General features: G+C 32.6%; 11 protein-coding genes across 18 annotated transcripts in view; 6 read left to right on the forward strand and 5 right to left on the reverse strand.

The window, feature by feature from the left end:
* Positions 1 to 4,317: 4,317 nt before the first annotated feature.
* Positions 4,318 to 7,356, reverse strand: LOC108332599 (probable inactive poly [ADP-ribose] polymerase SRO5). Its single transcript, XM_017567922.2, has 5 exons — positions 6,606 to 7,356; positions 6,235 to 6,473; positions 6,003 to 6,136; positions 5,489 to 5,584; positions 4,318 to 4,782 (listed from the first exon to the last, which is right to left on the reverse strand). Exons 1-5 carry the CDS (start codon positions 7,034 to 7,036, stop codon positions 4,702 to 4,704), a joined length of 981 nt encoding a protein of 326 aa, XP_017423411.1. The 5' UTR covers positions 7,037 to 7,356; the 3' UTR covers positions 4,318 to 4,701.
* Positions 7,357 to 14,434: 7,078 nt separating this feature from the next.
* Positions 14,435 to 16,558, forward strand: LOC108335949 (dof zinc finger protein DOF5.6). Its single transcript, XM_017572187.2, has 2 exons — positions 14,435 to 14,742; positions 15,237 to 16,558. The coding sequence occupies exons 1-2, from the start codon at positions 14,689 to 14,691 to the stop codon at positions 16,170 to 16,172; spliced, it is 990 nt and encodes a 329-aa protein (XP_017427676.1). The 5' UTR covers positions 14,435 to 14,688; the 3' UTR covers positions 16,173 to 16,558.
* A 2,384-nt stretch (positions 16,559 to 18,942) lies between these two features.
* LOC108347298 (pantothenate kinase 2) lies at positions 18,943 to 33,656 on the reverse strand. 2 transcript variants are annotated; one of them, XM_017586468.2, is made up of 22 exons: positions 33,281 to 33,653; positions 32,494 to 32,703; positions 32,300 to 32,352; positions 31,817 to 31,933; positions 31,150 to 31,269; positions 30,950 to 31,044; positions 30,766 to 30,859; positions 30,476 to 30,607; positions 29,752 to 29,864; positions 29,461 to 29,653; positions 28,417 to 28,625; positions 28,290 to 28,334; positions 28,138 to 28,186; positions 25,532 to 25,614; positions 24,600 to 24,716; positions 21,895 to 21,958; positions 21,540 to 21,686; positions 21,284 to 21,442; positions 20,934 to 21,017; positions 20,055 to 20,249; positions 19,888 to 19,959; positions 18,943 to 19,278 (listed from the first exon to the last, which is right to left on the reverse strand). In XM_017586468.2, exons 1-22 carry the CDS (start codon positions 33,441 to 33,443, stop codon positions 19,189 to 19,191), a joined length of 2,604 nt encoding a protein of 867 aa, XP_017441957.1. In that variant the 5' UTR covers positions 33,444 to 33,653; the 3' UTR covers positions 18,943 to 19,188. The 2 variants fall into 2 exon arrangements, with proteins under 2 accessions (XP_017441957.1, XP_052726256.1); XM_052870296.1 differs by lacking the exon at positions 24,600 to 24,716 and having other exon boundaries at positions 33,281 to 33,656.
* A 2,186-nt stretch (positions 33,657 to 35,842) lies between these two features.
* Positions 35,843 to 46,941, forward strand: LOC108344308 (protein TORMOZ EMBRYO DEFECTIVE). 2 transcript variants are annotated; one of them, XM_017582770.2, is made up of 14 exons: positions 35,843 to 36,261; positions 36,356 to 36,538; positions 37,944 to 38,114; positions 38,211 to 38,425; positions 38,592 to 38,874; positions 40,932 to 41,066; positions 41,253 to 41,371; positions 43,124 to 43,280; positions 43,515 to 43,761; positions 43,841 to 43,917; positions 44,520 to 44,639; positions 45,638 to 45,768; positions 45,832 to 46,009; positions 46,285 to 46,941. In XM_017582770.2, the coding sequence occupies exons 1-14, from the start codon at positions 35,965 to 35,967 to the stop codon at positions 46,624 to 46,626; spliced, it is 2,655 nt and encodes an 884-aa protein (XP_017438259.1). In that variant the 5' UTR covers positions 35,843 to 35,964; the 3' UTR covers positions 46,627 to 46,941. The 2 variants fall into 2 exon arrangements, with proteins under 2 accessions (XP_017438259.1, XP_017438265.1); XM_017582776.2 differs by having other exon boundaries at positions 45,835 to 46,009.
* A 3,460-nt stretch (positions 46,942 to 50,401) lies between these two features.
* LOC108344323 (inositol-tetrakisphosphate 1-kinase 1) lies at positions 50,402 to 51,624 on the forward strand. The gene has a single exon (XM_017582785.2). The coding sequence runs from the start codon at positions 50,502 to 50,504 to the stop codon at positions 51,453 to 51,455; it is 954 nt and encodes a 317-aa protein (XP_017438274.1). The 5' UTR covers positions 50,402 to 50,501; the 3' UTR covers positions 51,456 to 51,624.
* Positions 51,625 to 52,375: 751 nt separating this feature from the next.
* Positions 52,376 to 54,649, reverse strand: LOC108344331 (iron-sulfur cluster assembly protein 1). Its single transcript, XM_017582791.2, has 3 exons — positions 54,281 to 54,649; positions 54,123 to 54,177; positions 52,376 to 52,831 (listed from the first exon to the last, which is right to left on the reverse strand). The coding sequence occupies exons 1-3, from the start codon at positions 54,561 to 54,563 to the stop codon at positions 52,672 to 52,674; spliced, it is 498 nt and encodes a 165-aa protein (XP_017438280.1). The 5' UTR covers positions 54,564 to 54,649; the 3' UTR covers positions 52,376 to 52,671.
* Positions 54,650 to 59,172: 4,523 nt separating this feature from the next.
* On the forward strand, positions 59,173 to 65,008 carry LOC108333852 (boron transporter 1). Of its 4 annotated transcripts, none has more exons than XM_017569515.2 (12): positions 59,173 to 60,321; positions 60,873 to 60,955; positions 61,046 to 61,238; positions 61,330 to 61,468; positions 61,603 to 61,774; positions 61,995 to 62,161; positions 62,292 to 62,465; positions 62,596 to 62,691; positions 63,064 to 63,201; positions 63,281 to 63,603; positions 63,937 to 64,207; positions 64,518 to 65,008. In XM_017569515.2, the coding sequence occupies exons 1-12, from the start codon at positions 60,218 to 60,220 to the stop codon at positions 64,674 to 64,676; spliced, it is 2,019 nt and encodes a 672-aa protein (XP_017425004.1). In that variant the 5' UTR covers positions 59,173 to 60,217; the 3' UTR covers positions 64,677 to 65,008. The 4 variants fall into 4 exon arrangements, with proteins under 4 accessions (XP_017425004.1, XP_017425087.1, XP_017424843.1 ...); XM_017569598.2 differs by having other exon boundaries at positions 63,284 to 63,603; XM_017569354.2 differs by having other exon boundaries at positions 60,873 to 61,238.
* Positions 65,009 to 71,215: 6,207 nt separating this feature from the next.
* On the forward strand, positions 71,216 to 75,211 carry LOC108324580 (GDSL esterase/lipase At5g62930). The gene is made up of 6 exons (XM_017557523.2): positions 71,216 to 71,521; positions 71,614 to 71,691; positions 72,663 to 72,803; positions 73,297 to 73,373; positions 74,091 to 74,255; positions 74,767 to 75,211. Exons 1-6 carry the CDS (start codon positions 71,420 to 71,422, stop codon positions 74,942 to 74,944), a joined length of 741 nt encoding a protein of 246 aa, XP_017413012.1. The 5' UTR covers positions 71,216 to 71,419; the 3' UTR covers positions 74,945 to 75,211.
* A 4,786-nt stretch (positions 75,212 to 79,997) lies between these two features.
* LOC108329345 (transcription factor MYB98) lies at positions 79,998 to 81,645 on the reverse strand. Its single transcript, XM_052876624.1, has 4 exons — positions 81,418 to 81,645; positions 81,050 to 81,375; positions 80,794 to 80,920; positions 79,998 to 80,612 (listed from the first exon to the last, which is right to left on the reverse strand). Exons 1-4 carry the CDS (start codon positions 81,643 to 81,645, stop codon positions 79,998 to 80,000), a joined length of 1,296 nt encoding a protein of 431 aa, XP_052732584.1.
* An 8,283-nt stretch (positions 81,646 to 89,928) lies between these two features.
* Positions 89,929 to 92,880, reverse strand: LOC108334743 (triose phosphate/phosphate translocator, non-green plastid, chloroplastic). The gene is made up of 8 exons (XM_017570683.2): positions 92,357 to 92,880; positions 92,121 to 92,273; positions 91,898 to 91,983; positions 91,402 to 91,486; positions 91,171 to 91,290; positions 90,985 to 91,053; positions 90,586 to 90,715; positions 89,929 to 90,346 (listed from the first exon to the last, which is right to left on the reverse strand). Exons 1-8 carry the CDS (start codon positions 92,792 to 92,794, stop codon positions 90,276 to 90,278), a joined length of 1,152 nt encoding a protein of 383 aa, XP_017426172.1. The 5' UTR covers positions 92,795 to 92,880; the 3' UTR covers positions 89,929 to 90,275.
* A 5,598-nt stretch (positions 92,881 to 98,478) lies between these two features.
* Positions 98,479 to 104,096, forward strand: part of LOC108320468 (uncharacterized) — a 6,938-nt gene continuing 1,320 nt past the window's right edge. The window contains exons 1-5 of one of the 3 annotated variants that reach the window (XM_017551888.2): positions 98,479 to 98,873; positions 98,946 to 99,059; positions 102,909 to 103,025; positions 103,637 to 103,809; positions 104,013 to 104,096. The exon at positions 104,013 to 104,096 is cut by the window's right edge and continues 13 nt beyond it. In XM_017551888.2, the coding sequence (XP_017407377.1) occupies positions 98,655 to 98,873; positions 98,946 to 99,059; positions 102,909 to 103,025; positions 103,637 to 103,809; positions 104,013 to 104,096 (707 nt within the window). In that variant the 5' untranslated portion in view covers positions 98,479 to 98,654. The remainder of the gene's footprint in view (positions 98,874 to 98,945; positions 99,060 to 102,908; positions 103,026 to 103,636; positions 103,810 to 104,012) is intronic. The other 2 variants (XM_017551897.2, XM_052870329.1) reach the window with 2 other exon arrangements.

Here is a 104,096-nt window from a genome sequence, read left to right on the forward strand (position 1 = left end):
AGTTCATGACTCTGCATAATTGAATCTCAAATCTGAGATGAAACTCTCTTAATGATGTTAGAAATGTTTTAGATGTTCGTAGTACATCGTATAGGATGTTTGATACAAGATTGGAGGATTGGAAGTTGGAAGATTGTAGTGAATTTGGTAAGGATTGGTGTTTATTATAATTCTGCAGAATTAAGTAGTTCGTTGAGGGTCTTTAATTGACCGTTCGACTTATCTCTAGTGCTCGATCTTAACTGAGTTCTGTTATTGTGGATTCTCAGTTAATAACTGCTCGGTCTAGTGTTGATTCTTAATTTAATATAGCGTTATGTCTGTCATAGGCTGTAACTGTTATTGACCGCTCGGTCTCAGTAATGCTCGGTGATGCTCTAAGCACTTGGTCTCGTCATATTACCAAATGTAATTGAAATTGAAACTAAGCTAAGAGTATTTGGTTCTCTTAGATTTTGGTTATAAGCTTTAGTATTTGGTTATGTCTAATTATAGATGTTCTATAGTATTCAGTCAAATCTTTGGATTTTGTCTAGTAAATATCATGTTCGTTCATGTTCACCATAGGGAAACAATATTCCGTTCGGTCATGTTCACCATAGGGAAATCATATCCCATACGATCATGTTCGCAGATAGGAGGTGTTCTACCATTAGGTTTTGTTCATAATAAGTGTTGATATTTCCAAGTCAGTTGTGCTCAATGGTGATGTTTGTGTTACTGTTCAATTTGAAGTTATTTAAAGGTGTTATAGATGAGGAAATATGTTGTTAATGAGGTATGGTATTTAAAATGTGATATGAATGGAATATTATGGATATGAAGGAGTATTCCAGGGAGGAATATTTTAGGATTGGTTATTGAATAGTAAAGTATGAATATGGTTATGCTTAGCTGGCGTTTATCCTGATATTCTGTGATTACTCATTCTCAAGTAGAGAGGAGTAAATCATGTGTGAGAATGGCAGGAGGTCCTAGCCCATAAGGTGAACTTGGGCGAGGTATAACGAACTAACCTCGGGTTGCAGCTGTTGAGGGCATCCCAGCTACTATATCACCCAAGTACAAAAACGTCGTAGCTACACAGAATTCATATAGTCGAGACAGTCAGAGTAAAAGTGGTCGGTCATTGCATGTATTATATGTTCGGTCATTGTTGGAAATGTATGTTTGGTTGTTGCATGATTAACATGTTGGTTTTAACTACTCTTTTGTTTGTCTGATGTATATGTTATCATAGTTAATTAAATTACACTAGTTTACCCTTATTTTCCTGTCTTGTCATGTTGTCTGTTCGGTCGTTCTTGTCATTGCAATGATCACCCTGTGGGTGTGAGCAGAAGATATTGAGGGTTCTTTGGAGCGTGCACTAGCTGGAAAGGATGGTTTTCGCTAAGAGTAAGACTGTTCGATCTTGTGCTTGTTTTTGCAGTTAGTATAGGACCGTTCGATTTAATACACTGTTTGTAGGACCGTTCGGTGTAATACACTGTTTGTAGGACCGTTCGGTGTAATACACTGTTTGTAGGATCGTTCGGTCGATACACCTCTTGTATGACCGATCGGTCTATTTTTATAATTTTTATTAGTGTAGGTTTGTGTAAAGTTTTTAATTTATGATTATTTTAGGAAAACTATAAGTTAGCTTTATTTCCTGTAACTGTTCTATATTATTGTAAATGTAAGAACTCTTAAGTATAGTTTACAACTATAACTTTGGGATGTTACATTAATGGCATTAGAGCAGTTAGTTCCTAAAACGACCTGCGAGTTATGGGTTTGTCGTGTCTTTCCTATGGAAAGTTGAGTCTAAATGGTATGTTCTACTATTTCCTCCAAGTTTAGATGGTAAAATTTTAGTTAAAAATGGAGTTTTGAGAATAGAGAATGTCTTGATAGAAGTAATGAGGGTGCACACTCATGACTTTTACCGGAGATGATTTTTTATGAAAAAAAAAAGTAGAGCATTGAAAATGGAAGAAAGTAGATGATAAAAAAAAGAGAAGAATATTATTGAGTATGTAATAATCATTTAGGTTACAAGATAAGGTTTAAATAAGAGAAAGCTAAGATACAAATGATAGGAAATTGACAGAAAAATGATTTAAAGAAAAAGAAAAAAATTATGTGATATTGACACTCAGTGGGCTTGATGTACTTGTTGGGTTTAACAAGGAGGTTCATCGAAGAAACACAAACACTAATGAGATATGAGTTAACCATATAAGGGATTGACATCACTACCTACCTAAAATCTTAAAGCAATGGGTTAATGGATCTTACATATTTATATAGTGCTCTACTTACTTATTTCTATCTAATATGAGACTTAGACTCACACTTGAATTCCCAACAGGAGACATAACATTGTTTTTAAGAATTTATATATTATGAGAACACCCCTCAAACTGGGTGTATATGTTTTGAATTCCCAACTTTGAAACATAAAGGAGAAAAAACAGTAAGAGGAACTCTCTTAGTTAGGATATCAAGTAGTTGTTGATTTGTTTGAATTAAAGAAACTTGACCAGACCTTGTTGAACTATTTCTTTCATGGTATGACTGTTAAGATACGCCAAATATTCTATTAAAGGATATTAGGCAATCAAATATTGTGTTAATTATAATTTAGATATTATAATTTGTGCAGATTTGTGCCCACAGAATTATTCTTTAAACTTTTTATTAATGACAATATATTTTCATATGTTTAGTGTGTTTATGAAAGACTTGGAGGTAATCTTTATGACAGAGGGATTATTACAATACACGACAAGAGGTTGAAAACTAGATAAGCAGATATCTTCCATGACATTTGATAGTGAATTGTTTCTTTGATCTCCAACATGTAAGAGAATCACCAAAGTGAATGATGTAACCCGTATCAAATTATATAGTATTGATACATTAATGGGATGAAACATATTAACTTAGGTTTTTCATGACATATGTGATATTGGGTTTTGTGTTGGTTAAGTAAATGTGTTTTTCAATAAGCTTTTTATTTTCAATTTGTTCTCCATCTCCAAACAACAGTTTTTTATTAGTCCTAACAATCTCAAAACTAAGAAAATAAATTTTAATATTAAAATTTAAACCAACATTTTTAGTATAATATATATATATATATATATATATATATATATATTAAAAATATAAAGATATGTAAATGACCATTTTGTATTTTCATTTCATTCTTGTTTTATGTGAGCTAAGTTGAACTACTTTTTGTACTTTTACATCACTCAGTTTTATTTGATTGGTACTTTGCTTTCTTATTATTTATCAAATCATAAAGAAATGAAACTATTCACCAAAAAATATTTATGAAACTTAATAATTAACTTCAAAAAGTTACGTTAAATGTTATATAAATTAATATTTAACATATGATTAATCTTATAAATCCTAAAATTTTATTTGTACAACATTCTCAAGCCAAATTATGAAATTAAGTTACAAATTTCTAAATATAATTCTGAAATTATTTTTCAGAAAGAATACTTTCGTAAAAAAGAGCGAGATAAAAAAAACAGTGCCAATAAAATTACCCTTCAGCCGTGCGTGTTTGGCCGAAAAGCTGTCACGTGCCTCCCCTGAGATTCCAATTCAATCAATTTATAGAAAAAACGTCCAAAATTGAAACTATTATTTAGTCAGGCAAATAAAAACAAAAAAATGGAGAGTTCTACATTATTCTTCGATTCAGATTTCGGTTCCAACTTTGATTTTGGTGCTTTCGAATATTTGGTCAAACCCACAACAAAAGTCCATTACCATTAGCTAAGGACTTTACATTACAATCTTACTATTATTTGTTTTTTCCTTCTTGTCCAAGTAACTAAGCCACGCATTTTGACTTTTCAAGAATGCCTTTCGGAAGTCCTCTAAACATCAGTACACCCCTTTTGATTCCTTTCTCAATCCTCTACCAAGTACCAAAGATTCCATAAATTTTCATGCAACTTGCCATGCACACGACCACCCATATGGGAGTGGAGAACGAAGAAAAACTAAATTTATAAATATAATAACTCTAGTGAGGATAGGATAAAATGACGATCTTGACAAGATGAACTGACTTACTATACTAAAACAAATATATTTCATCAGTTCAATTTTTTACCCGAACATAATCCAATCCATCCTTTTACTCCATTAACATCCCAGGGAAGCACAATTCTAATCAAAGACTTTTTATCTTGTACATGCAGTCAAAGACTTTTGAATTTGAGTTGGCTAATTCAAGTATACAAGGTCATTAAATTCTAAACCATGGAAACAGATGCGCGACGCGAAACAATTTGGATGTACGCATTAAACCCAAAATGAACAATCTCTTGATTTGATTTTCAGAGTTTATCAAACTACAAAGAACTCCGGTGTCCGTAGCCAATGAGCATAGATAAAGGAACACTTGAAGTCGACAAATTGCAGCCACCATGGTAAAGGTATATTTATTTCAACCCGTAACTGTAACTAGCTAGAAAGAAAAAGAATCACCTATATCCCATAATATGAGCATATCATCCTAGAAGCAAATTAAAAGGTCTAAAAAAATTATGCTCTACTTCTTACTCCGTAGTTTCACTTGCCCACCTCAATGTAAGTTTGGTTAGTATTACGAGCATTGTGTTTCTTCAAGTATTCTTCTATTCACTTCGTGTAATAGCTAATAGAACTCATGAACAATCATGGCGTTCATGCTACTGGCTGTCCCCTTGCTCTTCTTTCCCCTTGCCCTTGTTTACCCTTGTTTGCTTTAAAGCTTGCAGGTGTTTTCTGAAAAAAAACATATTCAGCAAGGTAGGTTAGCAACCTATTCATGACCAAAATAAGATAAGACACGAAAACTATCTAGTTCATACTGTAAAAAGGCTTTATATAAATTACGCAATTTCGAAGCCAAGTTAGATTTTATCACTGTAAATGATATCTTACTCTCGCACTTCAATAGCCTGAAATACGGGCTAGCTCTTGTTCTTAACAATAACAATACAGACAATATTTCATACACATAATTAAACGAAGACAACAGAATCAACGGGACCAATTTTTGAATCAGTTTTATCTTTCTTTCCAAAGGAGGGTGTTTTAAGTATATAATTTCAATCATACATTCAAGCAATTCATCATTTAACAATAATGTTAGACAACTTTGTCGGTCCAGCCATTTGACACCTTAATTGAAGAAAATTTTAGTCATTCATGATGATCTCTTTCTACAGCTTACTTACAGTTGGTTTATAATAGTTCAAAGATAATTTTGTATGAACCAAGTGAATACTTTACAATTTCAAAGCGTTCAGAAAACATAATGCGAGATGTCGTCTTGGTGTAATTAGCACAATGAGTATTACTAACTTCATTCACAACAAGACCATTATGTTCAATGGTTTTAACCTCCTAGACAAATAAATCTGCCACGACAAACATTCTTTAAACTTAGGAAGATCATATCATCACAAAGAGGATAGGACAGATGTACCTTGGCTCTGAAAGATCTGATGATGGAAACTAGCAATTTGTCACTTGCTATATTTCTCACTCTCTGTATCATCTCATGCCGAGAAATCTTCAATTCCTGCAAAGCAAAAAAAAAAAATCACTCAATATCATATGTATCGATTACACAAAATAGAGTGCAAGGGCTAACTCTGGAATATAGCAAGATGTTTTTTTATTTATTTTTGAAGAATATTTTACCCAAATAAACCCAGAAAAATATCTTTAAAAGGTAAAATGGATTTTTAAGGCTACATCAAGATAGCATTGCTATGGCGCGCCAAAAGCCACTAGTTTTGATGGCGATTGCAACATTGTGGCTTGAATTGAAAAGTGCTGCTATTAGAATCCTAAAACGATCGATGGTCACTTCACTCAACTATCCTATCCTGCTATACGGTTGCTACAGTGTGCTGTTGGCTAATATGCTAAATTTATAACCATTTCAGCTAAGAAAAAACTAGTTAGTCATGGTCTCAAACTCTAAAAGCACTTACTGTATAATCTTTGCGTATCTTGACAATGATGGCAACTTGATCCGCATGCAAAATCTTCGAAAGCACCGAAATCAAAGCTGGGAACGGCATCCATGGCGAAGAGGGCCTCAAAGGTCCCCCAATATTCACATTCCCTACAAAATCAAGCACACGAAGAGTCCCAGAACACATCAGGAATCAGTCACAAAACTGACAAAGGCAAGCATCACGATAAGAACTCCCAAAGACAAACCTTTCAAGGAAGGAAGCGTGAAACTCAAAACATATTCGGGCAAAACATGAGTGTTGATCCGGTTAGACCAAATAACATACTCCTTGGGAGCCGAAAGATCGTCCACCCCAGAATCGTACTCTTCAGAACTCGAACGGCGTTGATTGGAGCCACGTGGTACCACCTCCGTCTTCCCCAATATAACGCTACACAACAACAAGTACCTCACGCCGTCACTGTCTACACCGGAGCTCTTGACACTGCATTCCGCACACGGAAAAACATAGCAAAATTCAGAAAACTTTCATATCGACAAACCAATATTGGAAAACACACAACAATGAAATTAAATGAAAAAAAATATATTAATGGAACAGTGAAATCACGCGTGCCTTTGGAGTGGGCAATCCAGAGGAGAGAGACGAAGGCCGTTACAGTGCGCGTGGCCGAAACCATGTTGGGCAATATCAGCTATCTCTTCCTTACCGGACGCACCGTACCAAGCGAACCTCACGTTAGCACGACCCTCGTGCAATTCCGCCACCGCACGAGCAAAAATCTGAAAGCACTGAGCACGCGCACGCGCCATGACGGAGGAATGCGCGTTCTTGGCAATCGACAACACCTCGGGCATCAACCCGTTAAGGACCAAGCTCCGGACGAATCTAGTCCGGACACGAAGGCCGTCTTGGGGCGCCGGCACAAAGGCTCCGGAAAACGTCCCCTCGTCGCCGGAAACCCCGCTCTCGCAATCGGAAACCACTGATTCGTCATCCGAAACATAAGTAGGCGTGTCCGATGAATGATGAATGGGTCTGTCCATAATAATGCAGAGAGAAGAGAGGGGGAATTGAAATTGGGAATAGGAGAGGAAGTGCGAGGAAAGAATGGAAGAATTTGGGGAAATTAAAAGAGTTGGTGGGAGAATCTGTAGGTCATGTTTATAGATATACAGAAAACTTGGCGTTGAAGAAAAGAGGAACACGAGGATTGTGTGTAAGAGGTTTTGTTAGAGTAACGGTAACCGGCAGAGGAAGAAAAGAGAGGTTAGGGTGAAGGCGGTGGAAGAACATGGCTAATACCATATCAAATTTTTTAACAACCGACCTTCGCATTCATCATCTAAACCCCTCTTTCATTTTTATTTCGCTTTCTTTACCTATACCTACATCCTTGGGCGTTAAGGCACTGGTCAAACTTTGCATACATTTATATTTATTTATTAATTCATTATATAATATGTCAAACCTATTATTTTATTTCCATGCAGCTTTCCCCTTTTAAAAACTTTTCATTTACCTTAGCATCATTACATTTTTTTATGTTTCTTAATCATCAATTCAAGTTTCGTAAAAGAAATATTAATTTTGATAGTTTTTTTTTCAATCCTTGGCAATACTTGTTATTTTCAAGCCATTTTATTTTAATTGGGTATCGCTTTCATGATGTATAAAGTAGATAGTTGCAAAGGTTTAATTTCTTAAGAGCGATTGGATAAAGAGAATGCTTAGTATCAAAATACTAGAAACATACGCTAGTTCTAAGGCAACGTGATGTGAATGACTTTTAAATTTAAAAGACTTGGTAAGGAAGAGAAGAAGGAAATCTTGCAAAAGAGAAACACACTGCATTCACTCTGTTTGAAATAATAATGGAATGATGAAAAATAAAATCGGATTGTAGAAATGTTGCAACCACAGAAAATACCACATTTTAATTTTATTATAGCTACTATTCAACCAAATCATTCTCTTTCTTGTCTTTGATATTTTTAGACTTTGATGTATTGTTGGGCTGGATATTTTGGTTGACGTTTTTAAAATTCTGTTTAAGGAGAGTTATCATTGGAGAAGTCAATATTAAAATCTACCCATTGAGAAAAATCATAATCTCCTTGGGATTTGGCTTGCAACAACTTTCTTACAAGAAAAAAACATAAATGTGTTAATGAACTTATCTATTGATCCTTTTTTCCTTTTATTTTTTTGAGAATATCTTTATTTCATCCACTATCACTTTCTTTACTATAAATTCTCTTTTTTGAAAAGAAAAAAGAGAGGCTTTGCGTATTGAATTTAATTAGGTAGGAGGTGAGATGTATGAGTGTATAACTTATAGTGCAAGGTTTGTCATATTTATACTGAATAAGGAATATATTCTAATGTCTTAAAAAAAGGAACCCCGTCGTTTGCTCCTTCCTTTATAGACTTATGTTTTCTAAACTACGTATTTGGTTAAGTGCTTAGTGTGATCCAAGAGTATATATGCCTTTTCTATCTAAAAATTACAATGGCATCTTATTCACCTATTTTTATTTTTTATTTTCCTAAGCATAAAGGGATTACAGGTAAAGAAAGTGAGGAAGAAAAAGTTTATGGGTTGTCATATTACGATCGAAAGTGAAATGTAGAGTATTAATGACGTGAAGGTTGATCACTAAGAAATGTACACGAGTAGGGTGAAGCTGAAGCTCTTTCTTTCCTATATGGTGAATTTCAACAACTCAACATTTATTTCGTTGAATTCTAGTTCTCTGTTAAAGATTCAAACACGTATGCTTTGAAGAAAATACGTATCTCTTACCCTGTTCTTATGTTGAGTTATTGGGATTTGAATGGAACCTAAGCTATGTGATAATCTTTTATATTTGTTAAACTTGTTTAAAGAATTTCTATCTTCACCTAAAAGTTGAGGAATGAGAAGAACGCCCATACTGGATGTCCCAAATCTATTGAAACAGAACATGTAAAGCAGTTTGAGTGTGAACTTGGATTTTTATGTAGTTGGCCCAATGATGTTTTAATACGGGACCCAAAACTAGCAGGTCATAGTTTTTGTCGGCTACTCAGATCAACTTTGACAAAAATTATGTTAACCCATTTTACTTGCACGCCACTTTTCCCACTCTTAGCTTCGGTTGGACCGATAACAAAAATAGGCCCACACCAAGTAGAGCTTTTATTTATTGAATTGTAAATTGACTTAATTATGCTTTAAGATCATGATAAATTTAGAAATTTTTAATTGAGCTTTTATTAAGTTTGTGTGGTCTATTGAGGTTTTAAAATTTTAAGATCTTTCAGTGAGTCTTAATAATTAGATGTTCTTGTTAATTATGTGATGCGAATGATCTTGTATTTTCACATTGTTTAAATGTAATTAATATTTTGTTACTAGAGACTATGATAACGAAATATTTCTTAAAAAATTACTTTATTTAATGAATATTAATTTTTGTAAGAAGTTAAAAAATAGAATATTAGAATTCACATAAGCTTTTGTTGAGAAGTATTCTACGTTAATTTATCATGGTTTCTTAAATATTACTGAGTGATTCATTGGAGTCCTGGAAGGTCATGACGTCAGTATTTTAACTTTTATAAAAATGTACATTTTAAAAAAAAATCATTATAATGATAAATTAGTTAATTTAACTTTTATTCATAGAAAATATTACTTTAATGTTTTACTATAATTTTTTTTTTTTATTTTTTAAATAAATATAATTTTTCTATATTTCGCAAAATGTAATTTTATCATAAATTTAATATGATTCTTTTATATATCTTGGTATTTCTTTATTTATTTTAATAAAATTATGTAATAAAAATGAGTAATATACACTTTGAAACATTAACATAACCAAAATATTAAAACTTATAACTATTTAATTAATTATTTTAGTTGAAACCAAAAGTTAACTAAAGTTATAAATGAATTGAGAAGTTAACTGAATCAATTAAATAAATGAGTCAAAATTGAGTTATAAATTCTTTTACATATTATGTTGAAGTTTCAAAGAGTTCAGTTTGACTTGACACGTATGTTCATTTTCATGGATAATATTTTTAAAAAAAATTATGTTGTAATTTTTTATATATATTTTTCAGTAATGCAATACACCAATATATTTTGAACACTAAATTTAATAAGAAAAGATAAATTTAAACTGATGAAGGAAAGTGAAAAGAAAAAAAAAGTTTTATTTTTGAAAATGCTTTTTCTTTTCCCTATAGCTAGGTCTTAATAAAAAAACCACACTATTTTTTCTTCTTTACTTTCTTCTCACCACCACACATTGTTGGGTTCACTTAACACGAGTAAACCGATGGTGAGCAAAATGAAAATATATCTCATTATCCCTCCATTGCTAGGAAGAATGCATGACATGAAAAGAAGTATACATGTAAGAAGGTTGTTCTTCCGGTAAATGAAAATAAAGAAAGAAAAACTAGGAGTGACTATTATTTTTACTATATGATATACTACTATACCCATATTGTTTTGCCCAATACTAAAGAATTCCATGTTATTTTTTGTTTCCTTTCTTAGTTTCTCTGCTTCCATTTTGGGTTGCACCTGACATCAGAAGACGATGAGAAACGCGGGAAACTATTTTGATGAAGAAATATAGTGTTTGTGTGTGTGAAACTTGTAAAAAAAGGTGGGTCCTTAAAGCTCAAATCTGTCAGAAAAATAACAGAAACAAAACACTAATGATTATTCATGGTTGGCTTGGCTGAGGTACCTCTATGGCTACCTACAAACAAATGAAACGAACATGAAACATTTTATAAAATATAGTCCTCTGCTGGATAAAGATCCTCTCATCTGCCCCATAGATTCCTCCATCTACATAAAACAACTCACCATTTTATCTCACACTAATTATCTTTTCTTTTCTTTACTCATTCCACTGCGCCGCACTTCCCACTGTCGCGCATGCGCACATCATATCACATAAAATATCCTCATAACGTACACTCATCAAATCTACTTCCTTTCATCACCTAAAACAACCCAGATATACCTCATCTCTCTATCTGCATAACAAAAATTATATATAATTTCAATTGCCCTTTGAAATTCAAACTCAAAATAATGTTTCAAATAATTGGGTGTGGGATCGGGAGCTATTTGGTAGGTGTATGTGGTGCTATAAAAGGTTGCTGGGGCTTTTCCATTTCGGTTTTGTTTGTATTTGCATTTGCATTTGCTGTAGCTGTTCAATTCTGAAGGAAAACTTTGGATGTATTGAAAAGGAGGTTCATGGTGGTGGGGCTGATGCTAACCCTTTGGATTAATTTGACCCACACAATTCCAAATTGACTGCACCCATTACGAGGGATCATGAGTGTTCCAATTTTTGACCAAAATCTTGGTCGGACCACACACACCTTATTAGCCGTTTTCGAAGGTTAATCATCGTCATAATGATGTATAGAATCAAACTTCTCATAAAGTTTTAAGGTAAACGCACTGTGGGATCTAAGTGTTTCAAAATAAAAATCAAAGTATTGTATCATAATCAGTGAGAAAATTATGGCGATGGGATTTGTTAACCTATCATTGGTCTATGTTTGTTAAAAGAAAACATAAGAAATCATTACTACTGTAAACCAGGCTATGATGGAGCAAATCTATGTTTCGAAATTTAGACTATGATAGAAAAGGAGGTATATGTTTTACATATATATACTCTAGTAATTACTATATATACTTATTGTTAACAAAAAAAGGGGGTGAAATATTATAAGATAAATTGGAGTATCAAATAGGAAAAAAAGATACAAAATTTTGGAAGGAAAAAACAACCCTAAAAAAATTTGAGCTTTAAATATTTTTGAGAAGAACTTCAGCTTTTAAATTGAGGAGAGATCGAGTCGGTCTTTCAGAAATGTCACTCATTTTTTAGTAAAAGAAGGAAAGTGAAAAAGAAGCATAAGAAGAAATAAAGCAAAATATACAATTGCAGCATAAAGATATAGATAGCTTGAGATTGAAGGCTCTTGGCAGTTTTTAAGTTTTCCCATATCTGAAAAGTATGGTTAATCATGTGTGCATCTGGTAGAAAGCCAAAGCATCTCTAATACTTACTCATAATTTTTAATTAAAACCCAAGTCTTATAATAAAAACATATTATTATCGCATATAAAATTTTGAATTTAATAATTGAATTTTAAGAATAAAAAGTATTTAACTCTGTAATTAGATTATATTTTAACTGATACGAAATTAAAATATAAATGTATAGTTATAAACTTTAAAATTTTATAAGATCTCGTTGCATTGGAAGCTACTCTAAAACGTTTTTTTTAATGTGATTAAATAATGTACGTATAGGGACCTTTCCCACCTTTACATGGGGACATGTCATGATCGACTGAAATATTTTTCATGACAAAAGAGGAAAACAAAAACACTTTTCTTCCTGATAAGTCCAGAGAATACTTATACAAATTTTGTCTCTTTAACTGCTGTAACTGTTGGCCAGAATATATGATATTATGATATTGGGTGTTGAGTAATGGTATTATGAGTATTTATTATCGGTTAAATTTATTAAAAATTAAAACTAAACAAAATTTTGTATTTTAATCAACTACCACTATATCTTTTTCTTTACAATTTTTAAGATAATAAAATAAGGAATACGTATCCTAATGCACCTTTCTTAATTTTTTTGTTTTCCAAACAAATATAACACATTTTTTTAAAAATTTTACATTAAGATTCAAGGCTTGCATGCGTATATGCTTGGTAATTTGGATCCTTAATCAACCTTTTCATACTTACCCTATTCAAAATTTTAATCATACGTTTTTAGTTCAATGACTGGCATAAATCAAACAGATAAAGTTGTAAACGCTCAATCTAAGACGTTGGTTAATGAGATTAATTTGAGATTTGTCAATGATAATATATGGACTTTGTCAAATCTTCAATAAATTTTATGCACATAAACTTCAACACATAAAAATTAATTAAATACTTAATGATTAACTGTTTAACCCTAATGATCATTGGTGTGATCAGTAGCTGAAAACTAGAAAGTTTTTTTGGACATTCCACAAGACAAAAGCAAATAAAGAAACAAGACCTATAATACACACTGATCAAGGAGCAATGATATCATGCTGATGATTGAAACAGTAGTAATCCATTCATCTATCTTTGTACTTCATAGATGATTGAAAGATATAATATATTGATCCACAACAAACACAAATACTCACTCACTCACTCATGCATCAACAAAACAAGAAGAAGAACGCTCTGAGGTGAGGTGTAGGAGGGTAACGTGGACTCACTCTCACTTTATTCACCTGACACAGAGTGTGTACTTGGGGTTTGGTTCCTGTAGATTAGGTTGGATTTTGTTCCTCACTCACACCAATGCCATAAGTGGATATCATAAACTCCCACAGTACTATACCTTTCTCCTTCTTTCAGCTGTCACCCTTCACATACAAGTTTGTCAGTTTATTCCCCAAAACTTCCCCAGTCCAACAATATCGCTATCAATTGAATGACATTACACTCATGGCGAGAACTAAAATAACATATTGTTTCATTATTTCAAAATTCTATTACATAACAGAAAAAGCGAGTTAGGAACATTTTCTATTCTCCTACTTCAAATCACAAACAGGCTTGTAGAATGCTGATATATTAATTAATCAGTACTAAAATTGAAAAGGATCTTGCTTAATTATTCATTTGAAATTTTAGTTCTACTAAAGTCTGCAATTTTGCTCTAATCATCAAACTCTGCATATTTCATTTCTTGTATTTTCATGTTTGAACTACTTTTTGGAAGATACCTTAAATGAATACGTACAATCAAACAAAAAAAGCATGAAAGTAATGGTTAGACAACATTTCTTTTGCTCAGAAGATCAAAATCATGAAGAGAGAAACACAGAAGTTGAAATGAAAAGCTAAGAGAACCATGATTATAATTTAGGCAATAAATAAGTAGGTAGGAAGAGCATGAAATGGAGGGAAAAAAAGATGAAAAACATTAAGGAGGGAGAATGTAGGAATATATGCCTTGCTTGTGGGAGGAGGGAGAGAGGGTCCAGTGCTTTTGGGGTCCACAAGTAGAGTGCTCTTTCGGTATGTGTTCTTTATCGAGGACCCAAATATTCTCACCTAGCTTCTGTCACTTCATTCAGACATCTCTGTAGTGCCAAGTATGTTTGTGTCTGTCTTCTCTACCTCTCACAGTTACCTCTCCAACGGCTACACTTTGCTTAATGCCTATCTCATTCCATACCAACCACTAACTGTCACTGTCACACTCAATATTTATCTGGTCAAGCTGACCTAAGCAGTGGCCCCACATGTTATAAGGGCCCACTATTTTTTGTCACCGACGGGAACTTATCACTCACACCCTCTCTCTATAAAGTACAATATCTCACCGCAACTCATTCCTCTCACCTTTTTCTTCCTTCTTATTCACTGTCACTTCCCAACTAACACTCACATTGTCGCACAACACAATCACACTATACCACGAAACTCATCGGACGACACTGCCTTCCTCAGTTCTTCAACTACACTTTTCTTTCGCTGTTCCAAGCTCATCATACACTACTGCTAACAAGGGCACTTATTAAGATAGTAACAAACTTTGTTCATCAGTACACAAGTTTCCATTTCTCCCAGCTCCTGGATTTTTCTTGTAAATGGGTTTTTCCTCTCTCCATGTCTGCATGAATTCATCAGATCAATGGCTGCAGGTATGCAGGAGTATATCTATGAAAGGAATATGTTTGCTTCTACTTTTCAAAACTCCCGAGAACCATATTGTCATACTGATATATATATATATATGTGTGTGTGTGTGTACTTTCTGTGCGAATTAATGAGTAGTCATTATAACTTGGCATTCCTGCTCTAGTAGTACTTGTTATTTATATTAAGTCTTCAGAGAGTTTTGAGCTTTTAGTTGATCAAGATGTATAGTTAGAATTGTAAAATGTTAACCAAGAAGCTAGTAGCAGCATATGTATGTATATATATGTCAAGTTGCACTATGCAATTATCTGTTTAAATTAAAATGGTTTGCTGCACGAAAGTGAATGGGGGAGTTGGAAACGGACAAGGAAAGAAAGAAGAGTGAGAATTAGCAGAAGAATAAAGAGAATGTCTGAATCCAAAATAAGACAAAATTGACAGTACGCAGCACATTTTCCTATTCATTAATTATTGTTTGCTTTGTATAAAATGTCAGGGCACAATTCACGAGGAGTGTGGGGTGGATTCTTCTTCACCATCTGCCGACATGCTTCCATGCTCGAGACCGATGACAGAGAGGAGGCTAAGACCCTCACAAGAGCAAGCCCTCAAGTGCCCTAGGTGTGAATCAACACACACCAAATTCTGCTACTACAACAACTACAGTCTCTCTCAGCCCAGGTATTTCTGCAAGACATGTAGAAGGTACTGGACCAAAGGAGGCACTCTCAGGAACATTCCTGTTGGAGGTGGTTGCAGAAAGAACAAGAAAGTTTCAACTAAGAAACACAATGACCACCAACCAGCTATTAATCAAAACCAAACACAACCTGCAGGACCCTCTTATATTCATAATCACAAAGATCTTCAACATTCCTTCTTGGATGTGCAGTTTTCCCACCTAAACAATATACTTGGGACTAATGCTGGGGTACTGGGAAACCCTAATTTCATGGATAGTAAGTATAGCATGGGCATACTAGAGAACCCTGGGCATATTGACTTCATGGAAAGCGGGTTGGATGGTATGAATATGATTAGGGGTTCAACTAGGAGTTTGGATGTTCTTGAAAATAGTGATATGAGTGTGGGTGGTGGTGGTGTTGGGCTTGGTGATATGAGTGGCTACAATGGATTGCCATTGAATTATCAAGGTCTTTCTAGTGCAGCATTTGGGAGCATGTCCCTTGATGGAGGCATTAGCAATGTTGGAAGTTATATAATGGACTCTTGCCAGAGACTTATGTTGCCCTATGATGGAGGTCATAACATCCTTAACGGTTCAGTTGATGTGAAGCCAAACCCTAAGTTGCTGTCCCTTGAATGGCAAGATCAGGCTTGCTCTGAGGCTGAAAAAGTGTCATTGGGATATCTCAATGGTTCAGGATCATGGAGTGGCTATGGATCTTCCACAACAAACCCTTTGGTCTAGAGCTAATAATTAATCTCTCTTCTCATGCATCATGCAGAGATATATGATCAAAGGTGGTGATAACCTCTCTCCAGTCTTGGGAAATATGCTTACTGGGCTAATTAATCTGGTTCCTATCCTATATAATTTATTATATTATAATTATTGCTCATAAGCTTTTTGCTATGTATCTATGGTAGTGTTTCTTTCTGCCAAAAAGAGTGTGAACAGGGAAGCTTCAGTGTCAAAATGGACTGCTTTGGTGCATTAATAGCTTTAGATTCTTCTTGTCTTTGTGTGCGCAGAAGCTCTCTGATAGCTTTAGGATTTGTTGTAACATCGAGGATGATATGGTAGTAGTTCTTTTCATGTTGAAGAAACTGTGCAGTAGTGCTATATTATATTTATTTATATGTTTGTAGGCTTCGTTACGTGTCCTTAACTATTCTTGTGCTGACTCCTTGTAACGTTAGAAACCTCAAAATTTCTAGGGCGGAATTGTCCAGAGAATGAATTCCGTTCATATTTAATGAATTTAACTTAATTGTTAAGAAATTTTAATTAGCTGACGATATTAATTAAACGTAAAAAATTATATTCCATTATTTGATTATAACTCTGGGAATACCAAATCAGCTGATAAGTTTTTTCTTTACAAAAAGTTTCTAAGTTTTTAGTCAATGTAATGGTGGCATGTGCTTTAAAAAGTGTTACTTTTAAAAATAAAAAATAGAACCTAAGAAGTTCATTAAGCTTGACAAACTAGTTTTTCTATATGATAATATTACATATATTTATATGTAAATAAATTATATATGATTTAAATTTTCTAAATATAAATTTATTAGTGATCCACTACTATTCATCCCTATAACAACTTATTTATTAGTTTATTTAAATAAACCGGTGTAACGTACCATCTAAAAACATATTTTTCAATCATCAACATCTTCGTTTATCATATTTTATAGGAAAATGTTAGTTTTATACGGCTTAATAAAACATTCATTTGAGACGATTTTTAATAATATAATAATATAATTATGATTTTAAATTAAAAAAATAATATAACTATAATCAAAATATGATTATTTATCCGTGTGAGATGAATATGTTTGTCGGACACAAGTATAGTGCTCTATTCTATATTCCATTCCACAAACATACAACATATTCTTCTACAAAACTACAATAAATGCAAATATTGGATTATTAACTTGCCTTACCTGCACTACATGTGTGTTCTGTTTTATTCAAAGAATCCCTTCACAGCCTTCTATCAACTTTTCAACATAGATAAGCCTTCAAAAGCCCACTCTTACACTAACAAAAACTTACACATCAAGTTCAAAAGTCTTATAATCTTAATCTAGCAACAAATGCCAGAACTTTTCATTTAAGGTTTAACTGCTATTTATAAACGTTATAATTAATTTAAGAGCAACGGTGTCATGACAAACTTTTACATTCATTTGACACAGAATACAGGGTAAATTAGTTATAAAAGTGTAAATTTTTGTATTTTTTCAAGAAAAAAAAGAGTAAAAAGTAAGGAAGGATAGTGTCAAATGAATGTAAAAAATTTAGGTGTGTCAAATAATCAATTTTCTTAATTTATTTTAAAACCTATTAATAAAATATTATTAGATCTTACAAATAAAGTGAACAAAATTAAGACGCATTGAAAATGAAAGATATAAATTCAGTCAACAGCAATTGTTTGTATTTTTTTGTCGGTCTTGCACTAGAAAAATTTCCAAAAAAAAATGTTTATATTTCATATTATTCAAAGGCCTAATAAATAAATAATTTTTTTCTACTACGTAAATCATATTAATTAAAATTAAAATTAAATAAAGATCTTTAAATACCGAAACCATAGTTTTAAACTATAACAATTTTATATATTGATAGTGATATATGTTTTAGAAGGTTAATAATTTGAAATAGTCATGACTCAGAAAATTGGCTAATTTGTGGAGATATCGTGTAAAGATAAGGAGGAAATGTTAGTTGATAGTAGTTTGTTAGTAGAGGAATTTAAACCTCATTCATCTTTTCTTTCAAACTTACCAAATAATTAGTAAAGGAGTTAAATTCGCAACCTCTTCCATCCACAAAGTTATAACTCCCACCTTTTCACTTTCATCTTAGTATACCATCTTTGTAATATTTTATTTAAGTTAAAATAACTTTTGAAAATACATATATTTACTAAACATCTTTGATGGGATGATTTTCCCAATTACAGTAATCTTAAGAATATACTTACCGGAAATATAATTAAAATCCATGAAACAAAACTACTTTCTGTGTTCTATACAAACAAGAGGCAAAAAAAAAAAGGAATGAAATTCTTACTATCTAAATATTATAATTTATAACATAGAAATAGATAAGAAAAGAAACAGAAAAACGCAAGTAAGCCAGATTTTTACGAATAATGAGCATACACAAACCATTAATTTTTACCAAGTTTCGTAATTTTTATGTACCTTCAGCCAGTTTTCACTCAATCTTACTCTTCTAATCTACTTACTACATATAGATGGAACAAATCGGGTACATGATTTACGAAACTTTAATCGAACTAGTTGCTCCATTTTTTTAATCTGAGTTTCACTGCATTACTGAGCATACTAAAATTTCGCATCTTCTTTAGCACAATGAAATTCAAATTTTATAGAATAAAAATAAAATAGCTTAAGGTAAAGAAATCCTTCCTTCAAAGGCACTCTTAATAATTTTTTACATAAAAAGATTTCCAGTCTTGTTTACCCATTGAACCAAATTAAAGAGAAGAATAATTTCTGGTTATAAAAAACACATTCAAAGGCGATCTTAATCATTTAAATTCCTGGGATGAAAGGTTTGAAGTCTTGTTTTCCCATTGAACCAAAATAAAGATAGTGATGATTGTTGGTTATAAAAAGCACATATGGCAAACAATTCTGCTCCCAGAAGATTATTCTAGATCCCCTCCAAGGATGGATGCTATTGACACATTGGACTAGGAGCTCGTATGATATAGAAGCTTTCAGTTAGCCGGCTCGTATTTGCAAATACAGTCGTATATGTTCCCTTTAATCAGCTTTTCAGCAAATCTCTGATTTTTCACCATTGCAAGCTACCATAAATAAGAAAAAGGGAGAGGGAAAGAAATGTGTCAAAATAGCCCCTTAGACGTAAATCCATCTTATTAACAGAATAAGGGACAGTAATAGGCTTCATTAAAAGTATAAAGTAATTAAATGGTGCAGTTTCACATTCATATTGACGTACAATAGTTGGAAATTAAATAGCACATTCGCGACTCTAATACAGAAGTTATGAATGTCATAGCAATGAAAGAAGAACCCATTAAAATGTCATAAATCTGAAGATATGAATCTGCAATAAGGTTGCCTATAAACTATGATGATTGGATTAAGTATTGTTCAGAGGCGGATGCACAAAAAAAAAGAACTAAAAAATGCGAGTATGAGAAGACTGACAGTATATGCATAATCACAGATATGGCAGCGTGATAAAGACTTTGCATTTAATGAATCCTAATGAGTTCAGGAATTCACGCAACAACCAAAGCAGATAAGTTTTCAACATGGTCATGGATAAGAGAACAAGAAATCCTAGAGAAGAATTAGAGTTAACTAAGTAACTATACCATGAAACACAGATAAAAATGCCAAATTGAAATTCAGCTGACTGACAGTAAGTATAAGCTACACGAGCTTACCTTCAAAGCATCACACTTAAACCGGGCATTCAGATTGGTATGAAGAGCTCTACCCATCCCTTCCAAAATTATCTGTTCAAGAGAGAAAGCTCAATTATAATAATATGCATCATGATTTCATTACATCCATATTAATGTTATTAGATAAACAGAATTGTTCTCCCCACCAAATCGGCATCTTTTGCAGCAGCAGCCAGCTCAGAGCTGACCTGCCTAAAGTCTATACAAGGGCTACCACATCCATTCTCAACAACCATCAAGGGAACGGAAGACGAATTTTCTCTAGGACTGTCCAAGGTAGTATTCATTGCATCAACAAGCAAGCCACCAGATTCAGCAGCTCGCCTAAGAATGTCACAGTGCTGTAAGATAGAAGAATTAGTTCAATGTTTTAACTAATTCATGATCATCACAGATACTGCGGCTGAGGTGAAGTAAAGAAATTGACAAAAACAATTAGTTCAATGATATCAGAATCTTCCATTAACACTTAATAAGGTACCACAGCAAATACTTTCTTTTACCAATGATGCTGAAAGAGAAACACATGAGTTGACACTGAAAAAATGTTCTATAAGTTATAACCATTGTTGTTAAAATCACGTAAATGCTTGCCTACTTGATCATTTAACTTGTAAGGGAAAATCTACAAGACAAGAAAACAAATTGCATTTTATAAATTTATACAACTGTTTATTTGGATTAAAGAACACAAAAATTAAAGGGAAGATCACGAAGTGAAGAAGAAAAAAATTAGTCAACTAAAATATGGCAGTGCTACAAACACAGATGTTTACATAAAATGCCCCTTCGTCGGAAAACTGTGCTTTACATAACTTCATTGCATGCCAAATTTGTGTTCATAGAGATTTATATGCTAGGAATTTAGTGAGCATGAAATTTTACCTGGAAAACATTAAAAAGAAAAAAAAGAAAGTGGTAACTAATTAATGGTAAAGACATTCATATAAATCTTACAAGGGAATGCTCCAACGTCACAAATATTACAGAGACGAACAGGTTGAAGTTCATGAAAATACACAAACCTTGGCAGCCTCAGCAACAATGTCAGGAAGCTCCATTGCAGTCACATCATTCAAAGCAGGAAGGGAATTTGCAACCAGGACCACCTGCACTCACCCATTATATATTCGAAATACACACTCATAGGCATAGGATAGGACCAATTATATGAATATTGATTTGATTCATTATTGCATTACCCCTGTTTAATTGTCTACCTAGAGAACAAACGTAATTCTTTCACATTTATACTAAATCAAGACACCACTATTAAATTCATGGTTCATGAGTAGTTAAAATTCAGATGAGTTCATTTCCTGCGTGAAAATCCATTCCATTATACAAATTCAAATTTTCTCCAATAAAAACTCACTTCAGTACCACGACGGAGGAGTTCTCGTGCCAGGGGAAGCATCCCAAGAACAATGTCAGCACCTGAATTATCCACAAAAAGTAAAGCTCTTCTATGTGGTGGTGGTTTCTTGTTCCCAGTTCCTAATATTCTCTCCTTAAAGACATCAAAGTCATCCACCTAGATGGAAAACAATTAGCTTAATATTCAACAATCAATCATGATAATAAATAAGAAATCAAATACCCTCATCATGAATATGTTGAACAAAACCTACTCGGCAGGGTCTCTGCATTTTGTTGCGACTCATTCTGTAAATTTCAATAATAGTTCCTTTATTATAGAGATCCACACATGCACGAGATCCCCAATCAAAAATGTTTGCAGCAAGAACACCTTCAATTAGAGTAAGTAGTCTTGTTTCCTGAAACAAATAAGACTTTCAACCAACATGATTTATGAGAAAAAAGGGTGACTTAGGGGCCTACGACTATTGATTCAGGTACATTGTCACGTCCACTCACGTGAAAATGTATGTTAGTTGCATATATCATCCACTACACTAGAAAGAACAAATATTGACTCCTACCACCAATTTTTATTCCGAGGATTGTAGTATTAGTAAGGCATACCTCATCCAGACTATCAAGCTCCATCAACAAATCAGGTAAGACTGCAATTGATGCCTCATTTTCCCTATCATAGATATAAAAATAACAAATTTAAGTGATCAAGAATAAGGACGTTATGAGGATAATGTAGGTCTAATGATAACGTTAACTATGTTAACATTGATAGCAGGGAAGTCCTCTTCTTTTATTTTAGATTTGATTTGTAAGCCTAAAGCTTGTATCTTTTACAATGCAGCAATGTGCGATTAGATATATAAATCAAAAGACACTTTGGTTTTTATCTTGAATTAAATCCTTTGCATATCCATCCGTATAAACTACAAACAAAAGAAAAAAAATCAAGGTTTTCCTGTCGACTCTAGTCAAAATGGGTCCAATCAGGGTTTTGGTAATGAAACACAATACATCTAAACAACTTTTTTGCCAAAATTAAAATAAACCAAATTATAAACAAGTTCCAAAGAGGAAAAATCTTTCAATTAAGAAAATAAGGATATGCAACGAAAGCAGGATAGTGAGATCCCCAGGATCAACCCAAAAGAGCATATTTTGATTTCCAAATGCTTTTACGATGTTTAGAATATTCGGATTTTTAGATGGGGATGCCCCTGATAATATTCTGTTAGAGTTTCATTTTCTTGAATTTCTAATTTTAAATAAGTTTTACACTGATATTTTTATTGTTGAACATTTTATCTTCTATGATTTGTTTCAGTTAGTTTAAATTTCAAGTAAATCCAATGATAGGTTAGATATTTTAGGGATTTCAAATTGTTATAAGCCTACGCTTGCATTCTCATATATCTGAATTATTATTTTCCTTCATCTTTAATCTCTGGTAGGTTAGATATTTTTATTTTACAAACTAGTGATTTGTAAGCTCTAACAATTACAAAGCTAACAGACAAATGTCATGCAAAAAAGCAAAAGGGTCTCAATGAGAACTGGTAAAATGATTGAAAGAACCTTTCGAGCGAAATATAATGGCAGGTGTTTAACACAATCATCCAGCAACAAAGGGAAAATTGAAGATTCTTCTATAAAAAGGAAAGTTTTTTTATTTGTTTTCATCGCCAAAAACTAATCATAGGGAAGAAGAATGCTTGTACAAAGATAAACCTTTTTTCACTAACTTTTGCAAAAAAAACTTGGTCATAATGAAAAAGTATTGCAACTTGAAGAAAAAACAACCTGAGTAATAGAACATATGACAGGAAAGATTGATTGAAAAAAATAACAATGATGAGTATTTATTTGTGGCATCAAAAGAACTCAGCTCGCATGGATTGAATATTTGGCTTATTTGACCTGCACTAATCACATGACAAAATGTTTTTTTTTCCTCCATTGACAAGTCAGTTCAACCAACAGTCAGTTGGGAAATGGCAAATTTGTGCAAGCCAAAGGAAAAAGAATAACTTTTATATCAACCAAGAATTATCTGATAATTGTCACAAATGTTCTCTACATTCCAAAACTGGAAAAAAAAATCCTTAGTGTGGCACAATGGTTAGAAGTGAATTTGAAGTCTCTTTCAAAGGAAAGCATTGTTTTATCAATGACGAACATGGAGTTGGAAATGGTTTTTATGTGCATTTGGATATAATTGAAGATCATGACTATGGACAAAATTGATGAAAGATTGTGTCACATAAACTTGACATCATTAAAGTTCATGCTAGATATATTTGAGATGAAAAATCTTGGCAGATGGTCTTTAAAGACAGGAGTTAAATTAAATTATATGATGACAATAATTTAAGTCAAAATCTTTATTGGCAACTTGGTACTAAAACATTTATGATATCAAGTTTGAGAGTTCAAACTCGGAATTTCCATGGCAAAGTTCAAAAAGGAATGTACAGTTATGGGAGTTTCCTTTACTTGAATTTTAAATAAGTTTCAGATAGTGATTTTGGTATTGTTGAAGATTATTTGTTTCAGATAGTTAGTCTAAATTTCAAGTAAATATAACGGTAGGTTAGATATCTTAGTGATTTCAAATTGGTTACACACATAAGTATTCTCATTTATTAATTTGACTGAGTATTTCCTTCATTTTAAATCTCAGTATTCTTCTCAGCAAGTTCCACTGTTTCTATATTTTTATTACATAAAATATTTCCAACATATTCATATTGAGTCCAAGCAGTACCAAAATCCAAAGTTCACAATTTGACCTCTGAAGGAGATTGGGATTTTCAGGTGGATTTGTCAAGAGACCTCTCCCAAAGAATGAGTAAGAAACAGAAAATAAAGTGTAGACCGGAAAGAAGAGCCAAGAGCTCAATCCTTCCCTTTTTTTTCTAATTATACTGAAGAAGTTAATTCAACAACATCTCCTTATATAACCATTTGATAACAGTGGAACATGCATTCTACATAAAATTCAGTGAGCCAGAATAATTCTAATGCATTGCATCATGTCAAACAACTAGCTGACAGACACTTACATCTAGAATCCAAGTAAAGATCTCATCCACATGGTTCAACGAAGATAAATGAGAAAAATAAGTAAACCCTTTCCACAACGCACTTTCCAACAAACCATTATTGGATGAAATATATGTAACGTAAGTACACTAAATGAAGCAAGATCCACTCCTTATTTCATAGAAACTACTTGCATTTCGTTAAATAATAAAAATGTGTTGGAAAGGAACATGCCAGAGAGTGTATTTATAGGATTTTTCAAATATAATTACCTCTGCTTTATACTTATATAAGCATCAAAAAAATGGAATTCCCTCAGGCACTCTTCCCTCATTTCCAGTAGTCTGGCCAGGCCTAACTTGCCGTATGCAGCAGGTTCCTCCCTTAACCTATTCAGTTTTTGTGTAAGTTAATCAGTTAGAAGTGTATTGCCAACCAAAGTTAATAGTTTTAAATACTTATTGATCTCAATGTTTGTTATGTTGACAAATATGGTGCAAAAATGCATCCACATATAACTGAAATTTAATGCTTTTATTCCAGATATGCCATAATCTACAAGAATAAGAGGGTCAGAGACCAGTAAACTTATCAGGCCTGGAAAAGTGACAGAAAAATAAGTTATTCATAGTAAGAGAGAGTAATGGAGCATAGATGAAAACAATCACATAGCTGATCATATGAATAAACAATTCACTATAAAACATACTAATCTGACCATGCTTAGAATGTCAGAGGTAGTATAAACATGAAAGTCAAAACTCAATTTGTCATCATCGGGAAAAAGGTAAATGATAGCCATCAAGAACCAAATAGCACGTTATGCATTAAAAATGTCATTTCCTTAAATTATCATTTTATACTCAACCAGGTCTTTTTGTTCACAGGCTTTCATTAGAGAAGTGTTGGTGGAGGGTTAAGATAGGGAAAGACCAACAGCAGAGTCAGGGAGTTCGGCAACCAAAGTTGATTTTAATATACTTTTTTCTTGATGAGTTTCTGAAAAACCATCAATTACATTGGTGGAAAGCTTCACTCACTAAAATCCTTTTAAGTTAAAACTAATCAAATTGATTCCGCAACAAGGATCAAATAAATGGTTTTTACAAGAAATTAAAACTAATGCAATTGATCAACCATAAAATTATTAAATAGTAACAATAGGAAGGAAGCCACGAAAACAGCAACATCATGTCAATGTTACCTAGTCAGGTGGGCAGAAAATGCACGTGCAAAAGCATCACCCCTTCTTTTGGCATCATCAGTCCCACCTTCACTAGCTACGGCCTAACATATTTTAGTAAGGATATCAAATGTATGGATTGAGCGTAATCAAATCGAATTATATTGGATGCGTTAAAAATAAACCATCATCCATAATCCATTAAAAAGTTCAGTTCATCCGTAACTTGTCTAATAAGAAACTATCCAACTCATTCATTAACCATTTTTTATAGATGGAAATCCAATCCACCCATTTAAATTATATTATATCATATTCCTTCCAAAAAAAATATTTTTATAAAATAAAGTTCAATATTTATTCACAATTTTGTATCAAACAATGTGGAAGATTTGTTCCTTGGATGGAGACTTATGCTCAACCAATGAACTTTGGACTACTGGACCCTATGAATTAGAAAAGAATGTTGGATAGTTCACTATCCATCTAATAACAAATAGTAATCCAGTCCAACTAATCCATTGGTTTTTGTTCTATATTTGGAGGTCTGGTAAGATTACAGTCGGATGGTTAGTGGATTAATAGATTGAATTATACTTACGTTATATATCGAATATTGAATATTTTTCAACTCTTCAAGATGTTAAATGTGTTTATGTTTTTATTCAATACTTTCTTTATAAAAATGTTGTGAGGATTAGTGGAAGGATATAGCAATCATTCAACCAAATAGGTTAGGGGTTTCTATCCAACCACCAACAAGCACAACACATTCCACAAGACTGGTACCAGAGCAACTACACTAATCACTCCATACTACCTACAACACTGCGAAGGCCAAAGCTCAAGTGATGACATTTAACACTAATAAAATCATAATTACTAAACAGTTTTTAAGTGTTTCACTGATTCTCGGATTAATAGTCATACATTGTATATGCCCAGCTATTAGATATATGTAAGCCTCCTTGGCATTTTTGGCAAATGCTCCTGTCGCTAAATAGACAAAAAGAAGACCAAAGGAAGCACCAATAAGAAGAGTGGATTACACAGTTTTCAGTCTTGTGAATAGGAGAGAAGGAGATCAAAAAGAACTTTGGAGGAAGTGGTCAAGAGAGATCTCATGCCAAGTAATATTCCTAAAACTTTGGTTTTTGACGAAGCCAAATAGCATCATATGATCCATGCAACAGCCTTATCTGGTGAGATAAGGTTTTGCTGTTGTTTGTTGTTAGTCTTGTCATCCAATAAGCTTTGAGCATTATATATATATATATATATATATATATATATATATATATATATATTATATTATATGTAGTTTATGGGTCACGCTAACAAGCCCTAAGGGCATTGACTAAATGCCTTAACTTCACATTAACAAGCGCTTCTAATTATCTGGAAAACAGATATTGAATATTTTTGTAGTTTCATCTTTTTTATACAACAAATGTCCTTTTTTCAATGACAAATTTCTATTATTTTTTTTTACCAGTGCCTTAAGGATCCTAGCATTTGTCATAATTTATTTCATACCCAAACTACTTAGAGAGGAGAAAGCAAAGTCCAGTTACATTTTGTGTGAGTATATATATGTGTATGAGTGTGTATAGGGTACAAACCTCACTTCATGAACTAGCTTTTGGGGAGAATTAAGCCAAGTTCAAATTTTAAGACTTATATTGCTCCCTTTTTTAAGGGATAGCAGGATCTTTTTCTTCTTCTTTGCTATGCTAATTTCGAAGGTAAGGTTGTCAGGTTTTTTAAAGAGAGATTTCAACGTTAGACATGAAAAGAGACTACTGAGAGGGATGTAAAAATACAAGTAATTCGAGATCTTGAAACTAGGACTTGACTTGTGAAAAAGATTAGATGTTCAAGTTTGACTTATTTATTAATAAGCTTAAGTGAAAACTTAGAGTTGCCTTGTTAAAAAAAGTAAAATATAGCTCTGTTTATTCGGCCCATGCATAATTTAATTATTTTTGCCTCTTACTTTAACATTATCTTTTTTTTGTTTAATTTTAGCTAAAAAAAGAGAAATGATAAATATAAGTTATTTTTAATAAAAATTATTAGTAGAAGAATATATAAAACTGTTTTCATGAAAATTATATAAATGAGCTATTCACAAGCTCTTGATGTCAACTGTTTAAAACTTGAGTCCGGTTAACTTAAATAATCAAGTATAATCTCAAGCTTAGGCTTTTTATTTAACTAAACAAACAAGTAAATCACGAGTCGGACTCGGACCCAATTAGTTCGCAAATAGCTAAGGTTCGTTTCACCCCTAGGTGAGACTAAGCTTCTTGGTAAAATTTTGCCTTGATGCTTATGTTCATCGGTTTGTTTAAAGAGGAAACCCGATCTCATGCTTTGCTTTGTATTTTTCTTTCTTTATTCTCTTGTAAGTTTTATATGATATATTGACATGTGTAAAAAATATTATTACTCATTTAGTATCAGTACAGTTAAAAGGATACGTTTTAACTTTTTCATATGCAGAACATAGAGTTATACGGATAGATTTCCTCATCAGGTGCAAGGATATTCTGTCTACTACCATTGCGACGTATGAAAAGAAAAAGGATGATAGAAGTCTAGTTGTTTTAAGACAGAACTGTTACCTTGGCCATAAGATCAGGCAAGTTTTCCGACAAAATTTTGAACCAATACCTACACAGATACAAATTTTGCATTAACCACAGAAACCAGGCACTTGAGACAACTGAAGCCTCGATTTGCAATGAAACTAAAAAAATTACAATATTGTGCTCACTCTAATTCACTGTGATCTGAGAGATCAATAGTATTAGGTTCATACCTGTGGAGATATAAGTCATGTTAAGAAATAAACTAATACAATACTGATAACAGAAAGCCAATGTGTTGAGTATGATACATACATTTTCGGGTCTGCTAATAATGGAAACACCTCTAAAGTGGGTACTAGATGAAGAACACCAACATTTAGAGCACTAGCATCAGACCGCAGAATACTTCCTTTTGACAAAGGAACTTCAAAACCCCCAAGTCCAGTGGTTCCAGGACGAGTCATTGGGACAGGGGCAGTGATCTCAGTTCCCTTCTGCAGAAATTTCTCCATCCAAGAAATCTGCACTAGAATTGCTAAAATTATAAAATCTCCTAACAGATTAAGCTGCTTCTACAAATAAGAAAAATAACAAAAAAAATGCCTCAGGATGGGCATATCAGTTTCTAGGACCTCTAAATTCAGTCAAAATCATGCAATCAAGCTGGCAATGGCAAGTATTCAAAGTTTTTCACCACCTATTGGTTTATTAATTCATTCATTCAAGAGCTTCAAAATGAGTCATGGAACAGGCAACTGATAAACTTCAAAAATACAAGACAAAGGAAAAGACACACACCTCTAAATGCCAAGGACCAGAAATTTTTAGGGATTTATAAGAACAATAATCAAATTTAAAATATAAGCAAAGAAAAAAAAGTTTCTTTTTTCACAAATTCAAATCATCATAAATATTTACTAACTGACAAGGATGTTGACACAGTTAACAAATTTTTCACTCCTTTCTTTTTCACATTTAATGCCTTTGTCCATATTTAAAAAGATTTTAGTGTCTTTAGTGGATAGACAAATATTCCAATTCCATTGAATATGATTCCTTCCCACGGATTGTCATTCAAATTTGTAGATTCCACATTTTCTGAAAAGACGAATTATTCAGAGAATCTCACTAGTGGACTTACTTTATTAATTTCTTTATTGCTTTAATAGAAACCTGAGTCCGAACACTATATTGGGACATTCTTGATGGTAACAAGATTGATAGCCAAAAAAATTCATTCCTATTAATTTAGCTTAAAATTAACACCATAACTAAAAGTTAGAACACATTTAATTGGATCATTTTCTCAAACAGATGATCAGCAAACATTAAGGTTTTCCAATTCTTCTCCCTTGCCTTCTCATTCAAATCCCTGAGTGGGGGACCATGAATATTGCCTCCCGTATATGGAGCACCCATTGGGAATCTTTCAACTAATTGATGCACCATGAGATCATCTAAACCATGCTTTTCGTAGCTCATAAATGCACCTAATGCTCCCAGAAATCCTTCATGTCGCAAAAACATTGCTTGTGCAGCTCCATTAGACCTGAATGACAAATATATAGATCTTGACAAAATATAACAATTAAAAGAGCAAACATATAAATGATTTTGTTACATTATGTCATTATAAAATTTATGTACCAGAAATGAATTGCAAAAGAAATAGCATCCATGGTATAGGCATGACCCCGTATAAAAAATCCTCCAAAAAATATTCTCTTCAACCCAAATCGCAATGCATTTAAGTAGGCTATCTACAAAGAAGAGACAAAAAGAACACAATTCGTGAGCTAAACGATGGAAGAACAGATATATCCTGATAATGCCAGAAAGCATGATCTAGAACTAGTGTCATGCATCATCCTCGTTATTAGATATGTGAGTGTCCCTATTCATGTCTTTTCTCGTAGCATGTGGATCAAAAGAACATTTTTCTAGAAAATATTTCTAATGAAAAGAACATATTTCAAAATCAGCAAGCTGTCATTTAAAATTTAACCAAATTAGAGATCTGCGGTTTCTGAAAAAATTAATGAAATCTGTTAAGATAAAATGAATAGCTATTTCACAACAAAATATAAATGTTTTAAGCACTTTTATGGAGAAATTCTGTCAAAGATACATGTTTTCATTATTTAAATTGATATTTAACAATATTCAATTAAGAATACACGGAATTGCATATTATCTGTGCGTCTAATATTTCCAAAAGGTACTCAAGAGTAGAAAATAACACAGTTACAAACATGAATAAGCTGAATGAAACAGTAAAAACATGAGCCCAAATGTATCACAAATTGCATGCACTTTTCCAGCTTGATTTATTGCTGTTAAAAAGATAAAATTATTACAACTGTAAGCTCACTTGGGCAATATTGTATGATATCATTCGCAAAAGAGAGAGTGATATATCTTCAGGTCTGTAATCTTCAAGCCCCTTTTTTTCGGAGGTAGCCTTGCCAAAACTTGAAGCAATGGTAGAAGCTGATAGGCCGATCTAGGGTAATTTAATAACAGTAAATACTGAGTTGTCATTGATAAAAAAAGAATATCAAATGACTCATATCAATACAATCCAGAAGTTAAGTAAATTTAGACCATTTTTTCTTTTACATGGATAAATATCATGTGGCAATGATCAATTGAAAAATATACCTTAGCATAGTCCATGCCACCATAAATGTCCCCAACAAGCATGTCAGTATTTCTATTATCTCCTTTCTGACTCAGCTCAAGTAATTCATCAAAGCTGGAAGTCATTTTAATAAACCCTTTTGTAATAGTTCAAATATAGAAGTTGATAAAGGGTAAAAAACTGGAAAATCATCAGAAAAATGACCTCTCACACTTTGTTAACAGCCTACCCAAGCCCCAATAAGTACCACCACCAACATTAGTCCCACTGATCCTCTCAAATTTTCCATCCCCATCAACCTGTGTTTAGTCGGATTAAGATAATGGATTACCACCAGTTCGTCTTGATAAAAAACACACCAAAGAAATCAGAGTTAAATAAAATGAGGAACTAAACAAATATACCTTGATCATGCTAACACCAGATCCAATATTAACTAGAAGATATGGAAACAAATCATTAGGGTCAATTTGAACAAACTCTTTCTGGCCCTCCATGTGCGTAAAAGCTTCATGACGAATCGCCTACTAAGAAGTGATACAGCATTTAATTAGTAATCTTCAATATAAGTAGAGAGAAGGGCAAAAATAGATCTCAAATATAGAAAATAGAGTTGTCAGCTATAGCTATATAAATTAAGTGAAAAGTTAAACTCTAGTCTTATTTTCCTTGAACTAATTCACCAATAAAACAATGAATCAATGAGTTTGAATAAAATTTAGATAAGGTTTTCCCTCACTCTGGTGGAAGTGATAGCATGCCAATCTTGGCAATTGATCGACTTTCTACCTTCTTAGACAAGGGGAAGCACTATAAACTGTCTAAAGAAAGAAATGTAAAAAAGATAACCCTTTTTCTTTGATTATTTATCAGAATAAATAAGGAGTACCTAGTTGCAGTGGTCTTATCCTTATTATAAGTATCATGCAAGGAAAGGAAATTATGCATATAGACTTGACCTGCAAATACATTTCAACTCACAAGATGGTCTTGTCACTATCTGTATTATTTGTTTAAGATCATTCTTAAACAATTACAAGAGAAACAGGTAATTTAAAGAGTTGGATCCACCTTCAGCAAGAAATTTGCTCCTGCCACAAGACAGCTCATTTCATCTTCTTTGTCGAGAACAAGTCCAAGTCTTTCTTTGAAGAGGTCAGCAAATTTGTGTGCTCCACCACCAGTAGCCTTTGTCACAAGATGAATCCATTAATGGAGTATTCCAATTGCAATAACACCAAACAAGCACTAATGAACTACACAATTATAACAACAGCTCCTTTAAAATCAAGTGCTATAAGCAATACCAGAAACAAAAGGAAACATCTTTGATGTTCATCATTATACAAAAGGGAGGAGGGTGGAGGCTGATTATCATTTTCCCAATAACTACTTTCAAATGTGATAAGCAAAACATAGATTATAGCCGTTGTGCATGCAAGCACAAGCCAAAATGAAACAACGAGTGTTTTGGAGATTTACTATATCCCTCCAGCACAAGAAAAAATAGCCCAGCTTCTGAAAATGTAGAAATAGTCAGAGAATCCAAGTTACCTTAATTATGGCATTTGATTCAGTTGAGCCATCAGAATAACGAGATTCCCCTCCTGTAAACCAGAAAAAATCAATAATCTTGAATCTATTAAGTTCTGAAAGCAAATAAACTAACACATAAGACACAACAAAGTTACAGGTAGAGAAGAGACAGATAAAACATAAAAGAAGAAAATTGAATAAGATAGTAATACCACCGAAGTGAAGCTTTTTTGAAGAAATGAAGTCTAAGCACTCGCTAATCTTCCGAGTCTCAAACTTCACAAAATGAAGCCTTCCACCAAGAATAGGATAGCTTCTCCTGTTACTGGGAAATCCCAGTCTATTCTTCACATTTCTCATCCTTTTATCATTGGTTGATTGATCTTGGTGTCTTGAAAAGTACACCAATTTTATAAGAGATCCTGCCCATAAATTTCAATAACCATAAGATCCAGCCATCCTTAAATACTAACAACCTTTTTCTTTGAAATTAACAAGAAATTTAAGAGTCGCACATCAGTGGGGGAGAATCTACCACTGCTACGGTTCAATCGTTTTTTCATTATTTGTTTCCCCTCGTAAGAGGATGATACAACACAATGAAAGATTGCAGAGAGCTGGTTACGTTCAATGTTTTTTTTAAGATATCATAGGTATCCTCCACAGCGGAAACAAGCATCTTTGAACTGGATACAATCATTACAGGTGGCAAAGCTCTCGCTCCAAAACTTTAGAATTCAAACTTGAAATCATTACAGGTGGCAAAGCTCTCAGGAAACGTTTGAGTTGAGAGAGAAAGTTGAGCATAAATTATAATTGTTTTACATAATTTACAAAACTGAGTATAAAACATAGTAAGCAGTGGACAAATAAAAGAAAGGCTTAAGCCACCACTATCATCACGCTTCCACCACCATCTATCACTTCACATCAAATATAACTAAAACGAAAACAAGTTCTAAATAAGGAACGGAAACACGAAATATGAATCTAAACTACCTCCAATGTCAAGAGCGAGGTACGATATATCATGAGACTGATTGGGTAGCAAAATAGATGGATACTTCTCTTCCACGTTTCCTTGAATTTCTGCTTTGCTGAGATCCAGCAATTGAGGCCGCGAACTCGACCGGTGCATTGAACTGTTACCTGTGTGCGCCATCTCTCTCTCGCACACTCTCTCTCAGAGTCTCTAAGTTTGAACGACAACTTCAATGCTTTTTCTGCTCATGAAACGCAAGGAACTGTCACTAACAGATGACCCATTCTGCTTGACCACGGTAATGTAGTCAACCCCACCAAACCACTACATCCTTAACCTCACCAGACCGCTACCTCAATTTCAAGCCACGTGTGGACGCTACACTGGATCAACAAACGTAATTTTCACCCCTTCCCTCTTTCCCGTGAAAATAAAATAGTTATTAATTACAAATTACACAACTGAAACCCTTTTTAATTCATACAAGCAAATTTCTCTAATTAGATGGACTGAGAAATATCATTTCAAATTTTGTAAATGGGAATTTTAGTTTCATACCCCACCATGATAAAATCTTAAGCTTTATTGGCTTCAAATCCAATTACTTATTTTATGTCTTGTGGGAGTTTGATTCTTTTTCACCACAGGATGAGTAGGAGCTGGATTTGGGGAAAGGTAAAGAACTAAAAGAAAATTGCCATTTTTAATATGTGTTATTCAAGATTTGGCTTCTACAGGAAGATGTAAATTGAAGTAATTAATAATATTATGTGAAAGGTTTACACAATAAAAATAGTAAAAATAAAATGAATTATTATAACAGTTTAAACTGGTAATCAAACAGAAGTTTCTAAAAATAAATTTAGATATACTTATTATATAAACTTATTTAAATAAATTTATTTACACAAGTGAAAAAATATAAAATTTTTAAGAAATAAATAAAAGATATTAAAAATTAGGTTAAAATCACTATATAATTCTCCTGTATTCTCCTATTTGTATTAGAATCTTCGATTAGTTCTTGGTATTTTAAGTAGTCTCTTTATTTTTGAAAATGTGAAAAAAATTTAGTTTTTCCTATCATAGACGACGTTACTTAATGTTACACGTGGTTTTTATTTTTAATTCTTTTAATTTTTAATTTCCTTTTACTTTGTCACATGTCATAAATAGTGTTAAATAGTGTTAGTAACATGAATCTTAAAATTTTATATGACACTTTTTATATATAAAATAAAAATACTAAATTAATATTTTTCATATGACATATTTCCTAAGAGTAACCTGTGACACGTTATACTATCTTGTCATACTATATTTGTCGTGATCCTCGTTTGAAATGTTGTCTAGTTTGTTTTGTGAAAAAAAAAACAAAAAATTAAAAGATTGATACATGACATTGAATTAACATTATGAATAGTAACATAAATTATTGTATCACATTTTAAGAATATAAAAATGTCACTATTAAAATGTAAGAACCGAGATCCAAACAAAAATATAAGGATCATCTAATGATTTTAACTTAAAAATTATAAAAAAATTTAAAAAATATAAACAAGATTAAAATATTTTATATAAAAAACATAAAATTTATATTATTGTATTATTTTGCATTTGTAATAATTTATTAATTAAAATACTAATTTAGTCCCTGCTTTTTTTTTGTCAATTCAATCTTAATATTTTTTTATAAGTCTCAATTGTGGTGAATTTTTTTCTCTAACGTTGTTAAAATAAACAACGTACATCGTGTGTCATTTTTTTTTATTTTTAAATTTTTAATATTTTTATCATTTTTTAATTATTAAAATGTTCACTACTACGTGACAATACATATATAAAAGAATAAATCGTCTTCAAAAACAAAGAAGACAACATTAATTGTGTAAAAATATTACTATGAAAATAACTAATAATATGTTTTTTTTCACATAATTAATTATGAAAAGCTTTTACAGTAAAGGTCTAAAATACATGAGCGGAAATATATCCATAATTTTATTACATTGAAATAATATAATTTTAAAATTATGTGTAAATTTACTATTTTGATAAATATTAATTAAAAGATTATATATATATATATATAAATAAATAAATAATATTGTAAAAAATAATATTAAAAAACTTATGTAACTGTTATTTATTGAAAAGAAAAATTATTTAATTATTTGAAAATAAAAAAGAATTTATACACCTACTTACTTTATTAAATAATAAATTAATTTTTATTTACCAGATCAAATTATATAAATAAAAAAAGACAACAAAAGAAATTACCCCTTTATATAATATAGGTTTAATAATATCTAAGTATTTTGGACCAAACTCTCAAATAGGATATTACTAATTTTTTCAATTGGGTTATTAATTTTGAGAAAGATAATGATATTTGAGAACATTTTTTTAACAATATTTTAATATCATGATATTCTTTTATTAGTTTAAAATGACTCTACAAATAATAACAATAATCATAAATAGTAAAATGAATAAATCACATAATAATACGGTATTAAAATATTGTAAAAAATATATTATCTATATATATTGTGATGAATTTTAAACCTTTTCAAAGGGAAGGAATTTTTTCATTTTTAAAATTTGTGAATGGAAGGGGAAACACATCAAAACTCAAAAACCCCGGACCCTTTTCCTTAAACCCTAACGAATTTTCACCGAATCACGTAGCCGCATGGAATCTCTCAGATTGAAAACCAACTACTGCTGCGTCCCCGCTCTGCAGCAGTTCTACACCGGTGGCCCCTTTGTTGTCTCATCGGACAACTCCTTCATCGCCTGTGCCTGCGGCGAGTCAATCAAAATCGTCGACTCCGTCACCGCCGCCATACGCTCCACCCTCGACGCCGACTCTGAGTCCGTCACCGCCTTGGCACTCAGCCCCGACGACCGCATACTATTCTCTTCCAGCCACAGCCGCCAAATCAGAGTATGGGATTTGTCCACGTTCAAGTGCGTCCGCTCCTGGAAGGTACCGTACCTTATAATTCTTGTTCTCTTCATCACTGTCTGTTTTGGTGTGATGAATAATGTACTGAGATTGCTAATGTGCGCGTTGGGTTTAGGGTCATGATGGTCCGGTTATGTGCATGACGTGTCATCCTTCCGGAGGGTTGCTCGCTACCGGTGGAGCTGATAGGAAGGTTCTAGTGTGGGATGTAGATGGTGGTTACTGCACTCATTACTTTAAAGGTCATGGTGGAGTAGTTTCTTGTGTCATGTTCCATCCCGATCCTGAGAAACAACTTGTGAGTACTGTGCTTAAAGCTTTTTCATTTGATTGCGTTCTGCTAGTGAGCATTGAGATTCAATGTTTATGAAATCATGTCATCTGATTTCTTCCTAAGTAGATATGCATAAGTTGAGTACTAAACCAAGTTGTTTTATTCGATTATACCTATGGAACAAAAATTTATAAAATATTTTATAACTGATTCATTATAACTTTATAAGTATGATATCACAATTTACAAAAATGTTTTACAAAAACTAATATAACCTTTTTCTGTAGTATAACCAGTCCTGGTCAACTGTATCAATAAAAAGCATCTTTGGTGGAATTCAGGACAACTATTGACTCTAAACAATAGCCTACAATTCATAAGCATCATCACTAAACATCATCTTTGGCTGTATCATTCTCCTCTATTTCATTACCACCATTCATAAAAGCACAACTTTTATGTTTGATTCACCAACGAGCAACTTTGCCAATTCTACAAGTTCAACACTATCATCAAGTGGACCATGCTCCACTAATGTTCCACATTGTTCTGTCCTGCTTTTATACAATCATATCCTTCATCTTTTCTATACACAAAGTTGAAGGTTGCAATGCACATAAATAAAATATTCACCCCTTTTTGCACCCATTTTGTTTATCTTCGAAGGATGAATGAATGAGTATGTACTCTACTTCCTCTCACAGTATGAGGAAGAAATGGCTACACCCGAAGCTTTAATTGAAAGCTTTTTGGTGTATCCGGATGTAAACGAGCCATATCTTGAAAGGAGAAAAAAATCACTGGAAAAGGAATTGGATGCTTTTCAAACACATCTGAGAAATAGGTTAGAAAAAAAAAGAAAAAAATATTGCATACATTTCGGATTCATTGTGGAATTATCCAAGAAGTATCAATTTTCGACACGCGTATGTCTATAATCTTTTATTACTTTTGGAGTATTTGGGCTTCATAGGATTACACGGTGCCAGTGTACATATTCGTGATAGCATGAAGCATTGCTTACTACTGTCTGAACCATATGATGTGCTTGTTTATAATTAGATTGGAATCTTTGACCACTGTTATGAGTTACTTATTAATTTAATTGAAGGACTGGGCTTTTTCTCTTGTTTTTTCAATGGATAAGTATAAGGGCACATGTTATGATGTAAAACAACTTGATGGATTTGTGTGAATTGAATCTCAAACCAATGTTGTGAACATAGTGATTGTTGATGGTGCTCAAGGGTTGATTAGAATTCCATAACAGAGTGATACAAATGCAATTGATTGCTTGCTTGTAGTCCTTTTGATGCAAGTGTGATTTTGTTTATCCTTACCCTGTTCCTCAATTTTAACTATTCCCAACTATTGATTTTACCTTTTCACTTCATATATTTAACTGATAATGGTGAGATTGGTGCCCCAGCTTTTTTCTGGAAGTGATGACGGTGGTGATAATGCTACAGTAAGGGTTTGGGATGTTTCCAAAACCAAGAAAAAGAACTGTATTGCTACATTAGATAATCATTGCTCAGCTGTGACTTCTTTGGCAATATCTGAAGATGGCTGGACGCTACTTAGTTCTGGAAGAGACAAGGTCGGTTCTACAATTCTCTACCCAACTTTTTGTTTTCATGGAGTATGTTAAGTATAGTCCAATAAGGTGACAAATTGATGTGCTGATTTTTGGCAGGTTGTAACATTGTGGGATCTTCACGATTATAGCAACAAGAAGACTGTCATTACTAATGAGGCAGTTGAAGCTGTCTGTGTGATTGGTTCCAGCAGTCCCTTTGCTTCATCTCTGCATTCATATAAGCAAGATGCAAAAAAACGCAGTGGTTCCAAAGCATTCTATTTCATTACAGTTGGTGAACGTGGCATTGTACGCATATGGAATTCTAAAGGGTAATATATGAAGATTTTTTCAATCATCAGCGTAAATATTTCTAATATTATGACATTTTGTGCTAGTTGCACCTGGGCTGGGTTCGTTTAAGCTTTTAAAGAAGTGGCTTTAAAGCTATGCTCTGCCTCTTTAATTTTTTTGTTTTGTTTGTTTTCCTATTGACAGGGCAGGTTGCATCTTTGAGCAGAAGACTTCAGATGTTACAGCCAGCATTGATGATGATGAATCACGTAGGGGTTTCACTTCTGCTGTTATGCTTCCCTCTGATCAAGGATTGCTATGTGTGACTGCGGATCAGCAGTTTCTATTTTACTCTCTGGAATGCACTGAAGAGTTGTTACAATTAAATCTAACCAAAAGACTTGTTGGATATAATGAAGAAATTGTGGATATGAAGTTTTTGGGGGATGATGAAAAATTCCTAGCCCTTGCTACAAATCTTGAACAGGTATGAGGATGTGTTTTTATCTAGAAATTAGCAAACTGTTGTGAATTAAATATAGTACGACACTTTCATATACATTCTGGTACACACACACACACTGTGAAAAGCTAAATTTTCTTGGCTGCACAATGTTATTCTTGTCTAGTTTTCTGGTGTTTGTTCTTGTCGCATTGTCAATGTAATTGTAATTTGTCAGAATATAAGCACTTTTAGAATATTTTTATACAGAAAATTTGGGGATGAGATTTCGTTTATAGCTATTTTTCATTTTACAATTAATTACATCAACTTTGTAAATAAGTCCATTCTGAAATCTTTAGTTCACAAGGCGAATGAGTTATAATTGTTTCTAAGATGATTTTCCAATGTTATTTGTGCTTTTAGTGATCTGTGACATGAAAACCTCATTGATTTTTAAATTGTTTTGTCTTTTGGATGAACATCACATGTTTACACCAGGAAGGATATTCCCACCAAACCCATTGAAAATGATTATACAAACGAGTTAAGACTAAATGGGGTAGTGGAATATGAGTTTTATAACCATGATGTTGGGGTGGGTTGAACTTGTGTCTGGACTTAAAAGTAATTTTTCAAGAGTGAATTTGGACGTATTGGTTTGGAGGGGAGCACCTTGGAAAGGTTTGCTAATTTTTTAAATTGCAAGGTTTCACATTTCCTTTTATTTATATTGGTGTAACTTTGGGTGCTAATCCTCTTCGAGAGGTTGATTGGAAGCCTATTCTAGGTAATTTCTCTAAGAAATTGGCACCTTGGAAACAGGTCTTGGATCTGTTTACCGGGAGGTTATGCTTAGTCACTTATGTTTTATTATCTTTATGAATCTTTTTCCCATCCATTTTCAAAATTCCGAGTGGGGTGTGGAAGAAAATTAGAAGATGCAAAGAAAGTTATTGTGGGTGTATTAAGAAAAATACATTGGGTTACTTGGGAAAAATTATGTAGACGAAAAAATATGGAGGATTTGGAGTGACAGATATAAAACTGTTCAATGAGTCATTGCTAGCAAATGGATGTGATAATTATTTGAACACTGAGCAGCATTGAGGGTTAGAGTACTAGAATCAAAATATGGTGCTTGGAAGGGTAGTAGTAGGGAGGAGAGATGCATAAATGTATCAATATGGTGCAAAGGTATGTAAGGTGTGTGGGGGCAAAACTTACCTTGGTGGTATGATTATACGATGAAATGGAAAATTGCAAATGGGCGGGTCAGGAGATTTTGGTTAGATAATTGGATGGCAGAAGGTGTCCTTGCGTCATGTTATGCTAGACTTCATGCCAATTTAAAACAACAAAAGGGGGGTTGTTCTCTGACGAACATTCTGATCACAACTCAATCATGAACATTATTTTCTATACATGGATTTGGGTGAGAGGATATATACCACTTGCTCATTCATATTCCCAGTAGCAAGCTCAGGTAAAACTATGCTTGAAGGATGCCAGTAACAAATGGTGGACATAAGAGAAAGGAGCATGGCTTCAATTGATGGGGTGGAAGTAGAAATGAACATCCACATGATTTACCTGGAGTAATTATTTTGGTATGTAAAACAGAAAAAAGGAACTTGCAGGAGCGTAATCAGTTGTACTTATTGATGAATATAGGTGATGGAGATGTATTATTTTGGAGTCTGGTTAAAGTTTATTTATATGCCACAGCATTGTATATGTTAGAATAATTACTTTTACATATCATCATTAAGGCTAGTCTGCTAGACCAGTAATGAGTCGTACCTAGTTATGTACCTAGAGGTCTAGTGTAGACTCTTGATGTTCCATGTACTCTTGTGTTTTCAATATATATAGAAGATAATGAGAGGGATCTTATAAGCCTTCAAGAATATATTTTATCAGTTTTAATCTCAAGTGTATATATATACAGTAACCAGATATTCATTTTTTATTTACTTTCTGATGAAATGTATGTATTGCTTTTAAGTAAAGGTACCTCAGGTGGTACCATTATTATCGTAGAATATCTTTCTTTATTTTAGCAATGATCTTTAATGCACAGACCTACTTGAGCTTTGCAGATTCGGATTTATGACACTGCATCTATGTCATGTTCATATGTCTTATCTGGTCACACTGAAATTGTTCTATGCCTTGACACCTGTGTATCAACTTCTGGGAGAACATTCATTGTAACTGGAAGTAAAGACAACAGTGTAAGTATTTTCCCCTTTGATCTCATGATTGTTGAAAATGCTTTAAATCTTATTTTATGGGAAGAAGTGCTTGAGGTGCTTCAGTAAGTGTTAACAACAGGTGTCCTATTAACTTCATAGTATGCATATGCTTATAGTTATGTACTGGGATTAGTAGTTTAAAACAGATGTCTGCTTGTCAAACAGGTTAGGTTGTGGGAGTCAGAAAGTGCAAACTGCATTGGAGTTGGTATAGGTCATATGGGAGCTGTTGGAGCCGTCGCCTTTTCCAAAAGAAAGCGAGATTTCTTTGTTAGTGGCAGTAGGTGAGTATTGATGCATTTATTCCTATTTTGATTCTCAATAGCAAAAACTTGTCTACTTTTTTATTTTTTGCATGTTCCTTCATTTTGGATTCCCTTTCTGGGTTTTTCTTATGTTCAATCTCTTAATTGCAAAATTAGCTACTATTAAATGGAAGTAACATTGAAGTTGTAACAAGAGAAAAATGACCATGTACTGACAGTGTACAACAAGTTTACACTGACATCCAATCACAAATTACCATGTATGATAAGTTTGTTGACTTTTTCTATGACTACCTTAGTAGTTAACATTCAGATTTTATTTGTAAATGATATGATTCTATGATTTTGCATAATATTTCCAATTCAAATCTCACGCATGATTGTGATATAGCAAAATCACACCTATAATCAAACAAAATCGTGAATTCGTGTGGATCGCTGTATTTTCTGTGTTGTCCACTGCATTCAAATCTCACGCATGATTGTGATATAGCAAAATCACACCTATAATCAAACAAAATCGTGAATTCGTGTGGATCGCTGTATTTTCTGTGTTGTCCACTGCACCACCTGTTCATCTTTTTGAGTGAAAAGATTCAATTCAAATAAAATCTAAACCTAATTAAAAGTTAATGTGATTAAAAATTCAATTTGTTATGTATGTTGTCAGCCAAAACACCACCTAATTTAAAAGTAATGCAACTAGAATTCACCTTTTACATTGCAGGCAGCAGCGCCTGTTCACTTTCTTTGTGAATGAGGGTTTCAATTAAAACAAAATCTGAACCCAATTAGAAACTAAGGGTGTTTTCTGCTGCACTCTTCGCCAAACTTGCATTGGTTAGGTGTAGGTGCATATCTTCACCCATATCCAATTAAATGCAAAATTAAGAAATTCAGAATTGGCACTGGCACTAGTTCACCTATTGTGCATCACTTCTTTTCCTTATGAAATTTAAAAACTGTAATCACAAATCCAAGTCACCAGAGGGGTGTGTACACACACATATATGTGTGTATTATATATATGTGTGTGTGTGTGGAAGTCTCACGTCGATAAAATGGGTTACTTCTTAACTTGGTATCGGAGTTATAGTTAGAGTCTATCCTAGCGATATTTGTTGTTTGTTGGACATGTTGTTCCGCCCGCTATCAGGTTCGAGATAATGTCTATATTTCGGCATGAGGGGGGTGTATCTTATTGTTGTTAATGATTCTAACCATTATTGTTAATGCAATGCATAACCATTAAACCCAACATGAAATGTGATATGCCAAGTGTTTTTTTGACTATTCTTAAGTGATAATGTTATACGGGAGAAAGACAAGAATAAGTAATGTTATCTGTTTTGCAATTCTCATAAGAACATTTTATCAAATGAGATGATTTGGTTTTACTAGTTATTTTATGGTTGACCTTCGGTGTGGTGTTTCCCTTTTGAAGATAGTAGAATTGTCAACGCAGGCAAACTTCCCACTGTTAATAGTATAATTTCGTTCACCTTTTTTTAGCATCAGAATCAGTATCAGAAAATTTGTGCTGAATTTAATCTCCTGTTCCTTCCCTTTTCGAGTTCATTGAATCATGCAAGATGTTTTGCTACCCATGGATCACTTACCCAGATTACAATGTGGCCTTCCTTTTTACTCTACTATATGAACTGGATTTAGTCATATGTCATTGATTGTACGGTTGAATTCATTGGTTCTAATCCTGCTAGCCTTTAGATGGTACTATTTGTTATTTATTCCCTTTCATTGTTTTTTCAGTGATCATACTCTTAAAGTGTGGAGTATGGATGGCCTCTCAGACAATACGACAGTGCCTATTAATTTAAAAGCAAAAGCTGTTGTTGCAGCTCATGATAAAGATATCAATTCTGTAGCAGTTGCTCCAAATGATAGTTTAGTATGTAGTGGTTCTCAGGTTGGTAATTATATCTGACTTGCAGCTTACTTTATGCCTTTATATCATGTACTGTAATTATTTACAGAAATAATTACTGTCACTTGTGCGTTTCTTGTTTTATTCTAGTAAAGTGTCACTAGCTACTTACACCAGCTTCTTTCCTTTACTTATCTTTTTACTCTTTTTTTCCATATTATAGTGTTTCCACTGTAGTTATCATTGTCATTATGTTCCACTTGTATATCCCATCAGGATCGTACAGCTTGTGTATGGAGACTTCCAGATCTTGTATCGGTTGTTGTGTTTAAAGGGCATAAAAGGGGAATTTGGTCAGTAGAATTTTCTCCTGTCGATCAGTGTGTTGTAACAGCATCTGGTGACAAGACAATAAGGATATGGGCTATATCTGATGGCTCCTGTTTGAAAACATTTGAAGGACACACTTCAAGTGTGTTAAGAGCATTGTTTGTTACCCGTGGAACACAAATTGTTTCCTGTGGTACGAGGCTATCCTATGCTGATTTTCTTTATAACATTTTTATTTTTTTTCAGTGTGATCAGCTTAATTAATTTTTCAGGTGCTGATGGTTTAGTAAAGCTGTGGACTGTAAAAACCAATGAATGTGTTGCTACTTATGATCATCATGAAGATAAGGTGCCAGTTGATCCTTGATATTTCTTTTCATCTAATTTCATATTTTTCTGTCTATAAATGTAATTCCTGAAAATATGGTATAAATTTGTTACATGTTTTTTTTTTCTTTTCTTTATCGGCAAATTTGTTGCATGCTTAATATTTTCCAAAGGTGAGTTCTTGAATTATTAATTAAAAGCTGTATATTGATCTCTTTAGCTTTCAGCCAAGAAATTATATCAATGCTGCTAAATTGTATGCAGTCAAACATTCAAATTATGCTTTCCTTAGTCACCCATTATTCCGAATTTTAGAGAAAATGTGATTTTTTTTTTCTAATTATTTTGGCAATTACACATTTCCACAATATTTGTTTAAGCATAGAAAAAAGTCATTCTATGATACACTGCTGTTTTGAGTTTTTTTGCTTCTTTAGAAGATGCTTTTTAGGTACCAAGAAAATAACTAAAACAGCTTTTTATAATATCTAATTAACATAAATTGTTGAAAACATATATTTTCATTGAAAAAACTGACTTTTTGGAAAACTGAAAAACAGGTTGAATTCACAAAAGTTCAGGTTTCTTGTACCTTTTCTTTTGCTGACTAAATTTGACATGCAGGTTTGGGCCTTGGCTGTAGGCAAAAAAACAGAAATGCTTGCAACTGGTGGTGGTGATGCTGTTGTCAATTTATGGTTTGATTCCACTGCAGCTGACAAAGAAGAAGCTTTCCGTAAAGAGGTGAGTTCAACCAATCATTCAGTACTGATACCCTCATATCCTGAAAATTAAATCAAAAGTTGCGTTTCACCGTGATTCTTTATATAATTGTTGTGAAGATCTAATTGTTCCTATTGCATATCATACCAATTTTATGTTGCTCTTTCTGTGAATTTAATGCAACAATGTAAGACCAAGAGTAGTCACAATGTTGGAAATCATCTGAATGGAATTTCTATCGGTAAAAGTCGTTAAAAGTCATTATCTGAATTGAATGTAAGACCAAAAGTGCATTTTGCTCATGTTTTTTCTAATGCAACTGTCTTGCAAAACATGCAATATTAGGATTTTATGCAGTTTTTAAATTTTAATGAAAATAAACTGCAATACCTCAATTATATCCTGAATTAGATTATCAAAGATGTTTGATTTTACTTTTTATGTTGTAAGTTTGAAATCATGGTTTGCTATTATGAATATTGCGGTTTAGTTAGTGGTTATTAATTTTCGCAATAACTTAGTTTGTTTTACATACCTTATTATATAGTTTCATAACTGGCATAAAATAACCTAGGCATCAAGTGTATGTTTGGTCTAAAGATTTATTTTTTTGGAAATATGCTGTTTTTTTCAAAAGCTATCAGAAAGCTGAAAAATGGCTTTCTCAAAATAAGCCAAACCAAACAAATACTAAATCAGTTGCAATGGTAAGCAACTCTTTACTCAGGCATTTTTTTAATTCTATATCATAAATTCACTCACAAAAAGACAAAGTTATCCACTTCGTTTTACTTCATCGTGGAGTAGTTTCAGCTCAAGGATATTTATTTTAATGACGTCGAGAAAAGGGGATTCAAGAAAATTGTCTACAAAGATCTTTTTTTTTAAGTTCAAATGGTTGTCCAGATATATTATTACATGCTCCATGTTTTATTTTTAGGTTTTTTTATATACTCTTTCAAATCACGAGTGCCCTGTGTTTTAGAAAGAAAACATTGTAATGTGTACTTTTAATGCAGGAAGAAGGAGTTCTGAAAGGTCAAGAGCTAGATAATGCTGTCTCAGATGCTGACTATACGAAAGCAATCCAAATTGCATTTGAACTGCGCAGGCCACATAGGCTTTTTGAGTTATTTTCCGAGCTTTGCAGGTTAGCAACAATCATTTGGTTGCCTGAATTTTGTTAGCGTAAACTTGACTGGTATTTCTGCAGCAGGAAGAGAGAGGCTGAAGAGCATCTTGACAGAGCACTCAAGGGCTTGGGTGATGAAGAGCTTCGCACATTATTTAACTATGTTCGAGAATGGAATACAAAACCAAAACTCTGTTATGTTTCACAGTTTGTACTTTTCAGAGTTTTCAGCGTCTTTCCTCCAACTCATATTGTTGAGGTGCGGTTTTTTAACCCTTGTTAAGTTCTAAGTGGCGTTGAGCATCTAATCATGCATTTCTTTCGTATTATGTATGTATGATGGTTAATGAGTGAAATACTTGGCCTCACTATTGAATATGGTTTTGTACAAATAACCCTTACATTTACGTACTATTTCTATTTTTTTTTTTATAATTTTGCATTGATTTCAGCCTACGTGTAATTGTTGGGATGTTTTTCGAGGACAGAAAAAAACACCATGTTTAATGAACGTTTTTTTATTGGTTATTTCAGATTAAAGGGATTGGTGAAGTTCTTGAAGGTCTTATCCCTTATAGTCAGAGGCACTTTGGCAGGATAGACAGACTTGTTAGAAGTACATTTTTGTTAGATTTCATTCTATCAGGAATGTCAGTTATTGAACCAGAAGCTCAACCGACAGAATCAAAGACCAAGTTACTGTTGCAGTCCGATATCCACATTCCGGACACAGAAAATGACATCGAGGAGAGAGATGACACTCCTGAAATTACCGCTTCAAAGAAAAGGAAATCAAAAAGATCAAGACATGGTTCACATAAGAAAGTTAAGAATGTAGCTTTCAATAGGGTCGAGTCTATACCACTACAGGCATAGGATTGGTGCTTTGGTCGTCGTCTAATGTATACATAATGTTTATTGGTCCATGGAAGAGCAGTTTTGATTCATCCAAATTTTGAAATCTTACCTTCATTTGATAATATGTAAGCGTAGCTACTGTAATTGCATCACTATTGGTTATTCGAGTAGATTAGTTTTCCGGTCTGCCCTCAACATGTTATGGGAATTCTGCTGTATAACGAAAGAAAGTTATTGTTCTTGAGAGACTGCTGAGGCGCTGTCACTGTTGTATGAAAAAGGTAAGTCAAAGGATTTGCACCAAATTTGACCCACAATTCTTATAATGTTCAATTCCTTGTTCTTTGCCTTAAATTTAAAATACCAAGGAAATACCAGCGTTCTGAAGGAGTACTATCGATTTCCTTTATGTTCTGAATGTTCTATTTTATTAAGTATATGGCTGCCAAAAAATGTCCAGTCCATGTATTTTATGTATTTGTGCGTCTGAAACAGTGTCTTGTTTCTAGTGCTACGCAAAGATTGTCATGATCATGGTCCTGTCCTGTTTGATCAGCATTGTAATACACTGATTAGATGGATTCAGATATATAATTGGTAAACGTTGTATGCTGATTACAGTTTTTATCTCTTTTGGTAAACAGATAAAACAGCAAAACAAAAGTTTTTAAATAAATGCCAAAGATCGAAAGCCTTTATAGTCTACTTAAAGAAGATTACAATTACTATTGGATAAGCTTTTAGTAGTTGAAAAACAGTGATTTTCAAATTTAACATTTTCGTTTTAAAACACAATGTATGTTAAGTGGAAGACAAGTGTCGAGGAAGGAGAACTGGAGATCAGAAAGTGGAAGACAGATGTGAGCAGTGGAGTGGACGTTCGCTAATGATGGTAGAAGTAAAATTCTGGGTTTTTAAAAGTTCACGCCACTTCTTCATGCTTACGTTCTTCTCCAAATCTCTGAAACCATTTTCTCCTCCTTCTCTCTAAAAAGCTCTTACTTCTCTCTAAGAAATCCTCATTTTTCCTTCTTACGATCACCACTCAGGCACCATTTCTACTTTCCTGGTGTCGAGGGGGTCCGTTTGAACCGATCAGTTTCAGATTCTGGACTGGTAAGTTCATCTCTCTCAGCCGAGTGGTTTTTCTGTGCATGCAAGCCTAGTTTTGGCTGCTTGAATTGATCACCTTTCCATATTTAATTCTGATAGCGTGTTGGTCCTTTACTCTGGTATAGTTTTGAAATCGGTGAGCTTTAAGGGTAGAAGAAACCATAGAGGTGAACCCGTATTCTGCCTTTGTGAACGTTCGGTCACGCTTAGAGGTAAGGGAAGCTTATATAATTTGATTAAGATTCTTGTTTTGAATGAATGTATGTTCGTTGATTTCTGAATGAATATGAAGTATGAGTGTTGATATGTTTTGACTATATGAAGTGTGAATATTTACTATGATATGGATGTATGAATGTATGAAGATAGATGTTGAGAAATGTATTGATAAGATTATGAATTCTAAGTCTAGAGTTTTATGTGAAAATTGATGTTCGTCACTGAAGATCTTTGACCGTTGGGTTTTCCTGTAAACTCGGTTGGAACTGGATTCTTTCATTTGGAAAGAATTCCAGTTGAGGACCGAGCGTCATCGTTCAGTAATATCTGTATATAAGCGTTCAACCAAGGATATTTGTTCCTTGGTGTTTGATGATAAACTTAAGTATATCTATATGTATTTGTATATTTCGTTCGTTCGTAAACACTATTTAAATGGTATCTTATTATATTTATCAAGCCTTTCTTCTATAAGTTTAGTAGTGTTCGGTCTTACACCAAGCGTTCGTACTAAGTAGTGCTCGGTCTTACACCAAGCGCTCATACTAAGTAAGTGTTTGGTCTTACACCTAGCGCTAGTTCTCATTTTCGTAATCTATCTTTATAATAAGAGCGTTCGTCCAAACTCAATAGTGTTCGCTCTCTATAGTGTCCGGTCTTCGACTGACATTCGGTTTCCTTGATGTTTAACTCATTAAGAAGCTTAAGTATTTATTGGTGTTTGGTTTCTTCATATGATTCCGTCAAGTGCTATTATTTGATGTCCTACATTATTTGTCTTAATTGGTTTCGACCTAGAGTCTTAGTACTCGACCTAGGCGTTACGGTGTTCGGTTTGAACTCTCAGGAGTCAGTTCATTAAATTGACTTACTTGATAAACAACATTCGATTATATTAGTCTCTGAGAAGTATTATTATATTTGGTCCTTTTCACAACTAGTGAGTAACTCTCTCAATTTGATTATGTTTGAGTTGGAGACATTTCGGTCTCACTCCAAGTGTTCGGTCTTGTTCTGGATTAAAAACTAACGTTCGGTATTTGGTATCCTACGGGATCTTTATTCAAATTGGTTAAGTTGAAGTTTTAATGATGAAAGATGATGGAATATGATATGGATGAAATGACTTTGATTATGAAAGAGTATTTCGGGGAGGAATATCTCATGAATGGATATTGAAATTGGTAAAGTATGAATGTGAGCACGCTAAGCTGGTGGATCATTCTGATATTCCATGATTACTCGTTCTCACGTAGAGAAGGGTAAGTCATGTGTGAGAATGGCAGGAGATCCTAGTCCTTATGGTTAATTTGGACAGATAGGACTAACCTCGGGTGGCAGTTGTTGAGGGTATCTAAGTTACTACATCACCTGGGTGCACGAACGTCGTAGCTACACAGAATTCATACAGTCCGGACAGTCAGAGTCTAGTATTAAGCTTTGCATGAAGGAGTTAATGATTTATCTTGTGTAGTTGATTGTGTGAAATATATGCTGATACATGAATTAAATTACATAAGCTTACCTTATTTTCCTGTCTTGTCCGTTTTGTACGTTCGGTCGTTTGTCCTGTTGCAATGATCATCCGTGTGGATGTGAGCAAAAAGAGAAGAGATGCTAGAAGAAGCGCTGGAAGAAGAAAGTTTGGTCGAGGTAGAAGTTAAGATCAAACAGTAGAACCGTTCGGTCAGTAATTAGTTTATTTGTACGATGACCGTTTGATCATCTTTTACCTTTTTCTTTTGTAAACCGTTCGGTTTAGATTGCTTATTTGTACAGTTTTAACTTTATCGTTATTCTGTAAGGTCGTTCGCCCATAAACGTACGTCCTATCTCATATAAGACTGATCTGTAGTATTATTAACATGTGATTATTCTATTATATAGTTTTATACTGTATTTTTGGGATGTTAATATACTTTCTTTATTTAAGAATTAGTGAAAACTCATTCACTTAGAGAATGAGAAAAAATCAATATTATAAATATCATAATAACTATAAGACAATTACAACATATTATTTTGTTTATGATAAAAATAATAAAATTATTATTGTTATTATAATTTATTATAAAAGTAAATATAATTAAATTTTATAACTTTATCGTAAATATTTTTTTTTATTTTGTAAATAATTTATTTTATAATAGATATTTATTTTAGTTTAGAATAGTGATTATATTTAACGAAAAAACAGTCAAATAAAAAAATTAAATTAAAAAAATGATTAAATTAAAAATATTAAAATAAAAAGATAATTATTTTAATTTAAAAAACTGTTATTTAAAGGATAGAAAGGGATATAAAATATATACACCAGCAGAAAAAAATCTCTCTATATAATAGTATAAATTTATCCTAATAAAAAAATTTAATAATTTTTTTTTAAATATTTTACATTTTTTAACTACACGAAAAAAAAATCAATTCAAACTTCATATTAAATTCAAATTGAACAAAACTAAATTATGATTGTGTTTTATTTGAGTGTTTGAAGAAACAAACCTGTTGGTTAAGGTCTCTTCATTTGCAGTGTCATTCGATTCTCACAGAAAGCAGACATGTCTAAGTTTGAATCGGAAGTTGCAGAAGGTGAGAGGTACCGTGTGGGCTATGCTCTCCAAACCAAGAAAGTGGAAAGTTTCCTTCAATCCTCCCTCCTCGATTACGCCAAACAACACGCCATCGATCTCGTCCAAATCGACCCCTCTTCACCCTTAGAACAACAAGGTCCCTTCCACTGCATCATCCACAAACTTCACACTCCACAATGGAACAAACACCTCCAACAATTCTCGGCCACGCATCCAGACACCGCAATCATTGACCCCCCCGAGTTGGTGAGTCGCCTCCATGACCGAGTTTCAATGCTCGAGGCAGCCACCCACTCGCAAATTTCCCTCCAAAATGCCACCGTTGGGGTTCCCAACCAAGTGGTCGTAAAAGAACCAAAAGCCCCCGATTTCGACAAACTCGAACAGCTGGGTCTGCGATTCCCCGCGATCGCCAAACCGTTGGCGGCTGACGGCGGCGATGGCTCTCACGAAATGTGCCTGGTCTTCGACCGCGTAGGACTCAACGCGCTGAGCGCTCCCACAGTGCTACAAGAGTTCGTGAATCACGGTGGGGTCTTGTTCAAGATATACGTTGCTGGGCGTCGCGTGAAATGCGTGAAGCGGAAATCTTTAGGTGATATATCGGAGGAGAGGCTGAGAACTTTAAAGGGGGAGGTGCTGCCGTTTTCTCGTGTATCGAACTTGGGCGTCGAAGAGGAAGGTGACGCCGTCGAGAAAGCTGAAATGCCGCCGCAGTGTCTGGTGGATGAGTTGGCGAAGGCGTTGAGGGAGGCCTTGGGACTTAACCTTTTCAACGTTGATGTGATCAGAGATAGTAAGGAACCAACAAGGTACCTTGTTATTGATATCAATTACTTTCCCGGCTATGCAAAATTGCCCTCTTATGAGCCTTTTATCACTGATTTTTTGTTGGAGGCTGTTCGCACTAAGGCTAATTAAGTGAACTACAAGCCTGAGGATGATCAATAAGGTTGTAATGTTATAACACTACTGTGTAATCACTTTTTTATGCTGTTTTTCAATGCTTCCTCTTGTATGCCGTTTTGGAGAATGATTGATATTCCACCTTCACTTTGCACCTATTATAGGATACTGCTCATTTAAAGTTCCACTAGTCATCAACTGCACTGTGCAGTGTCCTTCCTTGAAACCTGGTTTGCTACCATGATGTTAAATGCATGGCATTGGTTTTTCCTTGGATAACTGGATTTGTATGAATCCTTTCCTTCGCTTTGGACTCAACCACTCATTGTCATTTTTTAAAATACTATTTGACAACAAATACACCAGTCCATGAAATTGCAGGAATCTCAGTTATTTTTAAGAACGATAAATGTCAGTCTCATTAGTTCGTAGGCATCGGTTTTTTAAGGTCTAAGAGTTTTTCCTCTACAAAGCTACGCGTCCTCCGTCAAAAGCATTCCTGGACAAAGGGTTTTATGAATGAAACAAACATAAATTATGAAGAATTGAAATTTGTTGAGGGTGGATGGTGCTCGCCTTATTGGCCGTGTGTCTTTATTGATATACACCATAACTCGGAGTTGCTTCAGAATCTGATTCTACTTTCGTACTTTATGAGATGCTTTATTCTACTACACATTAACAATTACCATAAATTTTCATTTGTCTACAATGAAAAAAAAAAGAAAAGAGATTCTGCCATGCATGGAAGGACAATTCCATACCCTCATGTGATGCGTCTCTTGTGATTAGCACGCCTCTACTCTTGAGCACTTCGTATTCTTGGTAGTTACCCTACTAAATCAAGGACGCACATATATTAATTTTAAGATAACAAAATCTAATTACAAATTCACGAAAAAAAGTACACAAAACATGCGACTCAATGAACTCGATTTAAGAAAATATCACGCTATTCGCTTAATTGTATTGAGGAACTTCCAAAAATTCCGATATGCTTTATTGTATGCGTACACAGTTAATAATTGAACTACTGAATACACACCGAGCAGATAACAAATCATAACCGGGGTCTCAAATATTTACTTTACACATAATGTGAATACACACTGGCTGAATAACTCCGACAAAATGTCTTGAGTTAAGGTGTATTCTTCGTTTGGTAACTGATTAACAGAATAAACAAACAAACAAACACTTGTCTTCGTCAACATTGTGTGCACGAAAGAAATCATGCAGTGGCTGCCGTCTCTTCTGTTGCTGCCTCTCCGGTAGCAGTTGCCTTAGCACGCTTAGCTTCATAATCCTTAACAGCCGCTTTGATGGCATCTTCAGCAAGCATGCTGCAGTGGAGCTTAACTGGTGGAAGCGAAAGATGCTTTGCAATCTCACTGCAGGACATCGACTATTTGTCAGTTCAAGATCTCAGAACAGGCCAGAGCCATCAATCATGAAGCATAACCGAAGCTATGATCCATAATTACAATAAGTGTATCTAATGCAATATGCACATGGCATGATCATTCTAGAAATATATAATATACTATATCTTTTAGCCTAGAGTTTAAGAGATTCTCCAGGTTAGAGCATTCAGTAATAGTCTGTTGTCTTATACTGGAACTAGAGCTCCTTAATAATAATTGGTCATTTCTTTTAAAATTGCAGTTAAGTTTCTTTGAATAGGGGTCTATAATCCTTATTTTCGTTTGCTTCTTTAATTGATTGATTTTTTTTAATTATTATGTTGATTTAATCATACCTAAAAATAGTTATTCTTGAAGGGCTTTGATAATTGTGTAGATTCAGCCATTAAAGGATCTTGATAATAGTCTAGGTTCAGTCTTTAATCAACATTTAAAAACGAATAAGGGTGTGTTGATCATATAAGGAGTTCTAGGGTTGATCTACTGATTTTCGAATGACTGTCATCTGCAAGGAATTTGCATTTTCAGTTGTATTGTGGTCATTAATGAGGTTGGTAGAGAATTGCAATTCTGCAAATCCAAATTAAATATGTACTTCTTGGATATTATTAAACAAAATAAAAATTATAAATCATTTTCAAAAAACACTCCTTATAATCTGCAGATACGAACAATATTAATCTCATTTCTTTCTAGAAATAAACCCTAACGAGGACAAAAATTATTTTTCATTCATCAAGGAACAAAGCTTCTATGTTTCTATATAGTATTGGATTTTCACAACTTTTTTAAAGTTAGATACTTCACATACATATAAATATACCGGTGAAGTATCCATGATTATCGGTATTAAATACGAATCAAATGTGAATATGTGAAGTAAATTAAAGTTTATTTGTTCTTCATGAACTATCCGGTAAGACTAAATTCCTACAGGCAGTACATAACAAAGAACAAACACACATTAAAGTACAACACATTTCCATCACTAACCATTCACTCCACAAAAGATTCTTCTTTCATTCAGAAGGTAAGCTGTTCTATTGCCGTACACAGAAAATTAGCACAACATAGCAAATACAGATGAAAGTAATATATATATATATATATATATATATATATATATATATATATATATATATATATATATATATATATATATATATATATATTTCTACCCCATCCAGTGTTTTCCAATGCATATATAAGATAGGGCTGATATATTAGACAAAACTGCAGATATAGTATTTACACTTACGTATTTTTTATGGACAGAACTTCCTCCATTTGCTTTCCCTTCACCCACTCAGTAGCTGAAAATAAGATAGATACATCAGAAAAGTGGTAAATGAGGATAGGACAGAATAGAATGAATTGAATCAGAAAACCGAGAGCAATGTTTGTGTTCGTGATTACCGACGGAGGAAGAAGCAATGGCAGAGCCACACCCAAAAGTCTTGAATCGAGCATCGACGATTTTTCCGGTTTTGTCGTCGACCTTAATCTGGAGCTTCATGACATCACCGCAAGCCGGTGCCCCGACCAAACCCGTCCCAACGCTCGGGTCGCTCTTGTCGAAAGATCCAACATTCCGGGGATTGTCATAATGATCCACAACCCGCTCGTGGTATAACCGCGACGAAACCCTAGCGCCCAACGACGTCGTTCCTAAAACCCTCTTTGCGCCCACTCTCAGCATCTTGATTTTCCCTTCCACCCGACACCAGAGAGAAAGCCAAGAAAGTGGGAAAAATATTAATAAGAATTCGCTTTTTATTTTTTTTTTAATGCTGGAGGGATATAAATTAATTAAAAGTAACAATGTGGATGTGGACCAGAAAGCCGGTTTTGCAAGCCATTTACTTTCTGCACCCCATAATTTTCTTTTACATTTTTAATTTTTTTCAAATATTTATTTTGCTAGTTGTGAGTCATATATAATATATATAGCTCATATAGTAAATAAAAATTTCTTTTTCACCGTTTTCGAATAGCAGCGAGGTTTTTGGATTATTATTTAGTTGTGTGATTCTTAAAAAAAATTGAATTCAGAAATCTAAATGTGGTGTACTTTTAAATTATATAATTTCGAAGTTAAATTATGCATTTTGGATTATACAAATTATAAGAAAGTACTAAAAGTAAATTTATTATTTTGGAATGTGAAATATAAATTTTACATTACAGGTTTTTCTAATTTCGAAGATAAATTTTATATTGACAAAACTTATATAGTGCTTGAAAAATTGTTATAGTGGTTGAGAATCAATGGATTATAAACTCATAAAAAAAAGTCTATATTAATGCAATTTCTTATATAAGAAATTGTGTTCGGACTCCGACAGTGCGGTCAAGTTAAGTGCTGAAACCTTATTGGGTCGAGAATGATATCATTGAAAGGTTACGTTTATTAAAAAAATTATTATCATTTTCTGACGACAATAACTCTAAAATTATTATCAAAATGAACGTGAAATATCAATTCTACACTAATATTTAACTAATAACAAGAGCAAAACTTAGGATAACACCTACCTAGAGACACAAGAATTTTGCAGATTATTGGGTATCGTAGTGAATAAGTGGATATAAGGGTTACAGAGAAGGGGAGAAGTATACTTAACCATATGATATATTTGTCTTTTTGGGTACTTGTGAAATATTATAGACAGACACCATTAAATGCATAAAACGGTCATACCATACCTTATACAGGTGCAGTAAGAAAAATAGGAGTTGCAGGAATAAATATCTTCATTATACGTAATGGGCCTGATGATTCATATTGCAAATTCGTTGACTGAAAAGAAACAAAAAAAAATGGAAACTTTAAAATTTTATACAACATCTTGAACAATCAAATGGTATAGACTATGCATTCAACAACACAATTTGAAAAAATAGACAAGTGGATTTATGGATGAAACTTGAGAGGATATGATGACACCGGCCGACAAAATTCCATTTTGTATGTACAATTTCTTTGTAAAATGTCTACATAAGTACAAAAACAATAATGTTCCAGGTTCAGCTGGAAAATCATAATCCAAAACTTCTCCTGAAAAAGACGAATTATGAATTATTAACTAATACTATGATTGTAAGATTCGTTGAATTATAAGTAACGAATCTTAGAAATTGTATTCCTTAAAATGGTCCTCCACACCACTTTGGCTTATCCAAATGTTTGGACGAGTGGATGAACAAGCAAAGCAAACAATGCATCCTTACATGCATGATTAAATCTAGTTAACTACTTTTCTCACTTAAGCTTACACCTATTTTTTGTTCTTTTTAATGAAAACATTAAATAATCATTCTCTCTCACCATGTCAGAAAATCCTTCATTTTAAACTTTAAAATAAACAGCATTGTTATTTTTATGAATTAATTAACATTACTTTAAATTTAATAACGAACCAAATCTTATTACTCTCTATATATTTAACACCACTCATCACTTTACTCAAACTATGTTATGAGAAATAATAAGAATTAAAAATTTGTTAGCTTGATTCACTCGAACCCGAATATTATAATATACCAAAAACAATGAAAACATTTTGCAATTGACACCATTAATAACAGTTTCCCCCACATATGTTTCCTTTTTATTAAAAAACAAGTATATTTACTACAACTTGTGTTAAATTTAATTTTAAATACTAGGAAAAAAACACTGTTGACATTCTTGATGTGTGCACTACGATTGTCAATTCCACTGATTATATATTCTTCATACCAAGAAGATCAACAAAAACATTAAAAAACGAGAATAAATTATTGTAACTATTTTGGGAATGAGGGTATTAAGTATCTGTGCTCATCGCACCTAACTTACATTATTTTCAAAAGTCACTTTTTGAAGATGTTCATAATCAGAGGATAACTTACCATAGATCTCAACTACAGAATTGCATGGAGATGGAGTCCTTCCAGATAGTTTCCAATTTTAATATTGAAATCATAGTTGAAAGAAGAACCTTTATTGCTTGAAATTTAGGCAAAAGAGGGGAATTGAATCTCATACCTCCATGTTTGATGGGACTGGAGAACGACAGATTCATACATATATATATTTCTTTTAGCAACTTTAATTCAACAAGTGAGATCTTCATCACCTCTACATGCATGTGTTTTGAAACACATGATACTGGGTGAGAGATTTTGAGATCTTCAATCGAAGGATATTTAAATTACAACGATTTTTATATTAATAATTATATGGAAGTCGAATCATGTTAGGTATTTTTTTCAACTAGTAGAAAAAAATGTTGTGAACAGAGGAACCTTTATGGCTTCGAATTTGGGCAAAAGATAGGAATTGAATCGAATACCTCCACTTTTGTCAAAGATATTGTCACTAGAATTTAACTATTGATGCTGTAAATTATCTATTAATGAAACGTGATAAATAAATCTTTTAAGAAATCTCTTTATTCATGAGATTTTAATTCTTTAATCAATATTTTTCTAATCTTCTAAGATAATACCATTAGGACATAACATTAATGTTTTAGGTAAGTAGTTTAGGTCACTTCAATACTTTAAGCTCTTTTTACACGTGTTATGATTCTAATCAAAATTTAACTAAGTTTTCCTTTTAGTTTCCTTTTGTCAAACAAAAATGAAAGTTAAAAAAGAAATAACACTTTAATTTTGATGACTTTTACCTTAATTAACTTAATTAACATTGTGTTTGATGAGAGATTTATAGAGAAATTGAAATATACAGTATTTGAATTACTTATATTTCAACTTGTTGGACACGTGAACCTTTTTCAACCTCACCAATAATGAACTTCTCAACTTGTGTAATTTTAATTTCTTCTTTTTTTAAAAAAAAATTCAAATTCCATTATTTTAGTTATTTGAAATTTTCTTTATCAACACATGTTAGTTGGTAGTATATTATTAGTGGAAGAATTTGAACCACAACCCAACCTATCATCTCTTTCAACTTTACCACTATATCATCTTATAACCCTCTTTCGTTATATGAAATACCTTTCTCGATTTTAATTTTTTTTAATTTCCTTGTCGAAACAAATCATTTTATTTCAAAGAATTTCAAATTTTTTAAATAAATGAATCACTCTTTTAAATTGTCTGTACAAATACAACATTAAAGTAATTTCACATAGATTTTGAACTCTAAATTTGTGTAAGACAATATAAATAATTTTCTCTATTTATCAATAAATAATTATATAAAGTCTGACTTTTATGAAAAATAAACACATTTATTATACATCACAATTTATAATTACGTGACAAATATAATTTTTTTTTACAGTATCAATAACTTTAAATTAATTTTTTTTTCAATCCCTGCAATTGAATAATAATAATAATAATAATAAGTAATTAACTTCTTGAAAGCATAAAAAAGACCCCAGCCAATGAAATCAGTAAATTTTGATTAGAGAATAATACTTGAGCTACAGTTTTTTCATAAGCTGAGTAGTATATCTTTTCTAGAAACTAATGCTTTCCAAAGTAAAAAATATTTATATATGATAAAATTAACTCATTTTTAGAGTTTATTCTTTTCATGAATCAGACTTAAGTTAATATCTTAGAAAGAATGATACACCCTTTCACAAAAGAAGAAAAAAAAGAAAAAGAATTTGTTTCATTAAAGATAATTATTATGTTTGAAATAAAATGAAGTGAAATATTAAACTTACATTTTTAATAAAATATTGAATCTTAGATTCGACCACCCATTGATAAAGTACGAAATACCTAACGGGTTGCATTTTTTTAGCTGCTGATATAAAATAAAAAAATAAAAAAATATTCCTTAAACACAAGAGTCAATGTGTGTTCGAGCAAGTAGTGGTTACTGACTGGGAATTGGTTTAAAAGTTACGAATATTTTAATCGAATTTAAAAAAAAATGTGTTTGGCAGGAGTTCTACACACTATAATGCGATGTGCGTTTCACAGATACGTATCTATTCGGATTTGGGCTTTCCTTTTCAAAACACTGCTTTCGTACGGATTACCTAATTTTGGTGCCAATAACGTCTCAGTATCTCATCTATCTATGCATATGCATATTTAATTCTGTAATTTCAATTTTAGAACATAGAAACATTACTAATTCAATATAACACTGATTTCTTACAGTCTTAGCATTAACTTGATTTGAATCTATACAAATAACTTAAAATATCTGCTTCATGTGTGTGTCCGTGTTTGCGTCACACTTCCATTTACGGTTTTTATTCCTGTTACTGTTCCTTCCACTGCAATTTTCATTCACGAATCACAACTATATATGCATGACCTGGCTTCACACACATTCTCACATGTCACACAAAAATCTTCCAACTTCACTGAGCGATTTTCTGCTTCCTTGTTTCTCAGAAACTGTTACTTCTTTGCTAAACTGCTTCAGTTACAGCCATAGCGTGCAATCTTCATTAGTACCCTCACTTTAATGTAACTGCTGCAATCTTCTTTCTGTGAAAAGAAAAAAGTAATTTTATGATGTGATAAGCGTTCGATTTCTCTTTCATTTAATGTCCAATTTGTCACAAGTCTTTTAAACAATTATTTCCCATCATGGTTTCAGTCATGGAATCTCGTTAATCTTGCCAGACAAACCCATCTGGCTCTAGCTTTTCATTTTCGACAACTCTGTTTGTCTTCTGTCATGTCCATTCTCTCAGCCGTTTCTGAGCTGTAACCAGTGCAGCTTGCAATGATGGGGTTCCGTTAATTTCTTTGGATTGTTCTCCAAGGCTGTACACCTTTTCAGAACTCAATTTCAGTTTGAATGTGACTGACGTGAACTTCTGTTTAACGTTCACGTTTGCTTTCGCAGAATGACGATTACGTGGAAGGCTCGTGTGGTAAGATAGTGAAAGAGATTTTGGTTCTTTAACTCATCGTGGTTGAACTTTCTCTTCATATTCAGCTTATGGAGAATGTTCACTTTTCTGTTACTTTCCAATTCAACTTGGATATGCTACCCGATTGTTTTTTATTCATTTACTAATTTAACTCATTCTTTGCTCACTCATAGCAATATACCAAAAACATTTTCATTGTCATTGCAAATGAGAATTCGTCATCTGAATTCGTTTATTCGTTTTCCGGCCTGGTGTGCTGCTACAAGCTACAGATGAACATCCATTATTTTCTTGCTTTCCTATTTAGGAAGATTTAGATATGTAGGTTTTGCATCTCCCTGCTCAAAGTTTGGTTATAGACATTTCTTCTAAGCAACTTTAATCACCATTTGCCTCTAGAGTCCCTTGAAGTGACTCACTATCTTCCACTCAAATCTTCTGCTTCGTTTCCTGCAAATTAAAACTCATCTCTTCACATTCCAATACCTTCATGGAAGAAACATTTGTTCCGTTACGTGGGATAAAGAATGACCTCAAAGGAAGACTTGTGTGCTACAAACAAGATTGGACTAGTGGATTCCAAACAGGCATCAGGTTCGTGGTATAAACTTTTAGATTCTGATATTCCAATCTAATTACGGATAAAATTTTTCCATAAATAATGGTAGGAGAAGAAGATAATAGGAAGGAAAAATGAAATAAACTGTTTTTTTTAAATTAAAATTAGTTTACTTGTAAATTAGTTTTAAATTATGAGTTTTTTTTGTTTTTGTTATTTACCTTCCTACTTTCTTTTTCTGTGTCCAATTATGCAGAAATTATTTAACATGCCTAACTGTAGCTGCATCAAGTTTGAAACCAAAATCACCCATTTCAAAATAAATAAATAAATAATACATAGCTAATGCAAATGGAATACCTAATTTTTGAGAATATAAGTATGAATTCAATTGGATAAAAGTGAAAAGTGAAATATCATGGGTAAAGATTTATTAAACCATTTTCTTAAGATTTTAGATAAAAAATGGTATCAAAGATTTTGTATTTCCCCAATAAACCTATATTCAACACTTATTTCACATTTAGCCTCATGAAACTTACAAGAAGATTTGTTAAACTTTTAATTTTGATGTTGTTTGATATAGGATCCTTGCCCCAACTACATATATATTTTTCGCTTCAGCAATTCCAGTGATCTCTTTCGGGGAGCAACTGGAAAGAAACACAGGTACAACTAAAACTTTTCTGGTTCAGTGTCCTTTCTGGAATTTTGGTGACCCTTTTCCTAAAAAAGTGCTTCATTGGTTATATTCTATAGATGGAACTCTAACTGCAGTGCAGACCCTTGCATCAACAGCACTCTGTGGCATTATCCATTCAATCTTAGGAGGGCAGCCCCTCCTCATACTTGGTGTAGCGGAGCCAACAGTTCTTATGTATACATTTTTGTATGACTTTGCAAAGGATAGAAAAGATTTGGGACACAAACTATTCCTTCCTTGGACTGGATGGTATCTCTTGATTTCCTAGAGTGGTGAATTATTTATTGAAAGGAAATCACTGTTAATTTGAAGAAAAAATTCTCCACCTTTTGATTTTTAGGGTGTGTGTTTGGACTGCTGCGTTGCTCTTCTTGCTGGCCATTGTTGGTGCATGCTCCATAATCAACAGATTCACGCGCCTTGCAGGTGAACTATTTGGTCTGCTGATTGCAATGCTCTTCATGCAGCAGGCGATAAGGGTGAGTACACATACACCAACCATGAACAATTTTTGTTAAGTAACATGAAAATTTGATATTGGGATCCTTTATTTACAATTACCAAAATTAAAACTACTGTTTTGTAATAAAATCAGTAATCTCCTTCTTAAAAGGGACTCGTGGAAGAGTTCGGTGTGCCCCAGTCCCAGGGAGAAGGTACCAATCAGATTGCACTCCAATCTTCTTGGCTGTTTGGAAATGGAATGTTTGCTTTGGTTTTGTCATTTGGCCTTCTGTTTACTGCACTAAAAAGCCGTAAGGCTAGATCCTGGCGATACGGAGCAGGTAGTGGTTATGCTTCTGAATCCTGATGCAACGATTCTGTAGGGAATTTCATGCATTGCAAGATATACTATAACTTTGATTGTGACATACTAATATTCTGTTCTCAGGGCTATCTCATCGTCTATTTCTATACTTTACACTGATTCAAAATTTCCTTAATGCTTTCTGCTGATTAGTTTTGGCTACAAGTTACTTTCTGATAAATAACCTTGTGTTATAGGTTGGTTGCGGGGATTTGTGGCTGATTATGGAGTCCCACTAATGATTCTGGTGTGGACTGCTGTGTCTTATATGCCAACCAATAAGGTTCCAAGGGGAATCCCTAGGCGACTTTTCAGTCCAAATCCATGGTCTCCCGGTGCATACACAAATTGGACAGTAATTAAGGTCTTTGATTATTTAATGTGGATAATATTCTAACAGTAAATGATAGACAATGTCCCTTTTGGGAAAGATGAATTCTTTATTTTTCCCTTGAAATGTGTAGTTCTTTGCTCATTTTTTCTTTTACTAGCAGGAAATGTTGAATGTGCCTCTCATCTATATTATTGGAGCATTTATACCCGCGACTATGATTGCCGTGCTTTATTACTTTGATCACAGTGTTGCTTCACAACTTGCCCAGCAAAAGGAGTTCAATCTAAGAAAACCCTCATCATATCATTATGACCTTCTCCTCTTGGGTTTCTTGGTATGTTATTTCTCTGACATGCTTCTGAAATTCATTTGCAGTATTAATGAATGGTAAATGATGGCTTTTTGTGTAGACAGACATATAGCAAATATTTTCATTTTGAAATCTTATTTAAGTTGTTTGCCAGACCATTTTGTGTGGGCTTATTGGAATCCCTCCGGCCAACGGTGTGATTCCTCAATCTCCTATGCATACTAAAAGCTTAGCTACTCTAAAACATCAGGTAATATAATTTTCTTACCTTCGATAATTATACAACTCAATTGTTAATCTTAAATAATCTTTTTTTCCTGCAAACTTCTTCATTTATTTTGGTGGACAAATAGTTTTTTCAGGCAGAATCACCACAATCTAACCATTTCATTACCTCATATTTTTAGTAACTGTCTTGGATACTATCTAATGCATGTTTCTAGTGAAAACTGCATCAGTTTCATTCTGAAACTAAAACTGTTACCCTTTCATTACCTCCTCTTGTAGTATTTTGTCTGTCATTTTTCACTAATTTTTCTGTGTACTGACAAACTTGTATAGTCCATGTTGCTAACTTATACTTGTTTATGGCAACCATTGTTACTTGTTTTGTTTGGAACAGCTGTTGCGTAAAAAAATTGTATCTGCCGCACGGAAAAGCATACAGAAAAATATGAACCTGAATCAGCTATACCAAAGTATGCAAGAAGCATATGATCAAATGCAGACTCCGTTAGCCCACCAAATACCACCTGCCTTGGTATATATAATCCTATCATTTCCTAACGATTTTAAATTTGTGATCTTTCTCACCTTTGCCCAATATTCTGTTATTCAAGCAGGGGCTAAAGGAGATGAAGGAATCCACCATCCAACTGGCTCAAAGTCATGGATACACTGACACCCCTGTTGATGAGGTTGTATTCGATGTGGATAAGGATGTTGATGACCTTTTACCTGTTGAAGTAAAAGAACAGCGCCTCAGCAATCTACTGCAGGCATTAATGGTTGCACTTTGTGTTGCTGCTATGCCTCTTTTGAAGAAAATACCAACTTCAGTGCTTTGGGGTTACTTTGCTTTCATGGCAATTGAAAGCTTGCCCGGAAATCAGTTTTGGGAGAGAATATTATATCTTTTCACTGCTCCAAGTCGACGATACAAGTACACATCTATGCTCAGTCAATTTTATCTTTTTCATGGTCCCAGGATTCATGGATATAAATAGTGTCAAAAATTTCATCCAGCATCAACTTCCTACTTCAAATTTAGTCCATAAGAAGCCTAAATTCTTTGATTTTCCAGAATTTCACGACCAGTTTATTCATTTATTTGTTTTTTGCTCAATTATTAAAAAGTTATTGATCTTTTGGGAGTGCTTAATCGTGGACTCCTACAACATATATCCATACTAAAATTAACATGTCCATAGCATTATCATTAATTATATTTTATAATGTTGAAGATGATGATTCCATTTTCTTTTCTCTTTACTAGAGTGCTGGAGGAACACCATGCGGCCTTTATTGAGACCGTGCCTTTCAAAGCGGTGGCCATGTTTACATTATTCCAGACAGCTTACTTGCTTCTCTGCTTTGGTCTAACATGGATACCAATTGCCGGGGTCCTTTTCCCAATGTTAATCATGCTTCTTATCCCAGTACGTCAATATTTCCTTCCCAAGTTTTTTAAAGGAGCCCATCTTCAAGAATTGGATGCTGCAGCATATGAGGAAGCATCTGTTGTCAGTTTCAACTTGTCATTCGAAGTATGTAGTTTCAACCCTCATCAAATTAGCATAAGTCTTTCTTGAGCTAGTTTCATTGATAATTGAGGATGAATAATACATGCTCAATTCAATCCTAATAAATTATAATTAGGTTTATAAAAGGATTGATTTTCTTTTCCAAACATGATTTTTCTGATTAGAAAATGGCTTTCTCTGGACTTCTGATGGGTGGAATACAAACTCAGCTTGCTTAGATAGACCACAAAATATTCATACTGCATAACATTATATTACATATATGAATCTGTCGAAGATCTTGTTCATAGATTGATGCTTATATACCTCACAGGATTCAGATAGTCAGACAGCAACAGTCAATATTAATAGTGAGGAAATTCTTGATGAAATTATCACAAGGAGTCGTGGGGAGATCGTAAATCAGAAATCGAAGAATTCAACTCCAACATCATGTGGACATACTATTCCTGCTTATGCAAATAGCTCATAGGATTCATTGCCCTCGAGTAAATCAATTGAGAGGGGAAAGCCGCCAAGGATCAATCAAGATCATGAAGGAGATCATTTCAAGAGAAGTACTAATTCACAGCCACTGTTTCTTGGACAAGATTTCAGAGGTTCCACCTTCAAAGCTAGTAGGGTTTCCTTAAGTCCGTTGAAAATAGTTTTAAGTAGTGCACTATAGGTCATGAGCTTGATTGATGTAATACAAGTTATCTTATAGATGTTTATCTTTGACTCTTCTTCCTTTCAATCTTTAACCATATTGACTTCATTATACCTTTATACAGAATGATCAGGGGCATTTCGAGTTGATGGATAGATGGTGTTGAATCTGATTTTAAGTTTGCTTACGTGTAGTGTATATGGAAACTGCAAAGGAAAAACGAAAAAGAAAAACGAGGGGATTTTGAAACAAAGATATGATGAATATTTATTTTACTCCTTGCTGCTAAATAAAGCATCGTATGAATGTATGGCTAGTTCGCAGTGTATCATAGACCTTGCCTTCAACCTTCTTCGTTGCGAAATTTACTGCATATGTTCTGTGATATATGTAAACGGTTTAATCATAAATTTGGTCGTACTTGACACCATTTTTTGTTTACTATAGTTATGAGGGAGTTAAGTGTATTTTTCATGTAGGGACCAAAATGAAAAATAGTCATGTGCGGGTGTACCAGAATGTACGGAGAGAAAAAAAATGAGGTGTGATTCTTTCGAACGTAGGGCCTAATATGAAAAACAATTTCAACTAGAGACTAAAAAAAAGGTGTCAAGTGTATAGATCAACTTATAATTAAATCTTTGTAAGACTATAAAGCCAAATGCAGACAACATTTGATAGTGCGCTTCAAACAGTTTGCTTTTTTCTGTTTACCACTGGTGAGAAACAGGTTCATGTATTGGTGCATAGTTTCAAACACTCATTAAATCAATTCTTTCATCGTAGTTGCTTTAAAAAGAAATACAGTGATTTTGATTTCTATATGATATGTATACTAAAGAATTGAAGAAGTGCTGATTTCAACAAATAGTGGGAATGAAAGCATGCGCAGTACTATGATATGTCACACGTGGTTTTATCTAGAGTTTGGCTTTTCTTGGTTGGAAACTTGTGCAGACAGCATTAGTTTGAAATTGTAATGAAAGTGAACCTCTGGTCCTACATTCGTCACCCAACTCTCATCCTCAAATTTAGCGCTTCTCTTCGTCAGCATCAGGCAGTCCCTTCAAAGCTGTAGACAGACTTGCACCTGTTTCTGCTTTCCGGTAATGGCTGGAGAAGTTAATATATGCGCCTACATGATGGACTACAAATGGTTAGAGATATCAGTAAATAATCATGGATAACTATAATTGCACTTGTGCTATGGCCACATGAGGTTCATGAAAATGGTAAGTTCATTAGTGGTTAAAATCTAGTAAGTAATTATTGAATATTTGAGGGACGAGACAAATATAAGTAATTATTTAATATCTCAAATAGATTTGAGATAAAACAAATTTACATAAATAAATGATGCAAATTTTATTTTATAAAATTAATTTTATAAATATTTCTTATTATAAAGTCATAAAAATATTATTATTTGTTAAATTTATCTTATCACTTGTACCAATTACATCTTTTTAAAGATGATTGATTAGAAAAACGTGACCTGAAATTAATTTATAAACTTTATTTTAAAATTCACTTTTTAAAATAATATTTAAATCATTTAAAATCATATTTTAACAAAATTTGTATTTTAACTACTATTAAATTATTAATTAATATTTAATTTTATATTCAAATAGATTTCACATCAACTAAAAATAAAATAAAATTATAATAAAATTAAGTTAAATTTAAAATTCATATACTAATTTCCACTAAGTGTAATTGTCAGCGAGTATATTCATAGATCAACTTTATGATACAGATTAATGCCTACCATGCCTGAAGTCCTTTTACTTTTGTTGCCTCATGTGAAATTTGAACATCTTTCAGTGTATGTAAGGTGATAAGAGTATCATGTTTACGGTATTAACCAATTTCCATGGTAGAGATATATTTTTCAATTTAAGAGAAATGGTAACCTAACTACGACTTACATATGGAATCATGAGTATACGGTCCTATTCTTTAATGTGGTCTGACAGTGAATTCTGATCATTGTGATTGTCTACTTAGTAAAAGATGTGATGTGATTTCATGGAGATATTTAAAAAAGATTGTTTCCTGGAAGGAGATGAGAGATGGTGGCGCTCTTGATCCATGATATGGAACATATAGCTTAGTGGAAATCAAACTCTCGTTGCACTATCTTTGATACGCACTACTATCACTATTATCCAACATACTCAAACTCTGTTCTACCAAGTTGTAATCTTATCATTGCTTACAACAAACACACCAAGGATGCAAACAGAACACGTGTGATCACTTTCTTATTATAAAGTACACGTTTTAAGCTGTATTCTATACGGCTTTGTTAATTTAAATAGATTTGGGAAAGAGTGATTGAAGATATTTGAAAGAATTTGAAAATAAAATTGTGTTATTTATTTGAGTGGATTTGAAAATAAATAAGAGTAAATTTGGAAGTAAAGTAAAGTTGGTGAGAATTAGTGTAGGATTTAATTAATGTGACAGATTAAAAAATAATAAACAAATTTACTTTCAAATCTCCTTAATGTGACAGATTAAAAAACAACAAACAAATTTACTTTGAAATCTCCTTAATCAGTGTCTTTTAAATTCATTTAAGTAAATAAATAAAAGTCAATTTTTTTAAAAAGACAAGAAATAAAAGTATTAGAATTGAAGTATAAATATAAAACCTAAATTAAATAAAAATTACAAAATTAAGTCAATTTATAAATTTATTATTTTCTTTGGGATTGAAATTAATATCATATTTTTTACATATATTAACTCATGATCCACTAATATTAATTTTTTTAAAGAAAGACAATCTCGATAAAAGCAAAAATGTTGACCAAAGACTAAGAAGGAAATAGAGATCCTAAAATGCCAAATTAAGATATTCTATGTATAAAAGTTCTGCATAGACCATATTCTATATAAGTGAGTCATATAAGTAGGTTTAATTTAACAAATCACATAACACATCCTATTCTCATTTATTTCACTAATTTTTCCTAACATTGATTTTGGTAGAGTCCTTGGGAGTGACTTGATTGGAATTTGGTTCATGAAAGACAAGAGATATGAAATCAACCTTAAATATTTCTTTTCATGACCATCCATTTAAATTATATTATATAATCTATCTAGTCAAAATCATTTTTTGATAAATTTGAAGAGATTTAAAAGTGAATTGATATTGTTTTTATGAATATCTCTTAAAACAAATACAACCTTAGTCTATTTCAAGAGTATGATATTTGTTAATTATTAAAGAGATATGAATTGTCACGAGAATTCATGGTTTATAATTATTCATAGATTTGATTTTAATATTAGTTGAGTATATATATATATATATATATATATAAAACTTATATTAATATATAATATATGATATATTTATTTGGCATAGAAAAATAAACTTAAAGTTTATATAATTTTAATTATATTATTAGGTTTAGTTATATAATATAACTAAAATAATTAAAATATAGTATTAAAAAATGTCACGTCCCATTTATTACTGTGATGATTCACCTCTCTGCTCCCATAAATGCACCGTGCCACGCGTCCAGCACATTAAATATCCACCACCGAGCCATGCATGCGCGCCACTTGTCAAATTGGAAACTTCTGAAGTCAGTGGTGGGGTGCAGGTGTCGACGAGAGGGACGCTCGTCCGTCTGACGGTGGGATTTGAACAAAACTGAATTCTGGAAAATCTTCCACTCTCTCTCTCACGCGCACCTTCTCCCCTTCCAAACTCAGAATCTCCATTTCTCCTCCTTCTCTCTTGAACCCTTCCTCTTCTCTCTTCTGCAACTTACCACCTTTATCTCCGTTCACGTTTCAGCACCGTAGGAACGTTCTCTGCACCGCGAGCTTCATTTCAAACCGAACAACTTCCAGTTCTGGTAAGTTTCACTGGACGCTCGTTTCTGGAGTTCCTGTAACTGTATTCAGCTGCATGCAACGGTGTAGGCTAAGCCCTTCGTTTTCTTTTGGTTAGTTTAGTTGGAGAGCTTAAGAGGAACGAGTAGAGAGCTTCTTTTAGACGAGTCAAGACCCACTCTTTAGGACGTTCGCTACTGAATCCGGGTAAGGGAAGCTTATTGCGATTTAATTTATACTGTGTGTTGTATGCATGTTCGATATGGATTGTATGCATGAGATGTATGTTGATGTATTAGTTATGAACGATCGCTGTTACAATGAATGAATATGGTATGCATTGGTTGATTCGTATGCTGATGGTTGCTTGGTATGAATGATTAATGAGAATCTTATAAAGTATGTAATTTGATATTTTGATATGATGTATAAAGTATGAACTGATGTATGATAATATGAATTCTGTAATGTATGAGATTTATGGTGGAGATAAATTATAAGATATGAATCGTATGAAAAATATGAAGTTGTGGTAGATGAAAAATCTGGAAAATATAATGGTCCTTACTTTGATAATGCACGCTCGTCATCGAACGGTCTTCTACCGTTCGGTTTTCCCTGAAAATGATTTAGAGTAGGAATTCTTTCATTGGAAAGGATTCGGCTTAAGAACGAGCGTCCTCTTGTGAAAGTCTAGGTTTGAGCGTTCGGCTCATCCTAGTGGTGTCCAACGATTTTAAATAATTAAACTCAGATCGTACCACTCGGTCTTATACCGAGCGTTCGTTCTAATTAGTGCTCGGTCATCTATTGAGCGTTCGTACTAAGTGGCGCTCGGTCTCAGATCGAACGCTCGTTCTTTCCGTAAATTGTAACGAGCGATAATAACGTTCGTCCTGAATTTAAATAGCGTTCGTCCAAACAGTAAATTTATATCCGCTACCGCGTTCGGTCATTGACTGGCGGGTAGTACCTTTTTATAAATTCGTATCCGTTTAATATCTAAAAGTCTTATGATGTCTTTATTCAATTAGATTTAATCTAATGTCCTTGAAATGTAAGTTATTCTAAGTATCAGTTAAATCGTTCTAGAATCAGTCTTTTAACTGATTCAAATGGTCATAACGTCCGTCATTGAAAGGACGTTCGTTTTCCTTCTGTCAGAAACGAGTCTCTCTCTTTGTACCATATTAACGTTCGTCCTCACTATGAAGGGGGCTGAACGTTCGTCTTTTTAAGAAAGTGGAACATAGAATGAAAATGTATTTAAGAGTATGAATTAAGATGTGCGAACCCTATGAGAACTGAAATTGTGATTGTGGATTTGAACGAGCGTTCCAGGGTGGAACGACTCTTGATGGATATTGAGATTTGTAAGTATGAACGTGGTAAGCTTAGATGGTGATCCATCCTGATATTCCGTGAATGCTCGTTCTCAAGTAGAGAGGAGTATGTCATGCGTGGGAATGGCAGGAGGTCTAGTCCATAACTGTAACTTGGACAGAACAGACTAACCTTAGGTGGCTACTGATGAGCATTCCAGTTACCCCACCTGAGTGCACGGACGCCTTAGCTACACAGGATTCATACAGTCCGGACGGTCGGTCTAGTATCAGGATTTTGGATGAAATTTACGTATGAATTGAATGTATATGTTGTGAACTTATTTGCTGGAATTGATATGTATGAAATGTATGTTTTGGCTTGAATTAAATTCAATAAGCTTACCCTGTGTCTCTTTCTTGTGTTGTCGTTCGTCCTTGAACCTTCGTTTTGTCTATGCAATGATCATCCGTGTGGATGTGAGCAGACGGAGAGGCGTTACTGGAAGAAACACTGGAAGAAGAAAATTTGGAGGACGCCAATCTCGTAGAAGTAGAAGTGAAGGCCGAACAGTAAGGGCGTTCGGTTTTTAGATAGCGAAGTTAGAATAGCGAGCGGCTGTGAGCGAGCGCTCTTTCTGTTTGTGTAAATATTAGGACGTTCGGTAGTAGTTTTGTAAACCGTTCGTCCTCTTTTATTTTGTGAACGCTCGTTGAGTTATGTACATTAACGGCCGTTCGGCCACTTTCGTTATTGTCGTTCTCTTTGTTTAAAACTGTTTTGAATTATTAATATATGTGATTATTCTAAGTATATAGTTGATGACTGTATAATTTTGGGATGTTACAAAAAATCTTAATTCGTTAGTTTAGTTTAATTCTTTTTCATAATTAAGATAATTAATCATATTTAATAGCTTTAACACAATACTTTGAACTTTTAACACACTAAGTTAAATTTTATTGTTAATACTTATATAAATAGGTACTTTATTAGTAAACACACATATAATTATTTTATTAATGTTTTAAAAAAATATTAGAGAATTCCAAATTTTGAAATCTAACCATTCATTCAAGATTTTTTTTTTATTTTACAATTAAAAATAGTAAATATTAAGAATTAAAGAATAGCTGAGATATTTTTGAACTTGAAAGGCATAGTACAGGAGGGTGAGCAGTCATTGTGAAGCCAGTGGATGGAATCGGTGGAAGAAAAGAAAAAAAAAAAGCGATCTTTGGTAACTAATGATGCATCGTGTAAAACGTGTCAGATTTAGGGCAGTAATGTCCTTCAATGCAAGATCATCTTAGTGTTGAATGGTGCGGAGTGAAAGAACAGTGAAGACAACATAGAATCGCGTTGGCGCGTGCGCGAACACGATGATGAGGCCAAAGATAGTGTTGTTTGGAGATTCCATAACGGAGCAATCGATCCGAGAGAATGGATGGGGTGTTCCGCTAGCCAATGCCTATTCCCGCAGGGTAACATTTCTTCTCAGTCAAACACTCTCACACGTCAGATCCGTTTTCTTAAATTATTAATATATGTCACAGTTAATGATCTGCATTTTCAGGCTGATATACTCGTTCGTGGTTATGGTGGATACAACACTAGGTGGGCTATGTTCTTACTGAAGCACCTCTTCCCTCTGGTATCTTATTCTCACCTAAATCATGTTTCTTCCTGTTGGTGTGTGCACATTTGCCCCCTTTTAACCTCATTTGATCTTTTCTTTAAGCTGACTTTATATTTGATGATGAAAATAACTAAATGGTATTTGAAGTTATGTCTCAGTCACGTCACACTAAGTTTGTATAACTTAAGGCCAATGTGGGTTGACAAGTGAGTGACTGAGGATGAAATCTTACATTTCCCATGACTGTGGATCTCTTGTCACTTTCCCCATTTGATAGACAACCCTCCTAGAGAAATCTCCTGTCGCTCTGGAATTAGTCGAGTAGCTACTATGGGTAAAACATGCTTCGGTATAATATGATGAGATCAAATAATTTCCTTTTTAAAATATAGGTTCCTTAATTAAGTTTTAAATACTTTATAAATTTTAGTATTTTGAACTGAGGTCTCATTAGAAGTTTTTGTTCTGTTGAGCGTATACAACTTTTTTATTTTTATTTAAGTATATTACACGGTCTCCCGCAAAATCAAACAATAGGTATTTAGGCAAAAATGAAAGGAAAATTGGGCACCCAATAAGACAAGAATTCTAACAAGGACATCAATTGATAATACCAAAACTTAATTAAGCCAATATAGTTCATTACTTTGTTTTGTCAATCAGGTGTCTGCGAAAACATGAAGCATGTTAGGTAACAAACTTTTTGCATATGAATTTAACTCATATCTTGAAATTCGTAATTGAAAATTAATCTGTTTGAGCGTTTAGGGTGATGGACCAGACTAGAAAACCAAATTTGATTTGATAGAACTTTTCATAGGCTTACATAACAGTTTTGGAACAGTAAGGGTCCACATCACCCAGCCTCCCCGCCCCAATCCAAAAAAAGAGTCTTCTATTGCCTAAAAATAAGGCCTTCGTTTATTTTTGCAAATTATTTTATTGATCTTGTGAATTTTTAGTTGTTTGTATGACTTCATTTCCAGGACTCAACTACACCACCTATTGCTACCACAATCTTCTTTGGTGCTAATGATGCAGCTTTGTTAGGAAGAACCAGTGAAAGGCAACATGTACCTATTGAAGAATTCAAAGAGAACCTTAGAAAATTTGTTCGACACTTGAAGGTTACGTTTAGTTGTTCAATATTTTTAGATTTAAATTTCACCAGTTTCTGAATTATCCATCCAACATGTTAACTCTAATTTTTCTCTGCGTTGTCTGCAAAAATTTGATTTCATGTAAGCATTGAACTCATCGAATGATTCTGATGATTTTCTATCTTGTGCTTTCAATGGCCTATGATTTCTTCTAGATTTGTTGTTGTTTTTCTTATTTTTTTCACTGAGTGGCCTATTGTTGGTTGTTTTAGAACTTTGTATTGGTAAAACGGCTGGGCATATCAGGACATTTGAGAACTTGTTCAGCAAACTATTTTTACATGAAAGATTATGTCACAACTTTTACCATGAAACTTATTGAAATAAACTAAAGAGCTTACAGGGGATTTTTCCATTGTCACGAGTCCTCCAAACAAGCTCTGTTACAACCTTTCCCATTTTCCTCCCAAGTGCTCATTATATTATCTGTTGTTGTTGTAAATGTGATAATTTGTTTCAGGAATGCTCGCAAACTATGCAAATTGTGCTCATTACTCCACCTCCACTCAGCGAGGAAGGACGCCTGGAATATGCAAAGTACTTATGAATTGCTTCTGTTAGATTTAGTATTCATAATCTGCCTTCCTTTATAGACATCGTCTTATGTGCTTGACTATTTTTATCACCAAATGGAATTGTTTCTCCTGATTGACTAGTAGATTTACTTTTTGGGTAAATCCCTATTTTAGTCCCTTTAATCCCTGAGGTTATGAGCTCAGGTTACTTCCTACTTTACAAAAGTCACTGCTTTTTATCAAACATTGTGTACTGTAGTACTTAATGTTGGTGGAAAATGATTAAATTGGATGAGACTTGCACGATCAAGAACAAAAATTATCAACATTTACACTCTCTGGGGCTAAAGTGGTGGGTGTACTCCTTTTTTTTCACAAAATAAATGCAATAATTGTTACATCCACAGCCATTATAACTGCTAGTGTGCCCTACTTGATATTTTCCAAACATCCATTTGATTATTTATGTTCATGTCATGCACACCTGAAGTCCATGCCATCACTATCGTAGTCTATTGCTATACCACCCACCTAATCTCACAGTATGCTAGTGACTATCAGTACCGAATTGGGAAAGATTTTGCTGTAGCTAATATGACTAAAGCTTCTGTATTGAAACTGTGTCACATTACTGTTTTTCTTAAAGCTTATGTTAGTTTACAATTTACATTTAGATTGGCTTCTAAGTGTTCAACAGAAGTTAACTTCATGTTTGGAATGATTTTGTTGGGTCTTGCAGATCCCAATATGGTGAGAACGCTACCAAAGTGCCTGAAAGAACAAATGAAGTAACTGGTCAATATGCTAATGCCTGTGTTGAGGTCGCAAATGAATTTGGCGTGTGGTATATCAATCTGTGGTCCAAAATGCAAGAAACAGCTAACTGGCAAACGAAATTTTTGAGGTTTGTTACTACCTGGCCTAGAGAAATAGTGACTCTGATATAAGTGTGACTGAGTTTTAGTTAGATCTCAATTGTATCAAGGATTACATTTGACTAAGATTTCTTCATAAATACTTTTAGGTGAAGAAAATAAAAATAAAAGTAAAGTAATTTTTTTCCATAAACTACAATTAATTTATATACAAACTAATTTTAACTAATGGAAAAAAAAATTGTTCTTATTTTATTCTCTTAGAAGTGCATGTTAAGAAGTTTTTCTTGAAGACCCTAAGTCTAAATATGATAATTTTATTCTGTTATCTTGTTAAAGGCGTCATGAATTTACTTTTTTAGTCTGTTAAGGACATGGTAAACTGCTTTCTTATATTTATGTATGAAAATTGATAGTTACAAAAGAGAAATACACCCCCTTCAATTCCCTCCAAATTGCTTAATGAATAAAATCAACTCCAATATCTTTCTTCAAAATTATGGGAGATTTTACCTGACATTGATGTTTTTGCTGTATAAGGGATGGGTTGCATCTGACAACAGAAGGAAATACAGTACTTTACGAAGAAGTGATAAAGGTGTTCAATGAAGCGGGACTTTCTGTTGATAACTTGTCATTTGATTTCCCTCACCACTCAAAAATTGATTCGGAACATCCTGAGAGAGCTTTCCAGGAGGTTTGTGATGTCCCAGTGTGATACTCTGGTTTAGTTTTGCACTTTTGTACTCTGTTATTTGGTGATCTAAGATTTTCTTCCAGAACTATATTTGAGTCCATTGCTTTAATGGAACCATAATAAAGAATATTTCTCCAAATGAGGTTTTGGGATTGATGTAATTGATCTCATAATGGGATATAATTGTTGTTGTGATACTTTAATAAATCTATCGTTGTAATAATACTCACGTTGAGATGAGTATGCAAACATTTATAATTTGAGTAAGTATTTTTGTTGGGTGATCTTGATCTGGTAATTATGAGTGCTAATAACACTTTTAATATTATATTTCTAATATATATATATATATATATATATATATATATATATATATATATATATATTCAGTTAACATTTATTGAAAATTGTACATGTTGAATTAATTATATTCATAAATAGTTTGTAACAAATTTTGGTTAGTAGTACAGAAAGTGTTCTAAAGAGTATAGGTTTGGGGCTAGGCGGGTTATATGGGGTATTAGAAAAAATTTATGAAGATGCAGAAAGAAATTGCCACCTAATACAGTTCTACACCTTAAATTTAAGGTTGATTTGAAATTTCGTTTTTGATTAATATAAATAGTCACAAAACATAATATAATGTTTTTTGTTGGTTTTTTAAATAAAAAAAACTCCTAATTTTTTCCAAAACCATGTTCTTCCCATCTTCTTGACTTCTTCCTTAAATCTTGGTTCTTACTCGCGGCTTTTGAACCCATCTTAACGTTGAATTCATTGTTTTTCTCTTATGTATCAAAATTACAAACTATAATGCAACTTTTTCATAGCACTTACATGCAACAACTTTTTACCCATAAACTAAAATTTTGAACCATGCCACTTTCCCTATTTGATTTGACAATGGTACAGATGATAATGAAATGAGATACCATCAGTTGCAAATTTCACATGCCCACATTCATTTAAGTTTCCATAGACCAGTTCTTCAAATTGAAAACAAAACAAGTATGGTTTTGCACATGTAAAAAGTCACTTAAATTTTTACTTTTACATGGGAAAATATGGTTTTGCATAGGCTATTATCAATGTAAAATAAATTGCAAATTAAAAATATAGTAAAGATAAGTTTGTTAAAAAACGTCATATAGTTGAACAAACTATTAAATTAAATTGTGATAATTTATTTTATCAGTAAGTTATATTAATAGTAGGACATAGGGTGTGTTTTAACCTTTCGATAAAAAAATATATCTAAAGTTTATCCTTTATACCTAACCCGCTTTTCTCTCTATATATATTTTGAAACTAAACCTGTGGATTTTTATGTTACTTTCACTAAAATACAAACTTCTCATATTTATTATCATATATTGTAGATCAAATTATTCACTTCCTTGTAAACATCTATAAATATATCTAAAATATGATAATTCTTATAATTTTTACGTGTTAAATCTTGTTTGAAGAATCAAAAGTTATAAGAGAGATTTTATGCAGGTATAATTTATAGAGTAATTGTAAAATACAAAAAGAATACAAGAGATTCAATTGTGTTTTTAATGAATTTTCAAACATTTTCACTAAAAAGGAAAAACTATCTACACTTTTGTAATGATAAAAGAGGAATAAGACTCGAGTTTAATGTGTGCACAAATGAAAAATAAAATAAAATCAACATATGACATCAAATTAAACTTTTTTCACAAATGGAAAAATATAAGTTTATGATTAGATAAAGAGAAAAGAAAGAACATAAATATTTTATATTGATTTGTCTCAATGTGAAACTACCTCCAACTTTTTTTTTACCAAACCAATAAAGTTCCACAAATATATGTTGAATAAAGTATTCTCAAAAGTTACTCCTTGATGCTATATGAGTATTTTTAAAGGTTACCCTCGTTACAATATATAAGTATTTTTTACTTAATTTCTCAAACTAATTACATGAGTATTTCTTTCATAAACAAGTCATCTATGACTTACACATAAATGTGATTTTATATTGAGATGGAATTTTGTTTTCTTAAAGCTAGAATTAAGATAAGAGCCATAAAGTCTAATGCTCTCTAAGTAAACAAATAAGTTATTTATAGTGAAGAAAGAAAATATTGTTTTCTTGAAGAAGGACTGAACTTATGATTTTTTTTTTCAACAATTGATCTTATGATAAGTAAAGTGTTCTTTATGTGTTATACGAATTACTAATTCTAATACATTAAAAATATATGCAATACAAAAGTAACCATATTTTTCCTCTGTCTAATTTAAAAATAATATAAAATAATTTTATTCATGATATACTAATATATTTTTGTCACTAATTGTTCTTCACTTATAAAATGATAAATATATAGCTACAAAAAAAAACTTATCTGTAACAATTTTATTTAAATAATATTTGAAATAAAAAATAATATAATTGTTTTAAAAGTTTGAAAAAGTTTATTATTCACGTTAAAAATAAAAATAAAAATAAATTATATGTAATTAGTTATTTGTAAAAAAGTATGAAATATTTTACTTAGTTAAACTCAGCACTTAAAATACTCTATTAATGGTTATATGTTATAATATCAGAATTAATACATAAAACATTAATTATAAGCTCTAAATAAACTATAGTTATTTTAAATAAAATATAATGTTAAAAAGTAAATTATTGAGTTAGTAAAATATAGAAATAAAATGTATGATTAATTTTTATATTAAATAATAAACATATTGCATAATTAAATTAGTTTCCTATTTTTTTTCAATTATCATAATTTAAAATATTCCTTCTTTACATTAACTAACAATACTTTCTATTTTTTGGCGTTAAACTAATTAGTTAATGATAAATTAAAAAAAAATCTCTTGCAGGTATTAAAAACTAACAAATATTTTTTGGGGAGTAAAGGTAGATAAAGTTATATATATATATATATATATATATATATATATATATATATATATATATATATATATATATATATATATATAACTGTATATATATAAACAATTCTCTGTGACTTCCTCTTCAAGTAAGTTTGTAATTCAATTCATTTATTACTGTAATTTAATTGTTTCTTTAAAATAACTTCTTTTTTTGTAGTTTATGAGTTATAAGTACAATATACACATGCACAAAATGTAAACATGTTTCTGTAATGCAAACTATTTGTGCAAACAATACTAAAAAAGTATTACATTATTATACTCATGTTAAAAAACCAGTATCCACAAAAACGAGAGGGAAAAAAATCTTAAAAAAACAGTATCCAATGCTTTTTTTTTAACTCCATTATGAATGAGGATTTAAGAGAAATAATAAAGAATGTATTGCTACTCCTAAGAAAAGAAATTACAATATAATTGTCTAAGAAAAAGTATACAGCAAGAAAGGAAATCTTATTATATATTTTTTTATAAATCATCTATAAAGAAATTTAATGAATATAAAAAAATTAATCACTCTATTAAAAAAAGTATAAAAAACTCAATTGATTTAATTAAATGTCATGAATTCTTAAAAGAAATTCAATACAGCCTTAAAACACACATTGAGTGTGATATGAGAATGAGTTGATCAAAGAAGTTAGTAGTAGTAAAGACGCAATATAAATATCTTCTTTCAGAACAAAAAAATTACAATTTTACTTTTGTAAAAGTTTAAAAATATTATCTTAAAGTGTGTTTTACAAATCAAATTACAAATCAAATTACCTAAGTTGATTTTAAGTTTCCGAGAAACTCACTTTTCTCAAGTTGTCTTTATAAAAACAAGCCTTTGTCAAAGTATCATAATCATTTCTAAACCATAATATATGCAGTATTGCTCAAATTATACATTTCAAACACATTTTTAATATATATATATATATATATCACCGTTATCAATAGTTAAAATTTATTAAAACATTATAAGTATAATTAATTATACAAAGAATATAATATTTAATGAATTTTATAATAGTAATAAGTGTGTTAAAAATGTATTAATTAGTATGTTATTTTAACTTTAAGTAATGGTACATATTGACTTTCATTTCATTGTAGGAATAAAATAGATATGAATAAGAACATTTGTAAAAGAAAAGAAAAGAAAGTAAAAGGTAATAGGGTATTGAGTTTTAGTATTATATTTTGTTTAAATATTTATGAATAGTATGATGACTCATTGTTAAATGTTATGTTTTGAATTGTTTGAGATATTAATTGATAAATTTTATATGTATTTTCATATTAATATTAGTTTATTTTCTTTTGATTGTAGTTGTGAGTTTTATTTTCTTCTGAGATGATTATCTTTCAGGAGTTAGTAATTGATGGTAATAGCTATGTGTTTTGAAAGAGTTTTGTTTTCTTTGATGATATATAATTTTTTTTAGTATTATTCTCATGATTTCTTATGTAAAAATGAAGATTTTTTATATAAGGTTTCGTGAAAATTTAATTGTGAAAAAAAATAATTAATAGTATAACTTTATATTTGTCTATATCTGAATTTCATCTTTACATCGGTCGGTTCTATATTTAATTATTATGTAATAACGTGAGATAATAATAACTGTTATTTACTCGGTTTAAATGAATGAAAAAATAAATTTGTGTTTGAAAGTATATTATTACTCTTAACTTTAATATAAAAAACAGCCCTTGGCATGTTCCCTTCTGCACATGCCATTTACTCCCCATATCATAATCTATGTTACCTCTTTTTCCATAAATTTTTCCCCATAACCACTTCAACACCAAGTTGCTACATATATGGAAGAGGCATAAAAGAATCCATAGTTAATTTATAAAACTGTGTATAACATATAATAACTTGATATTTTGTAGAGTCTGAAAGAAAAAGATGACACGAAAATTATCTTTTATATTATCCTTTTATTACTACCTTTATTGTTTCTTTTGTCTGGAAATGAGCAAATCCTTCCTCTACCATTGTTGTGCATGCATAATGGTAGCAGTATGAGAGCTGAGTCCAAGCTCTCTTATATAATAAAAACTCCAAAACATGAAATAATGAAATTATTTTACATGGAGATTGTATACTATAATGGAAGCAATAGCTTATATATTACTACTTTTCATTAACGTGATGTGACATCATCTCCACCAAATCCAGTTCCTTCTTAACTTCAATCCCCATAGTTATCTCAGTGTGATGATGATGAGACTGTTTTCCCTCCACAGTAGGAGCACATTGTACTTTTCCATCAAAATCTTTGTCATCCATAGTAGAAGCACTTTGTATATCATCTAGCAGAGAATCAATGCTACACCCCTCTTCAAACAAGTTATCATCCAAACAAAAATCTGGGACCTCGTTAAAATCATACTTTGTCACCAACTGCCCATTGGAACAGAATTGATCACCACACAGGAGCTCAGCTGCTGCTTTGCCGTTATTGTTTGTCTTTGGATTGGCATTTTTAACAGATTTTTTTCGATAGTCCATAGGTGGATTTTGGTCTAGGTTCAAGCTCTTGATATATTCCTGAAGAAGAGAGCCTCTAGGGTACTTTGAACGACATTTTCTCTTGGAATATTGTCTTCTCTTTGTTGCGTTCCAATGGTTTTTGATGGAGTTCTCAGTTCTTCCAGGCAACTTTTTTGCAATCTCTGCCCACTTATTTCCTATCTCTGCATGAGCTTGGATCAGTATTTTATCCTCTTCTTCAGTCCACATGTCCTTCTGCAAAATGTCACAAAAACTAGTGTCTTTCTTTTATACAATATTGTAGCACAATGAATTTCAAGAGTGTGTAACATATTTAAAAGTATATCAAGGTCTTATGTGGATTAAGAGGAATAAACTTCAACAATTCGTAGTGAGAGGTGTATCATTAGTATTTTTATGACAAATAAATCGAAACCTTAATGTCTGGCCTTAAATGGTTATGCCATCGTTCTCTGCATTGTTTCCCTATTCTTCCAGGCAACGCCTGAGCTATGTGTGACCACTTCCTCACTCCATATTGGTCGACCAGTTGAATCAACAATCTGTTTATGGAAAACAGTGTGGTTTTTCCGACAGAAACTGGTCAAATCCATTGTGTGAAAAAAAAAAATATGTAACGAGATTATATAAATAGCCATTAAAACCAAAGGTTTAAATCCATTATTATGCACCTGTCTTCATCTGATGTCCATTGCCCCTTCACTATGTTGGATTTCTTCCGAGCTTTGAATGTTCTCCTAGTGCTAGAGGATTCCCTAAGGTTTTTATTCAAACCAACTTTCTTATAAAATTTAGGTGGGGATATGCATGAGATTTCATCTGGTGCAACAAAATTCAAAGGTTTCGTTTCTAGAGCACCGAAGGGCAGGAATCTCTGGTTTGCCACCACCATATCCAGTTGATTCGTCCGAGGGAGGTTCAAACTATAACCTACATATTGGAAATTGTGCATCAGATGAACATGTGCACTACCATTGCTCTCAGCAAAAGGCTTGCACTCAAAAACTTCAAAATCAGGAGGTGCAGACTCACAGTTTACATTGTGATCAAAGGGATCAAAATTTGGAGTATGTTGCAAGAAAATAGGATTGGATGAGGAGCCATCATTCACAGGAAAGTGATCAATATGATGAAAATCTTGCAAGAAACCCTGTGAGGAAGGAACTCCAAAAGGAAGCTGATCCTCCATGCTGGGTTTCAGGCAGTTTTCTTGCACATGCATTGGCTGCGAGGCCTGGTTTTCTGTGAGGTTACCTTGAATGTCCATGAGCGGAGTAACAGAAACTGCGTTTCAAGCCATCTCCGTTTGTGTTCCTTAATAGGAGAGAGAGATTGAGAATGCATTAATTGCATGGAAATTGATACGAAGCATCAAATGGCCAAGATTGTTTCACATCTAGATACTTGAGCATATGTTACAGTTCAAGTATAATAATATTCTTGCGGTTACTTCATTAGCATGGTTATGGTCAAACCTTCTGTGACTAGATATTATGTATAGTTGTATGCAATTAATCTATGAATTCTACAAAGCCCACATTAACATTCATAATTTGACTCCATTTATATTATTTTTAGTATTTGTCGTTGTTTCTCTTGTAGGGATAATGTCCAGAAACCATTAAATGTCCAAAAACATTTCAAGCTGTTCTTTTTTCAGGCTTGAAGAGGGAAAAGTCCTAAAAAACACAGGTACATTATACAACTATGATAAGATCTCCTACCAGAAAAGTCCTAGATTGAGAATGTTCTGAAGCATGAATAACAAATTTAACATGTTCCTAAACCCTAAACCTTGTTGAATGGCTTGTAAATAAGGGAGCACTTTCACTCCACTGATATTCTGAATTCCCACTCATTTATTAGTTTGATGTTAAAGACTAGGTACATGCTCATTTATTCTGAATTTCCACTCATTTTTATAAAGAAGAAAATCTATAAAGTTTTAATCGAAACTTATTTTGATGCAAAATAAATTAATTCAAATATAGAACGAACATTCTTAGTTAATCTTTTTGGAAAAATAAATCTAGTTAACTTGAAATGTAGTTAATTATAATGATATTTGTGCTTAAAATTTACTGCACTAACATATCGTTAATTCTGAGTTAACACTCTTAACAGTTTTTACCCACCCAATACATAATAGTCCCTTACCTGAAAAAATTCTTGTGAAGTAACAGACCATAGTTAACAACTTCTATTTAATTTAAGGTTTAAACGTTGCAAAACAAGACAGTTAATGGCGAAGGATCATTCTCATAATAATCAGCTTTAAATAGAAATAAAATCACCAAAGAAAGATCCAGTTTCCCCCAAAAAAAGTCAGACTAATTTTTTATTAGATATTAAACATGTGATTAATTGATTTAAGATTATTTCAGCTACATCTTTAGTCCACACTAAAAAAGTTCTTACTTTACGAATATTATTTAGTTTGTACTATAAATTTTTTTAAAAGGTTATGTTAATTAGTCCATTCAGTTTTAATATTAAAAAAAATGTATTTTTGCAAAAGTAAAATATTTAAATAGAAAGACTGGTATAAATTTGTGAGCTATGGAGAACCTCAATAAATAAAGATTCTACGCAAAGGGTGTATACACATATATTGTTCTAAGGGTTTGGAGGGAATTATTAAAGACAACCAAAAAAAGATTTATTTTTTTCTAATATCTAGAAAAACATTTTCATATTAATTAGCCTTTTCCATATTTCATATACTAGATGTCACCATCACTAAAAACGCACCCAAAAAACTCCTCTGAACGGACGCCAGGTATCAAGCGACGAGGATCCGAAAATCAGATAGTGGAAGGCAGGTGTCGGCAGATAAGCGAACGTTCGTTTTGACGTGGGAAGCAAAACTGATTTTCTGAAAATTTACGTCACACTCTCTGCATGCAACCTTCTTCTCCAAACTCTGAAATTTTCATTTCTCCTTCTTCTCTCTAAAAACTCTCCCTTCTCTCTACAAAATCTCACCCTTTCTCTTCTCCGATCATCATTCAGGCACCGTAGAAGCACTTTCGGCGTCAAGGGCTTCAGTTTGAACCAATAGGTTTCGAGTTCTGAACTGGTAAGTTCTTCTTGTCCTTAGCCGTTCGTTATCCGGTACATGCAAACCAAATTCTGGTTGCATGATTTCACCTCGTCTGAGCCATTGTTGGTTTTCTGTTTGGTTAGTTTTTGAAGAACTGTTGAGCGTTGAGGGTAGAAGGAATTTTAATCAGACGAACCTTAATTCTGCCTCTGGGAACGTTCGTTCACGCTCAGAGGTAAGGAAAACTTATCTAATTTAATTGTATGTTCGCTTGTACGTTCGTTGTTAATGAATGCATGTTGTTGAGTGGTTGAATGTATATGAAGTATGATTATTGATATGCTTGTTTATATGAAATATGATTATTTACTATGATATTGAAGTTTGATCTTATGAAAATAGATGTTGAGAAATGAACTGATATAAAGAATTTTAATATGAAATTTCCCTATGAAAGTGTACGTTCGTCACTGAACGGTCCTTGACCGTTCGGTTTTTCTAGTGAACTTGGTTGAGATTGGATTCTTTCATTTGGGAAGAATCCTAGTTGAGGACGGACGTCTTCATTTCGTAATATTGTGCATGAGCGTTCGGCCAGACATAGTTGTTTCTTAGTATTCGGTTATAAACTTAAGTGTATATATATATATATATATATATATATATATATATATATATATATATATATATATATATGTATCTGTATATTTTCGTTTGTTCTTAAACACTACTACAAATGGTATCTTATTATATTTATCAAACCTTCTAATATAAGTTTACTAGTGCTCGGTCTTACACCCAGCGCTCGTACTGAGTAGTGCTCGGTCTTACACCAAGCGCTCGTACTGAGTAGTGCTCGGTTTTACACCAAACGCTCGCACTCGTTTTTTTTATAATCTATCTTGATGAAAATAGCGTTTGTCCAACTTCAATAGAGTTTTCTCTCTACAATGCTCAGTCATTGACTGACATTCGGATTTCTTGATGTAAATTCAAATAAGCTAAGTATTCATAAGCGTTCGGTTTCTTCATGTGAATTCTTCTAAGTATTATTCTTGGAATGTCTTGAAGTGTCTCTATCGATTGGTTCCGGCCTAGAGTCTTAGTAGTTGGCATGGTCTTTTCGTTGTTCGGTTGGAGCTCTCAAGAGTCAGTTCATTTAATTGGCTCACTTTGTAATTAACGTTTGCTCCATTCGTTTCTTGCTATATCTATTGTACTCGGTTTCCTTCTCAACCTGATAGTAAACCTCCCGACCTTAGTCTGTTCTGGAACGGGAGACCTCTCGGTCACACTCCAAGTGTTCGGTCTATTTAAAGGTGAAAGTTGAACGTTCGGTAATTGGTATCCTTACGTATTTTTGTGCGAAATGTTTAAGTGAGATGATTATTAATGAAAGATGAAGAGAATATGATATGGATGAAATGTTTTGGATTATGAACGAGCGTTCCGGGGAGGAATGACTCATGAATGAATATTGAAATTGTTAAAGTATGAATGTGGGCATGCTAAGCTGGCGGTTCATCCTGATGTTCCGTGAGTACTCGTTCTCACGTAGAGGAGGGTAGATCATGTGTGGGAACGGTAGGAGGTCCTAGTCCTTATGGTTAATTTGGACAAATAGGACTAACCTCGGGTGGCAGCTGTTGAGGGTATCCCAGTTACTACATCACCCGGGTGCACGAACGTTGTAGATACACAGATTTCATACAGTCCGGACAGTCAGTCTAGTATTAGGCTTTGTATGAAACGTATGATGAATTATCTTGTTTGTTTGATTGTGTGAAATGTATGTTTATACATGAATTAAATTATATAAGTTTACCCTGTGTTTCCTGTCTTGTCTTGTTTTGTACGTTCGTCTTTGTCATTGCAATGATCATCCGTGTGGATGTGAGCAGAAGGAGACGAACTGTTGGAAGAGGCGCTGGAGGAAGAAAACTTAGTTGAGATTGAAGTTAAGACCGAACAGTAGGACGTTCGGTCAGTAGTTTAGTTTTATAGTGAGGTGGTCGTTCGATCACCTTCCCCTTTTGATTTGTATGACCGTCCGGTATTTGATTTTTGTAAACCGTTCGGTCAGAAGTCTACCCTTGTATAGTTAAATTTTCTCGTACTGCTTTGTAAGGCCGTTCGGTCATAACCGTACGCTCTCTTTAGTGTAAGACTAATCTGAATTATTATTGAATGTGATTATTCTATTATATAGTTTTAAATTATATTTTTGGGATGCTACACCATAAAACAATGTTAGTAAATTTTTCATTATTTTACTTGAGAAATAAAGAAGTGCGGGAACAAAATATGTCTGTTGCTTCTGTAAGAAAATGTCTGATCACATTTTGTACAAGAAAGACAAATAAAATTAACTAAAACGTTTCAACTTTTTGTGCAGGATGGAGATTCACATCCCATATGGCGTTGAGGGAACTGCCATACATGGTTGTGTTTTTTTGTTTTTAGTTTGCGATAATAGAGATTGAACACACATCAAGATTGAAACAAGTAGCAGTAACTTCAGTTTTATTTTGTAAATTAGATATATGAAATATTTGTGTGCTTGTATTTAACTTCTGTTTAGATGTGCTGGAACTATTCTAAGGAAAAGAGAGTTCTATACCTTGAAGGAGTACTAAGTGAGCATAAAATAGTACTGGGCATGTCCGGTAGTATAATGTATTATGAAGAACATAATTCCATAGCTAAGAAAATGTTACATCAGAAAAGCAAGAAATATTTCAACACTTCTCTCATGTCATCTCCAGTCGTTGTGAGATTTTTATAACACTTCTTCACATTAAAAGATATACATCTTAAGTATAGCATTCTCAAGCTTCCTTAGTTAATAGATTTTACATGTTAAACATAGATGTGAAATAATTAATTATTCGTAACATCGAAATATTAAATTTAATGTAAATTTATAATAAAAACAATACAATTTTATTATTAAAGTTTATACTTGTCGCTGCTCGTTACGGTTAACGTGAATGTTCATATTATAGGACATTTGTTATATTTGACTTTCTCATGATATATGTTACAGTGTCGTAAAATTAAGTCAATATGTATCTGATCCTCGCTATGAACATATGGATGATGCCATTAAGATACCTCAAATACATTAAAGCTACATCTAACACTAATCTCCATGCATATGTTGATATTGATTTGGGATCGTGGTTAAAAGACAAAAGACTGTCAGAAAATCCTCTGCAAGAAGCGAAGTATAGAGCTTTAGCTTCTCATTCTACTAAAATTGTTTGGTTAAGAAAATTATAAACTAATTTTTATATTTCTACATCTTATGCAGTAGTTTATTGTGACAACTACAAAACTACCATTTACATTGCCACTATTCCTTGGTATCATGAAAGAACCAAGCACTTGGATATTGATTTTTATTTCATCTGAGAACAAACGAAAAAGGAGTCTCTCAAACTCATTCATGTTAGCAAGCATCATAACTTATTGATATATTTACAAAAGCTTTAAACAAAACCATTTTCTCTCCATCATCTTCAAGACGGACATTATTGACAACATTTTGCTTTCATCTTGATAGAGCCTATTAGTTAGGATCATTTAGGTTAATATCACTTTAGTCATCTGTTGTTTAATTATTAGTTTTAGTTAGGATCAATTAGGTTTATCTTATTTTTGCTTTTATATTCTTTTTCAATGAAAGACAATTATCTGTTTCTATCAGATTTGTTTTTCCTCTTTCACTTGATTTTTTTTTCTCTTGTGATAAGGTTGTATTGGAGTAGTAAAATTAATACTAATAAATAAAGGCTTGTAACTTCAAATATTATAATTTTATGCTTATATTTATTGAAGGATGAAAATATAATATTACGATGTAAATTGAAAAAAAATAAAATTTCATCATTTGTTTTTAATTGAATAATTTAATTTATAAAAATAATTATTGTTTTATTTAATGTATTAATTAACCAATTAGGATTTTGAAAATGCTTATATATATATATATATATATAAACAAGTCTATCGTAGAAATAGTATCAGTATGAAATTTTTGCATCATTTTTATATTTATTGATTATTTTCATATTTATTGAGGATTGAATATACCTGTACCTACATTTGTATATGTCCTTATATTATTTTAAATATTTTTCATAAAAAAACTAAAATTCAAATAAAGAAAATGGATACATATATTGTTCTTTCTAATATAAAACATTAAATAAGAAATTTAGATAAAAGTAAAATAATTATAAAAAAGAGTAAAAAATTATTATATAGGAAACTAAAGATAAAAAGAAAAATTAATATAAGTAATGTTTTAGTAGTTTAAAATGTACTCAAATGCATAGATATTAAGACGGATATAGAATGAATAATTCTCTTACTTAATTTAAAAAAATATTCAATTAATACAATAAGCATTTATTAAAACGGAGATAAATTTGAACAATTCTCAACTACTATATCTCCTAATACGTGTTATTTTAGACGAAAAACTTAGTACTCTGATATATAATTCTCACCACTAGTAAGTCCGATACAGAGTAAATTTATAAAGCAAAAACCAAATAAACTGAATTCCAGCTAAAGGGTTAAAAATCAACTTAGTATCTCGATCAGGTCTATGACCAATCTGAATTTTAAAACATTGATAAAAATATACTATCTTTTGTATAACAGTCATATAAAAACATTGATAAAAATATATATGTGCCTTAAAAGGAAGTTAAGAAACTAAAGATGAAAAGAAAAATTAAAAAAAATATATTCAATTAATACAATAAGCATTTATTAAAATGGAGGTAAATTTGAACAATTCTCAACTACTATATCTTAATAGGTGTTATTTTAAAACATTGATAAAAATATACTATCTTTTGTATAACAGTCATATTAACAAGTAGGCCAATCGTATCTCAAATATACACTAGTGCACAAAGGGCGTTTAACGTCTATTATTTTGGCTTTTTAACGTCAGTTCTACTGACGTCTTTGTGGGTGACGTTAATCAAACGTCGGACTCAAACAGGCCCGACATCTTTATAGACATTGGTTATGCATGACCCGATGTCTAAAGGACTCCATAGACGTCGGTTACTACATGATCCCGACGTCTAAAGAGCTCCATGGACGTCGGACATTGCATTAACCGACGTCTACTGCAGCTCGTGTCTTTGGGTAGCATAGTAGCACCAAACATTTCATTCGGGATAACCCAAAAGAAAGTCTCCCCTCACTCGTTAGTATTCCACTTTTCTTGAGCCAACCACCCACATTAAAATTTCATTTCTTGCAAGTCTGATCCGTGAATTGAAAATAGAAAGAAGCTGCTTATAAGTGACAATCCGGCGATATTTAAATTGAATTGGATACAAAAAAAATCCATTCAAGATTGTCAAGAAAAGAGATATTTTGAAGTGAAGTATTTTGGGGAGAATTAGGGAGAATATGATTAGAGTATGTAATGTGTAATGTAATAAGGCTTGTATTTTTTAAACATGCATATATTTAACTGCAACTATAGATCTGTCTCTAACTTTATTGCAGTCATATTTGTTCAGGATAACAAACACATAATATGTTGTGTGAATTTTTATAAATTTTCTATTGAAAATTGTAAAAAAAAAGATAAGCACGATAATTTATTGAAAATACTGTAAAGTATCGGTATTCTATATCTATATAGATATGGATAAGATTTCTTCCCTTTGCTAGTTTCGTCATATAAAAGGTTGCATCTTTTGGATGTCTTATGGCATTTCAACCGAAAATCGAATCTGGGTCCTTGCCTAGTTCCATTAAAACCGTCAATGACGGTGACAATAGAACTAGGCAAAGACCGAAGTTCGGTTTTGGGTTGAAACGCTATAAGACATCTAAAAGACGCAAGTTTTTCTTACGAGGAAACTAGCAAAGGGAGAATGCGCTACAACGCTACCCAAAGACACGAGAAAAACTACACCAAAACACAACAAAAACTCATTTTAATCGGTTCAAATGAAAGATAATCAACCAAAGACTAATATAATCGGAATAAAAGTACATTTAAACAGTTCAAAAAAGACAAAAACGCACCTGGAAAAGCAATGTCACGGAGAGAAAAAGCGAGAAGGAAGACGATAAAGCGCTCGTAACAGCGATGTCTATTCTGGACTAGACGTCGGGGCCCTCACTAATATGACGTCCAAAACAACTTTTCATTAGGCCATTTAGACATTGGATGGCGTGATACGACGTCGGTACGGCGGAAAAAAATAATTTTTCATCTACTTATCAGACATATACACGTCCATTAGGAGGGGCACCGACGTCTATAATCAAATATAGACGTCGAGGTGATAGGATTGAACGTCTCTAAGATGGAAAAAAATGACTTTCACCTACCGGTCAGGCATTAAGACATCTATTAGGAGGGGTCCCGATGTCTATAATATTATAAACGTCGGTACCCCCTCCTAACAGACGTCTATATGTTCACTTATTTACGAGTGACGTTAGAGCCCAATTCTCCACTACTGATAGAATTCTATTTTAGATTCAAATGAAGTTTCTACATTTTACATTTTTGGAATTCAGTATCAAATGAAGTTTCTAAAAAATACTTGACATGCCAGATTAGGCCTGCCTCCTTCTAAAGTATCCAATTACTTAAGAGGATGTGATAAAAGTTCAAGCGTTGATAAAGTCATCTGATAGATGAACCATTAGCGACACTCGAAAAATGTACAATAAAATCGGGGACCTAACTACCAAAAAACCGTGAGGGATCAAGAACCCTCAATTCCTATCTGACCTATTAAGAAATTTTCAGAAATCTAATTACCAGATTTCTCTTGCAACTGCCAAAACTTTACGACTGATAACTAAATGGTCTTTGACTTTAGTCGCCTCGCCCTGGAATACAGGAAAACGCCAGCAAGAGCTATAGCAGTGCCTGCAGAGGAAGAACACGTAAGATATGCAGGGATATTGATAGTGGGCCATTCTTTTTTAGAAGAATAATGTTTTTAGAATGTTGAATAGGTCTCACACTATAAATGATCTTTCCGTGTAGAGAAGAAAGTTTCTTTTTTATATAGATAGCTCTTTCCTTTTCTTGTTTATTGTAGGTTCAAAAAGTATACAACACTTGTTCAAACTATTCTAGTTGGAATCAGAAAATAGCAATTTTACCAAGTGCGTTAATTGGTGATACTGGAGTTCGGAAGAAGATGACTGAGCTCACGATGACCACAACCCTTTTCACACAATTTCCTACAGAGTGGGTAACAGGTGACACCTTCTGCAGTATCATATACGCAACCTGCAGTGAATTCAAAGAAAATTATCCCTACATTATTATACAAGAAAACTATCATAGAAAAGTACCACAGAAAAATATACAATATAGCCAAGAGTTAAATCCAGAATTTTAAAAACTTATTTCATATCAAAATTTCCTTTTCAATATGTAACATTTACTGATGTTTCCATTTAATGGTAAGGAGATGAAATGTTGAAGAAGAAATGGAAATAGCAACAGTTTTGAATAAAAGGTGGACGATTGTGCACAGAAGAGAGGAAAAAACTTACTTGCTGATAGGCATGGTAACATAGCGCAGCAAGAAGAGATCTGATACACACTTCGTTAACATTTAATCCCTGTCAAGAAAAAATGACATGATGATCAAGTAGCCTCAACACCACATATATGTAGATTGTGAGAATGTTAAAAGAAATCTTATTTAATTTCAACCATGAAGAATTCAAAACACTCACAGAAGATTGCAGGTAAGTAGGGGTAAATTTAACACCCTCTACTAACAAAGTTAGAGGTGCTGATATCAAGAAGGACATAACTGTTATTATTGAGAAGAGAGTTATGTTGTCCATAGATTCCTGACAAGAAAAAAGAGTACGTTATTTTCTGCTACTCATTATCTGCAAAAAATAACTATCAACAATAAAACAAAGTGCCAAAACTTTCATACGTTTCGCAGAACATATTACCTCCGTGTTAACCATAAGCTTTTTGCTAAGAACATTACGAGATTGATTTGTCAAATTGGAAGCCATTGCACTCCAAAATCCAGCCCTGTTAAATATTCCAATAAAGAAAATTCCACTTAGTGGAACACAATTACATGGCTGCATTTCCTCCCTTTTGTTGCCCTTTGATGGAATCATATGAAATCATAGTTATGAGGTATGCAATATGTGTACTTGAATGCAATTTGCTAATTTTCTAATTATTATTAAAAGACATCCCTTACAAAATAATCATTCACATAAAGCACAGTATGGTTACTGATATGTCAACTCTTTCACGCATCATACACTCTGTCAACATTGCCTTCTTTTTTTTGTATCTGGTGTATTACCTCTTATTCCTATGTTTCTCTTTATTTCCCACTGTAGGCGTTAACTAGAGATTGGCTTGCACCAATTTTATTTTTCCATTTTGTAACTATGGATGGAATAAAACATGCATAGTAGGAGAGGATACCAATTGAAAGAGGCCTCGGTAGCAGATGCTAGCGCTACCCCACCAACAACAGGCACAAGGGAACCAACCACCCATGCAGTAGGATTCTGTCGGAAAACAAATGTTAACAAACCAACTAAGGTCACCAAAACCAATTCCTAATTTTCCAAGAACCAAAGGGATCATAAATCTTGTTTAAAAGAACAAATATATGGAACAAAATCATGGTGTTCTAAGTTCTAACCTCTCCAAGAAACATAGCAGAAAGGAGCACTGAAAAAAAAGGCTCCATAGCTTTTATTGTGTGAGTAAAAGACACAGCAACCATCCCAAGACTCATGTTAGTAAAAAGATTCCCTAAAGTATGAACCAGAGCCAGTGGCCATATCGCTGCAAGCTGCAACCAAGAAATCAATCGCAGATAAAACACAGTAATACAGAACAAAAACAGAGCAAATAGTAACACAAACATTAACAAACCTGCGCGCCACTGAGTCTTGGCCTCTTGTAGAGATTAAAACCCCACATGAACGCTACGAGGAGAGTCCCCATGGCAAACTGAATCGTGCTAACGGTTAAAGGGAAATGGTAAACTTTTAAGACCTGTTTGTTATAGATGTTGAAGTAGATGTTGAAGAGGATCCAGAACGCAAACAGGGAACCCAATTCAAGAATGTTGAGCAGCCTGTTGCCCCCAGAGAACTCGACGGCACTGCCCTCCGGCACGGAGGTTGGTCCGGCATGGAGCAAGGGAGGAGAGGGAGCAAGTTTGAAAGAAGAAGGAGAAGACCGTTGACATGGGAATGAAGAGGAAGAGAAAGTGAGAATGCGGTTGGGTTTGGCAGTGGAAGGAGAGAGAGAGGTGTGAAGTTTGCGGAGAGAGAGCAAAGGGGAGAAAGAAAGAACTATGCTCTGCATTTCGTAGATCGCAAGAACGCAACTCAAGAAACAGAGTCTCAGTGGATTCTTTTGGTTCTTTGCTGCTTCATCGCAATGGTTGACTGTGACTGATGGACCAGTTATAAAGAATGCGTTGGCAGTAGGAAAATTAATGCTAATAAATAATTAAATAAAATAATAAATGAATAATGAAATAATAGTATTTAAGAAAAATAACTACAATTGCGCATGAATCTGGATTCAAATGTGGGAAATTCCATTCTAATAAATGGACCATTTTATCTTATGGTAGCACGCTTTTTTATGATATTATAATTGGCTTTCTCTTTCTGTCTTTGTTAAGAGAAACGTTTCAAATTTGGTCCTCAACATATTCATATTAAATTCTCTGAATGTGCACACTGACTCACCACACAAAAAGGTGCATACCAATCACAGAGAAAATAAAATATGCTTTGATGTTCGTGTATTTTTCCACCAATACCTAGTCGGCTGCTTTAACAGCAAACAATAAAGACAAAATGAGAGAATCCAAACAGGAAAAAATTATTATAATAAATTAAAAATTACAATATATTTTACAAATGAATAAATAAACTTTTATTTCTATAATTTTCACAGTTTTAAAACAGTAATTTCAATCATTTAAGTATAAAAATCAAGTAAACTGGATGAAAACTTTTGAAATGAAATGATCCATTATTTTTCAATTGCTGTAATCCCTGAGCTTTGTTATTGGGTGCGTATTTCTATCTAACATATTATTCATTCTAAAGTGATATAGACTTTTTTTATTAAAAAAAACGTCATAATCCACATCCTAATGCTACCTCTCTTGCATTTCTTGTTCTATTTTATTTGAATCATAGATACAGTATTTGAGTTTATTATATTAGAAATTATAACGTTTTTAGAAAAGCTGTTTACTATTTTACCATTCAATAATATTAATAAAAAATATTTTGATAACCATAGATTGTTTTCTTTCAAGGAAATAGCAAATGGAGAGTCAGAAGATATCATGTTGAGCCAATGCATTGAAAACCTAAATTTATACTATAGGTATAACAAATTTACTTCAGTTTGTGAATAGGATAAACTATTTAGAGATTTTAAAAAACATTAAGAAAAGTTAATCAAAAAAATAAAATAGAGAAACAAAATTATTAAACTTGGAGAGCAAGAATAGTCTCTGTAAAGTTAAAGAAATTTAAATTTTAAAGCAATACATGATGAGAGAACAGGGAAGAGATTTTGACACAAATTTGTAATGAGAGAAAAAAAATGCATACATTCAAGTTTGACTTTTAATCTCTTGAAAATTCACACCCAGAATATAATTTTTTTTCTGATTGTTTAAAAAAAATTAAAAATTATAATGTATTAGAGTAATTGGTTAGAAAATTTTCCTTTAAAAAATGAATTTTAGTTCATGAGAGTGTGTGGGGGTATTATATATAATGTAATAGGTTTTATATTTTATATTTTAATATTTAATTATGCGCAAGATGATAAAATTATTATAATTTTTTTTAATTTTCCCTCATAACATTAATATATATGTGATGTGATAATAAAAAATTATAAAATTATTATTATTATTATTATTGTTTTGTTATAATTATTAAATTAAATATAAATATTTTTACACTTTATTGTAAAATTTATTTATTTATTTTATGGTAGTTTTATAATTAAAGAATTATTAAATTCAAAAATTAGTAAAATTAAAAAAATATTAAATTATAGAAAAAGGTAAAATTTATAAAATAGTTATTTTAATTATAAAAAAATATTTATGAAATAAATTTGAAAAACATGTATGAAAAGAATATATTTTTATATAAGTGTGGATAATATAAATAGATCCTTAAAATCATATTATTTATTTTTAATCACTTAAGTTGTTATGTCTTGTCACTTCTCTTAAACGTATATTAATATAAAATATAACTTGTAATTATAAATATAATATTAATTACATTTTTTACATATACTCAAGATCTTACAAATTTATTACAAAAAATCATGATAACTTCGCGCACTTGTTCATAAGAATAATTTCAATTAACTTCTCATCTATTAACGTCCTAACATGTGTAATTTAAAAAATTGATGGAGTTTTTATATTTCCTTTGGTTTCATTATTTAATACATCGTAAATATTTCACACATTATTAGGTAATTACAATTTCATTGATACAGTCTTTATTATACATAAAAATATATCTAAACATTTATGTTTATCTAATCATAAAAAATATTTGAAATACCTTCCTTAAATCATGCATCAAACTATTAGGAAATATCTTTAGTGTCATTTAAGTGGTTTTTTTGGGATGAGATAGAATTTATTTGGTTTTTTCCTCACTCAAACATTGGATCAGGCCTTTGAGATATAACTCATGACTAAGAATAACCAAACTCTCACAAGATAAATAATTCTTACCATTTTCTCTCATTTGAGAAGCATATTAAGAAACCACTTAGATGCTTTTAAGAGAGACTTTATGACAACATTAAATGTCATTGTTTGAGTTTTAATTGAAACCAATTAATAGTTTGGGTGAAATGTGCTAACAACTCAACAATTTCTTATAATTGAACCATTATTTTCAAAGCACACCATTTTCTCTCCATTCAGTTCTAAATATATTTTTTATAATGAGAATCAAATTCTTTTAAGTGCACTCAACTTGTTAAATATTACACCCAACCTAATTTTTTAAAAAATAAACCTGCATGAAAACAATCACACTTGAACCAAATCAACAAAAATCATTGTGAGTTATTCACTAACCGGGATTACTTAATTTCCAAAATATAAATTAATATATTTCATTCTAAAAGTTAAAAGTTAAAAAAATATAGAATTAAATATATTTATAGTTTCTCAATTATAAGCGTTTCCTAATTTTATTTTAATTTAATTAGACTATAATAAGTTAAGCTGATTCACGAGTTTTAATTTATTTTGATAAATTTATCTTTATTTTTCTATTTTTTCAACGTCTAATTTCTGCTCACACGATTTTAATGTATATAAAAGAAGGCAAAAATATAATCCAAAAAAAATTAGAATCCGAATGACTTTTTTTTTTAAAATACATTTTTAATTATATAATCATAATATAATTTTAAATCTGAAAATATATTTTAAATTATATAATTCATAATTTATATAAAAATTATATAATTTGAAATGTAATTCTAAATTCAAAAATATATTTCAGATTATATAATTATGTTCATTTCAGTATACCTATGAGGTGCCACAAGAAAATATGGAGGTACAGAAAGAAGCAGCCTACATTTGAATCTTTTATTTTGTACCAAATGGCCGAAAGCCCAAAATCAAATTGTTACATAGTCTATCTATTTATTATAAGAGAGTTGCTTCCTCCACCACCACCAACCACTCCCTGTACCTCCCCATATCTTATTTGCCCTTCTATAAAATGGATGTCAATATCCGTTTCACCTTCAACGGATGTTGACATCCGTAACATTTATTTACATATTTTATATTTTAGTTTATTATTTTTATTTAAAAAAAAAACGTTTAATAGATTTTTTAAAAAAATTTTATTTATTATTTAAATAATAATATATAAATTAAAATAATAATAATTATTTTATTAAATAAAATAAAATTAATTTATAAATAATTAAATAATAATTTTTAAAAAATTAAATAATATTTATATATTAATTTAAAATATAAAAAATTAAAAAACTAAAAACTAAAATACATAAAAGGCAACGGATGTCGCCACATCCGTTAACGGATGTCGCCACATCCGTTAACGGATGTGGCACATCCGTTTTCATATATTTATAAAAAAAAATTACTTATTATTTAAATAATAATACATAAATTAAAATTAATAATAATTATTTTATTAAATAAAATAAAATTAATTTATAAATAATTAAGTAATAATTTTAAAATAATTAAATTATATTTATATATTAATTTAAAACAAAAAAGATAAAAAAGCTAAACTAAAAAACAAAAATGCAACGGATGTCGCCACATCCGTTAACGGATGTGGCACATCCGTTTTAATATATTTATAATAAATTTTTTAATTATTATTTAAATAATAATACATAAATTAAAATTAATAATTATTATTTTATTAAATAAAATAAAATTAATTTATAAATAATTAAGTAATAATTTTAAAATAATTAAATAATATTTATATATTAATTTAAAACAAAAAAAATAAAAAAACTAAAAGCTAAAAAACAAAAAAGGCAACGGATGTGGCACGTCCGTGGAAGTATTTTTTCTTCAACGGATGTTGACATCCGTTGAAGAAAAGAGATGGGGTATAGGATATTTTAAAATATAAAGGATAGTTTTGGAATTTTAAAAAAATGTGGTGGTGGAGGGAGCAAAGTGGGGTGGTGTAGGGAGTAACCCTCTTGTTATAATTTTAGCTGCAACAATAATAAATTTTGTATTTTTCTTTCTGCAACACCTCTCTCTCTCTCTGGTTTTTATTTACTTAACTTTGATCGGTAATATGTTAATCTTCTTCCATTGCATTCCTCGTAACATACTTCTGCTTTGTTATACATAATAAGTATTTAAAAAATAAAGAAAAAAAGAATAGTTAAATTTTCGCAAATTAAAATTAATAATTTAAAAACTAATTTATAAAAACTCTTTCATCTGATTTTTTAATTTTTTTCTTTTGGAAATCTTTCAACTAGTCTCTCTTCCTACACGTGGCCCTAGAGATTATTCGATCCACTGTACTACTTGTATTTATTCTCTATCGTGACATGAATAAAACCTAAAAACGTAAAAAAAAGAAGAAGGGGAATAAAAACTAAGATGGTTTTCGAGGTTAGTTGATCGAAGAAGGAAAGTAAACATGCATATAAATGAACAAAAGTTGTCTTTGAGGAACCAACAATACTGATAAGAAAAAAACGGCAGAATTTGTTAAATTTATTTGTAAGATGTCCCTTTGTTTCCAAATTTTTGAAGTATTATTTTTCTAAGATGAGTCCCACGATAAATATTTATCCAATTTATGAATAATATTTTCATTAAAAATTGATACTCAATTCCAAAGATGGTTGGTAACACGTGTCCACTTGCAACTAATGTGAAATTACATGAGCAAAAGGAATTTAGTTTGAAAATCGAGATTAAGAAACATGCATATTTTTTATTCCACTTCTTAAAAAACACACCACAAAATATCTCATGATACATATATGCGACACATGTGCTTTTCTTGTCCATTCATAGGAAACTTGGATAGGGGTTCAGATTCTTCTGATTTCAGAATATCCAATACAATCAATAATAACTAGCAAGCAAGTAATATTTACACATGCTACAATTTCTATAGTACCCTCAACATTAGGTATTTACTAAATAAATTATAAAGATTAATAAAAGATAATTTCTGACAAGTCCAAAAGTTCATATCTATTTTTACAATGAATTTTCAGCGTTACCAAATAAACAAAAATGAATTGCAATCATTTTTAAAATTAATTTCGAGAAATTTTATGGAAGAACTAAAAATAATTTTACTTTTGAAAAAAACTAATTTCTGCGTATTTTTACAAAGAACTAAAAAATTATTGTGTGAAAAACCAAATATATTTTTCAAAATAACAGTAAAAGAGACTATTTGCTTGTAATAATAATTATAAATAGAATAATTCGGAAAGTTACTTTCTAATTTAACTTTTGCCGCGGAAGAGGTGCTTGCGTTGCAGTAGATACTAGGGAGACGTAGTGTGTTACGATGATTGGAGTGTGATTTTGGGTGGTAGAGGAGTAATAATAATTAGAATATTAGGATTAGTTTGGGTGAGAATCGGAAGCAATAGCATCGATCGAAAAATGCAATCGTTATCGTTAAGTATGAGTCTGAGGAGTGGTAGTGCAGCGAATTTACTGTTGCTGGGTTCGGAGGCGAGAGTGAGAAGAAGAAGCAGAAGTGTGGTCGTAGCGTGTGCTTCGGAGGGAGACAGTGGTAGCAGTAGCACCAGCTCCTTTCTTTCTCGGACCCAAACCTACGCTCTTCTCAAGCAACAGTTGCAAGTAGCTGCTAAATCTGAGGTTAGTTTAGTTCAGTTGCTGTATTGTTTTCTAAATCGGAGATGAACATCGTTTTTTGCTTCTTTTCTTCAGGATTACAAGGAAGCTGCTAGAATTCGAGATTCGTTGAAGTTGTTTGAGGAAGAGGAGCCTGTGTTGCGTCTGAGGAGACTATTGAAGGAAGCAATTGCGGAAGAGAGATTCCAGGTGGCTAGCCTATTATTTGAATTTTGTTCGGAATCCATCTTGATTTTTTCTAATACACTCTCTATTATTATTAGGTAGTTTCATGCCAGTCTCACCAAATAATTTGGACACACTCTCATGTCAAATTATTAGAGCTTTTGTAGTGTAAGAATTCAAAAGTTAGGCTAATTCATCAGTTAGGTTAATTCAAAAGTTAGTCTAATTCAAAAGTTAGGTTGGTTCTCCTCTCACACAAGAACTCCCTTAAATCCCTTATCTTAAATGTGAAAACTCCTTAATTCCGAGCCTCTTCCATATTAGTAGGCTAACATAGGATCATCGCCTACTCCATCTCCTTATGGTGTTTGGGAGAGAAACATCAGGGTGATTTTCATTAATGGACCAATATAATATGCTTGGCACCACCTTTAATCTAAAATCTTAAGATAATATGTGTGTGAATCTTTTTCACTTATAGGTAATTTAACTACAAAATACGTGACTCCATCGTAGACACATTGCATTTATCCTTACCAGGAATGTTTTCAATAAAGGGATCTACAAATCTACAACCCACAAACCGATCAATAGGATTACCCATCGACTCTTATACAATTTATTGGGTAGTCCAACGGAGAGAAACACTTGGGAAATCATACAACACGGAATGGAGTATTGTTTTGGTGAGGCAGGATTGTGCTTATGTGTAATGAAGAGTTGAATAAGCAAATCTTATTTGATTTCATTTCCCTAAAGTGGGAGATCTCTCTAGTGCTACCAAAACTCCTGCATTTGTTCTCAATTTTATTGGCCAAAAATGCAAGCTGACATAAGACAATGTGTGCGTGGATGCTCCATTTGTCTACAAGCTAAGGTAGGTCATGCTTTACCTTTGGGGTTATTAGAACTTTGCCCATTCCACTACATGTGTGGGAAGACATTGTTATGGACACGTTTGCCTCATTCTCATGGGTATTCTACCATCATGGTGGCAGTTGTAGGCGGTCTACATTTGGGCGCTTCATTCCTTTAAAGGTGAACTTTACTAGAAAAATAGTGATTGAATCTTTTGTTACTAGCATAGTTGGACTCTATGGTATTCCTAAATCCATGGTTTCGGAATGTGATATAAGTTTTTTTTATTATTTCTTTTTAGCAGCACCTCTTTAAAGCACAAAGTACCACTCCAGCTATGGGTTCTTATAATCCACAAACGGATGGATAAACAGAAGCTTTGAATAAAACCTCAGAAATGTTTGTATGATGTTTTGTCTATTATAATCAGAAGGCTTGGCATTCAATGTTGCCTTGGACTCAATTTTGGTATAATTCTTCTATGCATCATAGGCTTGGTTTGTTTCCTTTTAAAGCTTTATATGGTTGAGATGCACCCTCTGTGTTCGCTATGAAGTTCATTCCAAGGATCTTATTGTTGTCCAGGAGATTCTGCATGCCAGAGATAAGCTGTTACAACAATTGAAAGATAATTTAATAAAGGCTCAGAATTATATGAAACAGCAGGCAGATAAAAGGGGAGAAATGCAATTAGAGATGGGTGGTTTAGCATTGGTAAAGCTTCAACCATATACATAGCATTCAGTGGTGTTATGCCGCATGTGTGCTACTTCGATCCATTCCCAATTTTGGCACACATAGCATCTGTAGCTTATAATCTCCATCTACCTAATACTGCCAGGATTTATCCTGGTTTTCACATTTCCTTATTGAAGTTTCTACAAACATCCTCTCAACCGTATGTTATTTTACCTCTTATGTTAGGGGCTGGAAAGTATATGAGAGAAGGAGGTATAGGAGAGAGAGAAGGGGACCGAACGGTAGACAAGGGGGAGCGACCAGGCCGAACGGTAAAGGCGGGGAGCGAGTTTGCCGAACGGTAGAAGGCGGGGAGCGAGTTGGCCGAACGATAGAAGGCGGGGAGTGAGTTGGCCGAACGGTAGACGAGGGGGAGCGAGTTGGCCGAATGGTAGACGAGGGGAGCGACCAGGCCGAACGATTGGAAGCAGCAAGGAAGCACCCTAACTGCCGCAGAGGTTAGGATGGGCGGGAAATATTTAGTTATTATAGTAAATAAAGTCATATCCTAGGGAAATATTGTTAATTACGGTAATTAGAGCAGTATCCTAGGGAAATATTGTTAATTACGTAATTAGAACAGTATTCCAGGAAATATTGTTAATTACAGTAATTAGAGTAGTATCCTAGAGAATTATTCAGTATAAGTTAATTACAGTAATTAGAAGTATATCCTAGGAAAATAATAATTATAAATAAAGCCCTGACGCTATGGTTTAGGGCATGCTTTTGATTATTGAGTTTTGTAAGAGAGGTTATGCTCACTGAAGGAGGTTATACTCCCAATTATTGTTTGCTTCCTTTGATTCAGTTATTTCTTTCAATAAAAGGAGACTTATTCAGCCATTATCTATTGTTCATTGTTTGTGAGAGTGTGTCAAGGCTTGTTCTAGTTACGTCTCCCACTCGGATACGTAACATCTTACAACAAACGAGTTGGGGCCTCCAGTTAAGGTTTTAAATTTATCATACTATAATTTGTAATTTGCAACAAGTGCACTAGGTTCTCATTCAATGAGAGCAAACTGATAAAGATTATAAAGGTCTTTGAGTTTCTTATGGTTGAGAATCCAAGTGAGTCTAAGTCTCACATTGGATAGATATTAGAAAGTTGAGCATCATATAAAGTAGAAAACCCATAAACCTACAGTCTTAAAATTAGGTTAATGTCGGTGATCGACTTAGACGAGTTCCTGTATTGAAAGTCTTCTTAACAGAGTGCCAGACAAGTCTGTCCCATTCAGATGAAAAGGAGTACAAGAAATGGGTACTCATAGTTGAGAATATTTTTGTTCGATGGGGAGTATACCAATGTGGAAGGGACTCACCTTTGAGGGGGAGATTGTTGGGAATCCAAATGTGAGTTTAAGTCCTACATTGGGTAGATATGAGAAAGTTGAGCACAATAAGGTAGAAGACCTGTAAACTTAAGGTTTTGGGTTGTAAGTAGTATCAATCCCTTATGTGGGTTGAGCTTAGGTCTCATTGGTACTGTGTCTCTTCGATGCATTCTTCCCTTGGTAAACTCATTACTTACAAGGTTGATTTTAATAGAAGGGTATTATAGCATGCAACCAAAAAGGAATTGTGGAAGGCCACAAACTAAAATAAATAATACTTGGCAAACAATGCAGAGAATGTGGTAAGCGAAGAAGCAAGAGAGCTCGGGAGAGAAATGCATTATTGATATATTTGTGGTTTATATTTCATATAAACAAAACTATTGTTTCACAATAAGTCACATAAGAGAACATGACATCATACAACAACCCAAAAATTTAAAGACAAATAATTTTGTGTTTTTCTCACTTTATATGTTATTCAATTTGTCTCTTTTAACATAATGTGGAACTCTAATATTTATGTTGTCTTTTGGTTCGATTATAATTTTGGAACACAATTTTAAACTATTTTTTTGATTATTTAAGATGTAAATATTATTTCATTAGATGTACATAAATGGATATCGTAAAATGTTCAACTAATGTTTGAAAGAGAAAATCGTAATCATAGTAAAATAACGTGAAAGTGTACATTCTTTTCCAATCGGTTTCAAATTGTTATATTGTTACGTCTGTAACCCAGTTTTCCAAAATTCAATAAACACGGTTTCGTTCAATATTCAGTTCCACCATTAAAGGGTGTAATATGTACATATCTTAACTTTCATATCCCTACATTCATTTTTCTTTCTAATCCTCTATCAGATCAGCTCTTCTCACATCTTTCACCTTGAATTTACAAAACGTGACTTATACTTTTATGTGTATTTGTTAGTTTTACACTTGGGCACCTTTTCCTCTGTCTTTCCAGGATGCTGCTAGTTATCGTGATGAGCTAAAAAAAATTGCCCCACACTCTCTTTTAAAATGCTGCAGTGATGCTACAACATTGGTATGATCCCTATTTCGGTTACATACTTTTGTCTCCTAAACAGTTCTCTAGTCTTTAGCTAAATTCGAAATACGTTTAACTAGTAAAGCAACTTCCCTTTTTTAATCAGTCTTTTTAAGTTGATTGTATTGGTAGAATAATTATTTAGATACCATGTGTTCAGAAGTGGAAATGTTGAGTATCTCTGTTGGAATAATTTGTATTTGATGATTTCTCCATAAGTTTCATAATACCAGTTAGGTGTCTGTTAATGAGAAAGTTAGTCAGTAAGGTGAGTGAGCTGAGATAGTTTGAAGAAATTAGGCAAGTTTCCTATAAATAAATATAAAAAAAGAAAACTTTGAGAGAGAGACTTATCTTATCATTTGAAAGGAAATTAGGGCGTTTGAACACAAGAAGGTGCACACCGGGGAAGATCTGCAGTGCTGTAAATGGAGAAGATTCTGTATTCTTTGTAGTCAAATAAAACACTAGTTTTCTATCAGACCTTTTACTATTCCTGTTGTCGTGGCTTTTGTAATATGCAAATGCTGAATTCATGACAAACAGGGTACTTTTCGCACACACCAAAACTAATTGAAATTATTAACATTTAATTGTGATTTATTCAGGGAATCAGGGTTCAAGTTAGGAGTGTATATATAGAGGGCAGAAGTCAGCCTTCAAAGGGGTTATACTTCTTTGCATATAGAATAAGAATTACCAATAACTCAGACCACCCTGTTCAACTTCTTAGAAGGCATTGGATTATAACTGATGCTAATGGGAAGACGGAAAATGTCTGGTGAGTTAATCATTCTTCTCTTTTCCTATGTTTTTCTTCCAAAGTTTTGTTTTTTACTTTAAACTCATGAGGCACATAGTTCATGGCAAAACAGAGTTACTTTGATATCGGTAACCCACTTAATAAAAAAAAGAGCGTTGTTGTTGAAACTCAAGGGGATTTAAATTCAAAATAACTTCTGTACTTTATTTTCCACATGACAGGGGAATTGGAGTTGTTGGTGAACAGCCGTTAATACTTCCTGGGAATAGTTTTGAATATTCTTCAGCCTGCCCACTGAGCACACC

The sequence above is a fragment of the Vigna angularis genome, chromosome 1, assembly GCF_016808095.1.
Source record: "Vigna angularis cultivar LongXiaoDou No.4 chromosome 1, ASM1680809v1, whole genome shotgun sequence".
NCBI classification, from domain to species: Eukaryota; Viridiplantae; Streptophyta; class Magnoliopsida; order Fabales; family Fabaceae; genus Vigna; species Vigna angularis.

Excerpts from the sequence above, each read along its gene's own strand:
- LOC108344323 (XM_017582785.2), top strand. The coding sequence starts at position 50,502 with ATGTCTAAGTTTGAATCGGAAGTTGCAGAAGGTGAGAGGTACCGTGTG.
- LOC108329345 (XM_052876624.1), bottom strand. The coding sequence starts at position 81,645 with ATGGACATTCAAGGTAACCTCACAGAAAACCAGGCCTCGCAGCCAATG. Across the intron at positions 81,376-81,417 it reads TTGATCCCTTTGATCACAAT|TGCAAGCCTTTTGCTGAGAG; the intron begins GTAAACTGTGAG and ends GAAGTTTTTGAG. Across the intron at positions 80,613-80,793 it reads ATTTAAGGCCAGACATTAAG|AAGGACATGTGGACTGAAGA; the intron begins GTTTCGATTTAT and ends GACATTTTGCAG.
- LOC108324580 (XM_017557523.2), top strand. The coding sequence starts at position 71,420 with ATGATGAGGCCAAAGATAGTGTTGTTTGGAGATTCCATAACGGAGCAA. Across the intron at positions 71,522-71,613 it reads CCAATGCCTATTCCCGCAGG|GCTGATATACTCGTTCGTGG; the intron begins GTAACATTTCTT and ends CTGCATTTTCAG. Across the intron at positions 73,374-74,090 it reads GGACGCCTGGAATATGCAAA|ATCCCAATATGGTGAGAACG; the intron begins GTACTTATGAAT and ends TGGGTCTTGCAG.
- LOC108344308 (XM_017582770.2), top strand. The coding sequence starts at position 35,965 with ATGGAATCTCTCAGATTGAAAACCAACTACTGCTGCGTCCCCGCTCTG. Across the intron at positions 36,262-36,355 it reads AGTGCGTCCGCTCCTGGAAG|GGTCATGATGGTCCGGTTAT; the intron begins GTACCGTACCTT and ends CGTTGGGTTTAG. Across the intron at positions 38,115-38,210 it reads TTAGTTCTGGAAGAGACAAG|GTTGTAACATTGTGGGATCT; the intron begins GTCGGTTCTACA and ends GATTTTTGGCAG.
- LOC108333852 (XM_017569354.2), top strand. The coding sequence starts at position 60,218 with ATGGAAGAAACATTTGTTCCGTTACGTGGGATAAAGAATGACCTCAAA. Across the intron at positions 61,239-61,329 it reads TTCCTTCCTTGGACTGGATG|GGTGTGTGTTTGGACTGCTG; the intron begins GTATCTCTTGAT and ends TTTGATTTTTAG. Across the intron at positions 64,208-64,517 it reads GTTTCAACTTGTCATTCGAA|GATTCAGATAGTCAGACAGC; the intron begins GTATGTAGTTTC and ends TATACCTCACAG.
- LOC108335949 (XM_017572187.2), top strand. The coding sequence starts at position 14,689 with ATGGGTTTTTCCTCTCTCCATGTCTGCATGAATTCATCAGATCAATGG. Across the intron at positions 14,743-15,236 it reads CATCAGATCAATGGCTGCAG|GGCACAATTCACGAGGAGTG; the intron begins GTATGCAGGAGT and ends ATAAAATGTCAG.
- LOC108347298 (XM_017586468.2), bottom strand. The coding sequence starts at position 33,443 with ATGGCGCACACAGGTAACAGTTCAATGCACCGGTCGAGTTCGCGGCCT. Across the intron at positions 21,959-24,599 it reads TATATAAGTATAAAGCAGAG|GGAAAATGAGGCATCAATTG; the intron begins GTAATTATATTT and ends TATCTATGATAG. Across the intron at positions 20,250-20,933 it reads TTGTTGCTGAGGCTGCCAAG|CACTGTGACATTCTTAGGCG; the intron begins GTTTGTGTATTT and ends TCTATCTTACAG.
- LOC108332599 (XM_017567922.2), bottom strand. The coding sequence starts at position 7,036 with ATGGACAGACCCATTCATCATTCATCGGACACGCCTACTTATGTTTCG. Across the intron at positions 6,474-6,605 it reads CTGGATTGCCCACTCCAAAG|TGTCAAGAGCTCCGGTGTAG; the intron begins GCACGCGTGATT and ends TGCGGAATGCAG. Across the intron at positions 6,137-6,234 it reads CACGCTTCCTTCCTTGAAAG|GGAATGTGAATATTGGGGGA; the intron begins GTTTGTCTTTGG and ends TTGATTTTGTAG.
- LOC108334743 (XM_017570683.2), bottom strand. The coding sequence starts at position 92,794 with ATGCAGAGCATAGTTCTTTCTTTCTCCCCTTTGCTCTCTCTCCGCAAA. Across the intron at positions 92,274-92,356 it reads CAAGACTCAGTGGCGCGCAG|CTTGCAGCGATATGGCCACT; the intron begins GTTTGTTAATGT and ends TCTTGGTTGCAG. Across the intron at positions 91,291-91,401 it reads AGCTTATGGTTAACACGGAG|GAATCTATGGACAACATAAC; the intron begins GTAATATGTTCT and ends TTTTCTTGTCAG.
- LOC108344331 (XM_017582791.2), bottom strand. The coding sequence starts at position 54,563 with ATGCTGAGAGTGGGCGCAAAGAGGGTTTTAGGAACGACGTCGTTGGGC. Across the intron at positions 54,178-54,280 it reads CATTGCTTCTTCCTCCGTCG|CTACTGAGTGGGTGAAGGGA; the intron begins GTAATCACGAAC and ends TCTTATTTTCAG. Across the intron at positions 52,832-54,122 it reads GTTCTGTCCATAAAAAATAC|TGAGATTGCAAAGCATCTTT; the intron begins GTAAGTGTAAAT and ends GATGTCCTGCAG.